Genomic DNA, 105,229 nt, shown 5'->3' with positions numbered 1-105,229 from the left:
CTTTTCCTTGAATTTTACATGGTTTATAAGAATGGAATAGGGATGCTGCTTGTGGGTTTTAACATTTGGGAAGGGAGAAGGAGAATTTAATGAGAAAAGTGAATGTTCTGGGTGATCTCTAACAGATAAGACTTATAGGTGAGGGTGAGCTGAGGGAGTGTAACCTTTGCAGACTGTGTTGTGGTTTTAGCTTTATTATTTACATAATTTATTCCTGATTTCTATGTGGAGTGAAAAGTGAGGAGTTAAACCACTTATGTGAAAAAGAACAAGGACATAAAAAGTGTTTCTGGTGAACAGGACTTTAGGCATGTTTTGCTAGAGAAAAATTCAAGGTATGGCTATCTTAGAAATTAAGGTATGGCTATCCAGAAATTAATATGTAAAAGAATTGAATGTGTTAAATTAATTAATTAATGACAGCATGTGTTTCAGTTTTCGAGCAGCCTTTGTTTATAGCAGTATTTGAAAATGTCATCAAGAAAATGTCATCAAGGAATGTTGAACTAGATAGGATTAAATTAGCTATGTGATGACAGATTTTGAGCATCAGTACATATTCTGAGAGCTGATGTACCAATTAGAAAAATATAAAATTCTCTATGATTATAGATTTCTCAGAGCTTATGCACCTGTATTAACATTTATAGTATTATACATCACTTTTACTAGACAGGATACTGCAGTGGGGAAAGAAACAGGTTGCTCAAAACAAAGAACTTGGATTGGTGCATTTTTAAAAAATAAAGTGCTGATAGATTCAAATTTGACAAGTGAGTCCCATTGGAAATTCAGAGGTCTTCTATACCTAATTATGATGATCAGATCAATGGCAATGCTGAAATGCATGCTATAGAAGGATGGTGCTTCCCCCACCCCCCAAGTGCAGCAGAATAGGCAGCAATTCAAGGCAGAAAATATGAGCAGTCCTGCCTGGCCCTAATGTAGTACTATCACTCTTTTATTCATAGACTCCATTATATTCTTCATCTATAACATGGGAAATAGCACAGAGTGGTTCAGCTGGAGTCTTTCAAGAGTTCTGGCTGAAATTTCATAAACATTGGGTGCTGTTTTTCAGATATTGAATTACGTGCCTCGTGTGGCAAACTTAATTTGCGATCATATAAAAAATAGGCATTTGATTTAAAATCAGCCACTTTACTAGAAGTGGCTATGGGCTCTGAGCTCTTTAAGTATCCCAGTAGAGTGAGAACAGTGTGGGATTTTAGGGAAGGAAGCCTTGCTGGTTTTGATTTATTGTGTGTACCATTTGGGGGGTGGGGTGGGATGAGGGAGGAGACATAAATTTTTAATTTTTTAAAAATTGTATTTGGAATTAACTGTTGCTGTGTACTAAACCCTCTTGTTACAAGTCCTAATAAATAAATTCCCCAAAACTTGCACTATCCTCTTTGACAATTGTCTTGAATTGTCTTGAACTTTTTCATGATTTTTTTACTGTGCACTTAAGTTATTACTAGATCTAAACCTATTGGTTTCTGGTGTAAGAATTAAAATGAAGGCTCTCATAAATATTTTAAGTCTAAAAATTGTAGGATAAATGGTTGTTAACATTGATGTCCTTAAAGAGTGTTTGGAAGAGGAAAAAAGATGCGTTGAACTGCCAACCTAGATTGTGGTTAGTGTCCTTCTTTGAACATGGACAGGTTGATCAATTTGATTATCTGCACGAACAGGCTGGTGTCCAGTAGCCACTTGAATTTCATCAGCTAAACCAGTTAGTTTTCTCATGCAATGTTACATTAGCATATCACCTCTACTTCTAATACCCGAGACATTACTTTAAAACTAGCCAATTCTCCAAATTGTGTGTTATTTGATATCAACTGTTCTCTTTAATGTGTTCACAAGAAATGAACAGTGACTGTTTTATGTTCAAGAAGTAAAGGTATTTGGTGAAATTTCATTGCCCCTATCTTGGGTGACTTTGTTTTGGAAATATATATACAGTATAGGTGTATAAATATCAGGGTTTTACTAAAAGATCACATTTACAAGATAGTAAAAAATATGTGCTGTCAGATACAAAAAAGTTGCATTTTTGCATTTTCAGTATGTTACTAGTTCCTTATAAGGAGAGCTGAAAAAAATGAAAGTTTGGGCAAGGTTTTAAACCTCTTGATACTGTTTCAAGGCTTTTGAAAAAAGGGCTCCCAAGATTTGTTCTGCTTTATTGTTTGTGTAGTTTCCATGCAGCATTCTTTCACTGAGTTTTACTTTTCTAGTTTAATAACTATTTGGCAAACCAGAGCCAGCAAACACAGGCAAAATATTAAAAGACAAAATATTCTCCCTCATTGCATTAGCATCCTTCAGTCTCAAAAGACCATGATATCATGCTCTGGATCCCCATCATACAATTAGAAATAATAGAATAGAATAGAATAGAATAAAATAGAATTCAATTATTTATTGGCAAAGTGTGATTGGACACACAAGGAATTGTATTTAGTGCATATGCTCTCTGTACATAAAAGATACATGTGTAAAGAATCATGTGGGACAATACTTAATGATTGTCATAGGGTACAAATAAGCAATCAGGAAACAGCATTAATATAAATCATAAGGATACAAGCAACAAAGTACAGTCATAAGTGGGGAGAGATGGGTGATAGGAACAATGAGAAGACTAGTAGTAATAATAATGCAGCCTTAGTGAATAGTTTGACAGTGGTGAGGGAATTATTTTTTTATCAGGCAGAGTAATGGCATTTGGGGGAAAACTATTCTTGTGTCTAGTTAACTTGGTGAGCAGTGCTCTATAGCGTTGAGGATGCGAGGGGTCAGTAAATATTTTCACGGCCTTTTTTTAAGCTTGTGCAGTATACAGGTCCTCAATGGAAGGCATGTTGGTAGTAATTGTATTTCTGCAGCTCTGATTAGCCTCTGAAGTCTGTGTCTTGCTGGGTTGCAGAACTGAACCAGACAGTTACAGAGATGCAGATGACAGACTCAATGATTCCTCTGTAGAACTGTATCAGCAGCTCCTTGGGCAGTTTGAGCTTCCTGAGTTGGTGCAGAAAGAACATTCTTTGTTGTGCTTTTTTGATGTGTGGTGACCATTTTAGGTCTTGGGATATAATAGAACCTAGAAATTAGAAGGTCTCTACTGTTGATACTGTGCTGTTTAGTATTCTAAGAGGTAGTAGAGTTTCTCCTAAAGTCTACCATTATTTCTATGATTTTGAGTGTGTTCAGTTCCAGATTGTTCCGGTTGTACCATGAAGCTAGTTGTTCAATCTCCTGTCAGTATGTGGTTTCATTGTCTCAAGTGAGACCAATCACCATTGTATCATCTGCAAACTTCAGTAGTTTAACAGATGGATCGTTTGAGATGCAGTCATTGGTTTATAGAGAGAAATGGTGAAAGAATACAGACTGGGGGAGGGGGCTGTCCTAATTGTACAGGTATCTGATGTGATTTTGCCTAGCTTCACCTGCTGCTTCCTGTCTGTTAGGAAGTTTGTGATCCATTAAGTGATTTAGTTTAGTTAGAAGAATGGCCGGTATGATGGAACTGAAGTCTACAAAGAGGACCCTTGCGTAAGTCTTTGGAGATTCAAGATGTTGTAGGATGTAGTGCAGATATTAAAGTTTGTTGTCAAAACCAGAAGCATATACAGATGACTGATTCAGCAGGGGTGGAGGGGTGGTGTGTGTGTCTAACAGCGGATCTGTGATGGTTTTCAAATGGGACATCACTAGCCTTCAAAGCTTTTCCTAACTACAAATATTAGAATAATTTGTCTGTAGTCATTCAGTTCCTTGATGGAGGGCTTCCTTTGGCACTGGAATAATAGTGGAGTGTTTGAAGCAAGAAGGAACATGGCATATCTCTAGTTATTTGTTGAAGATTTGGGTGAAGATGGGGGCCAATTGGCTAGCACAGACTTTTAAGCAAGGAGTCATCTCGTTTGGGCCTGGTGCTTTTCCTAGCTTCTGTCTGTGAAATAGATCTTGCACTTCTTTTTCTGTGATCACTAGGAGTTGTGAACCCAACGGGATGGGGTCAGTTGAAGGAGGTTTGGCTGTTGTTGGTGTGCCTGGGGTGGAGGTTGCGGAGATAGGTGGCTGTAGTTTCTTTTCAAACCTGCAGTAAAACATGTTCAGGTCATTTGCCAGTTTGGGAAGATGGTTTGCTGTAACCGGTGATGTTTTCCACATGTTTGTTGGTTCATTTGTTGAGAACTGATTCCTTAGCTTTTCAGAGTAGCTTCCTTTTGCTGCTCTGATCTCTCTTGTTAATACATTTCTGGCCTGGTTGTATAGCATTCTATCACCTTTTCTGTAGGCTGCCTCTTTGGAACGACATAGCTGCTTAAGTTTAGCTATGAACCAAGTTTATTGTTACTATAAATTCGCAAGTTCCTGGTGGGTACACATAGGTTTTCACAGAAGCTAACATATGTAAAGCAGAGAAGATCACTCATTAGCACCTCATTAGGGCTAAAAAAGGCTCAGCTGATTGCCGGAGGGAGAAGCAATGAAAGAAGCAGGCAAAGGGAAGATTGTTTAGCTAGCAAAGTATGGAAGATCCCCTTAGTACAGTGGTCCCTCGACTTGCGCGTTCTCGATTAGCGCAAAACGCTGCAACGCGGTTTTTCAAAAAATATTATTTAAAAAAATAAAATATTAAAAAATAAAATTTTTTTTATTCTGTTCCCTGAATGGAGACCGCCGGCCGCTCAATCGGGCCGGCAGGGAACAGAATGGAGCCTTCCGCGGCGGGGCTGGTAAGGGGGGGAGCCGAGGGGGGAGCCGAGCCCAGCCCCGTGGCATTCGCTTTCCTCCCGCCGGCAGCCGACTGATCGTGGGCTCCTTCGCAACCTCGGAGAGCTTCCTGGTTTTCGTGAGCTTTCATGCCCCGGAAGCTCTCCGAGGTTGCGAAGGAGCGCACAATCAGTCTCGGCTGCGGGTGGGAGGAAGGCGAATCCCCCGTGGGCTCCGTTACATCTTCTGCTGCCAGCCAGGCCATGCTGGCGGCAGCGGAACAATCGCTGGCTGTCAACTTTTCTTTTTAAAACTGGGCAGGAGCTGACTTGCCTCCCCAGTGCTAAAAAGAAAAGTTGACAGCCAGCGCTACGACTGACGGAATGCTGAGCCTCCCGGTGGAAGGCTGCCGCTTGGCCGGGGAGGCTCGGCCGAAAGGGGCTGGAGCGGCAGAGCCGAGCACGCCTTCCGCCCGGGAAGTCCTGCCCCTTCATCCCCACCCCTCGCCCCTGTGGTCGGCGGGGATGAAAGGGCAGGACTCCCTGGGTGGAAGGCGTGCTCGGCTCTGCCGCTCCAGCCCCTTTCGGCCGAGCCTCCCCGGCCAAGCAGCCAGGGAAGTCGAGCCAGGCGTGGCGGCGGCAGCGCTGCTTCTCCGGTCGCCCGGTCCTCTCCTGCCTCCTGCGCCGATGTTCCCCGCTGCGACGGAAGGCAGTCGCTTGGCTAGGGAGGCTCGGCCGAAAGGGGCTGGAGCGGCAGAGCCGAGCACGCCTTCCACCCAGGGAGTCCTGCCCTTTCATCCCCGCCGACCACAGGGGCGAGGGGTGGGGATGAAGGGGCAGGACTTCCCGGGCGGAAGGCGTGCTCGGCTCTGCCGCTCCAGCCCCTTTCGGCCGAGCCTCCCTAGCCAAGCGACTGCCTTCCGTCGCAGCGGGGAACATCGGCGCAGGAGGCAGGAGAGGACCGGGCGACCGGAGAAGCAGCGCTGCCGCCGCCACGCCTGGCTCGACTTCCCTGGCTGCTTGGCCGGGGAGGCTCGGCCGAAAGGGGCTGGAGCGGCAGAGCCGAGCATGCCTTCCGCCCGGGAAGTCCTGCCCCTTCATCCCCACCCCTCGCCCCTGTGGCCGGCTCATCCAGGGGGGCGTGTGTGGACTGGCAAGCGGCAAGCGGGAAGACCAAGGGAAGGTTCCTTCAGCCGCCCAACACCTGATCCGCTCCGCAGCGCGGCAGCAGCGAGGAGCCGAAGATGGGGTTTCCCCTTTGCCTTTACCCCATCTTCGGCTCCTCGCTGCTTCCGCGCTGCGGAGCAGATCAGCTGTTGGGCGGCTGAAGGAATCTTCCCTTGGTCTTCCCCGCCGCCCACACGCAAACTCCACCATCTGCGCATGTGCGGCCATGAAAAAAATGGCGCACATGCGCAGATGGTGGTTTTACTTCCGCATCCAATATAACGCGGAAATCGGTTAGCGCGGGAGGTCTTGGAACGTAACCCCCGCACTAACCGAGAGATCACTGTACCTTGTTAGGGCTAAAAAAAAAGCTTAGTAAAAGCTACATTTGCAGTATAAGATACACCTACATTTTCAGCCTCTCTTTGTGGGTGGGGTGGGGGAGGTGCATCTTATATGTCGAAAAATATGGTACCTTTGTTAGAATCACCTAGAATAACGGCCAGTGAATCTGGATATTTGGCTTCACCATAATCTGATCAGATATAGTTCGTACAGCCTTGTTTACATACACTTGTGGCAAGATATACATGTAATTAGTAGAAATGGTGTGAACTCACATGGAAAATAAAAAGATTTGCAGATTAATAAGTAAAGACTCTAAATTTTCATCACAGAATTTGTGTATTATGGTTATGTTTTGAAACCAGCTATTGTTGATACATATATACACACATAAACCACCTCCTCCCCCACCCATAGTTCTGCAATCCTGTCTGCTCTAAGTGTCTGTAACCCTGGTATATTCATAAAATTGTCATCAATTTCCTGTTTAGCCAGGATTCAATAAAGCCTAGGGCAGATGCATTGTAAAAATCAGAATTGCATATGTTTAAAAGGAGTATTTCATCCCTCTTATTAGCAAGTGAATGTACATTGGTAAGAAAGATTGAAGGGAGTGGGTTTTTTAAAATTCCCTTATTCCTTAATCTATTTAAAATTTCCCTCCTTTTACCTCTTCGTCTCTGCCATCTGCATTTGCTTTTAGTGATCCATAGTTTCAGGGAATTAGCTTCATCCTATGTTAAAATCTCCGTGTTTGTAAAGACAGGTGGGGGTGAGGTTAGAGATCTACTCCTTAAAGAAACATTCCATAATTCTTAGCAGATGGTCTTGTGAGTATGACTCAGTGTTATATAGGGTCTTACTGAGTGTTATATAGGGTTTTTAGTTGTACTTTTAAAAATATATTAACGAAGACAATGTAAGAAGGATATCGCTGTCATCGAATGGGGCAGGCTCCTCTGTCAAGGATCCCAAACCTGAAGGGGGCGGTGCAGACCAGAGATTCCTTGTCTGTGCTTGTTGTGGTTGTTGGGCATACTGTTGTACCCCTGTCGCTATTCCCTGGGAGTATGCATTTGAAATAATGTCCTGAAGGGCAGGGGACATGCGTTGCCATGTGTCTGGCTGTGCCCTAAGCCCAGCAGCTGTAGGGGTAAACGAAGCTGAAGGGCCCTGCATACTTCTCATTGAATGACCTGCAGACCCAGGTCTGGCCCAGGATGGGCCTGGAGAAGACATGACCTGAGGCAGGAGTGGTTGATGCCATTCAGGTGACCAGTCCCCTTCAGTGAAGCCCCCTGTAGGCCCAAAGGTGGACTGAGGGGTTAGGGGTTCTGAGGCCTGTGTTAATTGCCTCAAGGGCAATGGCTGTGTTGCTGGCAGGGTGTGGAGAGCAGCCTCCAACTTCTGCTCTAAGATCTTAATGCGCTTTTCAGCTTCTTTGAGGGAGGAGGCAGAAGCAGAGGTATGCGAGGCCTTGGATTTTTCTTTGGCCTTACCCTTGCCCTTGGACACTGTAGGGGAGGAAGCCGTCTTGTCGCTCCCTGATTGATCCTCCATTCTGCTTGTGAAGCGGACGTAATTGTTTGCAAGGTTGTATCCTCTGTATAACCGATTGAATTGCCTCGTCAGGTCATTCCAAAATGGCTACCATGCCTCCTTGCAGTTTGCGCAGGCATACTAGGGACCTGCGTCCCTTTCGCGCCTATCAGTTGCCGGAAATAGCGCTTTTGCGCCTTCCGGAGCAATTTTGGCACTTGAGAAGCAGCTTCCAAAATGCCCCCCCCCCATGGCTATCCGCGGCATATTGGGGCTTGCTGTTGCTGTGGCCTCCAATTCTCGCTGTCCCGCGCATCGCTGTCCTGATGTTCTTCTCCGACGACCCTGTCATCGGCTCGCCCTTTCGCCCGTCCAGCAGTGGCGACGCATCCGGCGGTTGCCCAACAGCTGAGAGGCGCTGCACTGCCTCTCCACCGGGAACCTCTTCAGGGGCTTCCCGGGAACATCATCGAGCCTCCCAGTGGGGGGGCCGGACCTCCCCACCTTCGGCTCGCAGCCCTACTTTGGCCTCGGAGGCCAGGGACCCCAGGCTAAGGTGCTCCTCTTTGGGGCAATTCCCTCGAAGGGAAGAGGTCCCCTGAGGAGGAAATGATGGGGGTGTTGCCTGCGGAGGGCAGAGACCCCATCCAGGCAATCTTCATAACCTGCAAGACAAAAGAGAAAACATTAAAAAGCTAGATTTTACAGTTTATTCTAAGAGCAAAAACTCAGCAGTCTCTACACTGGGACTGAGTTTTTAAAACTGAGCTCATGGGGACTACAAGGGGGCGGTACTTAACTAATATGTAAATTTTAAACTCAGTCTCTACCAATGGGACTGGTAAATTACCCATGTTGGACTCTCCTTCCAAGTGCAGTTGAGAACATTTTGGGTTCTGGGTGGAAAAGCTGTGGTGATTTCAACCTTGGTGAGCTAGTATGAGAAGATCTAGCTGAACAGCCACACGTAGGAGGGGAAAAATATTTCAACAGCTTCTAAACGTTGATAAGCTGTACAGCACCCAGCAAGGTGTTCTACTTCACTTTCCCGAATACTGGTGGGCAGTTTTGCCAGGTGGATGCCTTCTAGAGCAGAAGCAAATTATCCCTTGAAACAACCTCAGACAAATTTAACTATATCTTTATTGACTTGTGCATATTCCATTGTATAATGATTTCTTAGTACTTTCCATGAATGCATTTTTATTTCTTTACCCATGCTTTAAAAAAGTATATTTATACATATTTATAGAATATTTATATAGAGCTCTTCTCAATTTTAAGTTCTTACTTGCAAAGAGATTTCATTCTTGAAAGGATATGGGGAGGCAGTCTCATTCAGAAAAAATGTGCAATTTTTTCCTGTAAAGTGGTAAACATATGAATATATTTACAGCACATAGCACACATTGGCTACACAGACAAAATCATTGATTTAACATTGGTGGTTTACATGTGCATAATCAGATACAAGAATCACCACCATTGACTCCGTCCAATGGCTGCAAAACAAATCAAATGTTCTTTTCCACAATTTACAATCTTAAAATTTACAATTACAAAATAGGAAAAGCAGGAATAAGCAGACAAATATTGATCTCCCCCATTTTCTGATGACAAAATATGAAGATTGGGGGTCGGGGGAGAGAAATGTTGCAGCACAGTCACAAATAGGTATCTTAGAATGAGACCCACATTAAAATAAAGGCAATACCCATTTTGATCAGAAACCTTGTTTTCCAAAACATTTGTACTATGGCCTGCGCTCATGAAGATGTAAGTAGTCCTTGAGAGAACTGTCACAGGCTATCCTATTTTTTTTTGGTAGACAAGGTCTTCCCAAATTTGCGGGGCTGTCCTATTCACTGCTGAGAGCATTGAATACCATACAGAAATTCTCTTAACTCTCCAGTCTACACATTCTAATATCCACCAGGAAAAATAGGCCAGTCATAACAATGCAAGAAAGTACTATATGAGCCAGATGCTCCTTCCTGTTACATTTGTGGAAGCTTCTCTATAAGCTTCAAATGTGTGAACTAGGGAAGAATACAGTATAATTAGTTGAAGGACATCCAGGAACCAAATTTAAACTGAACCCTACACTGAAGCAGCAGATACCAAATAACATTTTGTACATTACGTAAGACTGAAGATTACTGACATGATTGAAATAGTTTGCTATCTAATGATAAGTTCCATAACCACAAATGGCAAGCATTTTATGCTTTAACGAAATAAGAGCTCTAGTTTTAGATAACAATCGGTTCAGCTGTAATGTATCATAGGACTAATCATCCATTCATGTAAGGTTAGAGGTATACATGTATAACATATGCAGCACACAGAGAAATAGTTCATAGGAGAGAGGTAATTGTGATGTACAATTTTCCTGCCCAGGGACCTCAGGCCCTGTGGGCAGCCATAGGGATTGATGGAAATTCCCTTTGGTCTTACCACATTCCTCTCAATAAAGATAGAGTTTCATCACATTTTAAAAATATTTTTATCTTTTATATATTTTCAATAATTATTCAAAAGAATAATTTATTAATAGGTTTAAAGGGCATATAGAAGTCACTTAAAATATTGTGAAGAATCATTTCATCCTATTGTTATTAGGCAGTAGCTATGTATTTTAGTCATACATGCTTGCAGAATAATTCTAGCAAATTTGCTTTTGGTTCTAACCCTGTTTTTTAAAAAAAATCTAAAATCCAATTTATATATTTTAAGAATTAAGTATTTAAGGCTAAAAAACTGTTCAAATTTATATTTTACTAATCAATGTATGAACAAAAAAAATGCCAGTGGAAATGAGATCAAAAGCTGAATTGAGCATTAATTCAGACATCCTCTCTTCATGATATTTAGGTATGCAACCATCTCTGGGTTTATTTGCGCTTTTTGACTTCTCCGTTTGAAAGTTGATATACTAAAATCTCAAGATTAGAGCCTTTTGGGGAACATTTTGAAGGCTATAGATATTAAACATATTTAAAATCCTAATTCAAAAAGAAAATATGAGTGCTTGAAAAATCTGATACAGAACTGAGGCCTTTGGAAAGGAATTAGAAGATAGATTAGATTAGATTAATTTGATTTGTATGCCGCCCCTCTCCGGAGACTCGGAGTGGCTCAGGGCAGTGATTCTGATAGAAAATGCACCCTACCTATTTGGTTCAAAACCAATCAAATTGACACTGCTCTATGAAGCTTCACTTTTCAGATACTTAAACAAAGGCCCTTGAGAAGGGTTGAAAAGGGAAGAGCCGCAAGGGCAGAAACAGTGATGTACTAAAACCAGAGGAAGTTAACCAAAAGGGGCAAAGAAAGGAAGTAATGAGACTTCATTATGTTGGTAACAGATAGATACCTCCTTAGAGAAATAAAATGTAGAAATCTGCCTGCAAAATGGGAGAAACCAGGAAAGAAAGTTCTATATTAATATTCTTTTTAAAAGGCATCACTGTGCTCTTCCTCCTGCTGCTGCTGACCAGGTCAAATTCTGTATCAAAAACCTTCCTTAGAGCACATAATTTAATTTGATGGCCTCAGATATTTAACTGGTTACCATTTTTTTTTTTTGAAAAAGTGGGTACTGCTTATTTTTTTTTTTTGCATATGACAATATTTTGTTACAATTCGTGAATGCAGGCGGTACTTCAATACTGCCTGTCTCCAAAGAAACATGAAGGTTCAAAGGAATGAGGTGAACAAATTCTGCCTTACAGAATTTCTCTCAGTTTCATACTCACAAAACGAGACCTTTCTCTCCCACAGCCAACAAGCGGCAGCAACAGCAGCAACCAACAGGAATAAAAAGGCAGAGCACCAATGCATTCTCAAAGCAAAATAAAGTTAAAAAAAGACCATACCATAAGACATAATCCAAATATGTGTTAAAAGTACACTAATGCAAATGTAGTTAATAGTTAAGGACACTTTGTAATCCTAAACACTTTGAAAGATACAAAAAAAAAAGTGCCTTCTAATAGCAGTACTTTAAAAATGCACAAAATGGTATATTATTATTGCTCAGGTAAAATATTGTCAAATAGGAAAAATATGCCCAGGATACATCTGGGGTAGAGCAAATCATCTATGATTTCAGCATCCGATGACATAGCACCACTTTTCTGTTGTTGAGAGTTATTTTTGAAACCAAGTTCTACAAAGGAAAAAAATGTCATATTTTCTTACTTCTTTCTAGAACAAATGCTCTGCAATGAACCATTTTGTAATAATTCTAACAGAAGTCCAGGTGTGTGTGTGTGTGTGTGCGTTAGTCATTTTAAATGTCTAATCTTCAGGAGTAACTTCTGGTTACTACATCCTACCTGGATGAGACTGTGCTAACCTCTGAGGGTTCAAACTCTAATCCAAACTACCGGTAGTAACTCTGGATCTTTTAAACCAGTGATGATGTCTTCATGAACTATCAGTTACAACTGTCAATTAAAAAAAAAACTTTACAATACTCTGGTATTGCACAGCACATGCACAGCAGTTATTGTAAGTTGTTTTATACATTCTAGGATATTTCTGATTAAAACAGTAATTCTGTAATTAGTATTTGACTTACCCACAAAGCTTAGTGGAAGAAGAGCTATTTCACTTAAAGGTCATAAATTGTGAGATGGCTGAAACCAATGCTTCTCTTAGAGTTTAGTTTTTATACCAAAATGCACACCACTCCTGTTCTTTCAACATAATTTTATAGTTGCTTCCTCCGATACTGTTGATTTAAGCTGTGTTATCCCATGGTATTCATCTGCCATGTTCTTTTAAGGCAAGCTATAGCATCCTCACCAATTACTGGTTTTGAATGTTCATAAAGAATTTTCCTTTTAAGAGTTTGTATGTCTAATTAAGTTTTATTCTGAAGAGAGAGGGGGAAGGGAGGGAGGGAGGGAGGGAGGGAGGGAGGGAGGGAGAGAGAGAGAGAGAGAGAGAGAGAGAGAGAGAGAGAGAGAGAGAGAGAGAGAGAGAGATATGCACCCTCTATATGTAAACTTGTACACAGGCAATTTGATGAGCAGCACCAGTTAAGAGAGATGGTGATCAGACATGACAGCAGCATATCTCGAGTGCCTTCTGGTACACCATTTTCACTTAACCAAAACAGACATGTATGTGATAGTGAATTAAATGTTGTTAATTTAAATCAAGCATCATCAGTCCAAATTATCCCAATGAGGGTTTGGGGAATGATGATCTGGTTTCCAATGCACAACATTCTGATATGTTTAATTCCTTACAGATTCCTCTTTAGAACGTGTGACTGGAACATTAAGTTTAAGACCAATCCTACTGGTGTTTATTTGGGAGAAAGTTCTGATATATTTTAAGAGGCTTTTCCCCCTTAAAGAATTCTAGAACAGAATGCCTTTATTACCCAACATCTTAAACTGCAGCCCCACTGAACAGCATTTTTCTTTTTCTCTATATGGATTTCTATTCAGTAGTATTACAACCAGAATGTTTTGGTAGACTGTGTCCAAATTTTTCAACCAATTGATTCTGCGCAGACTGACCGAATTTGCCAGCCCTGCATACCCGTTACGAACTGCCCAAAGATGTTTCCAATGATCTAAGGTGCCCCAACATTTTAGCGAATGACTTTTCTAATACATCACCCAATTTCTGATAAAAACCTCAGTTAACTGAAACAATAAATACAGATGTACAAAAACATTCTGGTGAGCCTCTACAATTCCAACAAAATATTTCACAATATATTATATACCTACATTTATAATACATGCACCCACATGTCCCACATTGACAGACAACAGTTATTTCCTGAACAGCAGGAAAAATAGTGTTAAAGATTTTGGTCCAATCCTTATGTAGTATTTGAACTTTGAAGTAGTACTCATCCCATCCTTAATCCCCAATACACAGAACACAAATCAGCAAAGCTTCAGGGACCGTTTCTGGAAGTGAACATAGTCACTACCAATAGCTACTGTTAAAACAGACTTCTTCAGTTCACGGATATTAAGATGAGGCGTCTCAGTACCAGATATGTCCCGGTTAGGGTTTGCTGGCAATGCAGAAGGTCTCCTAAACATCACCAGTCCCTAGACAATTTGGTGTTTTGATCCCTCTTTGGAGGTGCTGGAGGTGGGCCTCTCCGTAAGGTTGCATAGCCTAATATATGACTACCCCCAAAGTTGCTGGTCTTCTGCTTGTCTGTCAGAAGTTCTGGTGGGGGTGGGGGCAAGGCCATGTCATCCATTGTAGCAGTTGGCTCAGCTCTGGATATCCGGGCAGAGGAGAGGGAGCTATGTCGAGTGATGGACTTACGCTGCAGAGTCCTATTCAAATCAGCCAGAAAACCAGGCTGAACGCTAAGGCCGGACTTGGGTGAGGTGGGCACTTGTGCGCTGACAGCAACTTGCGACTCCATAATTTCTGCTTGCGTGAGACGGGTGCTGTCATTGCGTTTGGGACGCGTTGGAGGGGGAGCTTTCTTCCCCGATGACTTAGACCACGGCTGAGGTTGGGGATTGACAACAGCAACCTTTGGCGAGGTATTGCCTGAAAAGATAGCAGGTATTTCTACGGGAGGTAAAGGAAGATCGATTTCAGGTGGTGGAGGGGGGAAGTCTGAATCTGAGGGAGGAGAAGGAAATTCCTCGGCAGCACCCTTGCCTAGTGCTCCTGTGGCAGGGGCTTTTGTTGAAATACCTGCCTGCTGAAGAACGATTGGCAGGCAGAGTTTCCCTGGCTTTGGAGGAGCTGCAGGTGGAGTTGGGGATTCCTTGCCAGGAGATCCGGAGGGCTCCGGGGGATGCGCAAATTTGCTAACTAAGACATCCACTGAAGGTCTTTTAGGTTCACTGCACTCAACTGAACTGTTTGATTTTATACTGGAATTGCGCTGAGGTGTAGGAGGTGGCTTTTTTCCTCCCGGACTGGAAGTCTTACTACCTTTTTTGACCGGAGAACCTCCTGACTTATCTGGTGTAGGGGATACGATCAATGGAGAAGACGACGGAGAAGGCGGAGGAGGAAATGCTAGGCTACTTTCAGGGGGTGGAGGAGGAAAATCAGGAGACGGAGCAGAGGTTGGCTGCCATTTTGGCTTGGCTTTTACGGCTGGAGGAGACTGAGGTGGTACACTCAGAGGGGCAGGTTTTAAAGGCTGGGGCTCTGAAGCGGGCATGGGAGGAGGGGGAAACTGGCTGGCTATTTGCTTCACAACAGATGGCACAGGAGATTGTGGAGAGGGAGGAAGCTTACTAGAGTGATTCTGCTGCTTGGGCAGAGTAGGTGGTGGAGATGGACCTAATGAAGCAGGAGATAATGGGATTTGTGGGGTGGGGAAACTTGGCTGCTTCTTTATTGCTGAGGGAACAGGAAGTGGCGGCACTGGATGTGTCACGACTGCTGAGATAGATTTTGCAGTGTTTTGCGTAGGGAGAGTCATAGTAGGCTTAGGAGGAGCTTGTGGAGGTGGAGGCGCTGGCCCTGAAGGTGGTGGAGGTGGCAAAGTTGCAGACTGAACAATGTTCTGGTGAACTTGATGAATTTTGAGAGGGGGAGCAGGAGGTGGCGGCGGTGTGAATAGTGGTATTGATGGGTTGGAAGGCACAGGTTTCATGAGCTGTGCCATTGCTGATCCTGGCGTAGGGGGAGGAGGAGGAGGAGGTGGGGGTGGGACTATACCATTTGGAGGTACTAAAATCTGATGTTTTCCTGGAGGCGGGAGGGGGGATGGTGGCTGCTGTATTGCGATAGGTGATTTGTAGAGAAGTCCGCCATGCTGAGAGGCATTCTGTAGTCTTGTTATAGTGCTATATTTCACAAACATTGTTGCTGAGCTAGTTCCAGATGACATAGACTGACCAGGAAGAGGTGGAGGCGGTGGGGGTGGAGGAGGCGGGGGTGGAGGTGGGGGAGGTGGAGGAGGTGGAAGGGGAGGTGATGGTTGTGATGCTGAATATGGAGTAGCTGTTTTAGTTTGTGGAGATAAAGGCGATACAAGTGAAGTGAAAGGTCGGTTTATTGAGTCCATTCGAGCCTAAAGGAGAAATGAAAGCGAAATGTTCAAAAAACAAATTCATGCAAATATCATTTATACTGGCAATTATGATCCTTGTGTGCTCAATATACCTAATTAAGCTGAACTATGAAATACTGAAGAAAAAGTGTCATTTAACTAACAAATAAGGGTGACAGACAAAAACTACACAGCAGCTTGTGTGGGATCACAATTCCACTAAGGAATGTGGATAAGGCAAAATCTCCTTTTGAAAAATTTCAAAGGGCAATTCCTTCTAGAAAAAAAATATATGCCAAAGAGCTGAAAAAATATGTGAACAAGCAATTATGATCAATAGAGTGAGCGCATAGTGAAAACTATCAAAACCTCCATATGATAGCATAAGGAAAGGCATGCACAAATATTTTGCAGGAGGAAACAAGTAGTCAAGGAGAGAAACAGAACAGAAGGTATTGATGAGTTCTGGTCAAGGTGTTAAGGTAATTTACTTTGTAGCATGTTTGTATTAATGTATGGAGCCGAAATAAGCATATCCACATTTTTAAAAAAGTGCCTTGCCCTCCTGATTATGCAATGCTTTCAGTTAAATATTATAAAGCCAAGAATTCCATTGCAAAAAAAGATCTGAAGTTTGGCAAGTAATAGCCTACTGGAGATCTTTCATTCTGGGCAATGTTTTTCAGTAACCCAGGCTAAACCAGAACTACATAGATTAAGGTGGGCGGCATGACAGGGTCAAATTATATTAGGACAGGTTTAAGCACTTGTGAACTGATCAACAAATCTAAAGATTAGAAAAGTTAGTCTGCATGATTTGGGTTGCATCATTCCCCCAGGTTAATAGTTCAAACAAAGCCCCTGACCTTAACTCTACCCCTGCTTAAGCCATCACTGCAGTGGAGCTCAGAGCTGTTCCAGGTTTTGCTTTTGCCACATGAGACTGCAGGGCAACAGGAAAAACAAGAACAAAAACATAGCATGAAACACGGAGGATCAAGGGACAGGGAAACCAATGGGGGACTTCAAGCAACTTTTCCCCACCATGACACATTTTCAGAAGTCAGGAGGCTTTGTTGGTTTACACTTTACACTTTGGCATTTTGCACTAAAAAGAAAGAAAATCGGGACCATCAAACAAGTCCAGGCTTTGTAATGGGACATTTCCTTGCAACAATGATTACACTTACATTAATCTTGCTGGACTCTTCCAACTGAGTTCCTCTCTTCCAAGCTTCTGAAAAGATGGAGCTAACAATACTTTGGGAACGGACATGTCCTGTTTGAGTGTCTGAAACTCCACTGTCAGATTGATTTGAGTGGTTGGACTGAGATTCTGTCAAAAGAAATATTGAAAAATATTTGCAATTTTTGTCCTCATTAAAAAAATTCACAAGTACACTGGCTTAGGTGGACTACTACCACAGTACATTAGAATAGTGAACTGGATGGTATATAATAAGACCGTACTAAATTGGGGAGGGGGGGAGAGCAAGACAAAACAGAAGCCAAATATTATCTTCGGAGAGGGGCGACATACAAGGCATACAAATCTAATAAATTAAATTAAATTAAATTTTGATGCCAATCATATAAACATGCTCTCAATGTACAGATTCTTTTTACTTACTGTATTTTTTGGAGTTTAAGGCACATTTTAGTTTTTGGGGAGGAATATAGGGGGGGGAAATCTGTGGCTACGATCCTTAGTCTGGTCAGCGTCCGCACATGGTTAGGGCTTACAAAAACCTTATTCAGAGGGTAGCAATGAAAAAAAGGAGGAGTGGTTCTCCAGCATCCTGTCCACAAGTGAGAAATCCCCCCCTCCACCGAGAACAAGTAGTCTGGCCCCTGCTGCTCTCCTGGGGCTGCACAGAAGTTCTCACCCTGCCTCTTGCAGCTAGGATTCTGGAGGAGAACTGCCCGCCTCGCCTGCCACCGAGAACAAGCAGCCCTGCCCCTGCTGCTCTCCTGGGGCCGTGTAATGGTCCACACCCTGCTGCTTGCAGCCAGGATTCTGGTGGAGAACCATCACACTCCCTCACCCGCCACCGAGAACAAGAAGCCCTGCCCCTGTACTCTCCTGGGGCTGTACAGTGGTTCTCACCATTCAGCTTAGGAGAACCACTGCCTTCGCCCGCCATTGCTGCTTCTTTTGTGGGATGCCTGAGGCAGCTAGGCCCTCTGGACCATGGATGCATGGCACTGTGGGTTGGGGCTCGTGCGGGAGAACCAGAAACCCTGGCCGGTCCTGGCTGACAGCTCTGCTCCCTTAGGAAGTGATAGCCGGGAACCTGTCTCCCTGTAACTTTGGGTATATGAAATGTTCTTCGCACATGCATGCGTGCCAGGTACCAAGCCAAGTGGCCAGTGCGCATACGCACATTGTAAACAAAGATCATATTCCTGGTGTGCACATACGCACCTGGTGACTGCTCTTTTGGTTTCTAGCATTCCGCGTGCATGAAGACCAGCTCGCTGGCATGCTAGAACCCGGAAGAGCTACAGGCAATGGCTGTGCATGCCACAGGTTTACCATCACAGATTTAGGTTATCAAGCTCCATGAAGAATTCTAGATTAAAGTAGTCCTAATTGAAATAGCTGTAGCTTTTGTTTAAATTCATCCATTACCAGAAACCCATTTCTTCCTTTGGTTCCACTTTGGAAACATTTTACACCCCCACCCCCCCCAAAAAAAATATTGAACCAGAATCTGATTTTCTGTAAGGTAATTGATCCGTGCCCTGAATTCTTGGTTGATGGTGAACACATCTTGACCTTCTTCTATATGGCATACAGTAGAACCCCGACTTACGAGACTAATTGGTTCCGGAAGGAGGCTCGTAAGTCGGAACGCTCGTATGACGAAACATTGTTTCCCATAGGAAACAATGTAAAGTCAATTAATCCGTGCAACAACAAAAAAACCCGCTGCCGCCGAACGCGGAAGTTAGCGTTCGGCTTCAGGAGACAGCTGCGAAGCGGCGCGCGTGTTTTAAAACGTCGCAGACGGCCTGGGGGGCTCGGGGGAAGCCCCCGAGCCCCCCAGGCCGGCTGTCATGTTTTAAAACACGCGGGATACGAGCGCCAAGGAGCTGTCTCCTGAAGCCGAACGCGGAAGTTCGGCACTCGTATCCCGAATGTGAGCTCGGGAGGCGAACAAAAATGTCGCTCCCCTCCCAGCTCTTATCTCGAGTAGCTCGTAAGTAGAGCTGCTCGTATGTCGAGGTTCCACTGTACTTCCTATTTCTTGAAAACTGTTGTAATTTTCTATTTTCTTGGTTTATCTTCATAAGATTTAGTTTCTATTCCATTCACTATCCTTCTCTGAAACAGTTTTCATTTCTCTGAGTATGAAAGTTCATAACATAGAATCTCCCAAAGAAACTAAGTTGGGGTCTAGTCAAAGCAGAATTTAGTGGAAAAGCCATAATTTGAATATTTCAATTCATGCAGCTTTAAACTATATCTGCTATTTTAGCAGACATTCCAAAAAACTTGAGGCCAACTACAGGAGAAATTTTCTGACAATGAGAACAATCAACCAATGGAACAGTTTGTCTTCGGAAGTTGTGGGAGCTTTATCACTAGAAGCTTTCAAGAAGAGATTGGACTGCCATTTGTCAGAAATAGTGCAGGATCACCTGCTTGGGTGGGGGCTGGACTAGATGACCTACAAGGCCTCTTCCAATTTTGTTAATCTAATCTAATCTAATCTAATCTAATCTAATCTAATCTAATCTAATCTAATCTAATATACCAAGACCTTTTCCCATTTATCATTATCAAACCATAAAACTCTCATTGTATATCTGAGCAAATTACTTTTTCTTTGGTGAAGACTTCTACATCTTCCTCTACTAAGCTTCACTTTCCATTGCTAACTTTACAGGACAATTTGGTAACAATTCTGTCCAAGTATTATTAAAAATTCTGGATTTCATGCCATATGGTATTTAAACGACACATAAGCTTCCCATATGAAAGCTGAATTTGTTTCTGTTTCTGATCTGAAATAGGATCTATTTCACATGTCTGTCTTAATGTTTGGTTTGGGACTGTAAATAAATGTATTGATCTATTAAATTCATTCTGTATTTTTAATGCTTCCTCTCACCTATAAAGCTAATTTCAAACTTGGTTGCTGGTTTCTAGAGAGTGTCACTGGCAAATCTAAAAATACGTTTGAGGAGGAACAATTGATAGACTGTTTCTCTTTATTTCAGTGGGTTTCCAAGTCAACTGACAAATACCTTTCTGAAATCAAGATGTTTTACATTTACAGCATTTATAAAATGTGTTAAGGCAATTAACTGATTAAAAAATGAAATACATATACCTTATACATAGAAACAGCTATTTGCATCGATTGGTCTATTGGAGCTTACCTGGCAAACTAGATGAGCTGGATCCAGACTTAATACTGGAACTGGACAGGGATGTCCAGTCATATGCTGATTCTGTCCTTTTCAGAGCTTCTTGATAGTTTATATATAATTGCTTCCCATACTGTACAAAATAGGAATGCTGCTTGTTATACCATTTCCACCAGTATGACTCAAGCCCAAGACAATCCCACTGCACCCTCTAATTCTATGAAAGCAAGTATTGGAATGTTTCTTTTTAACTTTGATATGTCAAAAAAGAGGGTCAAAATTATTGCTGAATTGATTAGCATCACTAAGAAACAATTAAAATAAAAAATGTTAAAACCTGAATGTATTTGTGACAAATAAAGGGATTTCATTCATTGATTGCACAAACAGAAGGCAACCTGAGCAACCCTCTTCATCTGAAAGAGATAGGTATACTTAGAAAATAGCCAGATATGTTGCCTTTAGTTTCAGTGTGATGGGGTGAGGAAATTGCCTCAAATTTGCAACAGGAAGTCCCACCCCCTCCTTTGTTTCTAGAAGATGCTGGCACTGCCTTCAAGTCGTTTTGCCTACATGTAAGCTGAGTAAAACAGCTTTCCCTAATTTTACAATGGCACTGTTAAGAAAAAATGGCTTGATTTAATTAGTATTAATAAGTTCTTATTAAGAGTGGCAGAAGAGAGCAATAATTAAGCTAGGAGAAATTAACAAATTCAGTTCAAGTGTTTCCCCAAATTGCAATGGATAAAATTAAGAGTTATTCTAATAATAAAACCCACCTCTGCCGCCAGGCATGGGGGAATTGAGATCCTTTTCCCCCCTAGGCCTTTACAATTCTATGCATGGTATGTATGTAGATATGTATGGTTTTTATATTAATGGGCTTTTAATTATTTCTAACATCAGATTACTATTGTACACTGCTTTATTGTTGCTGTTAGCCGCCCCGAGTCTCTGGAGAAGGGCGGCATACAAATCCAATAAATAAATAAATAAATAAATAAATATAATTAATGCTAAAAAAACATGGACAGAAGAGGTAATACCTTAGCAATACGGATACCGTTTATCCACTGATGAAGGGTTCTGATATCATCACAACATAAATACTTAATATACTGAGATTTCTTCTGAATTTGAGGATGCTGAAAGAGAAATATTTAAGCTATTTTGATTGGATTAAAAATAATTACACAATTAAAATTAATCATAATGGAGACCAGCTGAAGCATATTCAAAATTGATACTATTGTCTGTATGCTGTTTTCATAAAAAGATTAGAATAAATCTTCTAAATAAAAGGACGATATTGTGATTTCTTTTAAAAGAATAGGAAAATGAGAACCTGTACTTGGATTAGTTTTAAAGGAACATTAAAACCTTCCAAAACAAATTGCATGAAGATATAGACAATTTTATTCTATGTTTATTCATTTGTCACATTAGAAGTATTAAGTCGATAGTTACCTTTAGTACTAGACAATAGTCTGTAGGAGCTTTGTACTTGTTGCGATAATCCTGTCCATAGTAAACATTAACATGATCCAATTGAAGAAAGCACACAAGATCCCTTGAGACCTATCAATAATGACATATTTGGTCATGGACAGAGATACATATCGTATTAACACAATTTAAGGCTACTGTCTATACAGTATATAGTACTATACAAAAGTACAATACAATATTAGGCCCATCAAATATTGATATTATTTGAATTTCTCTTCTGTTCATTTACTTCCACTTTGTTAATTGATAAAAAATAAACTATTAGCACTTCTATTTCTGAAAGGATTTTTAACTTACACCACTTTTGTATTCTATATGCTCAACTAAATGTACTCAGAATCTTTTTCAGACTGAAAGTGAAGGCTCGGCTATGAACATTCCCAATGCAATAGGATATTTTGATGCCTGCTTCATAAATAAATCATTTTACAGTGTGTTTTGTCTAGTAAAAGTTGCAGTCGTGCCCATTTGAAAATAGAGTCAAAAGGGATTTCACCTTTGCTTTTCCTTTTGGAACATAGTAGATTCCAGAAGCTCGCAGAAGAAAGTAACGCTTCTTCCAAGATTTTTTACCATCATCTTTCAACCACAGGACTCCCTCGATTTCTGGCACTGTTACTGAGCTCCCACAAAAGCACTCCTGGAACGTATGGATAAAGGAATTGTGAAAAACAAACTTTATATATTCACAAGAAAATGTTTTGCATTTGTTTTCTCTTCAGTACAGTGGTCCCTCGATTTTTGCGGGTTCGAACGTCGCGAAACGGCTATACCATGGTTTTTCAAAAATATTAATTAAAAAATACTTTGCTGTTTTCCCCCCTATACCACGGTTTTTCCCGCCTGATGACGTCATACGTCATCGCCAAACTTTTGTCCGCTTTCAATAAATATTTTTTAAAATAAACTTTAATAAATAAACATGGTGAGTAATAATCTAAATGGTTGCTAAGGGAATGAGAAATTGCAGTTTAGGGGTTTAAAGTGTTAAGGGAAGACTTGTGATACTGTTCATAGCCAAAAATAGTGTATTTACTTCCGCATCTCTACTTTGTGGAAATTCGACTTTCGCGGGCGGTCTTGGAACGCATCCCCCGCGAAAATCGAGCGAACACTGTATTTCCTTTCCTGTCTTTTAGAGTGAGGATGGTAAACTTCAGCACCAAAGGATAGGTATTCTGTGAGGGCTTGGCTGACTTAAGCAGGCAAAGAAGTTTAGCTCCCTAACCCTGGGAGTAGTCAGTATTCCAAGTTTCCGTTAGGTCCTATTTCTAAGTAACTGACACTTCTGCACCAAACATCTCAATTATGGCACATGAATATTAATACTAATATTAATACTAATAAAAATAATACTGCCTTTTTCACCTGGCAGACAGATTTTAAGGTTGAGTTCTGGACTCAGATTTCCCTTTTGTAGCCCTTAGTGAAGGGGCTAACCCTATAATCAACTTACCTCCAGTAGTACTTCCTTGTTCCTGTCTGCCATTTCAGAAGTTTCTCTCTTCCCCAGAAGATAATTCTGCAATAGAGAAATAGAAGTTACAGTTGACGAATGTAAAATGGTAGAAATGCAATAGTTATCTTAGTCTCACCTTTTCCCGATGCTAACAAAGAGTGCTATTATTTGTGAACAAATCTTTTCTATATGGAAACAGATAAAAATTTATGGGAATAATATGAAGTCTAAAGGCAGGTTAAGGCAGGCATGTTTATTCTCAGACACAAAAAAATGATCAGAAATTTAAATGCAAATATATTTTTAATGTTTCTCAGAATTTTATTAGGAGGGAAATAGAAACTTCAAAATAAATTTAAGAAATACTCCCTTTCAGATCATAATTATGGTTTCAATAAATCACATTTAATAAATTTTAGTGCATTAAGCATGTAAAAACAACCACTGTAAAGGATGCTTAAGGCACAATGGATATTCAAAAGTAGAAAAAAGAACTTTATTTTCACCCATTGATGATCTCACCATTAATTTTAATATACTATTATGTCTTATTTTGTTTTATTTTAGTATTTTATTTTCTATTCTGGTCTGTGACAATAATACAAGATCGATGGAAAAGCATTATACTTACTTGGGGATTTTTAAAAAGGGCATATTTTTCTATACGTTCAACAAACATGAGCTTGTTTTGACTATCTCTTGTCCAGTTCAGGAGGTTTTCAACTAAATTTTCATGGTCTTCAAAAATCCTCTCTGCATAATTACAGAAATATAACAATCATTTTAAATTCAAAATCAAGTTATCTAATTTTATAGTGTAAAATCCTTTCCTTAATGTCATATGACAATGCATAAAAAATAAAAAAGCAAAAATGAAGAATGTGTATACTATACTGCTGTGTGCAAATAAGAGAATATACTATATTGTTGTGTGCGTAATAGTATATGTACCTGCAATGTGTGAATAAGAGAATATATGTAATTTCTGTGTGCTACTTGGTCTAATGTACCCACTATGTGCTAAAAGGTATTCCTCTGTGTGTATTATGTAGTATGTATTGTATTATAGTTACTGTGTAATATTAATGATATTGTATATCTTGTAAATAATACCTTTACTATATGTTAGTCTGTGTTATTGACTGAACTACCACCCTTGCAACATATACTGTTTAAAATACAGAGTAATAATAATAATAATAACAACAACAACAACAACAACAATTATTTATTAGATTTGTATGCCACCCCTCTCCGAGGACTTACACAGGACATACACTGTCCTGAAATCTAATAAAGATCAAGGTTTTCCCCAACATTGGTAGAAAGCTACTTTTAAAAATGCGGCATATCAACTCAGGAATAAGAGTGAACCATGAAACAGGACAATACATTATAAAGATTCCATAACAATTTAGTACTGTCAATAAATCTGAATTACTAACCCATTTGTAATTCAGAGAGTGTTTCTACCAAGGACCAATCTAAGCTAAATCCACAATGTGACTTGTCCATCAAGTTGTCCAACACTTGTCTTACTGTCTGTCGTTCATCTACCATCATTGTCTTCGAGCTGTCATCAGACATGTGGACTCTTATCACAAGCTGTAGCAGAAATAAAGAAGGCATTACATTTTGATGAAATTTTGAAACAAAGTAGTCTTCATTGAATGACCACTCATTAATCAAGTGTTCAGAGTTACAATGGCACTGAATGAGGGAAACTTATGATGGGTCCTCATATTTGAGGCTGCCATACCATTCATAGGATCATGTTTAGGGAACTTGGCAATCACTTCATAATTATGATGCTGCAGCATCCCAGGGTCATGTGATCACAATTTGTGACCTTCATTACAAAGTCAATGAAGAAGCTGACGGAAGGTTGCAAATGACAATCATGTGAGTACAATCTGCAACTGTGGGATTTGTCACTTGGGACTGCTGCAACTGCTGTTGTAAGTCGGTGTGATCATGTGACATCATAGTTTATAACTGCGTTCCTTAGTGACAGAGTTGCCAGTCCCAGATACTACTGTTAAGTAAGGAATAACTATACTAGATTCCAAGAATTTTCAATGATACAATTTTTACATGGATAGTAAGTATAATTTAACATTTCCAATTCTAGTTAGTTTGAGATGATTCTACCCTTAACTAGATACTATATTTGTGTATCCCTTAGGCCTATGTAGCACATCAGGAGCCATGCAGGAGTTAAACAGGAACAGAGATAGGATGAATCAGGGCTGTCAAACACCTGGCCATGGGTCAGATGCACCACGTGCTGGCCAAATCCACGCTTGGTTTAGTGAAGGGGAAAAAAGTTCCAAGATGTCACATGATGCCATGAGTTTGTCACCCCTGGGGTGAATGGATATACAGTGGTACTGCTACTTACGAACTTAATTTGTTCCGTGACCAGGTTCTTAAGTAGAAAAGTTTGTAAGAAGAAGCAATTTTTCCCATAAGAATCAATGCAAAAACAAATAATGCGAGTGATGGGGGAAACCACAGGGAGGATAGAGGCCCTGATTCCTCCCAGGCGATTCCTAGAGTGGCCGCACAGAGGCTTCTCCTCACCTTTTCCGGCCCTGTTTCCTCCCAGGAGACTCCTAGAGAGGCCCCACGGAGGCTTCTCCCTGCCTTTTCCGGGTAAAGTTTCGGAGGCTCAGGTTTGTAAGTGGAAAATGGTTCTTGAGAAGAAGCAAAAAAATCTTGAACACCCAGTTCTTATCTAGAAAAGTTCATAAGTAGGGGTGTTTGTAGGTAGAGGTACCACTGTAACTGGATATAACCCACATCCTGGAATCATTAAAAGGGAACTTTCTGTTGCTGTAGTCCAAGTTGAATACATTAACACTGCTTGATAACTAGAATTGCAATGCAATATAAACTGTAGAACTAGAAAAATAACCTAAGAAACAAGAGTTTTAATGCCGTATATTTTCCTCAGTAGGAACTGTTTGTATTAACTTTAAAGTATATTAAGCAAGAGAAATTTACCTTTTTAACTTGTGCTTCTTTAATTTTCTCTAAAGCCACTCTGATCTTTTCAGCCTTCAATTTAGCAGCCTGTTCCTCCTAGGGAAAATAGTTTTTGGTTTAACACTAAACAACATACATAAATATATATATCAATGCTTTCCCCATCTTCCCTTCTCCAAAGACAGAATTCTATGAACTGGATTTCTACTGTAAAAGTATTTTCAAAAGTACTTTTGATATGTACAAAAAGGTATCACACGATAATCTAATGCTTACAGTTTAGAATATTATATTTTAAAAGTATGTGTTATTCAAATGCACCTATTTGAGCACAGGAGTTTTACAGTATAGTAGCATACTATATGCTGCTTTTTCTATTCTCATGAAGATTTCCAAATTATTCCCTAGCTTCCTGTAGCTGCCACCTGTCTCTTCAACATTCATCCATATTACTGTCCAATTAATAGTGAAGAAGGCAAGAGCTGGTAAAAGAAATGTTCATCAGAAACTTAGTAATTTTCAATGAAACCAGTGAGTAAATTGATAAAGAGATAAGATAAATGACGCCTGAAACAGTATCTAAATAAACAATTACAAAGGGAACAAGATTCTGGAGGTCAATTAAAAACTCATCATATCTGATACAAAAAGGATTTCATGTAGTTTGAAAACAAAAATGAGACAGAGTTCTATAGCACAAATCTCATATGGGCTCAAATGGGAAAAATATTCCCAACAACTCAGCACTTTGTATGTAAAAAAAAAAAGTCTTAAGACTGCAAATGAAGTTTTTAAAAAAATATTTGGGATAATCAAGCTTTATGTATAGATTATAGAAATTGTGTCAATTCATCCATTTTCTGAAAGAACAACTTATTGGTACATTTTATAATTGGTATGTTAGCATTTACCATTCTTTCTCATCTCATGTTAGTATTTATATTCTTTCTTATCTAGGTTTTTTAAAAATTTAACCTAAAATTATCTAATGTATGGATCAATCATACTTTGACTATGGGTGCATCAAACAAGATTTTATGGCTAATTTCTAAAAAGACAAGCACTATTAATTTAATAAAATAAATGTAGTTTTATTTATTAAATTACCATCCTAGTGATTTCATAACTGTCCAGAAATTTTACCACCTTATTTTCAATCACAACCACAAATATTTAAAATCTTCTAATATACACTGCTCAAAAAAATAAAGGGAACACTTAAACAACACAATATAACTCCCAAGTAAATCAAACTTCTGTGAAATCAAACTATCCACTTAGGAAGAAAACTGATTGACAATCAATTTCACATCTTGTTGTGCACATTCAACTTTGTACAGAACAAGTATTCAATGAGAATATTTCATTCATTCAGATCTAGGATGTGTTATTTGAATGTTCCCTTTATTTTTTTGAGCAGTATATTTTAAGTAGATAACACCTACAGTACTTGTTATATCCTCTCCACTTTAGATATGTTTTTCAAATTTATTTATTTATTTATTGGACTTATATGCCGCCCCTCTCCATGTATCATTTTAATATATCCAATATTTGTGTTTCATTTATTTTATTTATTTATTAGATTTGTATGCCGTCCCTCTCTGTATTCATATTCTCATGTATACTCTGACTATATAATTTCAGCATACAATCTTCAATGACTTCATCTGATTATACATTTTAGCCACAATAAAGTTAATCAGAGTAGAAATTACAGATAAAGCATGTAAAGACTACACAGAGCAGTAGGTAAATAATTTTGGCAAGTAGACAAATATCCCCAATTATTTATAGGTGCCTATATTACGTAAGTCACAGAGTTACATCCTTTTATCAATTTGTCCTTACTGAAACAAATTATAAACCAGGAAATGCACAAATATTAAGCAACAGCAGGCAAAATTATAATGAACTATGAAAATAATTTCAAATCTGTATTATGGATCTTCATCATGGATAATATTGTATATTTAAGATTAAAAGAAATTCAGAAAATTGTGTATATTTGCAAATTTAAAAATTGTAAAGAAAAACACAAAATTGTCAGTGTCAATGTCTAAACATGGAGTTGAATATTACTAGATAACTTCCCTAAATCCTATTTCTGTGAGGATGAACAAAATACAGAGAAAGTTTTATTTATGATACCTTTAGCTGGAAAGAATGGAGTATAACTTTAAAGGTAGAGGAAATAACAAATACAAATACTAAAAACAAATAAACAGCCCATCTCTGCTAATTTTATCCCCAATTTTTAAAGTCAGAATTAAATCCAATCCTTAATTGTTGCAGAGGAATAGTTTGATCTAGTTATTAAGGAACCAAGCTACAAAAACGGAGAGTGTTAATTTAAGTTCCACCTTAGCCTTGAAAGCCCTCCCCCCCGCTCCCTAACAAAATACCGCATTCATGGAAAATTAGATGGTATACTTTGTTGTTTGAATGTATGTTAACAGAACCCCCCCCCCCAAAAAAAAACCCCAGTCCTTCCTTCCTCTGTCCCTCCATTCATTTCATTCTTCCTTCCTTCCTTGTTCCCTCCATTTTTCCTTCCTTCATTTTTCCTTCCTTCCCTCCTTCCTTCCTCTCCACTTCTCTTTCCCTCCCTCTCTTTCCCTTTTCTTTCTCTCTCTCTTTTCCCTCTCTCACAAAAATTTCTGTGCCCCGCCATGTGCCTCGGGGGGTGGGAGGGGCTCCGCCGTGAACACCCAAATTATCAATCTGTATTTAAAGTACGCTTAACGTTTAACAAAGCCAATATCTAAAAATATGAGAGAATTCTTGAAAAATGAGAAGACTCGAAATAAGAAGGTGGTTTTTTAGGAGGGTGTTTAACACATAGCTGAGACCCATGTAATGTGATCACTTATTGTTTCAACAAACAATTCCAATATTAAAAAGTCTAAGCAGGCAGGATGAATGAACTTGAGGGTGTGTGTCTCTGTCTCTCTCTGCTGAAAAAATGAGATTCCCCGCAAATCAACTTATGGGAAAGGTGGAGAGAGGGCGAGGCGACAGCTCCGGTGTAGGCACAAGTCTATGTCCACTGCTTTTTCCCCAGGGCACCGCTTCTGCCATCCAACCGCTGCCTCTTGTTTCCTGGGGGTTTTTTTTTTGCTTCCTGTTTCTTCCCGGCGGCGGGAAGAATATCGGCAGGAGTGGGCAGAGCGTGGTCCCTGGATATAGCTGGAGAAGCTGGGTGGGGCTCAGAGCCCACTGGGGTTTCTCCCAGCCGACAGCAGATCAACTGTCAGGTGGGAGAAACGGCGCTGGCTCTACCGTGCAGGGTTTGAAAAACCTGCGAGGAGTTTGTTTTTTGCCTGCACCGCTGTGTGACCACACAGGCTAGAGGGGACAGTGGCCAGGAGCACAGGATGCGGATGCATCCTGTGCTCCTGTCACTCACCCACGGGCAAGATAAATGGCCTCAGCGGGCAGCATGCGACCTGCGGGCCGTAGTTTGGGGACCGCTGAATTACGCCCTTAAAAATGTTGTCACTCACTTTATGTAATGGTGATTCTGTCTGTAAGGAATCTGCTGTAGCCTAGAGGAAGATTTATGTGGCAAACCTGCAATACTCTTAAAAGTTGTCTAAAACCAGCTGGATTCTATACTATCTACCTATAATAACGGGCAGGGAGAAACCCACAAATCAAGTCAGTGTTTCCCATATTTTTCTAAAATAAAAGTACAGATTTGAAATTTAACTTGCTAATCAAATATTCACTTAGGCTTCCTGAAATGAAATATAAAAATCCTTGATTGCAAATTCTATTCTTTATATGATATGAGGACACCAGAACCTGTTTCATATTCCTGTCCATCTTTTTAAATTTTTCTTATTGATATATTCGGTGTTCTTTTTCACTGTTTATTTTATTGTTCTATTGCCTTATTTATTTTCTGTGTACACTCTTCGATTCTTCCCTTTTATTGTAAGCTTCCTAGAGTAATCCCACAGGGAGTTAGCCAGCAAATAAATTTAAGAAATAAAAATACATATTTTAAGCTAGGATGTTATGGCTGAACTCAGGACATTGTGGTTTAGTAAACTGTGGTTTATAAGGACAATTCTGGATTCAGAGTTTTATCTTGAATTGTTCTCAACTTTACATGCATGTTAAGAAGAAGAGGAGGAACATGATAGATAGAGTCATATGACTGGAAAGCACAGCTGCCCCACTGTATTTGAAGTAGGCCTTTGGGCAGCTTCAGTCAGGTGTTTGCCATGTGTGGAGAGGATAGTGCACATAGGGCATATCAGTACTTTTACTCATGTTTGCTCAATATGGGGACACAACTCTGGCTATTTGGAAATGCTACAGAAGGCACTGTCTTCATATTTAAGCACACCCAAAAAGATTCCTCTTAAGATTCTTTAGTATTCAAAAGGAAAAAGAAAGGGGTGGAAGGAGGGAGATCTATGTGTCACAATCTCTTCCCACCTGATGTAAATGGCTACTGGGCTTTTATGCTAGCAAAATTAGAGGCTTCATTATTTCAATTTATTTTAAATGAAATCTTGCCAATCAGCAAGTTCCCAACAATGCCACCATCTCTCTAGAATAGAAAGCTATTTCTACAAGTTAAACTAATATTTTAATTTTCTGAGGGAGGGAGCAATTAACTTAATCTGTTGTGACAAATGCCATGCAGAACCTGGTTTCAACAGTAACATTTATTGCAGCATAAGCTTTTATTATTTATAAATTTATATTTATAGGAATATGTAAATATTCCTTAACTTAAGAAATAAGTTAAAGCTATGATACTCCCTTTCATAACCACAGGGGATACCTATCTGTTTATGACAACAGATACAATGATTCAGCCAGGTAAACCTTGTCATAGACCGAGAAGCTAACTTTGTCCTGGTAATTATTCTGATACCAGAAGACATACTGTTATTAATTATAGCAAGAATATACAAATCTGATCATCATCCACTTTAGTGTAGTCATCATTATCACTAATAACTCACCAAACTCTAGGGAGGATGACTGATATGGAACATATAGGAAACAGATACAAATTTAGCACTAGAAATTCTAATTTCCCCAAAATAACTATAGAATACTCCAGCTTTCATGGATATTTTATAACTGATCTCAAGATGACCATGATTTAAGACCTCAGTGGGACAGTGGTTAGAGTGCAGTACTTCAAGCTACTTCTGCTGATCACCGGCTGCCAGCAGTTTGGCAGATGGAATCTCAGTAGACTCAAGATTGATTCAACCTTCCATCCTTTCAAGGTCGGTAAAATGAGGACCAATATTGTTGGGGGCAATATACTTACTCTCTGTAAACCACTTAGAGAGGGCTATAAAGCACTGTGAAGTGGTATATAAGTCTAAATGCTATTGCTAAATGCTATTAATGAGAAAAATAGCAATTTTTAAAATGATAAAATAGTTGAGATGAAGTTCCCATGGATTAAACAGAGACAAAGATGTCAAATTTAACGAATTTGTAATCCCAATGGTGCAAAAACACTTGTTACATCAATATGTATATAGATTATATTGAAAATCACATTAACACTTAATATACTGGCAATATTTCATTTCCCCGTAACCTTTTACTTTTTAATCTCCCCACATATGGGCAGGCTATAATTCAGAAAAAAATATGCTCTAATAAAAGGAATTAGATATTAAGATGTACAAAACTTTCAATTTCTCATATATCAGTGACTAATCTCTATGTCTGTCTTTATTGTCTAGTATCAAGAACTTGCCAAATGAAGGCATGAAAATTAAGTTCCTTCCCTATTAATTACCTCCCTACTTGTTCTTCTTGCTGGCCTTTACTATAATAATATTTTGATTTGATTTGATCTATGGTTGGCTTCGTTTATCTACTGGAAATCAATGACTTTATTATTTGTGGTGACTATTTTTTTTTGTTAGCTGACAACAGTTTTTGGCTTATGATTTTATACAATAATAACTACACAAAGATTTTAAATGAGAGAACTGATTGGAACATTAACATTTATTTTAAAACATATTTCCTTAAATGATTTCAGGACCATTTTGACATTCACTAAAGCTATGTGATTTCTGTATTTGTTTTATGAAACCTGGTAACAATAAATGCATTTAGATTCTAGGCAATACAACATTTTGATTTAACAAGGAAATAAACCATGCGGGATATATTTCATGATGCCTTGCTCATCTTTGACCAGAGGAAAAATCATTTTCATAAAACAAAAGGTACTAGAAATAAAGTCCAAATTTACATATACACACACACACTATACAAATTCCACTTCTATCTTGGATTAAATGGTCACATGCAGGTGGGAAGTAAGTAGCATATCACCTTGGTCAGCAAATGAGAAGGCTTTCCTGCAATGTTTCTCAGAAGGAGGGAGGTTTCCCTGTCCAAATAGGAGTGCTTGTGCAGAAAAGAAAAGAAAACAAATTAAATCACAAGAAAGCCAGTGCAGTCATTTTATAGTGTATGATCAGCAATAGGTAAGAACGTCTCTTCATCTGAAGCACAAACAGAGTTTTAGATATATTTCAAGCAAAGGATTAAGCAAGCGGCCAGAATAGTGACATAGTTTTAAAAACATCTACAAATTCCTTTCCATCCCAATTCTGAAATTTTCTAGGAGCTATTCCTTAATAATTTTATAGAAATATTTTAGAACTTATGACCATGACAACATACAATTTTAGCCAGAATTTCATCCACATAATATAATGAAAAAATGGTATTTCGACCATTTAAAAACAATATAATCTAATAACTATAGCCCTGTTCAGGACTGTATTATCCGGAATGCTCAGCTTTAATCTATTCCCACTGCCACTATTTTCTATTTCTTCTACATTAGGGGGACTCAATATATTCTATGTGTTATCATTTTTGTGGATAAACCTCCAGTACACTATTCTTACAGGATGGAATGTAAACTCTTCTATTAGCGACTATTCAGACAAACCTTCTAAACAAAGGTTTCCAAGTGGTGTTTAGATTTCTCAATGCAGCTCTTGGAGGAGGCCAAAGAAAGGCTGAAACAAGGATATTTAACTTTTTGGTTAAAATTGAATTTTTCCTCACAAACCTAGCTGACTGTTTCTATGTATCTTGGAAACTAATGGTAGAGCAAACTGCTGTAGAGATTGCATTCTTCCTAGATGCTGGTAGAAATGGGTAGTGGCCAAACAAGAGAGATACTAAAGCAGAGGGATATGGCCATAAACGAAGACTGGGGTAGAACGTTTGAAAGCACAGTGGTAAGTATCTGATTGATAAATCTCAAGGTAGCACCACTATCTTAAACAGCTTATTCTTCCATTTCACTGTACCCTTGCATTTTTAACAAACTATCTTTAGCAATTCTTAAGGGCCTATTCTATAGGGATCATTCTGTCATCAATATAGTGTTTTTAACACACAGATTTCCAGATGTTCCTATTGACTTTTAGAAAGTTTATCTAGTTGGAGACAAAGATTCCAAAATAACATGGCCAGTCTCATAGTTCTGTCTGGCAGTATAGTGAGCACAGAAACATTAAAAGGAGGCGCAGAAAATGCAGAAAGACAGAAATCGGGGGGGGGGGGGGGGGGGAGGGGGTCTTCCTTGTGTATCATTGCATATTACTCTATTTTATGTTACTTACCCTTTAAAATATTTGCTTTCATTATTTTTGTTACTACCATCTGAAACATACATTTTTCTTTTTTCTTTCGCAATGAACTAATTAAAATCACTATGTTAAATAACAAGATTTAGCTGCAAAATTTCACAAACCGAAACAATTGAGGACAAGCAAATATTTTAAGGGGAAGTGATTAAAAACTCCAATTAAAAGCAAATAATAGAGTTCTCTAATCATTATCATGTTCTTATGAAAACATTGTTTAAAAGAATATTTAAGTAATTTATTATGCTTTTGCCTGTGCTTACTTTAAGATTTTAATGCTTTGGATGATATTTGGTGGTTAAGACACCAGGCTAGAAAAATGTATGTATGTATGTATGTATGTATGTATGTATGTATGTATGTATGTATGTATGCATGCATGCATGCATGCATGTATAAATACTGTACATTGCCCTAAATGTAGCATTGAAATACAGGTGATATCTGCTAAATGCTTTATTTAAATTTTAAATAAAAATGTAAAAGTGAAAAATGATTTAAGTACTTTAAAATGCAGCCAGCTACATCTGTAGTTTTACAGATACACAATAAATAAGGGTACTATTGCTACTGACACTAACACCATCACTATCACATAAATATTATCTTAAAACATTAAACTACCCAATTTTAAATAACAAAAAAGTCAGATCATTTTCTAGTCAGGAGAGGGCAGTAATGTGCCTTGGATAATTAGCCCAACACCATTGCTTAAAGTAATGCAACACTGCAAAACATTCACAAGCCTCAGAATGAACAATCTATACTTGTTTCATATTGTGACATAGTCAGCTGCAACTTTTCAAGATCAAAATAAAGCGCCTATTTCTGAACTAGATCTTTTTTTTTCACTGAAACTGAAAAAGCCTCCCTGTTAAAACTACTATTTGAAGCATGTAAAGTTAAAGCGATACTACAGTCAACCTTAACTCATAGGAATTGCGTCTAAACTATTTTCTTTGGAGTATTACAAAAATAGCTTATCCAGCTAAAAAAAAAACCCTTCCCAGCTATACTGCAGGCAAAAATAAGCCAGGTCTGAGCATACTTAATTTTGTGATCGGCCCTGGGAACTGGACGCTAAATTTATTTATTTATTGATTGATTGATTGAATTTGTATGCCGCCCCTCTCCGTAGACTCGGGGCTGATAACAACAATGATAAAAACAGCAAGTAACAATCCAATACTAAAACAACTAAAAACCCTTATTATAAAACCAAACATACACACAAACATACCATGCATAAATTGTAATGGCCTAGGGGGAAGGAATATCTCAACTCCCCCATGCCTGGCGGTATAAGTGAGTCTTGAGTAGTTTACGAAAGACAGGGAGGGTGAGGGCAGTTCTAATCTCCGGCAGTTCTAATCACCACGTGCCCCCCTGGTAGAGCAGGTGTCTTTGCCCTGGACGTTCTGGCCCTGATTGGGAGCCGACAAACCCTTCGATGATCTGTTAAAGATCTTCTGCAAGGTCTTCTCCCTGCAGCAATCTGTCTTTTCTGTAGCTTTGGAGGTGGCAGAGGGAGCATGATTATGGTTGGGTGGGCCCTGCCCTGAAGCGTGGGACTAGTCATTATACAGAACTGGCTTGTTAGATTTTTTTTCCCATTTTCTGCCAGGCTTGCCACTCAAAGGAGCTATGTCCGCCATTTTAAATGGTGGTGGGCCGAATGAACTTCCAAAATAGTCAATCCAACTGTCAAAAGCAGTTTTGGCGACAAGCAGTCAAACAAGCTGTCAACGCCCACCCACTCTGAGGGTTCTGGGTGCTAGAGAAACACAAGTTCAAAAATGATATTCGTCCACCAAGCAATCCAAAGGCCTGATAAATGGGTGCAGCGAAACGCACTAATGGTAAAATGGATTCACAGGAGAAACGCAAGCTCGCGGCTTCAGTGCTGAAGAGTCTTCCTCACAGGCCTGATTCTCCCTTGGTGTGGCAGGTGGGGAAGTGGCTGGAGGATGGTGAGCTTTGTGAATCCTGTGAACAAGGCTCTTGCGACTATCAAGGCAGCAATTTAAAACTGTCCTCCACACTGTCCCGATATGCAAATGGCTCTGTTGTATGTGTCGGGAGATGGCTGCTGCTGCAACTTAAGCGAAGCCCAGGGCCCCTTTGCACTCATACGCAAGATGAAATATGGAGCGCGACCTTGGCAGACCGGGCCAAGGCCTCTCAAAGGACCATGCTACAATATATGACCCAGCACACATCAAAGTGGCCAGAGCCGAAGTTCTGCCCAATCTTTGGGTTCTCTGTATGACAATTGAGAAGCTTCAAACTCACAAGACAAGATTTCATCACACTTTTAACCAAGAAGATCAGCAACCAGGATGGGAGCAATGTTTTCTCACATCCGTCCTGCTGAGGACCGAGTCAAAGCTGGGTCTTAGCAGGGTGGATCCTGACAACAAAAAACCAGACTCATTCCTCATTTTGAGTGGATGAGGACAATTCATCCTGAATGCTGGCTCCACCCATGATAGAGAAAAGCAAATGTTACTGTACTGCTAAACCAATTAAGAGTGGGAAGCACAGACCTTCATATCCCTACACAGCCCTCTGCCCACAGTTTACAACAAAATACAACAACACACTACTGGGTAAAAAATAGTCAAAACCTATACAAAACGTATCTGAAATAAATAAGTTTTCTTTTTTAAAGGGAGAAAAACAACATTGTACTGTATCACCTATATCACCTATTGGAGGTAACCGGAAAATCCTTACATTGTGTGCTCTCCAGCTACCATTATTATTATTCCATTCTTCAATAGTATTAACTGCAGGCCTAGCCATCAAAGAATTCCCCACCTTTGCTTTGCAAATTTACTTGTTTTCTCCCATAAAAACCTGCCTAAAATTTGAGATCTGGAGAGACTCTTCTCAGAGCTTCCTCATCTATAGGACCATATTTTTCAGAGTGCATTTTAGTTCCAGAGCACCTCCATTTAAATATTTAGCTTTAAATACCAGGAAAAATAAACATTGCATCCACACTGGTTTTTAAAATCAATTTTCTGATTTACATGTTATCAACTTTTCAAATTTAATTATAGTGCCCACTCCTGACAATGGATTTTAACCCATTGCTTTGATTCTTTTAATGTTTATTTCATTACTTTTAAAAAGAGTTCTGAGAAGGAAGTGGAATTGCCCTCTTCTCAATTATCACTTTAATAAATGCATTCAGTAATGGTGATGACACATATTTTAAAATAAGGGCTGAATCAGTTATACTGAGTTTGCTAGAAAGATTGGGAAACTATTGACTTGTTTTCGGCAGAACATGCTTTGTTAAGAAATGATATGACTCAAAATTTATGATTTAATGGAAAATAGTATGTCAGTGAATTTACCAATATTGAAAGCAATCAGACAGTGATATGTTAATATATGACCCAAAAACCCTATGAATGAATTTTCTTGGGTATTATTATGAATGAGTTTCCTTAGATATTATTTAAAAATATCCAAGGAATCAGTTATACTGAGATTACTAGAAAGATTGGGAAATTGCTGACTTGTTTTCTGAAGAACATGCTTTGCTAAGAAATGATATGACTCAAAATGTATGACAATGGAAAATAATATGTCGGTGTATTAAAAAAATTCCCCTAGCCTTTTTCTTCAATTTCCCAATATTGAATGCAAGTCAGAAAGTGATATGTCAATATATGAGCAAAAAAACCTATGAGTGAGTTTCCTTGGATAATATTTAAAAACAATATATAAATAAAAACTGGAATAAAATCAAACACTGAATAAAGAGTGAAAAATTATACAGCTGTATTATTTTGATTATTTGTTAACTATAAAATAGTATCTTAATAGAGAGTCTCTGCTAATTAGGCTGCGAAAATGCTTCAAGCAGCATCTGTGACATTGACTTTCTGACCAATTAAAGGTTAAGTTCTAGGCTTAACCTTCTAGCTCAGTGATGGCGAACCTAGGGCACGGTTGCCACAGGTGGCATGCAGAGCCATATTTGCTGGCACGTGAGCCGTTGCCCTAGCTCAGTTCAAATGTGCACGTGTGTGCCGGACAGCTGATTTTTGGCTTGCACAGAGATTCTGGGAGGGTGTTTTTGGCTTCCAGAGAACCTTCGGGGGTGGGGGGAGGGTGTTTTTACCCTCCCCCGGTTCCAGGGAAGTCTTTGGAGCCTGGGGGGGGGGGGGCTAAACACGAGCCTACTGGGCCCACAAGAAGTTGGGAAACAGGCCATTTCCGGATTCCAGAGGGCCCCCGGGGGCGGGGGAAGCTGCTTTTGCCCTCCCCAGGCATTGAATTATGGGTGTGGGCACTCATGTATGTGCGATAGTGCACATGCACACTGTTTCAGCACCCAAGGAACAAAAGGTTTGCCATCACTCTTCTAGCCTATAGTTTGGGAGATTTTTCCAAAAGGATTTGTGCCAGCCTACTTATCATCCATTACAATATAGTATTGCCATTTCATAGGGCATTTACCTTAGCCAAGCCATAGGCAATGTGCTCATCAGTCCCCCTTCGATACTATAAGGATATCTCTGTGTATAGGCCCCTATAGAAATGGCTCAATAGCATTTCCGAGCCATCTCCATCTTTGATGTCCCCTTTTCAAGGACTCTAATCTATCCATCTAGAGCAGGGGTTCCAATCTGGTGGCGGATGTGTGAAATGCAGGCCACACCCACCCAGCTCCGTAAATGGAGGAAATGTCGTGAAATTGCACGTGATGGCAATGTGACGTGGCAAGTTTGACACCCGTGACCTAGAGGAATTTCTTCTAGTCACTTGTAAATAAAGTAAATTCTTCCATTTGCTTGAATTTTGTTTATTTTCTATTATTTTATTCTGCTACTTTACTACCTTTTTATGTTGTATTTTTTACTTTATTCTTTATCTTATATGAAAAAATGTGACTTAAACCAATTCCTGCATTTAGAACTGTTGCATCATGCATTTACAATGGCTGCAGCATCCCAGACTCATCGGATCACAATTTATAACTTTTCTAGCTAACTTCCAACAAGCAAAGGCAAGGGGAAAGCTGGATCAATTTAATGATCTTGTGATTCACTTAACAACTGAATGGTTTGCTTAACAATTGTGGCAAAAAAAAGGTTGTAAAATGTAAAATCATTAACAACTAACTTCCTTAGCAAAGGAAATTCAAGTCCCTGTACAAGATTTTATCTTCCTGGTTTTTTAGTGATAGCAAGTAAAAGAGTCTCAAGGTTTTAAAATTTACCTTAATTTTTATGAGCGCTATTTTATAGATATTTAGCAATAACACATTTTTAAAAATAGGCAAATAATTATTTGGAAAGAGGTATTGAAAACTACATGTAAATTTCTGTCAGGTCTCTGGCTAAAATATTTACAGGAGTCAAAAGAGACACCTTGGTTAAAATTTAGAAATGCTGTTCATTGCATATGCAGATGTTTCTGATGACCAGATGCCTCATGACATCTTTTGGTGGGGTTCATCCTTATTATTTATATGCATTCCTTAAATGTTTCCCATTGCTAGTATATTTTTTATCTTATGCTTAACTAAAGCTTTAATTTGTATTTCTAATACAAACGAAAATTGGATTTGATTTCATAAATAAATTCACAAACAAACAAACAGACACTGTTATTTCAGACCCAATGTCAGCAAAAGTCCATTATGGTTACCAGAGATAACAACATACTGATTTCAACTTTGATTAAATAAATAAGCTTTACATCCTCTTACTTCTAACAATCTTAACCTTTTGGTCCATTAATAAAATGTAATACAACTTGATTTCTTTTCATTTTTTCCTTATCCATTCTCCTGAGATTTTTCAAAAATTTAGCAACCCCATGTAAATCCAATATAAGCCAATTATCCCGGTTACTCTCTTGGCTTATTGTTTGTATATTCCTTTTAATTATTAAGACATCAGCTGGTTTCCTTTATATGACCAATATACCTGTAGTATATTTTTCCATGTCATTCTTGCCATTCATTTGTGAATTCACTTTCAATTATGTTTCTTGTCACACAGAACTTGGATCTCTTTTATAAAATCTTTTAGATAGTCTCCCCAAAGAGCAATTGTCTCTTTTGACACTATTAATGTCTGAGTCCATTGTTCAAAATATCCCTGAATATGTCCAATGTTAAGATTATTTTGCTTCGTTCTATAATTATAAACTAAGTTTATCATTTTCTTTCTTTACAGGTACAGCTCACCAGAGGAGGTGGCTGATGGCATATAAAGACCTCATTCTTCTGCACATCTCTTTGCTCTCTTAGATTCAATTTTAGTGCAGGTTTTAATATTATTTTAATCTGTATAGTTTTAATATTTTAATTATTTTTACTGTTTTATAACTTGTAAGCTGTCCAGAGTTACCTTCTAAGGGAGATAGCATAAAAATAAATTAATAAATATATAAATAATAATAGAAAAATGAAAACTGTATTTAATTATATTAGGAGGCATTTAAAACAAGAGTCGAATAATTAAAATTCAAACTTCAAAAGGCGGCAGGGGGGAGACCCTTTACGTATGTGTGATGTCAGGATACACAGAGGATTGGGGTAGAGCTTTTGTATTGTGATAGTCTGATATTTTTGCCATTCTCCCTCTCCCCCAGGAGATAGGGATATGCATAGACCTTCAAAGGACATAGTGTAGTTCTCAGAAACTCTTCAAATGTTTTTATAGAATTTGGGTCAGATTGTATTGCTCTAACTAACTATCTTTTCTCTCCTGTACACCAACTTATCTAATACCTTTGATCTGCTACCACATTTAGCTGCCATTTGCCTATCTAGCAGACACAGCCTACTTAAGCCACACAAGCAGAGGTGCAACTAAGTATGGCTGCATCCTCAGCCAACTGCTTGATAACTACATTCAATCCTCCAGCACCTCCTTTTTTTCATAATTTCTCTCCCTACTTGTTTATTTGACAAATTCTGATTTTCTACTACTACCACTTTGCTTCTACATATTGCAGAAATAATGCTTCTCATTTGCTGGGCTGCATTCCTACTGATTTTCCTTTCTTCCTTAATTATTTATTTTGTTTTATCATGTTCCCAGATTCTTTACACTGACAATATATATTACATTTCTGGCCCACTCATTTTATTATTTAGGACTATGCTTAATAATGAACCTCTAAAGTAAAAGAAACTATGAATCACATCTTATCTCATTAACATATTTTAAAGCGGAGGACAGCAAATTCTGATTAGGAACCAACAACATTAAACAGTAATATAACAGTACAACTGCAGGTTTAGAACCTATTAGGCAATATTCATCAGTGTAAGTGGATTGCCACTCAGAATATTCTTAATCCTTTCCTTCTTCTTTAGTTTCATTTGTCATTCTGGCCCAAATGCTCACAACGTTGTAGGCCAAAATAATATTAATAACTATATTCCTAACGTTAATACAAATATGAATTGCAAATAAGGAAATAAGAAATTTTTTCCCCATTTTATTTCTAAACAAATAAAATTATTGCAAATGGAAATTATTATTTTTTAAATAAATGAACATATAAATCTTACAATTGTCATATTTTCTTCCAGCCTAGATTTTTGAACAAAGGAAATTTACTAATTTAGAAATGATAGATTTTGTACATATTACAAAATAACCAAAGATCTGGAATGACTTCTTAACAAACGAGATCAGATGAATCTAGATCACACGGTAATCATTGGGCTCTATGGAGCATTGATAGCACATAAAGATAGAAGGGAGAAAAACAAATTAGGGATGGTGGTTAATTCAAGCTTCTTTGATTCCCCACCACAATATTTTTTTCAGATTCCTCCAAAATGTGGAACAGGAAATTGAGAAAGTGGGGAATGGAGGATTGCTTATCCATTTATTACATCCATATGTCATTATTCAAATTCAAATTCACAGTAGCTTACTAAAAAAAATTAAAGCAAAATAAAACATCAGTATAAACAATAAAACATGCATTATCCAACTCTTTCATGAGGTCATCTGGAAAAAGCCACGTCTGTGGGTTTAGCTCACATTTCAGTGATTAAGATTAGTCCTGCAATCACTTTTTATAATTAGATTAAGGCATTTGATAAAATTAGTGTTAATAATTCATGTTATCCCTGATATAACAGGCTTGTCCTGATTGTATAAGAAGATGGCGTTTTGTGTATGAGATTGTATTCACTGCTGGAAGAATAAATCTATATTTAATCTGTGGCAATGAACTGTGGATATATATTACTTGTCACCATTTGAATTAAGTTATTCAATTTAGAAAAGGGATAAGAAGACAGACTTTCAAATTATTTCAAGATTTTTAGTTTTTTCTTCTTCATCATCATATAATTTATAAAGAAGAATATTTGTAGGTCAGGGTTGACACGAGGGGTCCTTGGTTCTCTCTGAGCTTGCTTGTTTTCTTGCAGATGTTTCATTACCCAAACTAGGTAACATCGTAAGTGCTAGAGAGCACTAAAGACTCCTCATGACATAATTTTTCAGGCCTTGTTTTTCCCTCAGAACAGCCTACAATCAAAGAATATGCTGGTAACAGGGGCAGGCTGCCCCAGGTATGTCTGGGATCACTGTTCAGGTAGCAGAAACGGTAGCAGCAATTGCGCATCCCCGTCATGCACATGTGCACCCCTATGTGAGATTTTGCTTCTGCGCATGCGAGCATCCTTGCGTGAGATTTTGGCAATTTTTGCTGATTTCTTTGCTTCCATGCAGGCGCAGAAGCAAAATCTCGCATGGCCTGCACCTGCCCACATGCTGCCTGCACCCGCGCCTGCACCGGCCTCTGGGACCGATCTGGTAGGGAAAGGTAAGTGCAGCCCTTCACTGGCTGGTAAGAATAGCATGTACATTCAGTACTTACCAAATGCCAAAACCTCACTTAACCTATTAATAATCACTTCAGGACTGGCATATTTTTCCTTCATTGAGAACCTATTTGCTCTCAAATTCAGGCTCTTTTTACTTGTTTCTTATTCAGGCTGCCACATTTTTCATCTCCTTTACTTCAGACAATATCTCTTTCTTCATTACTTATTCCATTTCTTTCCATACCTCTGCTTTCTTTTTTGCAGTCACAATCCAGTTTACCTATCAACATGGCTCCATTTTCAAAAGAATTCATACAAAGTTATGAAGTCAACTAAACTAATATCCATCCTTTTTCTTTGACATTTTGGTCAATGGAAAGGTCTCTGCCGTAAGAATAGCTTAGCCAACAACAGAACACTGTGCAGGGGTAGACTGCATTATTTAATACCAAATTGTGGGTGGTTTTTTGTTTCAGATAATACCACAGAGCATCCATAACATGAAAATGGATGCTTGTATATCTCAGGGAAGCTCATAATTGAATCCTTACCTGTGTCAACAAACAAGCAATGCTAATAAAGTTACTGTTTAAGATTAAATATCACTTTGCTCTTGTACCAAACCATTTATTATCATAATCATTAATAAAATTTGTTATGGATATACTCTCTAGAACAGCGTTTCCCAACCGGTGTGCCGCGGCACAGTAGTGTGCCGCGAGACACGGTCAGGTGTGCCGCAGGAAGCTCCAGGAGGGCGGGGCACTGCCAGTGCCGGACCGCCAGTGCCTCCAACCTGGAGCTCCCACTCGCAACTGTCCCCCGGCTCGCAACTGTCCCCGATGCAGCTGTTTCCGGCTGGGCCCCAAAGAAGGAGGGCGGGAAAAAGGAGGCAGGGGCGGGGAGGTCCGGCAGTAGGAGTAAAGGGAGCCGCGGCCACCCCTGCCTCCCCACGGTGCCTCTGGCCAAACGCGCCCCTGGCTTCTCTGCCCTGCCCCATTGCCCGTCCGATCCGCCCACTCTCCTCCTCCTCCGCCGCCTCCTGTATTGGGGCGTGATCCGCCCCCTCTCCTTCGCTGTCGGAGAGAGAATGGAGGGCGCCGTTGTCTTCGCCTCCGCCCGCCGGCTCCCCTCGCCCTCCCAGACGTCCCCAGCGCCCGGCCGCGCGCCGCCTCCCGTTAGCCCGGCCGACCTTTCCCTGCTGCCGTTTTCATGGCGCTCGCTCGCTTCTCTGGTCAGCAAAGCCATCTGCCCAGGAAAGCGCTGCGCCGCGCTTGCTGGCCGGAAAAGCGAGCGATCCAGGAGTCCGGGACTGTGTGGCTTTGTGCCATGAAGAGAAAACAGCAGCAGGGAAAGGTCAGCCGGGCTAACGGGAGGCGGCGCGTGGCCGGGCGCTGGGAACGTCTGGGAGGGCGAGGAGGCTGATGGCTGCTGTTGCCTCTTAGCTGCAGAGCCGGCGGGCGGAGGCGAAGATAAAAGGCACCCTCCATTCTCTCTCCAGCTCTCTCTCTCTCTTTTTCTCTCTGTTGCCGGCATGGTGAATGAGAGAGAAAGAGAGAGAGAGAAAAAGGAGGGGAGAGAGAATGAGAGAAAGAGAGAAAGAGAAAGAGAGGGAAAGAAAGCAAGAGAGAGAAAGAGAGGGGGGAAGGAGGGAGAGGGAAAGACATGGAGGGAGGGAAGGAGGGAGAGAGAAAGAGCAAAAAAGAGGAAGAAAGAGGGATGGAGAGAAAGAAGGGAAGGAAGAGAGAGAAAGAGGGAGGGAGAAATAGAGTGAAATGGAGGAAGAGATTTTTTTTTGTCCAAACTTTTCTTTAGCCCCGCCCCCCGCCCCCCCTTCAGTGTTCCCCAGAATTTTGAAAATATGAATAATGTGCAGCGGCTCAAAAAAGGTTGGGAAACACTGCTCTAGAAGACTCCAATGTAGCAACCAATAAGAGGAAAGCAGGAAAATGGTAAAAAGCTGTATCTTTATTTTATAAAGAGCCCAATATGAGCCAATGGGTTATATTTTGAAATTTAATTGCTTGAACTATCGATCATAGTTTACCTCACTGATGGGCTGCCCGTGGGAAGTCAATTCCAACTCTTGAGGTCTTGTCATCTTGTCAATGTCCAGGGAGTCCATACTGGATGCTGCAGATGTGATACTAGATCGGGAGGAATTACTGATAGAACGGACTTCAGCATCACTCACTGTACCCGCTGATGCTGTCCTCCTATGTTGAATAGCAACTACAGGCTTGCTATCTTCAATGATAGATTGCTGAGCTGCTTCATCCATACTCAGAGATGCTTTCTCTAACTGTGCAGTGATGTCATCCAGAGAGAAGACAGCATGTGAAGGCTTTGTTACTTGGCTAGATGAAGATAATCCTTTCATGCTGCTGTGCTTGGAAGGAAGTCGGCTACTGCTTGATGGTTTCTGGGTCATTTTCCCTTCTATGGGAAAATATTTCATTGATGCACTGTTGGCCGACTGTGACCCAATGCTACTGAGCTCCTGCTCTATGGAACAAAGATCTGCCATAAGAGCATCAAGATCTACAGTCTCACCTTGGTTCAAGGCTTCTGCAGTGAATGACAAGAACATAGCAGTAAACAACATTCCAATTTCAATTATCAGGTTCTACTATATCAAAGATGATTTAGTTTAATGTTAGATTTACTTGATTAGTTTGGCCATGCAAAGCCATCAAAAGGAGGTGTCTTGGATTTCCCCCCCCCCCCCAAAAAAAAAATTAAAACAGCTATCTCTATGCACAGCTACTTTGTTTTGCTGGGGAGAGGGAGGAAGATGAAGTAGCTGTGCATACACATTCAGGCAGAAATAGCAGCAGTTTGGGAAGATATGTGACTGCCTTAACAAAGTTATTGATCCATTTATGAAATTATTGTCAGGCATGTGCTGTTTTTGCACAAAATGTTAAGAAAAAAATTATTTTAACCATGGTCTGATAAACAAGTTAATTCTATTTTTGTAGATGAGCAAAGAAATAATGAATTCCTCATGTCCTAATTTGTTTTCTCCATATCTTCCACTTCCCAGAGGAAATGGGCAGAGAACAAATTAATTAATTATTCTGGATTCAAATATAAATCAAGCCATATTTAGAAGAAGTCAGAATTCACATGCTAATAAACAATATTATGGAGAATATTTTACTGACAAGAATAAAGAATAGATTTATTTATTTATTTATTTTATTTTATTTGTATCTCGCCCCTCTCTGAAGACTTGGAGCGGCTCACAGTAATAAAACAGTACAAATACAATTGATTAAAACAATTTAAAAACCCTTAATATAAAAAGCAATCATACATCTCATATAAACCATACATAAAACAGAAACAGCCCAGGGGAATCAATTTCCTCAAGCTTGACGACAGGGGTGGGTTTTAAGTAGTTTACGAAAGGCAAGGAGGGTGGGGGCAATCCTAATCTCTGGGGGGAGTTGATTCCAGAGTCGGGGCCACCACAGAGAAGGCTCTTCCCCTGGGTCCCGCCAGACAACATTGTTTAGTCAACGGGACCCGGAGAAGGCCAACTCTGTGGGACCTAACCAGTTGCTGGGATTCGTGCAGCAGAAGGCGGGCCCGGAGATATTCTGGTCCGATGCCATGAAGGGCTTTATAGGTCATAACCAACACTTTGAATTGTGACCGGAAACTGATCGGCAACCAATGCCAACTGTGGAGTGTTGGTATAACATTGGCATACCTAGGGGAGCCCATGATTGCTCTCGCAGCTGCATTCTGCACGATCTGAAGTTTCCGAACACTCTTCAGAGGTAGTCCCATGTAGAGAGCATTGCAGTAGTCGAACCTCGAGGTGATGAGGGCATGAGTGACTGTGAGCAGTGACTCCCGGTCCAGGGAGGGCCGCAACTGGTGCACCAGGTGAACCTGGGCAAACGCTCCCCTCGCCACAGCTGAAAGATGTTTCTCTAATGTGGGCCACATTCATATATCATGCTGGCCAAAACCAAATCAATCACATTATAGTGTAGCAATATGTGTAAGTCAAACAACTAATTTATTTGATGTGGATGTGGGTTTAAATTATTTTTGCTCCATGAAATTTTATCAAAATTTCAACAGAAGAACTTCATTTAGAAAAATATTTACTGCATGCTTATAGATGAACTAATAGGTTTCAAATATATAACTTTATCCCCCCCACCAGTTGAAATAATTTATCAATCTTACCATTCAGGTTGTACATGGAAAAGCGGTAAGAGAAGTTGGCAATATTAGCATCCTGGCGAAGAGGGGATCTTTTGACTGGTTCCATAGGCTTGTCTGTATCCAAACTCTAAATAAATAAATTTGAGAAAAATAAGCAAGAATTGTATCATATAAAAATAAATATAAGGAAATAAATACATCTCAACAGGTATTTTTTCTTAGAAAATAATTGTGAGTACAAAATGTTTAATGGCTACCAATAATTAATCTATGTCAAAATAAAAGCATTTTTATAGACAAGAAATATATATCCACTAATCTCTAATATAGAGCCGTGGTTACTGCTGATTCAGTATCAGGGACTGTCTTGATCAAGCAATGTTGGGAAGTATTGGTGGTAACCCTGAGCACTGAAATGAGCACTGGAATCAGGGTGGGAGTCCACAGACAGGGAAGGAGGAAGAGGAGGGAGTGGAGAGTGGATTTAAATGGCTAGGCCAGCTATTGCCCTAGTAATTGGAAGTGTATTCATTGGGAAATAGGGAGTTTGTTGTCCAACACCCCTTCTGCCTTGTTGCCTAGTGATAGGGGATTATTAGAGATTCAGGAATTATATAATAAACCAGAAATCCAAAATCTGTGACATAATATTAAGCATACCAAAGAACTAGGGTTTTTTTAGCCCAGTGAGCTGCTTTCAATGATAGGAAGAACAACATAAGAGCAATCAACTATTCTGTGTAAAAATACTGCTTGTAAATTACAATCTCTCTTGCTGATCTAACCTAATACAGTGGTACCTCGGTTCTCGAACGCTTTGGTTCTCGTACATTTCGGATACCGAACAAAAGTTTCAACAAAAATTTGCTTTGGTATCTGAACAAAAATTCGGATACCAAACAGCCACAGAAAATTTTGTTTATTATCCGAAATTTTACTCCCGGGGGCGGCTGCAATCCCAGCAGCTTTAGGGGGCTGAGGAGCTCTATAAGCGCTCCAAGCTGCAGGAAGGGTGGGGGCGGCTGCAATCCCGGCAGCTTCGGGGGGCTCCTTTCCTCAGTGCTTCGTCTTATTACCTGTAAGCAGCTGCACCAACTTTCTCCTTCCCAACGGCGGCAGCTTCCCTTCGAGTAGCAACAGCGCCGGGAACGTCACGTGATGAAGGGAAGCTGCTGGAGCTGTCTCAGCAGTTGCCGAGAAGGAGAAAGTTGGTGCAGCTGCTTACAGGTAATAAGACGAAGCACTGAGGAAAGGAGCCCCCCAAAGCTGCCGGGATTGCAGCCGCCCCCACCCTTCCTGCAGCTTGGAGCGCTTATAGAACTCCTCAGCCCCCTAAAGCTGCCGGGATTGCAGCCGCCCCCAGCGGTAACATTTGTCCCATAGGAAATAAAGAAAATAAATTTAATTGGTTCCCGGCGAGTCAACAGGGGCTGGGAACCAATTAAATCCATTTCCATTATTTCCTATGGGATAAATTAATTCAGTACTCGACCAAATCGGTTCTCGACCACACTTCTGGAATGAATTGTGGTCGAGAACCGAGGTACCACTGTATTATAATATCAAGACCATTACCTTAAATCAATCTGCTAGTGGATTACAGCAGTCACATTGGCTGGAACTAAGGACATTTTTAGAATACACATATATACTGAGGATGCCCATTATACAAAGCTGTTTTAGCAAGTAAGACTGATCTCTTTTATTGTTTGCATCTCATAGAATTATAAACAAACTTTAACCTGTGTGAGTTTATCCAACTCTCCAAGCCAAGCCCCAAACATCTTATCCAGATCTTGATCTTCTTTATCACTATCTTCTTCTGCACCATGATCAAGTTCTTCATCTGAGAGCTGCTCCATCTAAAAGAGAAAATGATTTTTAGAAATGTAAAGGTTTTAGCTGTTATCTGCCATATCATTTGTTCCCACCATTAGTAAGCATGGATAATAGTGAAGTTGAAATATGAAGGTTCCAGGTTAATGCTGCATGATCCAATCTCGGTCCACCAAGAGTGAAATTTCACTGAGTTATAATATCTTAGAAGTTGTTTTCTCCATTCCTGATCTTTACTTCCAACAATGAGCACATTCAATGCTCATATTCAATATTCAATGAGCCAATAGGTCTAGCTGGCAATACCCTATTTTTTGGAGTATAAGATGCAACGGAGTATAGGACGCTCCTTAATTTGGGGGGAGGAAAATAGGGAAAAGAATCTGCTTATCAGGTATTAATCTCGCTAATGTCCTTAGCCAGCACATTATTTTATCCCCTGATTAGGCCTTTTTAAAAGCTTTATTCAGACAGAGTAACAATGAAAGAGCTTGCAAGCCAGTAAGAGCTGGGAATATCATTAGCACCTGGAAAGAAACATTCAAAACAACTAGAGCAATGGAAAAAACCCCTGCAAAGACTTAGGGCTTGAAAAACATTCTTTGCAAACAATGAAAGAGCTTGCAAGACAGTAAGAGCTGGGAACATTGTTAGCACCTGGTTAGGGCTGGAAAGAAACTTATTCGGAGCAAGTTAGAGCAATGAAAAAAAACCCTGCAAGGACTTAGGGCTTGGAAAACAATCTTCACAGAGAGAAACAATGAAAGAGCCTGCAAGGGCTGGGGTGGGTGGGGGAGCTACATTCACAGTATAAGACACACCCAAATTATCAGCCACTTTTAGGGAGGAAAAGGTCATCTTATACTCTGAAAAATACGGTATTTCAGTTTTGTGATAGCAACAAGCCAAAACCATCATTGCTTTTTTCTTTGTAATCCTATTTGGCATAGTTGCATGCTCTCTACTCTTTAGGAAACTACCATTCTGTTTCCCATTCTTCCATAATCTCTTTTTCTTCTCTTAATGCTTAAAACATGTTTCATCTTTAAGAGACTAAAAACCTTTCAAATTCCAATGGTGCAGAACATCTTCCTGAAAGGTCAAAAAGGATCAAGAAGAATGCACGCTCCCATCTATTTCCCAACAAAGGTTATTCAGCTACAGCAATCAATGGTGACTCAATCCCATACCCAGCTCTGAAACCAGCTTGATCTGGATAATCCACTTCCTCTAAGAAAGTTTTTAGGTGAATCGCTATGTTAGTTCAAATCTTCTTTGTTGATGGCTGGGACACCAGTACCAGTTACTACTTTCCTGCAGTGATGTTCTCTCCAATACAACTTTTTAGATGCATACGACAATTAACACCAAGGTTTGCAATTTCCTCGCTTGTTGTTCTCTTTAATGCTAAATATCTTTTTCTTTATCTACATAAACTGCTATTTTATTAAAAAGTAGCCTCTTCATCTTGCATAATGCCCTTATGTCTTGATTGTTTCCTTATTATTCTCTGACTATCCTGCTGATTTATTTGTTTAACAAAAGTAAATATTCATGAAACAGGAATTTAGTGAGTAATCCTACTTGGGTAGCACTTTCCTACACTATACAAAATGAGTTAGAATAACTTTCAGGTACAGAATTCACTTGCCATCAACTTTTAAAACATTATGTGAAAGCTAAACTAGTTTTGACTTCTTGGATTTAGCTTGGATTTCTTTCCACATTCAAATAAATGTTTCTTACTGCATGTGTTTAGTATTAGGGAGAATGTGAAATTGGAATCTAAGCTATTTGTGGAACATTGCTACTCACTGTAAGCAAATAATCTTGATGTATAATATAAGCTTGAAAATGTTTATGTCATTTTAGTTTGGAAGAAAGAGAAAGAAATTGGCAAAAAATGTATATTTCAATGTTTTCCAACATGGTACTGGAACATCTGATGCTGGTCTTAATAAATCAAAATATCAGAGTTGCCCCCACCCTCCTAGCCTTTCGTAAGCTCCTTAAAACCCACCTCTGTCGTCAGGCATGGGGGAATTGACATGTTCCTTCCCCCTAGGCTTATAAAATTTGTGTATGGTATGCTAGTGTGTATGATTGGTTTTTAACTTGTGGTGTTCTTAAAATTAATTTAATATTGGATTTGTCTTGTATTGCTGTTGCTGTGAGCCGCCCCGAGTCTGCGGAGAGGGGCGGCATACAAATCTGATTAAACTTAAACTTAAACTTAAAATAATGGAGATCGTAAGCTTAGAAATATTTGTCATTAAAACAATAAGATTCTTTTTTACATTTTCTTCTTGCTTACAAAATACTTTTATAAGCATATTTTGAAAAATTCTGAAGGGCTAATACTAACGCATCTAGGTTGTAACAGCATTCAGTGTTTAAGTGATTCTACCACCCCATCACTGATGTTGCTCCCCTATGTGCTGGTCCTATAGGATAGAATTTCAAATATACACCAAATACTCATCAATGTTAGTCTGCTGTTTTTTAATTATTATATGCAATAACATGGATTCTTTCTCTGTACTTTATTAGAACTTTTCTAATTTAACATCTTCTTTAACATATATTTCATCTCATTGTTATACACTGTTGTCATGAGCTTTGCCTTAAAATCAGCATGTCAACATGCTGAATTGTAAAGATTCAAAATTGTTTTAAGGTGTTTCATGTTATTCACAAAAACATAAAATATAAATTTGCAAGATGTTTAATTATATGTTATTAATTGTATGTTAGATCTGGGCAACTATGAATATATAATATCCATGATTGTGTAGTTTTTCTAAGACAAAGTGGGAATGGAATGTATTTTTGTGTACGATTATTAACCCATATCATTTTTGGTTGTATTAAAAACAACCTAGCTGGTTATTTTCTAACAAACCAAAATGCCCAATTTGAGAGAATAGCTGACGTATTTTTGCCAGCTCCTTTTAAAAATTATTTTTAAAAGAAAAACAAAAAAGTGGTATGGATAAAATAAATCAATACAGATCATACAGAGAATCAAATAAAATTAAGCTTTTATGAAAACATTTAGATATGTCTATAATTCAGTATATCTTTACACACTGGTGCTTCTTTCAAGTCTAAAATTTTGTTCTAGATTTCTTAGCCACAGATTCCAAGTGTCTGTTAATCTAATAATATGCTAGATTTCATTTTATATTATTTTAATTGTTTGTCTTAAAATTTGTCTTAACTTCTGGTAACTGGACAAGTTCATGCAGTTTTCTTGGCAACATTTTTGGAAGTAGATTGGCACTGCCTTCTTCCTAGGTCTGAAAGTAAGGGCCAAAAGTGACCCAGCTGGCTTTGTGCCTAAGGCAGGACTAGAAGCCATGGTCTTCCTGTTAGCAGCCTTAATCACCAAACCAAACTGGGTCTCTGCTTGCATTCATATATAAGTATTGATGCTTTTCCAAGGATAACATCCCCCTATACATTAATTTTTTAAAAAGCCACAAGAGCTTTTCCTTACAGAAATATCTCAAAGTATTATTTCTGGTGCAGAAAAAAAATTCTCAGGCAAGATATGTATTTTGCTTCGCTTTGTTTCAAGTAGAACACAGATATATTACCTTCTCAGGACCTTATGATTATTGTCTTAAGGAATTGTACATGTTTAAAACCAAATGAATAGTTTTTCCTCAATAATTTGTGTTAGGCTAATGAAAGGGAAGAATGGAAAGCACTCAAAATGCAGGCAATAACCAAGTTAACAATGACAAAGCAGCTTAATAAAACTTGTTGAAGATGTCGCTGTCCTAGGTTTCTTCAACAGAAATATATGTAAATGAAACCTTTCCTTTGGCTTTTTAATATATGTAGGCAGGTTTAAAATCTGAAGAGGACATGCATGTTGATAATACTGACTGCTGAAAAAGTAATAATATCTAGCCACATCCATAATCTGTTTCTCTAAAGGTCAGAGGATTTACAATTATATTTATCCAGGGGAAAGCATAAATTTAATTTTGGTTACAGATTATGAAAGCTTTTAGCAGGTCTAAACATTTATTTATTTATTTCCCCCCAAATCGTACCAAATTGGATCTTATACTAAGAAGAGTCACCAGCTGCCTTGAAATTGGGGGTGGGGAAGAGCAGAGACCCTATTCTCCTCATCCCATCACTTTACCCAGGCCTGTAAAAACTTCACCAAGCAGCCAATATACACGGATATTATGTAAAGGAAAAAGAAACAAACTCCAATCTCATTGATTATAAGAAAACTGAGGCTTGAATCCTGTTACCCTCCTTTGAAAGCTACCAAAAGCATGCTGAATTGGTATTTATGGTATTATTATTAATTATTATTATTATTATTATTATTATTATTATTATTATTATTATGTATTTATGGTATTATTATTATTATTATTATTATATTTATGGTATTATTATTATTATTATTATGGTATTGTATGCCAGCTCAGGAAGCTCAAACTCCCAAGGAGCTGCTGATACAATTCTACAGAGGAATCATTGAGTCTGTCATCTGCACCTACATAACTGTCTGGTTTGATGCTGCAACCCAACAGGACAGACACAGACTTCAGAGGATAATCAGAACTGCAGAAAAAACAATTGCTGCCAACCTGCCTTCCACTGAGGACCTGTATACTGCACAAGTCAAAGAGGGCGGGAAAATATTTACTGACCCCTCGCATCCTGGACATAAACTGTTTAAACTCCTACCCTCAAAACGGCGCTACAGAGCACTGCACACCAAGACAACTAGACACAAGAACAGTTTTTTTCCTCTAATGCCATCACTCTACTAAACAAATAATTCCCCCATCACTGTCAGACTTTTTACTAAATCTGCACTTCTATTCTACTAGTTTTTCTCATCATTCCTATCATCCTTTTCCTCCCACTTAGGACTGTAGGACTGTAACTTGTTGCTTGTATCCTAAGATTTTTATTAACATTGATTGTTTCTTCATTGCTTATTTGACCCCTATGACAATCATTAAGTGTCGTACCACATGATTCTTGACAAATGTATCTTTTTCTTTTATGTACACTGTGAGCATATGCACCAAGACAAATTCCTTGTGTGTCCAATCACACTAGGCCAATAAAATTCTATTCTATTCTATTTATTTCTCTTGTTTTCACCAATCCACCAAGTCAAGGTTGAAATAAAAAAAGATAACAAAAGAGAAGGAAAAAGAGAGAAACTGAAGTAGAAAAAGGATTATACATGTAAATGACAGCTATTCCATTGCTTTATTTCCTAAATATTAATTCTTTGTTACTGATAATTTGTTTTTATTTAGATAAAGTTAAAAATCTAATATCTATATAACAAACAACATACTGATTTACCCATTGAGTTAATATTCGGGGGGGGGGGGATGCCACACAGCAGAAGTCAAGAACAATTGTACAAAAGGATGGTAGTGTCAAATTTGTGCCATGGATGCTTTGCCCCCCTTTGTTCTTGCTTTAGAGCACTGCATACAAGCACACTTGATCATGGTATCAGCATTTATGGAAGAGTGCTCAAAATCGGCTATCCCTCAATGGGTGTAGAATACAGGTAGTCCTCAACTTACGACAATTTAGCCCAACATTTCTGTTGCTAAGCAAGCCAGTTAAGTGAATTTTGTCCCACTTTACAATCTTTTTTGCCACAATTGTTAAGTGAATCACTGCAGTTGCTAAACTTAATAGCACGGCTGTTAAGTGAATCTGGCTTCCCCATTGACTTTGCTTGTCAGAAGGTGGCAAAAGGTGATCACCAGGATACTGCAACCATCATTAATATGAGTCAGTTTCTAAGTGTTTGAATTTTGATTAAGTGACCATGGATATGCTGCAATAGTCATAAGTGTGATTAACGGTCATAAGACACTTTTTCCAGTTCTGCTCTAACTTTGAACAGTCACTAACACTGAGCTGTTGTTAAAAAAAGCAGGCTTTTTTGTCCTTTGCTTTGTGAGAAAAGGTTCACCACTCCTGGCAAAATGTTTTGGACAAAAACTTGGAAAAGCAACTAATTGTCTCCATTTCCTCTCTATTTTGCTGGACTCCAGTTGAGTGCCAATGCATACATATAGAGAATTTCTCACAATAAGAATGTCTTGGGGGGCGGAGGGGGGCGAGGTTAAAGTGGACTTTATCTGCAGTTGTCCCTGCTCTGGGGTACGTTTGGGTGTAAGCACTGAGATGAGAATATGGATAGGGATATGGAACAAGAGATGGAAATGAAAATTCAAAGGAATTAGCTTGTAGTTTAGGACTCAAACCATTGTTACCAGGTTTTGCTGAACAAGGCATTTATCTTCTCCCATCATCAGTCCTCCATTTATTTACCTCTGCTCCGAGTCCTCAGAGAGAGGTGGCATACAAATCTAATAAATTATTATTGTTATTGTTGTTGTTGTTGTTGTTGTTGTTATTATTATTATTATTATTATTATTATTATTTCACATTTTTCTGGTGGCCTGGCAAAACTAAATTCTGAGGTGCAAATACTCTAGGAACATTACTCCTGGGAAATAAAACAATAGCAGCTCAATTCAATCCGCTGCTGCCTATTAAACACTATAGCCTGGATGTTAAGCAGAAATAAAACCAGACACACTCTGCCCATAATCTTGCTATCTGAAGGCACAACATGCTGGGGGAAATGAAACTGAAATTACCAGGTGCCAGTCTACAGAATGCAAATATTACTCGGTCTATTTATAAAAGGAAAACCTTTAAAAGAAAAATGCATGAAAGCAACACAGTGGCATTCGAATGGCGCAAATTTTATTTTCTTTTTAGTTTTTCCTAAAAGCTATTCAGTAAGTTAGAAAAATGAAAACAGTAGTAGCTAGACTATCCACATAAAAGGAAAACAGTACTGTAGATGTTTAAGTGAACGCACTGATCATGCTGAAACAAAATAAACAAGCTGAACAACAGGGTTATTTAGCAGCTGCTAAAAGATGGCTTTATTTAGATAAACAATGCCTTGTGCAACCAGAATTTCAAGAATCTTCCCCAAATTATCAGAAGAGGCCTTCTGACAGACTGAAAGAACAGCCTAGAATAGGAGGGGCTGAGTGGTCAATTCACTCCTGTCATCCAAGTCACAAAACAGCTTAATGAGAATACTTAAAACACTTTGATTTATAAACTTCTTACACATAACCCTACCCTCCACTTTAAATACAATTTTGATATTCAAATTGTATTAAACAATCTACAATAGAAAATATACTTTTACAGTTATATATTATTCCCACAGAATCAGCCACCCAAGTTTCTGGATTTCCCCTTTTTCTAATTCAAGCTTCAAATTAGTCAATACAGCTTTACATTTAGTCCAACTTAAAATTCAGGAGCTGTCGCTCTGAACACTGACATCCAAAGCACCGCCTGCCAAATAAAACACTGCTTGCCAAATAAAATGGACTACGCTAGATCTGCAAGTTTCTGTTCAAAGGTTGGAACAGCAAAATTTTAAGACTGGTACAAAAATTATTACAGACTGCTTATGTTAGAAACATAGAAACATAGAAGACTGACGGCAGAAAAAGACCTCATGATCCATCTAGTCTGCCCTTATACTATTTTCTGTATTTTATCTTAGGATGGATATATGTTTATCCCAGGCATGTTTAAATTCAGTTACTGTGGATTTATCAACCACATCTGCTGGAAGTTTGTTCCAAGGATCTACTACTCTTTCAGTAAAATAATATTTTCTCATGTTGCTTTTGATCTTTCCCCCAACTAACTTCAGATTGTGTCCCCTTGTTCTTGTGTTCACTTTCCTATTAAAAACACTTCCCTCCTGGACCTTATTTAATCCTTTAACATATTTAAATGTTTCGATCATGTCCCCCCTTTTCCTTCTGTCCTCCAGACTATACAGATTGAGTTTATTAAGTCTTTCTTGATACATTTTATGCTTAAGACCTTCCACCATTCTTGTAGCCTGTCTTTGGACCCGTTCAATTTTGTCAATATCTTTTTGTAGGTGAGGTCTCCAGAACTGAACACAGTATTCCAAATGTGGTCTCACCAGCACTCTATATAGCGGTATCATAATCTCCCTCTTCCTGCTTGTTATACCTCTAGCTATGCAGCCAAGCATCCTACTTGCTTTCCCTACCGCTTGACTGCACTGTTCACCCATTTTGAGACTGTCAGAAATCACTACCCCTAAATCCTTCTCTTCTGAAGTTTTTGCTAACACAGAACTGCCAATACAATACTCAGATTGAGGATTCCTTTTCCCCAAGTGCATTATTTTACATTTGGAAACATTAAACTGCAGTTTCCATTGCTTTGACCATTTATCAGTAAAGCTAAATAATTTACCATATTACAGACACCTCCAGGAATATCAACCCTATTGCACACTTTAGAGTCATCGGCAAATAGGCAAACCTTCCCCTATGTCACTCACAAACATATTAAAAAGAATAGGACCAAGAACAGACCCTTGTGGCACACCGCTTGTAACTTGTCTCTGCTCAGACTACTCTCTGATGTCTACGCTTTAGCCAGCTGCAAATCCATTGAACTATCCAGGAATTTAGTCCAATCTTCACTAATTTATCTATCAGCTCTTTATGTGGAACCATATCAAAGGCTTTGCTGAAGTCCAGATAGGCAATATCCACGGCACCACCTTCATCCAACACCTTTGTTACATAGTCAAAGAAATCAATGAGATTAGTCTGACATGATTTGCCTTCAGTAAAGCCATGCTGATTTGGGTCCAATAAGTTATTGTTTTTTAGGTGCTGATTTATCCTCCTTTTGAGTAGAGTCCTGCTCACAATCAGTTTTTACATCAAACCACAAACATAGATGGTCACTGCAACCTAAATTTTCTCCCACCTTGACCTCTGAAACCCAATTCCCATTCGTAACATCTTGTCAGGGACAGAAATCATCCACATCAGTTACATCTCTGTCCCCTTTACCTAGTTTAAATGGTATCCAGATTTTTTTTAATGGTACTAATTTTCTGGGGCCATCTGAAACGGGGGTCAATCTGGAGTTTGGAACAACAGCTCTGACCAAAATGGTAGATGGTCAACACAGGAGTGATAATTCTGAATGGCTAAATTGCATTCAATACCACACACCTTAACAGTCATATGGAGAAGTTAAGAATAAATGGGAATTATCAGAAATAACACTATTATCAGCCTATTGTGTCCAAGCATAGTGCCACTGAACTAAACCCTACTTTTTAATGCCTCTGTTCTCCTTGTTACTCAAGGTATGTAGCAAATGTGGAAAATTCCACCAGAAGAGGTTCAGATACTGAAAGGATTAATGAAAAGCTAGTTTAATCTGTCCATCTCAGGAAAATCCAATGCTGAGGAACAAATCAAAAAGATGAATTTTTCTTTCTTAGTGGGCTTTCAAAATCAGAAGGAAGTGCCCATTTTATCCAAGAATCACTGAAAGGAACAGTCCCCAGGCAGCAACAAGGGAGATGAATCCAATGAATTAGAGTAGCAAGGTCAGATCAGGGAAGCTTGAAAAAAACCCACCATTGTCCTGAAGCTGATAGTTATTCTGAAGGCATTCGTTCATTCTTTCTTCTTTTTCTTTGAATTTCCTTCTAGGTCTCTCTCACACGGATATAGGCATAGTCACAGACAGATTCTAAATGAACGGATCCACTAATAAACAAACAAACCAATTTTGCTCATCCTGGGAAAGGAATTTAGCTTTTAGTCTTGCTGCCAATCCAGCTAATGAAGAAAGCAAGTAGTTAATGGTTTTCTCCCTGAAAAATCAGCAGCAGAGAAGGTTTCTCTGGATGAAGTGGCTGATAGTAAGCCTATCTATTTGGCTTTGCCCCCAGGAGCACTGCATAGAATTTAAGGAAGGGCTGTGTGTTATATTTGTAAGGCCTCAGTCACTGCATACCATGCATTTGTAACTGTGCAAAACGTTGAGATTAAACCCCTCAACAAAATCTTGCGTAAATAGTTTTTAGGTTACGACAGCAAATGGGCCTAACAGGTTGTTAAGTGGGAAGGGTCAAGAGTTCCTGGAGAATACGGTGGCATTTTGTGTGTGTGTGCGTGGGTGACAATGGGTGTAGGGGAGATGCTGGAACAAGCAATGCAGTCCATGCACAAGCGCAGGGAGCTCAAGAAAAGCAGGCTGTGGAGCCATATAAGTGCAGGGAAGCCAGTGGAAACAGGGTGCAGTGCTACATGAATACGGAGAGCCATGGGACAGAGGGTGTACATCATGTGAGTTCAGAGAGGCCAGAAGGACCTATTGGAGCTAACCACAACCTTTTCTGCGAGCTGCTCCATTGATTTTTCTAAGGTGGTAGGGCAGCGCACATGGTCATCCCATGACCACGGGGTGCAGCAACCGGTGAGCCGGTTGCCAAGCAACCAAATTGTGACCACATGACCATGGGTATGGTGCAATGACCACAACTTCGAGGACTGGTCATAAGTAATACTTGCTTGGTGTCATCCCAACTTCAAACAATTGCTGAACTGCAAAACACTTACCAATGGTAAGTAAGCAAGGACTAGCTGTTCAGTTTGAGAAAGCAGTATTCAGATAATATATGCCAGCGGTCCCCAAACTACGGCCTGCTGAGGCCATTTATCCGGCCTGCGGGTGAGTGACAGGAGCACAGAATGTGTCCGCATCCAGTGCTCTTGGTCACTGTTCCCTCTAGCTTGTGTGGTCACGCGGCCACTCAGGCAAAAAACAAACTTTGCGCAGGTTTTTCAAACCCCATGCGGTAGAGCCGGTGTGTTCCTCCCGCCCAACAGCTGATCTGCTGTCGGCCGGGAAAAACCCCCGTGGGCTCTGAGCCTCACCCGGCTTCTCCAGCTGTGTCTGGGGACCACGCCCCACCCACTCCTGCCAATATTCTTCCCGCCGCTGGAGTCTGCGGAGAGGGGCGGCATACAAATCCAATAAATAATAATAATAATAAAGAAACAGGAAGCAAAAAAAAACCCACACAGGAAACAAGAGGCAGTGGTTGGATGGCCTTGCCACCTGCGCACAGAAGTGGCACCCTGGGGAAAAAGCGGCGGGCGTAGACTTGTGCCTACACCGGAGCTGTCGCCTCACCCTCTCTCCACCTTTCCTGTAAGTTGATTTGCGGGGAGTCTCATTTTTTTTAGCAGAGAGAGAGAGAGAAAGAGACACACCCCCTCAAGTTCATTCATCCTGCCTGCTTAGACTTTTTAATATTGGAATTGTTCATTGAAACAATAAGTGATCACATTACCTGAGTCTCAGCTATGTGTTAAATTGAAAAAGCTTTCTCACAGGAGTCTACGGAGAAGGGCGGCATACAAATCTAATTAATAATAATAATAATAACAATAATAATAATAATAATAATAATAACAACAATAATAATTTTGTGGGTATAAAAACCCCCACCCTCATAAAAAACCACCTTCTTATTTGGAGTCCTCTCATTTTTCAAGAATTCTCTCATATATTTTAGACATTGGCTTTGCTAAGCGTAGGTTAATAATTTGGGGGTTCGTGGTGGAGCCTCTCCCCCCCCCCACCCCCGAGGTGCATGGCCGGGCAGAGACATTTTTGTGAGAGAGAGGGAAAAGAGAGAAAGAAACAAAAGGAAAAGAGAGAGAGGGAAAGAGAAGTGGAGAGGAATGAAGGAGGGAAGGAAGGAAGGAGAAATGGAGGGAACAAGGAAGAAAGGAAGGAAGGAAGGAAGAATGAAATGAATGGAGGGACAGGGGAAGGAAGGACTGTTTTGGGGTGGTGGTAATTTTCCCCCCTCTTAACATACATTCAAACAACACAGTTTACCATCTAATTTTCCATGAATAAAATGTGGTATTTTGTTAGTAACTAATATCAATCATCAAAAAGTCGCAAAAGTTTTTTTTTCTAATTTTGTCATCCAGTTACATTCATTTTCTTTTAATTAAATTACCTCCTTAATGTTCCTTCAAAAAGTATACAACACCAATTATATTTCTAACTTATTAACCATTATGCCAAAGTGCTTCCTTCTTTCTTTATACATTTTTCTCCAAGCCAAGAAACCCTTCTTTAGCCAATCAGATGTTAACAAAAGAAAATTAAAAACAAAACATAAAGATATATGAATTTCAGCCTCCCCCCCTCTAAATAGTACACTGTACATTACGTTCCCATTTTATTTTTTTCTTTATAATAAGGTATGTGCAGTGTGCATAGGGATTTGTTCATAGTTTTTTTTAATAGTCCGGCCCTTCAAAAGTCCGAGGGACGGTGAACTGGCCCCCTGTGTAAAAAGTTTGGGGACCTCTGATATATGCCGTATTTTTCAGAGTATAAGATGCACTTTCCTCCCCCTAAAAGAGGGTGGAAATCTTATACATCAAATACAGCCATTTTTTGCCTCCCACCCCACTCGTCCGATTTTTATGAAAAATGGACCAATTTTTCGCAAAAACAGGGGTGTTTTTGCTTTCCCTCAGCCCCCCTCTGCAGGCCTCCCAAACCATCTGTGCTCTCCATGTTTCACAAAAAATGGGGCACACAGTAGAGGGTTTGGGAGGCCTGCAAAGTGCTCCTGGGGTCTGTGGAGGGCAAAAACCTTTTTCCTTACTTACCTTGTCAAAATCTTGGTGCGTCTTATACGCCAGAGGTCCCCAACCGCCGGTCCGCGGACCGGCACCGGGCCGTTGGGGGTTTTCAGCCGGTCCGCGGCGCCAGGGCCCCCTCGGCCTTTCCGCACCACCAGCGGCGCTCCCCCCGCCAGCCAGCCAAGCCCCGCGCCCGCCGGAACCGGCTCCTCGCTCTCCCCCCGCCGCCCGCCGCGTTTGCAGGAGGTGGGGAGGGTCGGGCGGCCCGCCAAGGCCAGGAGGGACGCCGCTGCCCCCCCTTCCCTCTCTCCGCCCGCCGCTGCGCCTCCTTGACGCCGAGAGGAAATGCCGGCAAAGGCTTTTCTCAGCGGAGGTCTTCAATGTTGGGGGCGCACGGGCGGTTGCACGCGCTCCCTATCTCCCTGCTAGCCCACTCGGAGTATTCAAAATAAGAAAAACCTTTGCCGGCAAGGCTTTTCTTATTTTGAATATTCCGAGTGGGCTAGCAGGGAGATAGGGAGCGCGTGCAACCGCCTGTGCGCCCCCGACATTGAATATCACCTTCGCCGGCCCCACCTCTCCTGCAAACCCCCTTGCTGAGAGCCCGGGGCGAAAGTGCTCTCGCAAAGGTGAGGCGGGCAGGGCGTGCGCGCGTCACCGCTGAGAAGAACGGAGAACGAGAGTGAGTGAGAGCAACAGACAGCAAGATAGAGAGAAAGTGAGAAAGAGAGAGTGAGAGAAAGGGGGGGAGAAAGAGATAGCAAGAGAGAGAACAAGAGAGAGCGTGAGAAAGAAAACAAGAAAGAGTGAGAGAGAGAAAGCAAAAGAGACAGAAAGAAAACAAGAGAGAGAAAGTGAGAAGAAGAGAGAGAAAGAGGGGGAGAGAGAGAGAAAGAGAGGGAGAGGGAGAAAGAGAGAGGGAAAGGGGGGAGAGATAGCAAGAGAGGGAGAGAGAGAAAGAGAGAGGGAAAGGGGAGAGAGGGGGGAGAGAAAGAGAGAGGGAGAGAGAGAGGAGATAAAGGAAGAGGAGAGAGAGAAAGGAAGAGAAAGAAAGAAAGAGGGATAGAAAGAGAGAGAGAGTGAGAGATGCTCAGTGAGCCTTTCTTTGAAGTTGCCTTTCTTTCTTTCTTTCTTTCTCTTTCTTGCTTTCTTTCTTGCTCTTTTTCTTTCTCTCTTTTACCTTCCCTTCCTCTATTTCTTCTTTTCTTTCTCCTTCCTACCTTCTTCCCTTACTCTCCCCTTTCATAAGTTTCCTTGCTTCCTTCCTCTGTTCCTGTCCCTTCCCCCCTTCTTTCTTTCCTTCCTTCCTTTCCTCCCTCCATTTCTTGCTTTCCTTTTCCTTCCTCCCTTCTTTCCTCCCTCATTCCCTTCTTTCACTCCTTCCTCTCTTACTCTCCCCTTTCACACCTTTCCTTGCTTCCTTTGCACCCTTCTTCTGTTCCTGTCCCTTCCCTCTTTCCTTCCTTCCTTCCCACCCTCCGTCCATTCATTCACCCATTCCTCTCTTGATCGCCCCTTTTACGGCGCCGCTGACAGCTAGCTCCCCCCCCCCACCGGGCCATGGAAAACTGGTCTAGCTTAAAGCCGGTCCCTGGTGCAAAAAAGGTTGGGGACCTCTGTTATACGCTGATGTATCTTATAGTCTGAAAAATACGGTAGCTTCTTTGTTTTTGGCAGCAGGCCCAGCAAAAGAAATGGCAAAATGGTGCCTGAAGACAGTGACCGACTGGTTGGGAGTTAGCAAATGAAGTTTCAGTCTGGCCAGGGGAGAAATGCTATTACTGTAGGATTCCTCAAAGTGAGAAAGGAAGCTATTCAACTGTTGCAAAAGATGGCAGGAAGAAACTTCTGGGCGAAGCTGGTTGGAAAGGAAAATAATCTCTATTACTTAGCTTCAAATGTTTGGGGGAAAAGTCACCAGAAGCTCAGACTCTGAAGGATAATTTTTTTTTTTTAGAGAGAGCAATGTCTGTCTGGTACATATATTTCTAAAGCAAACAAACAATCTGGTCGAAATTACCCACACTCTGGTAACTTCCCAATACAGGACTGTTGTTAAGGATGATTCAGAAACCTTTGCTACTACATAATTAGATTGTGATGGTTTTAATAAGGGGTATAATGATAATATTATACTCTCCAATGCATTTCTGTACTTAGTACAAAATGCTGTTTGTTTTTTTAGGTTGTTTTGATTTTTATAAGTAACCCTATGGTAACATGTTCATATATATTTTCTTTGTATCTTCAATGCTTTTTCATCCTGCTTGTGTACAGAATATCTAGTCTCTTCCTATGAATGCCTTCAGAGCAATGCTTATAGGGTGAGGAATTGATTAGCTGTTTAAAGCAAGGGTCCCCAATCCCCAGACCATGGGCTGGTGCTAGTTTGTGGCCTGTTAGTAACAGGGTCACACAGCTGGAAGTGAGCAGTGAGTGAGTGAATGAAGCTTCATCTGTATTTATAGCCGCTCTCCCAGTGCTAGCATCCTCTTTCCACTCCACCTCAGATCAACAGGCATTAATTTTTTTGGTTTTGCTTGTTGGATGCCAGCTTGCAAGATCACAAATGGCAATCACATTAACCTGGGACACTGCAACCATTGTAAATCACCCAAATTTTGATCACATGACTGTGGAGATGCATCAGTTGTACGTTGGAACACCAGTTGTAAGTCACTTTTTTCAGTGTCACTATAACCTTGAACAGTCACTAAATGAATGGTTATAAGTCAAAGACTACCTATGTATATCCAGAGACATTAAATCTAGAAATGGTATTCAACCGGTTCTATCTGGTTTGGGCGAACCGGTAGCGCTGGTTGTGGGTAGGTCCGCCCAGACGTAATGACATCCCATTTATCCACATTTTCAAGAAGGCCTTGTGCATGCATGGAGGAGGTGCGTGTGAGCGAAGTGAGTGCATTTGCTCACATTTGCAAATTGGTAGTAAAGGTAAGTCAATACCACCCTTGATTAAATCTATATCTCTTATATCTGCATGGCTTTCTATCTTTCAGATGCTATTGATGGGAAGACACAAAGTGTCTTTTAAATAAATTGTTGTTTCAAGAAAGTATAGTTTGGAATAATCCCTTAATAAAAAACTATCTATTTATGAAAGTATTAAAGAAACATAGTCTCAAATCAATTAAACAAAGTGTGTAAAGATTTAGCAGGATTGAAAAGGGAGAAATAATGAACACTTTCTTATTCTTGCTGAAGGGACTCTTTATATAAAGATTTAAGTGGCAATTATGCTAGTGCTTAGTTTTTAGATTCTCTGCCATAAGACACATTGTTGAACTGTACAATGTGGGTACTTATCCAGTAAAACTCTAGAGAAGCTGCCAAATTCCTTTCAATAAGGACTCAGTATCAGCATTTCAACTGTGGCTTGTTTTTCGTTTTTATAAAGATAGATTCAGTCTTTTAGCTGCTACAGTGAAAACATTTCCCCATACTACTGTGTGTGTGTGTGAGAGAGTGTGTATAATTACAGCCAACTACCACTAAGGCTACAGCCAATGACACTCTGATTCTAGTTAAAATTTCTTGTTTCATTAACAGTCCATATTTTTTGCTAAATTACACCTATTATACATTTCTATAAAACAAATGCTTCGAAGAACTAGCAAAAAGAAAACTGCAGGCTCTGCCTGCTTATATTTGCATAAGCTTCTTTAATTGGAGTTTTAGCAAATTACTGCAAAGAACACTGCATTACTAATGAGTCTCACTTTTAACCCTAAGTCTGAGGTATTTTTTCCTGCAGCCATTCATTAATATTTCAGCATATTAACTTAACTCTTTTGAAATTCTTGCTTTTCAAGAACCTTCCCATTTCCTAGTCTATCTCTACTTTTATGAAGACCCAAGGACAATAATATCTGAAATCAACACTTTATATTTATTGGAAAAAGTTTAACAACCTGTAGCGATTGCCTATTTATGATGGCCTATCTGATGAAAAATAAATATGGCTTTCAATATTGTCTGATGCTAGTAAAAAATAGTTAATAACATTCAGTGAAGGGTTGCAAATGTTTTTTACCACCACACTGTGGGCATGGTTTATTTTGTGGGTGTGGCTTGCCAGCCATGTGACCAGGTGAGAGTGCCTTGATGATCATGTGACTGGGGTGGCTTAAAGGTCATGTGACTGGTTTAAAGGTGGCCAACTTGATGTCACTCACATCAAGGGTCTCCTCACCTCAAAGAGATATCCCTATCTATTTACGATTACTGAACATCCAAAATATACTATTTAATTATATGTATATATGCCACATGTGTACATACATATTACACACAGGCACACAAAAATATACATTATCTACTATATAAAGTGTATGTGTATTTACACACACATATACGTGCACAGCTCTTTTAAAATTATACACATTCAATCTCATTTACTGTGATAGGAAAAGCATACCCAGAGCCATTTAACCACCATTTATAGGTATGACTGACCCTCAAAAGTTACCTACAATCTGATTTCAAAGTTACAATGGTTACACACACACATACATACATACCGAGCAGTCACATGATCACATTCTGAACACTTGGCAATCAGTTCACGTGAATGCAATTTTTAAATCAATTTACTGGTTTCCAGAATTACTTCTGTTTTCCAGCAAAAACCGCCCATTGCATATAATGGATTCGTTTAACGATTATCACATTCACTTAATGACATCTCTGCTCACACAATGACCACTGCAAATATAATAAAGATGGATGCCTTCATAGGTTAAGCCACTTCTGAATTGTGATGACTTAAACTGTAGTTCTAAACTCAATTACGGTTGTAGGTCAAGAACTAACTGTACATCATTACTGAAGTGAATTAGAGCTGTGTGTGTCATAAAGTTGTACCTGTATCTTGGGTTTACTGTGGCAAAAATGGTTGTGAAACGGGGCAAAATTCACCACTGCCTTGTTTAGTAATGGAAACTTTAGGCTCAATTGTGGTCATAAGTTGAGAGTATACTCTTACAAATAAGGAATATCTAAAAAAGTATAAAAATACTTATTGTAATAAAATAACATTTTAAAAATAATAATATTAGTCAACTGCAAAAAGCAACGTCACTTTACTATACATTCTGCGAGGAAAAGGGGGGACAATATCGAAAAATTTAAATATGTCAAAGGGTTAAATAAGGTTCAGGAGGGAAGTGTTTTTAATAGGAAAGTGAACACAAGAACAAGGGGACACAATCTGAAGTTAGTTGGGGGAAAGATGAAAAGCAACATGAGAAAATATTATTTTACTGAAAGAGTAGTAGATCATTGGAACAAACTTCCAGCAGACGTGGTTGGTAAATCCACAGTAACTGAATTTAAACATGCCTGGGATAAACATATATCCATCCTAAGATAAAATACAGGAAATAGTATAAGGGCAGACTAGATGGACCATGAGGTCTTTTTCTGCCGTCAGTCTTCTATGTTTCTATACCTTTAACGCTATCAAACAAGAACTTCTGTCTATCCCAAGTCCTTTGGATAGAAATGCCAAATCTATTCTAAACAGCATGACTGTGCAACTAACCATAGTAAAACTTCTATGAGCCCTGACTTTTAAGAGAGAAAGGGAAAATAATAATTTTTTAAAAGATTTTCAGATTACTCTGAGAGATCAATCTTAAATCTCTCATTGAGTCAGAGAAAGGATTACAGTGATCCCTCGATTTTCGCGGTCTCGATTTTCGCGAAACGCTATACCACGGTTTTTCAAAAAATAATAATTTAAAAATAGTCCGCGGTTTTTTTCTACACCACGGTTGTTCCCGCCCGATGACGTCATACGTCATCACCAAACTAACGTCTGCCATTGCTGATTGGACGAAATCTCAGCCAATCAGCTTTGCCATCGCAAAAAAAAAGCAAAAATTTTGCCCGACTGCTGATGGACAGAAATCTCGGCCAATCAGTGTTGTTTGCCCCGCGTGATTACAAGGGATTTGCTCCCGAAGAAATTCAAGATGCTGCAGTCCAGAACTCTGTGAAGCTGGCACAGGCACTGGGTGGAGAAGGCTTCGTTGACATGACACCAGAGGAAGTCAATGGTTTGCTTGATGAGCATGGCCTACCGCTGACAGACAAAGATCTGGAGGAGCTGACCAGGTCAGCGAGTGAAGAAGAGGAGGATGAAGTGGAAGCTGAACAAGCTGAGGAAGAAGAAGATGTTGGCCTAACGCTTGAGCGGCTTGCAGAACTGAACAGAGCTGCTGCACATGTACAACGCATGGTGGAACTTTGGGATCCCAACATGACTCGCTCTATACAGTTTAAGGCCTCCCTTGACAACACCTTTGCAGCATACAGAGCCATGTTAGCCCAGAAAAAGAAACTGCGCCAACAACTGCCCATAACTATGTTTGTCACGAAAACCAAGAGGTCTGTCACACCATCACCTGCAGCGTCCATTGTAGAAATGGTGATAGAAGAAGATCCCGAGTTATCCTAGTTATGCTAACCCCCCCACCCCAAAAAATGTAAATAAATATTGTTATCGTTTGTAACTTAAGAGTCTTATTCAATGTGTACAGGTACAGGTAGAGGTACAGTAATGGGAAGGGGAAATGGTAATTAAGGGGATGGTAAATGGTAATTTATGGGTTAAAAGTGTTGGGACTGAGTGACATACAGTACAGAAGAATGAATGAATGACTGAGTGAATGAAATTCAAACACAGGTGAGGGCTGGGGTTTTTTATTCTGTCATTATTTAAGTGCTTTTTAAGAAAGTAAGGAGGGAGGGAAGGAAGGAAGGAAGGAGGGAAGGAGGGAAGGAGGGAGGGAAGGAGGGAGGGAAGGAAGGAGGGAAGGAAGGAAGGAGGGAAGGAGGGAAGGAAGGAGGGAGGGAAGGAGGGAAGGAAGGAGGGAGGGAAGGAAGGAAGGAAGGAAGGAGGCGGGCATTCTAAAAGCCGAGAAAGGAAGAAGGGAGGGAAGGAAGGAAGGAGGCGGCGGGCATTCTAAAAGCCGAGAAGCCGTTGCCGCCAGCGCTGCTGCAGGAGGACTCGTGCCCCAAGAAAGCCGGTGAGAGGGGCGAATCGGGTGGGTGGGGGGTAGCGGCGAGGAGGCCGGAGGCGCTGGGGGGGTGGCTGACATTAAAAAGAACCATTGCCAGCCTCCGAACTTTCGTCGCTCCCTGCCTCCACCTGCAAGCCCTTGCGCGGCCATGGAAAAGCGGCGCGCATGCGCAGATGGTGTTTTTACTTCCGCGATGCTATATCGCGGATAATCGATTTTCGCGGGAGGTCTTAGAAAGTAACCCCCGCGAAAATCGAGGGATCACTGTACCTCTGAATCAATGAGAACAACTGGATTTTGATTCTATTATTTATAATTTAATGTGCCCATTCCTCTCAGCAGTTAACAAGGATAATAACTCAATGTTTTGCTTATCTGAAGGCAACCATAGGTACCATATTCCATGAATACTAATTGGAGAACCTTTTATGGTTAAAATCTGCCAATGGAATAGGCACACCCTAGAGGGTTCCAGGTTAATGACTCATGCCTCCTCTTACAGGACAATTCTTCCCAATTCTGACAAATTATATTTGTCACTGACTCTTCAAACATTCTGGTTTGAGTTTCAAGGGTCAAACAGTTTGCCAATCCTACTGCCTAACAATAAGAGTATGGTTCATCAGAAGGAGGAAGTTAGGCATTTTTGAGGAAAAGAAGAGAGTACTGTATATGTGTCACGGTCCAGTAGACATTGTTAAAGGCCAGGAAGGAATTCTCTAAATTTACATATGTATAGGTTAGCCCTTAATTTATGACATTTGAGGCCAAAATTTCTGTGGTTAATTGAGACATTCGTTAAGTGAATTTTGCCCTATTTTACAATCATTCTTGCCATGTTCGTTAAGTGAATTGTGGCAGTTGTTCTGTTAGGAACATGGTTGTTAAATGAATCTGGCTTCCTCATTGACTCTGCTTGTCACATGACCCGAGGACCCTGCAACTGTCATAAATATGAACCAGGTGCCAAGCAGCCACATTTTGATCATGTGACCACAGGGATGCTGCAATAGTCATAAGTGTGAAAAATGGTCACAAGTCACTTTTTTCAGTGGCATTGTAACTTTGAACAGTCACTAAATGAATTGTTGTAAGTCAAAGACTACCAGTATTTCTTCAACATGAAGAAACTTAATGCAGCTAAGATTCCCCCCCCCCCAAAAAAATATTTCATTGAAATATTTGAAGACTCACCCTTCCTTTTCCTTAGGAGATAAAGGAGACATTTCCCCAGGCTATGGCAAAAAATGTGAATCTCTGCTGTATCCTGAGCCATGGGAAAAAGTATTTCCACAGCCACCAGACATGAAACTAACTGTTCAGTCCAATGCATGTTGTTTATGTGAAAGTAAACAGAGTGGAGCTCAGGCTCAGTTCTTAAAGTAACTTAGGTCTTGCTGCATTTTTAAGTACTAGAGAACAAGCAGGCTGAAACATTAACTATGACAACAATTGATAAAGCTTTCAGTGCAACTTTTTAAATTGTAGCATTGTAGGAATGTATATATAAAAACATTCGCAATCATTTTTGTAAACATCCCTGGACTGTTCAGCCTGAGTACATTCTTATCTGTAATTAATAACAAGTCATATCTGAGTTATTTCAGTAAAAATATAAAATCAAGTGCATATTTTAGAGCATTTTTCTGGATCAAGTATTTGTAAACACACTCACTAACCATTAGTACAAGTTTTCTAAAGTTCTTCAATTTCAAGCGTTTTTCTGAATTGCAAAATACATCTGGAATAAATAGCTTGTTCCACAACTAACTTGCAAGCATACTATATTTTACATGGGACAAAGAAAGCAGAAAATGCACTGTTGTCTGTAATCACAAGCTCCTTTCTGGACCACTAGACCAAAGACGATTCATCTTTGGAATGAGTCTTCAGAGGCAGGGTGGCATACAAGTCTAATAAATAATTTATAATAATAATAATAATAATAATAATAATAATAATAATAATAATAATAATAATAATTATTATTATTATTATTATTTCCATTTAAAAAAGAATGAATATGTAGAGCTTTTTAGTAAAGAAATGAAACATAAGGCATAGAATATAATCTGAAATTCCAAGCCTTCTGAGGGCCCAGAGCTGTCATTTTAAGCTTCTCTGTAGCAACCAGGCTGGTGGGCCTGGTCTGAGTGACAGTTCTTGCTACCCAATTGGAAGGGAGGGGGACCAAGACTCTCTACCATGGAAGAAGATGCCACTTCTCTGTTCATCCTAATAGTGAAAAATAAAGGTAAATTAATAGGTGCCAAGTGACTAGCGTGGCGGATGCAAGGGTCAGGCAAATTTGACCCTTGCAGCAGGCAGAGTGGACCAGGAAGCACAGGCCTGGCCAGGTAATAAACCAACAGGAGAGTAGATGGAGGCAAACCTGTTGTAAATGCTGGTGATATCACCAGAATAAGGCAGATTTACACCTAAAGCTATGGGGCAATAGAAACCCATCCTGAGCTCTTCCTTCAATGTGAGGGAAAATACTAAAATGTAACTACTATAATGTTGAATTCTCACTTGTAATACTCTAATAACCTTTTCTGCATAATTATTTTGATAATAATTAAACAATAGCAATGTTGCAACTGCTGAACTATTCTGCTTGAGGCAGAATAGGAAAGTCTTAACGTCCTTTAACTGAATTCTTTTATTTAAAATAACCCAGCCCTAGTGATGCTAATCTTGTGCTGGATCAAGAATTATAAATATAGTTAGATACAGTTATAGTGCCAACCATAAGGAAATTCTTGCTCACCTGCTTATTGATATCCTGGTATATACCACTGGCTACTCCAATGTGGGTTAGCCAGATCTCAACAGCAGTTACATCTTTCTGTACGTGGACAAAGTCTTGAAATCATTTAGATATAAAACCAATAATTGCCAAGAGTCACTTTGGATACTGAGTTGGGCAGCATATAAATTAGATAGACAGACAGCCAGGGCCGCCATCAGGAATTTTGGGGCCCCATACAGCCTAAGTGTCTGCCCCCCCCCCCCCCCGGCCATTTTAAAACTACTGCCCCCCAAATCCGGTGCCATGCCCACCATGGCCACACACCCTGGGCAAGCCCTCCCCCGGCCCTCTGAGGTCAAACACAACCCTGATGTGGCCCTCAATGAAATTGAGTTTGACACCCCTGGCCTAGAGGCTAAATCCTATGAACAAGGGCTAAGAGAACGAGTATGTTTAGCTCAATAAATAGAAAACTGAGGGGGGAATATAATAGTAGTTTCCCAATCCTTAAAGGGCTGCCACAGAGCAGATGGCATCTATTTATTCTCCATGCCACCTGAAGGTAGTACAAGAAGCAATGGGCGGAACCTCACCAAGAAGAAATGCAATCTGGAAATAAGGAAAAACTTGGGACTGGGCGGCATAGAAATAAAAAATAAATAAATAAATAAATAAATAAATCCCTTCTTTTTTATTAAAAGAAATTAATAGAAACATAGAAGACTGATGGCAGAAAAAGACCTCATGTTCCATCTAGTCTGTCCTTATACTATTTCCTGTATTTTATCTTAGGATGGATATATGTTTATCCCAGGCATGTTTAAATTCAGATACTGTGGATTTACCAACCACGTCTGCTGGAAGTTTGTTCCAAGCATCTACTACTCTTTCAGTGAAATAATGTTTTCTCAGGTTGCTTTTGATCTTCCCCCCAACTAACTTCAGATTGTGTCCCCTTGTCCTTGCGTTCACTTTCCTATTAAAAACACTTCTCTCCTGGACCTTATTTAACCCTTTAACATATTTAAATGTTTCGATCATGTCCCCACTTTTCCTTCTGTCCTCCAGACCAGAGGTCCCCAACCGCCGGTCCGCGGATCGGGACCGGGCCGTTGGGGCTTTTCAGCCGGTCCGCGGCGCCAGGACCCCCTCGGCCTTTCCGCACCACCAGCGGCGCTCCCCCCGCCAGCCAGCCAAGCCCCGCGCCCGCCGGAACCGGCTCCTCGCTCTCCCCCCGCTGCCCGCCGCGTTTGCAGGAGGTGGGGAGGGTTGGGCGGCCCGCCAAGGCCAGGAGGGACGCCGCTGCCCCCCCTTCCCTCTCTCCGCCCGCCGCTGCGCCTCCTTGACGCCGAGAGGAAATGCCGGCAAAGGCTTTCCTCAGCGGAGGCCGGCGAAGGTGATATTAAATGTCGGGGGAGAACGGGCGGTTGCGCGCGCTCCCTATCTCCCTGCTAGCCCACTCGGAATATTCAAAATAAGAAAAACCTTTGCCGGCGAAGGCTTTTCTTATTTTGAATATTCCGAGTGGGCTAGCAGGGGGATAGGGAGCGCGCGCAACCGCCCGTTCTCCCCCGACATTCAATATCACCTTCGCCGGCCCCGCCTTTCCTGCAAACCCCCTTGCTGAGAGCCCGGGGCGAAAGTGCTCTCGCAAAGGTGAGGCGGGCAGGGCGTGCGCGCGTCATCGCTGAGAAGAACGGAGAGAGAACGAGAGTGAGTGAGAGCAACAGACAGCAAGATAGAGAGAAAGTGAGAAAGAGAGAGTGAGAAAGGGGGGGAGAGAAAGAGATAGCAAGAGAGAGAACAAGAGAGAGAAAGAGCGTGAGAAAGAAAACAAGAAAGAGTGAGAGAGAGAGAAAGCAAAAGAGACAGAAAGAAAACAAGAGAGAGAAAGTGAGAAGAAGAGAGAGAAAGAGGGGGAGAGAGAAAGAGAGAGGGGGGAGAGAGAGAAAGAGAGGGAGAGGGAGAAAGAGAGAGGGAGAGGGGGGAGAGATAGCAAGAGAGGGAGAGAGGGAAAGGGGGAGAGAGAGGGGAGAGAAAGAGAGAGGGAGAGAGAGAGGAGATAAAGGAAGAGGAGAGAGAGAAAGGAAGAGAAAGAAAGAAAGAGGGATAGAAAGAGAGAGAGAGTGAGAGATGCTCAGTGAGCCTTTCTTTGAAGTTGCCTTTCTTTCTTTCTTTCTCTTTCTTTCTTTCTTTCTTGCTCTTTTTCTTTCTCTCTTTTACCTTCCCTTCCTCTATTTCTTCTTTTCTTTCTCCTTCCTACCTTCTTCCCTTACTCTCCCCTTTCATAAGTTTCCTTGCTTCCTTCCTCTGTTCCTGTCCCTTCCCCCTTTCTTTCTTTCTTTCTTTCTTTCCTTTCCTCCCTCCATTTCTTGCTTTCCTTTTCCTTCCTCCCTTCTTTCTTCCCTCATTCCCTTCTTTCACTCCTTCCTCTCTTACTCTCCCCTTTCACACCTTTCCTTGCTTCCTTTGCACCCTTCTTTTGTTCCTGTCCCTTCCCTCTTTCCTTCCTTCCTTCCCACCCTCCGTCCATTCATTCACCCATTCCTCTCTTGATCGCCCCTTTTACGGCGCCGCTGACAGCTAGCTCCCCCCCACCTCCCCCCCCCCACCGGGCCATGGAAAACTGGTCTAGCTTAAAGCCGGTCCCTGGTGCAAAAAAGGTTGGGGACCTCTGCTCCAGACTATACAGATTGAGTTCATGAAGTCTTTCCTGATACGTTTTATGCTTAAGACCTTCCACCATTCTTTGGACCTGTTCAATTTTGTCAATAATAATTTTAAAAAACCAAAATCCATTAGTATTAAAACTAAAACAACCAGCAACACTATTAATAAAAACAGGTGAGGGCTGGGTTTTTTTCTCTGTTATTATTTAAGTGCTTTTACCATATGCTTTAAATCAAGAATCACTTCTCTCTCTGTTTCTCTCTTTTTTCTGTCATTCTCTGCCTCAATCATTTTCTCATTTCTCTTTTTTTCTCCCCTTTTTTCTATCATATCCCTCTCGCTTCCTTCCACTCTTCTCTCTCTCTCTTTCTTCCTCTCTTTCACTCTCTTCCTTCCTCTCTCATCTCTTTCTTTCTCTTTCTCTCACTCCCTTCCTCTCTCATCTCTTTCTTTCTTTCTTTCTCTATCTTGCTTTCTTCCTCTCTCTTCCTCTCTTATCTCTTTCTTTCTTTCCTTCTCTCTCTCTCTTTCTCTGTCTTGCTTCCTTCCTCTCTCTCACTCTCTTCCTTCCTCTCTCATTTCTCTCTCTCTCATTTCTCTCTCTCTCTCTCTTTCTCTATCTTGCTTTCTACCCCTCTCTCTCTTTCTTTCTCTCTCTCTTTCTCTATCTTGCCTTCTTCCTCTCTCACTCTCTTCCTTCCTCTCTCATCTCTTTCTCTTTCTTTCTCTCTCTCTTTCTCTATCTTGCTTTCTTCCTCTCTCTCACTCTTCCTTCCTCTCTGATCTCTCTCTCTCTTTTCTTTCTCTCTCTTTCTCTCTCTCCCCCTCTTTCTCTCTCTCTCTTTTTCTCACTTTCCCTCTCTTGTTTTCTCTCTCTCTCTCTTGCTTTCTCTCTCACACTCTTTCTCTCTCGTTCTCTTTCTTTTGCTATCTCTTTCTCTCCCCCTATTTCTCTCTCTCTCTCTCTCACTTTCTCTCTATCTTGTTCTGTCATGGCTCTCACTCTCTCTCGTTCTCCGGAGGCTGGCAAAAGTAATTTTCAATTACTTTCAATTGTAATTTTCAATTACAATCAACCTATCTCTCCTTCCTTCCTTTCCCCCCTCCCTCTTTTCCTTTCCTTCCTTCCCTTCCCCTTTCTCCTTCTTTCCCTTCATTCCAACCAACCTATCTCTTCTTCCTGTTTCCTTCTCCTCCCTCTTCCCCTTCCTTCCCCTCCGTCTTTCCCTTCCTTCCCTCCCTATTTTTCCTTCCTTCCTTCCCTTCTGTGTCCTCCTGGCCCTCTCTTCCCCTCTCCTCTCTTTCCCCGACGAGGGCAGCCCGTAGAGTCACACCCATCCCGGGCCGAGTTACAAGAGCCGCAGCCGGGCGGGGGGCGCCCCACTCGCTTCGTTCCCGCCGCAGGGCTCGGTCGGGAGCCCGCTGGTCAGGGCTCGTTCGCTGCCACCAGGAATCCAGGAAACCAGGGTCAGGGGACGGCGGCGCCTGGAATGTCGGGCGCGTGGGCTGACGCGCGCTCTCTCCACCCCCCTGCTGCCCGGAAAATTCAAAGTAAGAAAAACCGCTCTTACTTTGAATGCTCCGGGCAGGCTAGCAGGGAGATGGAGAGAGCGCGGTGGCCCCCGCTGTGAGAATGCCCGCAGGGAAGAGAGGCGGAGCGGACGGGCGGGCGAGGGCAGCGGCGAGTAGCCACGGGGGCGCGAGGGGGCTAGAGGTGCAGGGGAGGCGGCAGGCGGGGGCGGCCGTGGCTTCGTGCGCGCGACGTGCCCTTGGAAAAGGGTGCGGGGGGGGCTTTTGGGGGACGCTGGCGCACGCTTGCGAAGCCTACAACTTGCGCTTGTGTTAAATTTTGTTTCTTTCCTAAGCAGCCTTCTGTATAAAAAAATCCATTTGGGAACGACTTGTTCCCAAATGGATTTTTTTACACAGAAGGCTGCTTAGGAAAGAAACAAAATTTAACACAAGCGCAAGTTGCAACCGCCACCCCGAAGGGGCTCCTACCTTCGCCGCACGCTCTGGGACTGGAGGACCGCGCTGCCTAAGGCTCCGTCGGGGCTTCTTCGAGTCCTGCCTCGCGAGGGCCAGAGGGCCCGCCTTTTTCGTTGGTGAGACAGGCAGCCGGCAAGAGAGGGCCGGTACTGCGCATGTGCGATGGCGGGCAAAACCGGGGCCCCCTCATGGCCGGGCCCGGTACACCACTACCAGTAATACCCCCCTATCGGCGGCCCTGCAGACAGCTATAGAGCACATAATATAAATGAACAATACCAAATAGGAAGGAAATAGTTTGTGTTGTGCTGGACTATACTTTTGGTGTAAAGCTCATAATAGCATCAACAATTAGTAAATGGAATTCATTCAGAATCCCAAAATTATTATGTCTTTATTTAAAAATCATTTGTCACAGATGTCCATACTTCAATTGCTAATTATTACTAAAGTAACAAAAATAATGTTGCTAATTTTCACATTGCAGTAGAGTGAGTAGTCCAAAAATAAATTATATTTGTCCCTCTGAAATAGAAAAACAAAGTTAACTAGATAAAAAATTACGGTAGCTTTTTTAAGAACTTGGAATGATTTCTTATTCATGAGGTCCAGAGCATTCTCTACAATTTCCTCTAGCACTACAGTTCAGAGGCATCTACTTTTCGTTAGTCAGCCTTTCACGCTATATATCTTTCACAGGCATACAATTGGGAAATTATGGACTTGGCAAAATATATTTTGTGGTCAATGTGACATCTGTCCATTGTCATAGTTTTCCTTTAAGTAGCAGCAATGTCTGCTTCATGACTACAATTATTAAGAATGTTTACTCCTAGAAAGACAAAATCTATTACCTGTTCGGTTTCGGATAGTGTTCTGCTGGGCTCTCTGGTATGAGCCTCCCGAAAATTCAAGGGTACAAATTTCAGACACACACACGTTTGAAAATTCAAAACTATTTTCTTTATCACAAAATTCAAAATAAACTAAGCACTCTTTTTGTATTGCAAAGAGCACTCGTCCCAAAACAACCTGGTAGTCTGTACAATTCCCTTAATCAGTCCTTAAGTACTTAGCTTGCAGCTGTGAAGAAACGTCACAGCCCTTCTTCTTCCACGAAGTGAAACACACACTTTGCTTTGGTTTGGTTTCAAAGTCGTGAAAAATCAACAAACAAAGTCCGGAAACAGCAAGGCAGTCCTGAAGAACAACAATCAGATAATCTTCCACAACGGCCAAACCCACATGCTGCTATTTATATCAGCAGCACTAATTACTGGAGCCCCACCCAAACACAGGTTGCCTCTCTTATCTCCTGTAATATGTCCTCAATTGGTCTCTTCTACGCATAACTCTGCGCCTGCGTGGGTCCAAGACTTCCGCATCCGAATCGACCGAAGATAATGGAGATTGACATCCTGGGCTGTGTGCCAAGCCCCCCTCTTACAAGTCATTCCCACCTTCTTCTTCGTCCGAGGAAACTGAACTACCTGACTCTGTCGGCAATAAAACAGGCCTATGACATGTTGAAGTTTCCCCTGCATCCATCTCCACATTCCCTGGGGCAGGAGCTGGGCCAGAGCCTACCACAACAGATAGGATAGCCTGTTTACATGGTTTTTAAAATACTGCAGACTGGCTTTTGCATTTTCTTCTTTTACTTTTAACAAAAAACTTAATAAATTTTCTAATCATCAAAGTGAAGTTATTATTCTCCCCAGCAAGTTTAATTCCCGTTTCCCGCCCTCTTAGTTCAGTTTCTCTTTCTCCATATAGTTACCCAGCCTCTAATCAAGCATGCAGAAATTAGAGGTTTGGGGGACAATTACATAGTTCAGTAGCTATATAGTAAAATATGCTAATTACAATATTTAAAAAACTGTTTTATAGTGAACAGAAACTTCATAATGATTCATCTCAAAAATCTGTATCTTACATGTAGCTGAAAGACATACAAACGAAGAAGGAAGGAAGTTCTTACTCTTGGTTAAACAAAAAGCCTATTATGTCATTTTAGCAGCTGTGCAAAATATTGGCATGGTTAGATGGACACTGTGTGTGAATAACATCCCAAAACAACAATTATTTTCCTTTCTTCAAAAATATCTTCTTTGGCATGAAGACACAGATTTGCTAAGAATTACATGAGCCAATTCTAGGACACAAGGTACAGATATTCATATTACCATAGTTTTAACACTGAAAATTACTGCATGAAGCACATAATCACAATCTGATCTGAATGGCCATAATGGTGCATTTGATAGCTTTATAAAATACTTCAAATTATTACAGAATTAGCTTAGATAATTTGCACATGCATTTTAATTCCTTTAATGTTTTAATGCATAAAACATTATTTTAAAAAATTGGTAGGGAAGAATCATAATATGCTAATCCTTTTTAAAACTGTTCCCATAGTTCATATGAAGTTCATAAATAGACCAACTGGAAGCAGAAATTATTAGGTGTTTGCTCATTTGTTTACTTTTAGAGTTATCTGAATTCCCCTACTGATCTTACATGTTCTTCCAGCTAGTTAACTATGAGTGTGATGGCATTTAAGGTAGACTCTAATATTGCCAAGGCATTACAAAATATATACAGTATACTGTATTTGAGTTCTGAGAATATAAAATACAAGCAAATGATACTAAAATAATTTTACCTCAACTGTGTTAGGTATAAATTGAAGTAGAAAAGGTCTGTGACTGGGACTCAAAACTTAAGGACATTACTTTCCAAGACACCCAGCAAATTTTTGTTTCCTGACCTTGCCTTACACACAGGGCTAATGATGAGAAATGACTGGCTGCAGTTAGACCATATACATTCTCTTCTTCTCCAACAAGGAGTTTGTGAAATAATTGTTTACTATCCATATTATGTCCTAAAGCAATGAACCTTTTTTGATTCATGTGCCAAAAGGCTGTGCATGTATGCACTAGCGTACGTACACGTGCCCACACCCATTCCCTCCCCATACGCAAGCGCGCGCACACATACTGCATTACCCCACGGCTCATGTGCCTGGCCTCACTGAAGCCTGGGATGGTGAAAAATGGCCCAATGGGGAAACCAGAAGTTTGGACTTCCGGTTTGTCCTTAATTGTGTTTTTTGCACTCCAAAGGCTTCAGAGAAGCTTCCTGATGCCCCGGAATGTGAAAAACAGCACAACAGGCAAACTGGAGGTCCATTTTTCCAAAATTCCAGTTTGCCCCTTGTGCTGTTTTTCACACTCTGGGGCTTCAGGAAACTTGCCTGAAGCCTTCAGAGTGCGAAAAACAGTACAATGGGCAAACGTAAGACTGTTTTTCTGAACTTCTGGTTTGCCCTTTGGGCCATTTTTCACACTCTGGGGCTTCAGCAACTTTCCCTGAAGCCTCCAGAGGGAGAAATGGCCTTCCCCAAGGCTGACAATCGCTGGATCTGATATAGAGCAATGCCTTCTGTGCTCACCAATATAGCTCCGCGTGTTACCTAAAGGATAGTTTGCTCACTAAAAAAAACCCCTTAAATTTGCTGTTCAGAGGATACACATTTACAACAGAAACTATTTCGCATTGATGATTAACAAATGATTTACTACAAGATGTATTCAGAATTTAGAGCTAAGTGAGGATGACAGCCTAGGCTCCTCCAGATGTTGCTGAAGTCCCAACTTTCATTAAACCAGTTACCATGGCCAAAGTCCAGGAATAATTCTGTATGATGCAACTTAATCTAGCGATTGAGAAGGACTAATCCAAAGATGAGCATCATAGTCATTATCCTTACATTATAAATTCTACAGGATCTTTTGGTCAACCATTCTAATAGCAACAGAAGTGTAAAATAGCCATTTGTTGCTGAGAGGTAAATTTTGCTTTTGGTTTATATAGCTTGCATATCATACATTTAAAAGGCTATTCTGTTCATTACATGTCTCTGGATTTCTAAGGCTATTCAGGAAGAAAACATACCAGAAAGTCTACATTTATATATGCCAAATACACGTCAAGAAAAATAATAATAAATAGGTGATTATTCCATGACAAAAATTTAATTTTTTCAAAAAAAATCTCTTTCAAGAAAAGTCTCTAATATAAATAAAAAGTAGAAAATCTAATAATATAAGTACATACACCAAGTTGTCATAGTTACATTTAATATAGTATCAGTGAGGTTTAAGCAGTTTTTCATTAGAATGAATTACTAGCTCACTGAAGTGGAAACAAAAGAATTGCTAGAACTTTTTCACTAAGTGGGCTTACTTCCATGTTTTATTTAAATTAAATACAGCTGGAAGGTTTTATGTAGCAAAGCTAAAAATAGACTTCTGTCTATATGACATGGGAAATAAGTTTGCCAAACAAATTTCTCTTGTGAAATAATCATATGCAGAGCAGTACATTATTCATTCTCAAAAAATCTGTAAAACCTCTTCTGTGCATAAAAGTGTCCAAAATAAATTCTATAAATCAACATCTAAATGTTAATCAGTTTTTATATAAAATTAAATTTTGTGAACCTAACAAGAGAAAATGCAGCAATCAAGAAGACAACATAAAAGTTTTAATCATATGAATGCTGAATAAGAATTATCTCTTGCTATTATAGAAACGAAGCAGTTCATTAGGAAACCTTTTACATGGTTATATTCTCAAGATAGCAGAGTGCTAAAAACTTGCTCTAGTTACAACTATTTAAAAGTGAAATGTTTTAGTTAGTACATGACTGATTTTCTTACATGTTTAGTTCCATATTTTCCCTATCAAACAACACAGTTTTACTAAACAATTTTAATATATTTAACGTAGTCTTGATTTAGAGTTAATGGGCTGTATTCCAACAATGCTTATACATTGACGGAGCATAATGTGGAACAAAATCATATCATATCACTCCAATTCATAATCCCTCACATACGATTGAGACAGTGGATTTTGTAAAATAGTACACAGGGTGGTACAGAAGGAAGGTGAGCAAAGGAAGTCCTATTGTATGAGTGGAAATCCGTACATATAATATTGGATATAACCCAATATGTGCACCATGTGAATTCATAAAAGGAAGCAGTTGAAAACTACAAATGAATGCTGTAATTTCCTTAGGATTGTTACAATATATTTGAAAAGTTGTTCTTCCAATGTTTTTCCAATGTTCTGAAACTGAATAGGTTTTACAAATGAAATTTGGAAATGACATGAGAAATGAGCACTTTGAAAAATGATTTTTTTTATCCTGCCTTTATTACTTTATAAGGCACTCAAGACAGCAAACAGACCTACCCCTTCCTCCTCTCATTCCCCCCCCCCCCAACAATCACCCTGGGAGATGAGTAGGCTGAGAGAGAGAGTGACTGGCTCAAAATCACCCAGCAGACTTGCATGCCTAAGGCAGGACTAGAACTCACATTAGTTTCCAGGCAAGCACCTTACCCCTACACCAAACTGGCTTTATTATTAATTAATAGTTAATATATATTAATAATATTAATATAGTAATAATAATAATTAAAAGAAACATCATTCCTTGCAAGCAGGAACTGGTGGGACCACAAAATAGACAAAATAATTGAACATAAATAAGAAAAATAAAGAAGTTCTCTGAGACTTTAGAATTCAAACAAGTATCTACCATATAACACTAGATTTAACAATTGTTGATAGGAAAGACAAAATAGTCTGGATAGTGGATTTGCAATATCTGCAGACAGCGGAATAAAAGAAACAGAACTGAAGAAAATAACAAAATACAAAGACTTGCAAATAGAAGTAGAATGGTTTTGGCAAAAGAAAGCAAAGATAGTTCCCACCTATAGTATAGTAATTGGGTGCAGGGGTGGGCTGCTGCCCGGACGGGGGGGGGGACGCAGTGGGATAGCAAAAATGGAGCTCCACCCCAGAGCACCCAATTTGCCCTAAAAGATGTTGAAAGAAAATGCAGGGTGTCCTGCATAAGCCCTACCCACAATGTGGTAGTAAAAATTTTGGTAGCCCTTCACTGCTTGGGTGCAATTCCAAAACATCTGGAGCATCACTTCAACATCATCAGTATTGAGATTCACCGTAAGTAAATTGCGAAAAGCAAGTTTATTTGGAACAGCTTACTTCCTACAATATCAAATTGCATTTACCTATCCCCGGTTCTTGGAAAGGACTTGATAGGTGGATTAAAATGCCAAATCTAGTCTAAATATCTGGCTAGGCAACCAACAATAATTCATATTAATTGCATTAATCTAGAGTTTTTTTCTTGCAAAACTCTATTGATAATTACTAATTTTATTTATGACACATTTTGTCACAAACATATATTTCTATAGGGTTCAAGACAAGTAAAACCATTAGATTGGATTTGATTCAGACTTGTTCTACAGCATAACTTAAGTCTTGCTTATTCTGACTGTCTATCTGATTAAATATAGAATTCACTGCCAGCCAGCCACTAGTGGATTCACAGGAGAAAGAGCTCTCTCTGCAATCACAATTGCTGTAGCCTTAAAAAGGAAATAATTATTGTAGTCCTTGTTTTGCTGGCATATATAGTTTTGTCAGCAGAAGATTAACATTGAATTTCAATAGTATTTATCTCATTATTAAGGTCCCCAGAATGTAGCAACATAATTTAAAACTGTGTAAAGTGCTTTCACAAATCAGTTTTACCACCACTACTTTATACTTTGAAGAAATTCAAAGTCCAGATGTTTTATTTTCAACTGATGGCATCAATACCACAGCAATGTAAACATATTTGACAGATAATATTAATAAAGGAAAACTTCCATTTGAATTTCAAATGAGTAACAATTATTATGGTATCATTTATTATGATAGAGGATAGGAAGGCCTGGAAGAACGTTGTCCATGGGGTTGCGATGGGTCGGACATGACTTCGCAACTAACAACAACATTCAATTATTTTCTCAACTATAAGGTCAATTAAGAATTACTTAGAGCCAAGTTAGATTAATTTTTTTAAAATTAACACAGGAAATGAAAAAACACAATTAAAAAGCAATAAGGACATTTCAAATGTTATTGTTCTCTTTGTGTAGGCATCCTTAGGGCAACTGCAGTGAATTTATTTCTTTCTCTACAAGAATATCCTAGTAGAAAAATTGTCTATGCTGTGATTTATAAAGAATGCCTAGAGTTGCAGCACCAGGGTATAGTTGCACTTATTCAATAATATTTACAATAACATAAATTATATACATTTTAATCACATAAATTATCTACTTTAACAATTTACAGTTAAGAGGTTAACATTTTACTGATCAAATTAATTAGCATGGAATTGTGTTTTGAATTATTTGGCAAACAGTTGAAAACAGGATAAATCTGTCATGTGTTAACCAGACTATTGGTGTATCATAAATGTCACAAGTACAGCATAGTTCAATTTCTGTAAAGCATTTGGAAGTTCTTTCATAATTGTTTTCATGATGTACAAGGTGAGTTGGATACTGTTAATTTCTGGTAAATGTATTCAGAGAATATCCATTAAGCACCAAATAAAATTTCACAGGGCTCTATGCTGGACTCTAAACTATTCAGTGTTTTGCTGATGGAGCAGTGAGACTGCTTTTAACATTTGCAGGTGATACATAAGATAGAAGTGGTAGCCAACTGATGATACAATACAAGATGATGGCAACAGTAGGTCATTAAGAAGTTGAATTTTGCTTTTAAATAAAAAAAAAAAAGAATATGAAGTGAAATCATCATGCACCAGACTTGCAGCTTCCTACAAAGGCTTCCCCACTGATTTTACTTATTGGAAGTCAGCAAGAAATTGCATATTGTGGTTATGTGAGGTCCTTGTTTAACAATGGGAACTGGTGGGATTTCCAGATGATGTCATGTGAAGTTGTAATATGTGACTGTTGCTTAAACACAAATTCTAATCCCAATTATCATCATTAATAAAAGATTACCTATCCTGCTTCTTAAGTAGAACATACTGCTTGGAAGTGCTGGAGAGATGTAATAAAGACTGAAAGACCATGTATTAAGGAAGCTCTACCAACATGTTGCATTAAGCAAGGACCTGAGCAAAATCAAACACAGAACTGATAAATAAATCTAGCCAGGTGAATGAGATTCATATGGTTCACACTAGAGATGGTCTCAGTACTAGGAGTGTCTTTTCACTCCCAGTAACTTCTTTGCTAGACTAATGCAATGTACTATACATGGAAAACCCTTGACAATTTATTGTAAACTTTGGCTAAACCAAAATAGATGCACAAGATTAGTAATTCAAGACTAATAATTATGCTATTCCTGCGACTATCTCCATCAAATATCCAGTTTAACCTAATTGAAAACAATCTTCTCTGGATACCTTGCCAAGCAAGAGTAAGGGAACTACACTGGAGATTGTCTTTTGAGTTATAAAAAAACCCACTTATAGAATACCCTCCGTCACAGGGCCAAGTCTGGTTATTGTTGTATCAGTTTTCAGCATCATACAAAGGTATTCCTCGTCTCTCAAGAATTTCTATACATCTGTCAATGTATTTAGGTAGTCCAGAAGCACAAACAGATGGACTAATTCTACTTTATTATAACTTTACGTTAACAAACTACTGCAAGTCTGAAAGTATGTTTCTTTCCCTTTGATTTTATAGGACAAGAAGCTAGGAAAGGTCTCCTCTGAGACATTTGTCATATTGTCTACATTCCTTTTGTGAGCTGAACTGCCTCAGGTCCAACCTGTTTTTGTCAAGGTCATTCTCACATGCCTACAACATTTATACCCAATATGGTTTTAAGTGCCTGCGGTAAGATGAAATTGATATTCCCGAAGTACAGTACTTAAAAATTTCACTTTATTGTTGTACAGATTAGAAAATGTTTATACAACTTTTAATGCTTTAAGTAATATCGTAATTATTTCAAAACAATTTATTTTGGAAGGCATCTTAAGAGGATTTTATTTACCTATATATACAGCAGAACTATAGCTATGTCAGTACATGCAGCTATATTTCTAGAATACCAGTAATAGCTTAGCTAGAAGGAGAATTTATCTGATTTACTTCTCTGAAAATATAGATATAATACAAAAAGGAAATGAATTATAGAGCCAGTAATATTTCTGTTTTGCATCTTATTAAGTGAATAATGCTACCCGAAATAAATATGAACATTTTAAAAGCATTTTAATATTAAAAGAAAAACCTCCTTCCTATATATTCAACCAAAGGAGTGTTCCCTCGATTTTCGCGAGGAATGCGTTCCGAGACTGCCTGCAAAAGTCAAATTTCCGTGAAGTAGAGATGTGGAAATAAATACACCATTTTTGGCTATGAACAGTATCACAAACCATCCCTTAACACAGTGTTTCCCAACCTTTTTTGAGCCGCGGCACATTATTCATATTTTCAAAATCCTGGGGAACATTGAAAGGGGGGGGGGGGGCGGGCTAAAGAAAAGTTTGGACAAAAAAACCCTCTCTCTTCCTCCCTTTCGCTCTATTTCTCCCTCTTTCTCTCTTTTCCTTCCTTCCCTTCTTTCTCTCTCTCCATCCGTCTTTCTTTCTTCCTCTCTTTTTTGCTCTCTTTCTCTCTCCCTCCTTCCCTTCCTCTGTCTTTCTCTCTCCCTTGCTCTCTCTCTCTGTCTCTCTTGCTATCTCTTTCTTGCTTTTTTCTCTCTCTCTTTCACTGTCTTGCTATATGTCTCTTTCTTTCTCTTTGCCTCTCTTGCTATCTCTCTTTCCTTCTCTTTCTCTCTCTCTCTGCCTCTCTTGCTAAGTCTCTCTTTTTCTCTTGCTATGTCTCTCTTTCTTTCTCTCTCTCTCTGCCTCTCTTGCTATGTCTCTCTTTCTCTCTCTCTTTCTCTGCCTCTCTTGCTGTCTCTCTTTCTTGCTCTGTCTCTCTGCCTCTCCTGCTATGTCTCTCTTTCTCTCTCTCTCTGCCTCTCTTATATGTCTCTCTTTCTTTCTCTTTCTCTCTCTCTCTGCCTCTCTTGCTAAGTCTCTTTTTCTCTTGCTATGTCTCTCTTTCTTTTTCTCTCTCTCTGCCTCTCTTGCTATGTCTCTTTCTCTCTCTTTCTCTGCCTCTCTTGCTGTCTCTCTTTCTTGCTCTGTCTCTCTTTCTCTGCCTCTCTTGCTATGTCTCTCTTTCTCTCTCTCTCTGCCTCTCTTATATGTCTCTCTTTCTTTCTCTTTCTCTCTCTCTCTGCCTCTCTTGCTAAGTCTCTCTTTTTCTCTTGCTATGTCTCTCTTTCTTTTTCTCTCTCTCTGCCTCTCTTGCTATGTCTCTCTTTCTCTGCCTCTCTTGCTGTCTCTCTTTCTCTGCCTCTCTTGCTATGTCCCTCTTTCTCTCTCTCTCTCTTGCTATGTCTCTCTTTCTCTCTCTTTCTCTCTCTTTCTCTCTTGCTAAGTCTCTCTTTTTCTCTTGCTATGTCTCTCTTTCTTTTTCTCTCTCTCTGCCTCTCTTGCTATGTCTCTCTTTTTCTCTCTCTCTGCCTCTCTTGCTATGTCTCTCTTTCTCTCTCTCTTTCTCTGCCTCTCTTGCTGTCTCTCTTTCTTGCTATGTCTCTCTTTCTCTCTCTCTCTGCCTCTCTTATATGTCTCTCTTTCTTTCTCTCTCTCTCTCAATTGACCGCCACGTCAGGGCTCCCGCTTGCAGTCAGCTGAGAGAGAGAGAGAGCGCTCCCTCTCGCCGCCGCCTGGAGCTCCCTCTCGCCGCAGCCATCTCCCTGTGACTGCCTGCGGCCGCTTCAGCCCCCCCCCCCTCCCACCGGGCCACAAAGGACATTTGCCGCCGACGCCAGTGAAGCTTCAGCTGGGCGGGGCGCTGCCGGTACTTCCCTCCTGGGGCTCCCGCTCGCAGCTGTCCCCCGGCTTCTGCTCGATGCCGCGGTTTTCGGCGCTGTCCTGCTGTGCCCCAAAGAAGGAAGGCGGGAAAAAGGCGAGAAGAATGGAGCTCTCCTCCTTCCTGCCTTCCGTCTTTGGGGCCCAGCAGGACAGCGCCGAAAACCGTGGCATCGAGCAGGAGCCAGGGGACAGCTGCGAGCGGGAGCTCAGTGCAAGGAGCCGCTGACTGCGGGCCCCAATTTGCCCGGGGCCCGGTAGCGCGCTCCCTGTAGTACCCGTCTATCGGCGGCCCTGGCTTTGCGCCATGAAGAGAAAATGGCAGCAGGGAAAAGTCGGCAGTTTTCTCTTCATGGCGCAAAGCCACACAGTCCCGGACTCTCGGATTCCTCGCCCCAAGGCAGGAGGCGGTGGCGGAGAAGAGTGGGCGGATCGGGCAGGCAATGGGGCAGGAAGGAGAAGCCAGGGGCGCGTTTGGCCGGAGGCACCGTGGGGAGCAGGGGCAGGGTGGTGCGGCAGTAGGAGTAAAGGGAGCCGCGGCTGCCCCTGCCTCCCCACGGTGCCTCCGGCCAAACGCGCCCCTGGCTTCTCCGCCCTGCCCCATTGCCCGCCCGATCCGCCCACTCTCCTCCGCCGCCTCTCGCCGCGGCACACCTGACAGTGTCTCGCGGCACACCACTGTGCCGCGGCACACCGGTTGGGAAATGCTGCCTTAACACTTTAAAACCCCTAAATTACCATTTCCCATTCCCTTAACAACCATTTACTCACCATTATTACTGGTACTCACCATTGAATAAGACACTTAGTGATCCTGATATTTATAAACATAATTATTTATTAACAATAATTTTTTTTGTTATTTATTTGCAAAAAATATTAGTTTGGCGATGACGTATGACATCATCGGGCAGGAAAAAACATGGTATAGAAAAAACCTGCAAAGTACTTTTTAATTAATATTTTTTGAAAAACTGTGGTATAGGCTATTGGCGAAGTTCAGACACGCCAAAATCAAGGGAACAATGTACTGTACAGTGGTCACCCGATCATTGCGAGGGTTCCATTCCAGGACCCCTCGCAATGATCGGTTTTTCGCGAAGTAGCGCTGCGGAAGTAAAAACACCATCTGCGCATGCGCAGATGGTATTTTTACTTCCGCCGCAGCAGCGAGGAGCCGAAGATTGGGGTTTCCCCACCGCCCACGCAAACTCCTCGCTGCCGCTCGCCCGCCCTTTGCCCGCCCACGCCGTTCGCTCGCGCCGCTTCCCAGCTGAGTCCTGAAGCCAATTCGCTTCAGGACTCAGCTGGGAAGCGGCGTGAGCGAACGGCGTGGGCGGGCGAAGGGCGGGCGAGCGGCGGGCGCGCGGGCGGGCAGGCGGCAGACAAGCCATTCGCTCGCGCCGCTTCCCAGCTGAGTCCTGAAGCCAATTCGCTTCAGGACTCAGCTGGGAAGCGGCGCGAGCGAACGGCGTGGGCGGGCGAAGGGCGGGCGAGCGGGCAGGCAGGCAGCAGACAAGCAAGAGGGGGAAGACCCAGGGAAGCCGCCCAGCAGCTGATCTGCCCGGCGCCATCTACGCATGCGTGGCCATAGAAAAAAGGGCGCGCATGCGCAGATGGTGTTTTTACTTCCGGGTTGAAAAATCGCCATATAGCCGTTTCGCAATGATCGGGATCGCATTACCCGGGGGATCACTGTATTTCAAAGAAATTAGGGAGCTAAAAAAGGTAAATGGTACTGCAGATAAGCAGCCTCAACATTAAGTTTGGACAGATGCTGTAAAAGAAAGAGTTGAGGGGTAGCATTGAAAGAGAAAAGCAATAAAGACTGTATGTGTTAAAGAAGGATATATACACACAATGGCCTACAATATCATATGTTGTTTATATAATTTGTTCATGATTTATTTTCAAATACAAATATTCCTACAACATCTGTTGATGAACACATGTTGAAAACTGCAGAAGAGACCCTGATACCCTCCTGACATTTTGGACCAACTGTTACCAGTTCTAATCTACTTTGTTAGTAAAAAGAAACTGGGTGATAAGTATATTTTGGATCACTATGATAATGAAAGAATAAAAACCGGTATAAGTAGGGGGTAACATAGTGTGGACTTGCACCGTAACCATAAAATACACAGAATAGAGAAATGTACTTTCTTTCAAACTGATCCACAACTTTTATACATTTTGCTTTGCATGGCTGCTTGGAAACTGGCTCTTGGAAAGTTCCAAAGAATACTAATTTGGTACAAAAAATTTCAGAGAGAAAAAAAATGGGATAAAAATCATAAGCAAGACCAAATTAATTTTTAAAACTTTAAAACTGTATAGCAAACAAAAGTCCAAACTTACATTTTGCCACATAAGCAAAAAGTTCTTAGTGAGTTTAAAGGAAACCAAAAATAATGAGATTTTTTTCAAATACAGTAATAGGGCATTCTCCTATTCACTTTGGACTGCTGTGATATAGTATTGTAAAACTGAAGATATTTAAATCCACCATGAGTCCATCAGAATGAAATCATTTATCCATCATTTCTGAAGGTTAATAGTAAGTTCTTCCCTTGCTGGATGCACAGCCAGAGGTGGGATAGCACTGGTTGAAGAACATATATTGCCTTTGCCCTTTGGCCTTTCTGTGTACAACTACAACCTCTGTTCTTTCGCTTTTGCCCTTTTTGAGACAAAAGAGCCTTAGATTGCCAGGGGATTTATAGCCGTGGTTTTCCCTTACTGAAGTTAGATTGCTCTCCCTGACTACAGAGATGACAATACAAAACAATCCATTGGTCCCGACTATATACTTCAAGAGACAACATGAATTTAAGAGAGTGTCTGGAAGAAAAATTGACACCAACAAAATAAAATAGAAGTCTCCACAGTCCTACTGAAAGATATAAGAGAAAGAATACAAGAGTTGTTACAATATGGGTTTCCACAGATGTGAAAAACTTATTTTATGCCAGGGAAAATATATGGGAGAATACTCTGAAATTGTCATAACAAGCAAAAATAAACAAATCATCCAATGGTGAAGAACATTCAGGTTCATGACTCAAAATAACTGACAGAACAAATGCAATTTCTCCTGAAATCTACACAGGACAAAGAAATTAATCGACCAATGTCCTTACGTAACTGATACAAAGTTTATGACGTATTACTAATGAAAATGCATATTAAGTTAATGCTTTGACTTAGTAAGAATAATATTTGGATGCAATGTATGATATGCACTGGAAGTGACATCTAAGTTCAGATTCTGTGCCTGAGAAATCCAATCTACAGGAAGCCCCTAAGCATGAAGAATGCTGTGCCTTTCAAGGGTGGTGGGAATTTAAGAAAGTAATGAGGAGAGCATGGGAACATCAGTTAGAATCTTTTCACATACAAAAGATGGGGGAGGGAATGGAGAACAAAAGAAGGCAAATGTCTGATTTTAAGATATTTTTAAAAATCAATAATAAAGTCGTATTTCTGGACTGATATTTGACAAGTTTTCATGTCTTCCAAGAAATGTAGGTGGACTGGGAAGGGATTTGCTTTCCATATTCATCTTACAACAATTTCTATATTTATTTTTTTCTTTAAAGAAAAACTAATTTATTCTAGTGTATTTATATCATGATTCAAGACTCAAATTCTGGATCTATCAGAACAGGGGTAGGCAAAGTTGGCTCTTCTATGACTTCAACTCCCAGGATTCCTGAGCCAATCATGCTAGCTCAGGAATTTTGGGAGTTGAAGTCCACGTCATAGAAGAGCCAACTTTGTCCACCCCTGTATCAGAAGATCTACTGGATGCAAATCCATCTGGTCACAACTCTATTTCTAATGACAGAAGCTTAGAAAACACTGCAAACTACAGCAAATATCATCTCTGCTCCCTTCCCTCCAGGCTTCAGCCCTTGCTTTGTAGAATCCCTTGAAATCAAATGTGACTAACATTGTGAGCTATCATCATTAACCCTATTTATATTCTACTGGAATTCTTGTGTTTGACTGTAGCCTTCAATTGGATGGAATGGTACGTCATAGAGCACCATTTTTTTTTATTGGCATACCTCAAATGGGCTAAATTAAAGAATGCTTCCCAAATTCAGAATCCATGACTTCTGTGGAATTGAAATTGGCAAAGTTGTGGCAGCACTAGTACTGCCTCATCACTACCTTGCTGCAGTCACATGAATGGGAAAGGTGACAAGAAGTCAGTCCAGCTCCCACTGCTTTCTTGCCTACCTGTGGTTATTCTGCTTTTCTGTTTAGCTATGTAAACATGTCTAAGCTATGATCCAATGTTCTTGGGTTGTCTCATTTTGAGTAACACTCTGACCCCTCACCATTCAGCCCATTCAACTAACATTCTGAACCCTTGCCAATCACTCCACTTGTTTGCATCACATTATAGATCACTATCCTGCACACTAGATATAGCCAACTTTTGCATAAATATAATGTGAAAGCTATACCTAGTTTCTTTAGATACATATTAATAGAACAGAAAGACGTGTATTACCAACTGTCAAAATATAAAATTAATATTTGTATGCTTTCCTAAATATTTTAAAATACCACAAGACACATATGTTGAGCCGCCCCGAGTCCTCAGAGAAGGGCGGCATACAAGTCTAATAAATAATAATAATAATAATAATAATAATAATAATAATAATAGTCTGATCCTATGCATGTGTATTCAGTGGAATTTACATCGTATTACCAAATAAAGTATGCAATGGAATGTAGTCCTGTTAAGCAATACAGCCCTGTTTGCATTCTTTAAAAATGGAACTGTTCCCTACTGTTCTTTTCTTGGAATATCTGTTTGGAACTAAGATAAGTGAAGCAAGCAAAGCCATTAGTGTGCTAGATTGCATGCAAAGCCAAAATATGCACATTAACCGCCAACATTGTTGGCTGTTCCTGGAGAGAGGGGGGGAAACACATTTGAGACACTAGATTCTGATTCTCTTCATCCTTCATTTATATAGACTCTTTTCAGCAAGTAGAGGACTAAAATTAAACAGTTAATATAGCATTTCTGTCACCTATACATATTTCTGAGTGCTCCATCAATTGAGGTCTTCAAGAAAAGACTGGCCTGTCATTTGTCTATGGTGGAATAAGAATTCCATTCTGGGGCAAGGTGATTGGATTAAAAGATCTCCAAGGTTTCTTCCCAATTTATAATTCTATGATACTATACATTATATCCCTCCACACAAAATTAAATTTAATCCCACTATCCATTTTTCACTGTACATGAACATTAAGAGGAAAAGGAATGGTAACGCTTCAGACTATTAAAAAATCATATAAATTATGTATCAATCTAGATGAAAATCATATAGCCTTTTGAAGTCTTAATTTTATATTGTGCCCAGTACTAAGTAGCTTTCCTCCAATCTGCTTTCTGTACATGTTTGAATAAAATATTTTGATATTTTATTCATTTCTATAACTTTCAAGTTGGCCTTAAGTATAATTTTAATACGGTACTGATTTAAAATATACAATACAACCAAACTATACATGACTATGATTATGAATATTCAAGTCTAAAGTTAATTTTATCATGCATTTGGAAGATTCATAAGTGATCACATCCAGATGTTCCAACTACATTTATTCTTAGCCAAAATATGGAAGATGACATAGGTATTTATACTTATTAAATTGTTCTTTCTATTAATTATTTTATTATGTTTAGCTAGTTACTGTAACATTTTAAAAAGTTTTGCTCCTTTACTATTAATTCACTATTTAATGTAAACTTTTTTTTCTTTAGTATTTCACTACTTTTTAACAAATACCGTTTAAACTACTGAGACATTCTAAAATTAAATAATTGTCCCAATACATTTCAAGTAATGTTTAGCCACAATTTTGAAAACACATCTGTGTTCATGATCATATGGGATTGGTGAATGCAATCCTCTTAAATTCCCTTGGTATTCCAATAGCTTTCAATATTATCAACCATGGTACCCTTTTTAGGAAACGTGTCTAATGAAAATATTGCTTTATGAGGCTTGCCTCATACTTGGGGACTTCTAGTATTTATTCTTTGGGGCTCTGCAAAGAGCTATCACACATTAAACATCTATTGAAAGTGCAGTTGTTCAACAATCTAAATATAGTGCTAGCAGTTTCTCTCTTTTTAGCAATTCCTGATGAGGCAGAGGAAGTACCTGATCATCTTGATACTACATGAACCTGAAGATTGATAAACTAAACTTTAATCCAGATAAGATTGTAATATTGGTAGTGGGTGGTTCATCAATCTATATAGATGGATGTTCAGCCTGTTGTGTGTCTTCTGTAGCATAGACTGCCTTTAACAGCTTAGTCTGGTTACCAGCTACATCCTTTTCTAGAGGGAAATAGTTTATTATCCATGATTGTGATCTCTAATTTCTCATTTAAGTGGCCACAACACATTATGTGCAGGGATGCGCTTGAAGATGGCCTGAAAATGTTACTCCGTGTCTGCAACTGAGTTTTAATAACTATCTATATACCACTAAATTCTATTTGTCTGTTTGTAGCCTTCAATTAACAAGAATGGTGCATCATAGGGCAGAAATTTTTGAATCAAGATACGTCAAATGTGCTAATTTAAGGAATGCATACAAACTTTGGGACTCTTTATTCCCAATGAATTGAAATTTCAAGGATCTTCAGATCAGTTGTTTTGGCAAACTTGTAGCTACTGCAGTGCCATCCCAATCAGTTGTGGTCACATGACTCATTTTCTATTCTCCCTGACAGTTTCCCATAAGCAAAGTCCATGGGGAAACCACTGGGAAGTCAGAAGTTGCTCCCTCCTCCTGCTATATTATATCACAATAAATTTTGGTTTAATATACTTCAAATCCCCTTATTTTAAAGAATATATAAAAGATCCCAGAGTCCATTACTCCTGTGAAATTGCAATTTCCACTATGATCAGAGCAGTTTATTTCCACATTTCTGGCTATAGAAGTGTCCCATGGTTACATGACATACTCTTGTGATGAAGAATAGCCAGCATTCAGGTTTTAAAAAAAGCCAGCCCAATTATGCCGCATCACAGTGCCATCCCAATCCAACAGTAAAGTCAGATTATATTGCCTTTTGTAGGAGAATAAATAAATATAGGATCTTCCTTTTGGAAAAATATGGTTATCTCACCTCCAAAATAAAAACATCAGCGCTAGCCTTCATAGAAATGTTTCAAGTACCACTCTTCCCATATTTTCCTACTGGAGGTAATCATTAAACCTTTACATGTATAAATCTTAACTATGCAATATCAAACTGAGAAAAGCCAATGGCGCTATTTTTCACCCCCAGACAAAAATGTTTAATTTTCCCTTTTAACTGCATATACTACTGCTGCAACTTGTAGTCTTATTTTTGAGGGTATTTTCTGCTACTTTCCCATTCTGTTATAATTATTGTCCTGTAATAAATCTGTATAAAATTTTGCAGGATCCAATCTAGGTCCAACTCAGTGATTGGCCCAGATTGGATCCTGCAACATTATCCTGGGACATGTATATTTGCCTTGATTTGTATATTAACTTCAGCTCCATTGGTCAACAGAAACTTAGGAAATTAAGCATTTTAAAAAATGTCTATTTTACAGATTAATTATCTGTATACAGGCTTATGGAAGTTAGGTTACTCAACTCCATTCAAGAAACTGTTCTAAATTAAGCTTATCTAAAAACTTCATTTTATTCCTTTTTGCACATGCCAACATTACTGTATTACTGCAAAAATCATCACTGCCAAGGTCAAATATTGAGAGATAATAATCTATTTCTCTATCCTTACCAGCAACTTTCGCTAGTCAATAATGTCTTAGCTTTAATGAAAGTAACTGGCTACAATTTCGAGATATTTCAGTGACATATTGTACCATAATTTAAAAAAACCCAGCTATGTGAAGGCATTCTAAAAAGCAATGGTGCAGAGCAATCAACTCTTATTCACTTTTTATCACTTAACCCTGTGTATGAAGAATTCCATACAAATTTACATGTTTATTGGAAGCTGGAGATAAAAACTATATTCTTTCAAGCTCCACAGGGTGGAGTCTCATTGTGGAAGCAGCACCATCTCTGTATCTCAGCATTGTAACAATCTTTTTTTTTCTGCTTCAATGCTGGACAAACCCTTTTGCAAGTGGCATTTTGCTTTTTGATTAACCCCCTTGAATCTCTCCCTCTCTCTGTTTGACAGCTATCGCCACGAATACAACTGGAAGAAATTTCAGACAGGAGGAGGCCCAAACAGAGACTTAGGCGAACCCATTAACGTTAACTGCTCCCAGAAGGAAGGCGTGAAAGGGGAGAAACATGGATCCACAGCCTTATAATGATTTAATGCACTCCTAAACGAGAAACGGACGTAGCATTTCTTCCCTCAAGCCTATCCCTTCCTGCTCATCCCCTTTCCGACAAGAAGGAATAATTAACACCCCCCTCCCCTCAGTATAGTATCTCTTCTATGGGTGGTTGAGGGAATCTATTTCCATAGGCACATGCGCAGTAGCTACCCCCAGCGCTCTTCGACCCACTCCTCATATAGAGAGCCTGCCTGCACGACAACCAGCTTTCAACCTCGCTCCTGCGTTTCTCGAAATTGCGTGTATTTCTTTAAAAAAAAAGAGATTGCCATTTCCATTCTTCTCCCGGGATTTCAGTCGGATGAATGGGCTAGTGAGCCCTGCCCCGTCGGGAGAAAATGGGTGTTTCCCCTCAACATCTCCGAGTCAGGGAAAAGGGGGGGGGGGAAAGAGCCCGATCCCAGGCTCCGCTTTTACCCGGCACCTTAATTAATCGCCTAAGGCAGCCTCTCCGGTCCAAAGCAGCGGCGCAGCCACCCCAGCTCGGCTTTCGTCACCCTACCCGAAGCCGCTCCTTCGCGAAGCGAAAACGGGGGGGACGGGGCGATTCGGCTTGCCCTCCCCTCCCTTTTCCCGGGTGAAGGAAAGAGAGTGCTCACGGCGGCGGCGGCGGCGCTCCTCCTTCTCTTCTCCTAACGCCCTTGTTGCTACCGGCGGCCGATGGCTTCGAGTGGCGGAGCGGGGCTGCTTGCTCGCTTCCCTTCCCGAGGTGGCTGCCGCTGCTCTCGCTCGCTCGCTCGCTCGCTTCTGCAAGCGGAGCCGGACGAAGGTTCCTCCCGTCCCCGCGCGAGATGCCCTCTCAGCCGCGCGCTCCCTCGGCGCGACCGCAGCCACCGCAAGCGTCGGCCAGCCCCTCCGCCGGCCGGGATTTTTCCTCTTCCCCGCAGTCGGCGCTCACTTCCGGCGCGCAGGCCTCGCCTCCTCCTCCTCCTCCTCTTGCACACCGCTGCAGGAGGGAAGAGCAGCCAGCTCCCGCCTAGCTGCATTCAAACGAAGCCCTGTCGTCCCCGCCGCCGGCTTCTCTCCCGCCACCAAAAAGACTGTTTCTTAGCCGTGGGTCTCAAGCCCCGGGGGAGAAGAAAGCGCCTCTGGGCATGTGAAGAGGCCTTTCGCACCACCAGCATCTCAAGGCTAGGACCCCCTTTGGCCACCTGGAGTGGGGTGCAAAAAACGGGCAGCGTATGAGTCGGGACAATGGGGGGGAAACTCCATTATAAGGGCAACTGAGATAGTTCTGGGTGTAATTTTTTAGGCACATTTAAAATTGCAGCTTAGTAGCCCGTTTGCAGGTGAGCTAGGTGCTGCAGACTTTGGGAGGGAGCGCATCCGTGGCTAAGAGGAGAGAGCAAATCACGGGGCTCCGTTTTAATCGGCTAATCCAAGTGGTGGACTGAATTGCGCACTGATAGCCTTTTTAAAAACTGGATTCCCTACTAAATAAATATTTCTGTGCGATTTTTTTTAAAAAAAAGTTATTACTATTACAGTAAAAACAAAAAATAAAGTAATCTAAGCAGAAAAAAATTAGATGATAAATAAAACAAAACGTCATACTTTTAAAATAATCTGCTAGATCTGATAGATGCTGTAAAAGAAAAAGAATGGTTACTGCTGGGGAATATTGTTTCCTTGCAGTCCATTAAAATATTGCTAATTCAGTATCATGGGAGTGGAGAAAGCATTGTGATATCCCAGACTCTGTAATTTCCCTGGCATCTCTGATTGTGTGTATAAAAATTAGTAGTGTTGAAGCCTGAGTGCAGATTGGGTCTGCCTGTGCTCTGTGAAAACAGTGGGCTATATATTTTGACAACATTCCTTCCTATTTTGCTTTGTTGGTTACTTTACACTCAAGTGGAGTAGAAATTTTTGGGAGCACCTCTTCTGGGAATGAATTAAACATCCCCCAAATTATTATTATTTTTGGCACATCCATATATTTTTGGAGGGAAGAAAATACTAATGAAGAAAGAACTTATTTGAGAGCTATTCTCTATGTTTAGACATATTCACTGTGGTTTATAGCTGCTGCAAATTCATTTAGTATGGTTCCTGCCTGCCACTTCATATAGCTTGCAAATTACTATTATTTAAAATGTTGTTAAGAGTACCTGATCTCAATTTTTGTTTAGGCATGTTTTCCTGGGAGTCATTGACAGATATTACAAGAGTTCTACAAAAAATACTAATCTAGCATCTGTAATACCATAGTTGGCAGGTAACACAGAGAAATGTGTGTAAAAATGTGGATTTATACACCATACAGCCATACACCATGAGGACCCGGATTGTGGGGGCAATATGTGGCTGTCTTAAAAAGTGCTATTGCTAACATGTTGTAAGCCGCCCTGAGTCTAAGAAGAAGGGCGGCATAAAAATTTTGAAAAAATAAATAAATAAAATAATGAATATGTTATCTGAATGTTCACTGTTTCACAAGTTCACTTTCTTACTTTAAACAGGTTTTGCTGGAGTTTTCCCACTGCAGTAGTAATTTTTACCTGTTAAGAGGCTACATGACACCACACCATGTATCTGTATCCTAAAAATGCATTAAGGACTTTTAAACTAAGGAACTTAGACCTTGTCAAAACAAGTAAGAACTCTAAGAAGGATTGGGGTAAAATAGGCGAGCATGTGATTATTTTAATTACATTTGCTTTGGCTTAGTTAAAACAGGATACTAGATATTTAATAGATTTTCCAGAAATGAATTATGTAGAGGAAAGAGAGATGGGCATATGGAGGCATTCTGGGAATAGGTTCCTAGTAAAGGGGGACTTGACAAGAACGGATGAGGTTTCTTCAGGGAATGGGTTAGATGGGCAAAAGAAAGAAAGAAGGAAAAAAGGAACTGTGTTAAAATTGAAAGAAGGAAGAAAAGGATTTTGGTAGTTTCAAAGCTAAAAATTAGAAGTCTGTGTGGATAAGAAAATGGACAAAAAAAACCAGAATTGGGATTTTTTTTATCACACAGGTCAAGGTGGTAACAGATAAGCTATAGAAATGCCAGAATATCAGCACAGAAGATTGTATTGTAAAGTCTCCCCATAGTATAAAATCTGAAGAAATAGATCTGAATATTAAATCAATACTGTTATCAATATCAATAATCAATCTTACTATTGCAGATTTGCATATCTTACCAAGTGATAATATTTAGTAAGTTTCTGAGAGAGGCAAAATTGGAACTAAACTCCTGATTCAGTATTTAGCTTGTTCTAGGTACTGTCTAGTGATTCAGATGAGCGGGTGTGTTCTTGAGGATATTTGTAATGACTTTTGGATCTAATAATCATTCATGTGTGCGATGGCATCGATGAACTCAGTCACCAATAAAAAGGACATAGAGATACTATTCGGATGCCAAAAAGGAAAACACTCTAGTTGTTAGTCAGCTTGTTTGTCTGGTAGAAAATAGCTCCATGTCTGGCTCTAGCCAGCTCAGAGAGGCAGGCTGCCAAGCAGTGCCAACGTAAGAGACACACCCTTTGTAGAACCACTTGCCTGTTGGCCAAGGGAGGGTGTACCCATGGAGCAATGCCCAGGCAAGAGTAAATATGGAAAAAACTAGAGAAAAAGTCAATCGCCCTCAGCCTAGACACAGACACACCTAGTCAAAACTCTGTTGATGTAAAATAGCTGAACATGTAATGAAAGCAAATGTGGTGGTGATGATTAAATAGGAACGATTAACATTTCTAAAGCACAAGAGTTTTCAAAGTGCTACATATACAGTACTATATTTTCTTCCTCACAGTTTTAGAATTCAGGATCACCTATTGCAACTAGATACAGAGACCCTTCAGACCAATATACAGTGTTCCCTCGATTTTTGTGGGTTCGAACTTCGCGAATAGCCTATACCACAGTTTTTCAAAAAATATTAATTAAAAAATACTTCACTTTTTTTCCCTATACCATGGTTTTTTCCACCCAATGACGTCATATGCCAAACTAATAATTTTTGCAAATAAATAACAAAAAAGATAATTATTGTTAATAAATAATTATGTTTATAAATATCAGGATCACTAAGTGTCTTATTCAGTGGTGAGTACCAGTAATAATGGTGAGTAAATGGTTGTTAAGGGAATGGGAAATGGTAATTTAGGGGTTTAAAGTGTTAAGGGATGGCTTGTGATACTGTCCATAGCCAAAAATGGTGTATTTACTTCCGCATCTCTACTTCGCGGAAATTCGACTTTCGCGGGCAGTCTCAGAATGCATCCCCCGCAGAAATCGAGGGAACACTAAATATTTTCTTCACATGGTGCCTAATAAAATAGGTAGCATTTGCTATTGTGGAAATGGCAATCAGTTTGGATGGTTTCACAAGGGGGCTGGGCAAATTCTTGAAGCATCTGGCAATCAATTACTCTTAATCATGATGGTCCTGAATTGTGGACTGTAATGCCTCTAGCAGCTGCTAAGAGGTGATATTGTGAAAGGTCTACTGGTCTATAGCCCAGTTTCAGGAGCTTCCTAAATGACTATTCTGTGACACTGACTGGTAGATTAGAAGGGTCTGTGGCCTGACTCAGCAAGAGCTTTTATGTTCTTATGTCTCAGTAATCCTTTTAACTGTCCAGTAGGATAAACTGCATTGATACCAAATTACAAATGTGATGATTAATCAAGAACAGTGAGATTTGTGACTTATCAAAGAGCTTTCAAAGTCACAGTTTGCCCACAATGCTGACAATAAAAGGTTTGTTTGTGTAATTATTTAATTGGATTCATATGCCGCCCCTCTCTGATTAATCCAACTATGTTCTAAACTACATTTAATTAATTATTGATACAAATATTTAACAAGTCATAGTTAAAACAGGCTAAGAGCCGTGGTGGCCCAGTGGTTAGAATGCAGGGTAACTACATTTCACTGCTAGGAGTTCTATTCTGACCAGCTCAAGTTTGACTCAGCCTTCCATCCTTGTGAGATCAGTAAAATGAGGACCCAAATTGTTAGGGGCAACATGCTGATTCTGCAAAACATTTTAGAGGGGACTGTAAAACAATATGAAACGATATATAAGTTTAAGTGCTATTGCAATTGCTATGGCTTGATACAATTAGCTTCTCTGTCCATGAATTTATATTTGGAGCTGGGGAAATTTTATTGGAAAGACTAGGCTTTTCTGATCTGAAATTGTTGCTGACCTTTCTTGTGGGCTTTAGAGTTTGAAAACTCATCTTTGCTGCCAGGTTTGGGGTTTTTAGATCTTCCTCCTGACCAATGAATATTTTCAGTATGATTGCTGAATGATTGGTTTGATAGGTTTTCTTTTAATTGAATTTAATAGTTGTTTTAATGTATTATTAATTAGATTCATATTATTGTTCGGTTTTTGTACATGCTGTGAGCCGCCCCGAGTCCTTGGAGAGGGGCGGCATACAAATCCAATTAATTAAATAAATAAATTATAAATCTTATGAACATCTATAGAATAATTTATTATTTAATTGATGAAATATATTGCTGATATGAATAGACCAGTAATCAGGTTCATTATGGTTACTGATAAACAAAATTCTATAAAACTATAAGACTTAATTGTCTCTAGAATATGTAGATTATATTTAAGGTTAGGATTTAGCAAATGTAAGTATGTGTTCTAAGAAATTGTAAGACATAGTTTGGTGGAACTTGTTAATATTCTAACAAACTATATTTGCTGAAAATAAATATATTTCAGTGGTTGGGTATGTACTATAAAATGTAGAGTTTGATATTATATAATGTCTGCCAAATTCTTCATGACCTCATGAGATCTTCCTGGGAGGAGTATACCAGAAGGGTGACCCAATGCAAACTACAGCTAAATCAATCAGGTACCTATATTGGGCAGCAGCAATATAGGAGACCACTCCACGTGGTCTTCAAAGACTTGGGTGGTATTGGTCTATTGAACCTCACAGCAGCACTGAAGCAACCACAGGTTTGCCAAATTTGAATCCCATGGGAGTTATGAGCCCCAGATTTTGGATTCATTCTGTAGGTTAGATTATTTGACCTACCTTGGTTCAACAATTGTTGCCCTATGTTGCACTGTTTTGCCCAGTTAAAGGTTATAGAGTTTTAATATATAGATTTGAAACTGACAGAACATACAGGCAAGATATGTTGTTTCTGGTTAGAGACTGGGATGCCAAAATTAGATATACCTAATTTGACTATAACCTAGGAAACCAAAATGAAACAGGAGAAGAACTGGTCAGTTTGTATCACTCTAGTGAATTCTTCATTGATAACACAGTGGTCCGGCAACCACAGCAACACCTGTATATATGAACTTTTACACTTCATAGGTACATAGAAGCTGAACTAATTATATTATTGGAGGAAGGCGATGGAAAAACCCAGTTGTAACAACAGAAATAGGGCCAGACTTGAGTGTGACCAAACTGCTCTTGTGCAAGTTTGAAGTTAAGTTAAGAAAGAAGCTAAAAAAATTACCATAATATGATTTTGAACATATACCCAAACTTTTCAAGGAGAAGATCAGAAAATGCTTTGAAGTCACGAAACTCAATGATAGGGAATCAAAAGAACTGAAATAAAATCAAAGATGTTGTTAAGGATAAATGTAAAAAAAGAGACCAAGAATCAAAAAAGGGTACTAGATGACAGAAAAAATAGTGGAAATTGTCAAGAAAATAAGAGAAGCAGAAACCAAGAAAGGCAACAGTTTCAGGATGGAACTTAGCAAAGAATTTCAAATAAATGTTAGAAGAGGCAAGAAACAGTGTTATAGTGACATCTGTAAATAGACTGAAGGTAGAAACACATAGGGGGGGGAAAAAGGAAAGTCTTACAAAAGACTTTGGTCTCAAAGAACTTGATGAACCACTGAATCTTTTTCTGCCATCAGAGTTATTACCAAGTTGGAAAGCTATAACAATTGATGGATTATATAGAAATTTGGCAAGCAGAATCTATAAAGGTTCTAATCAGAGAAATCTGGAGAATGACACAGTGACCAAAAGATTGGAAGAGGTCAACTTATATACCAATGTCAATGCAAGGAGATTTAACAGTGTTCATGCCAGCGTACATTTACCTTAGTGCCACTTGCTAGCAAAATAATAATTAAATCATCCACTGTAGATTAGAACCTTATGTGGAAAGGGAGATACCAGATGCTCAAGTCGGCTTTTAAAAAAGCCAAGGAACAAAAAAACATTGCAAATGCACATAGATAATTAAAAACTCCAAAAGTAATAATACTCATGCCCTCATCACCTCGAGGTTCGACTACTGTAATGCTCTCTACATGGGGCTACCTTTGAAAAGTGTTCGGAAACTCCAGATCGTGCAGAATGCAGCTGCGAGAGCAGTCATGGGCTTACCCAGGTATGCCCATGTTTCACCATCACTCCGCAGTCTGCATTGGCTGCCGATCAGTTTCCGGTTACAATTCAAAGTGTTGGTTATGACCTTTAAAGCCCTTCATGGCACTGGACCAGAATATCTCCCAGACCGCCTCCTGCCGCACGAATCCCAGCGACCGATTAGGTCCCACAGAGTGGGCCTTCTCCGGGGTCCCGTCAACTAAACAATGTTGGTTGGCGGGCCCCAGGGGAAGAGCCTTCTCTGTGGCGGCACCGGCCCTCTGGAACCAACTCCCCCCGGAGATCAGAACTGCCCCTACTCTTCCTGCCTTCCGTAAACTCCTTAAAACCCACCTTTGCCGTCAGGCATGGGGGAACTGAAACATCTCCCCCTGGGCATGTTTAATTTATACATGGTATGCTTGTGTGTGTGTCTGTTAGCATTTGGGGTTTTTAAATCTTTAAATATTTTAAATTTGTCAGATTATTTATGATTTGTTCCACGTGTTGTGAGCCGCCCCAAGTCTTCGGAGAGGGGCGGCATACAAATCCAAGTAATAAATAAATAAATAAATAAATATAATTTATAATAAATATAAATAAAATATAAGAAAGACCAAATTAATAACAGCAGGTATAGCAATAGCCTGAATAAACAATGGCATTAAAGTGGTGCATAGCTTCTACCTTTAGGATCTACTTTCAACAGTGGAGGAACCAGCAAGTCAATAAATACCTTGCACTCTAGCATTTGGCAGGGAAGCCATGAAGTTCTTGGGAAAGAAATTCTGATATGCCTATACCTACAAAGATCAGAGCAGAGCAGGCAATGTTTTTGTCTGTGAATGAAAGTGTAGGTTGAACTTTGAAGTAGGAAGGAAGGTATTGATGCTTTTGAACTTTTATGAGAAGACTCCTGAGAATTCCATGTCAGTGAGTGCGGGAGCGGAAAGAGAAATAATTGAATTATTGAACAATTCAATGCAGAGTTCTCACTCAAGGCACAAATGACCCTGTTCAAATGATCATACTTTGGACCTATTACATGAAAACCTAGTTCTATGGCTCTATTGATGGGGAAAAGGGAAGAAATGAGAAGAAGATGACCAGTAGCAAGATGAACAAACTCAAAGTAGCTTTGGATGCACCATTAGAAGATATGAAGGGCCAGGTTAGACTGACATGGAGAAAACTGAGGTGGTTGCTAAGAATTGACAGTAATTTGATAGCACATAATCATATAATCACATGGTTCCTGGCATTTTTTAATGGCTTCTTACTGTAGAAAGAAACAATCACAAGAAGCCACGTTCTCTTTCCAATTTGCTCTATATTTATCATATTGGGAGAAACAGTGGGAAGAGGGAAATCGCATTTTATCTACCAACATAAATCTAATGCATATTTTAAAAGGCACAAACTCCATATTTCATTAGAAACGCATCAAATTACCAGAGGATTCAGCAGTCAAATATATTAAAACATAAGAATCTTGCTAGATATTTTCAGACAGTTTAAAGCTGGTTGATATTAAAATTGATAAACTAACCTAGGTTGCTTTGACCCAAAGGCAGCTCTTTCATGAGATACAAATCTCTTTTTCCTTACAGCTCTCATTAATTTTTTTCAGCAGATCTTTTTCATTTGCTTCATTGTGAATTTTATTTTTAACTGTCTTACAAATAGAAATCTCAGTATTTTTCACTTTGATTATGCATTGCAACTAGTTTTCATTTATTTAAATTTGGCCAAAGGATTTGCCCCCATTTTTGCAGCTGCTTAAATTGTTGGCCTTCTTCATAAACCAAGCTAACATACATGATTTCTTGTCAAGAGCATCTGACAGAAATCAGACAAATGAGGCCATAAAAACAATGACCTCACTTTCTAGGTTTTTTTAAAAATAGATTGTATTTCAGAAATTGTTGCATTAAAATCAAATCCTAGAAATGTTTTTGTTCATTAAGCTATCTCTATGTTATTATATATCTTGACATTTTATTTTATTTTTACATTAAAATATCTGAAATTAATTAAATTTATGTTTATGAACCAATCATTCCAGCAGTTAAAAATGTTGATTTCAGTGCCGAGTTTGTTCCATTGGGAAATGCAGGCTGTCCTTCTAAGTAGCATAGTCTAAAGTGCAGTTCTAAATAGTGACTTAATCTATCTCTTTCCGAAAGATTAAGAAGTGGGACACAAAGTTCTTATCACTGCAGAGATGATCATACTGACCAGCAACATTGTTGTGTAGACTTTGAATGTGACCATCAGTTTGTAAGCCAGCTAACTATCTGTGGTTCTCAATATGTTCCCCCTTTTAAGTCCCTTATCAACAACTTAAATTTGTATCCAACTGCTCAACAGATTCTTGAACACCTGATAAGAAAAGTTCACTTGCACCCACTTACTTAAGAATCTTAGCAAACTCGTCATACCATTGCATTGCTTTTATACTGTAATTTATTTTCAGTACACTTTTAACTACGCTAAGAACAAACTACTAAAGACTGCTATGAAATAAAAACATGAAAAAATGTTCTCTTTTATCTACTATAAAGAGCAGATTGAAACAAAGTGAAGGACAAAAACCGGCCTTGCAAAAGCAGCTATGTATAATCCTATTTTCTTTGCACAAGCTTATAATTCACCATGAACTTTAGACCAAAAGAAGTGCATTTTGGGGAGAGATGAAGAGCAATGAGATACACTTCCATTAAGGCAGGACATATCATAATCTAATAAGGTTTTGTTTAGACAGCTGGTATTCTGGTTCATAAAACTGCTGTTGATTTATCTATTGGGTTTCAGTAAAGTGGCTGACATGAGCAGAAGTGTTGTGGCCACTTTAGAGGTCATGAAGAGTCAACCTAATCTCAAGATTCAGGGTTCCATTAAGAGTGGTACAGAGTCAGACTATTGAGATGGGTCTGTCTCACAAGGGGCTAATCCATTAAAAAGCTCTTTTCTACATGATTTTTTTCAGCTTCTTCTTGGGCAT

General features: G+C 39.9%; 1 protein-coding gene across 5 annotated transcripts; it reads right to left on the bottom strand.

Annotated features, from left to right (window-relative positions):
* Positions 1 to 8,912: 8,912 nt before the first annotated feature.
* RAPH1 (Ras association (RalGDS/AF-6) and pleckstrin homology domains 1) lies at positions 8,913 to 95,821 on the bottom strand. 5 transcript variants are annotated; one of them, XM_070731995.1, is made up of 16 exons: positions 95,490 to 95,821; positions 48,550 to 48,669; positions 46,829 to 46,934; positions 44,670 to 45,190; positions 32,465 to 32,539; positions 26,150 to 26,227; positions 24,589 to 24,748; positions 23,775 to 23,896; positions 23,141 to 23,206; positions 22,181 to 22,324; positions 21,643 to 21,753; positions 21,222 to 21,320; positions 20,188 to 20,308; positions 16,989 to 17,134; positions 16,665 to 16,741; positions 15,731 to 15,819 (listed from the first exon to the last, which is right to left on the bottom strand). In XM_070731995.1, exons 2-15 carry the CDS (start codon positions 48,667 to 48,669, stop codon positions 16,682 to 16,684), a joined length of 1,929 nt encoding a protein of 642 aa, XP_070588096.1. In that variant the 5' UTR covers positions 95,490 to 95,821; the 3' UTR covers positions 15,731 to 15,819; positions 16,665 to 16,681. The 5 variants fall into 5 exon arrangements, with proteins under 5 accessions (XP_070588091.1, XP_070588092.1, XP_070588093.1 ...); XM_070731990.1 differs by lacking the exon at positions 16,665 to 16,741 and having other exon boundaries at positions 8,913 to 15,819; XM_070731991.1 differs by lacking the exon at positions 16,665 to 16,741 and having other exon boundaries at positions 8,913 to 15,819; positions 95,493 to 95,789.
* Positions 95,822 to 105,229: the final 9,408 nt, after the last annotated feature.

The sequence above is a fragment of the Erythrolamprus reginae genome, chromosome 1 (assembly GCF_031021105.1).
Source record: "Erythrolamprus reginae isolate rEryReg1 chromosome 1, rEryReg1.hap1, whole genome shotgun sequence".
NCBI lineage: Eukaryota > Metazoa > Chordata > Lepidosauria > Squamata > Dipsadidae > Erythrolamprus > Erythrolamprus reginae.
Note: the sequence above shows the minus strand (reverse complement) of the source record. Positions and strands in the feature narration are given on the sequence as shown.

Bases quoted from the DNA above. Each gene is read 5' to 3' on its own strand.
- RAPH1 (XM_070731990.1), bottom strand. From the start codon at position 48,669: ATGGAGCAGCTCTCAGATGAAGAACTTGATCATGGTGCAGAAGAAGAT. The intron at 46,935-48,549 runs GTTAAAGTTTGT...TTATTTATTTAG, and splicing joins AGTTGGATAAACTCACACAG to AGTTTGGATACAGACAAGCC. The intron at 23,207-23,774 runs GTAAGTATAATG...TCTCTATTGCAG, and splicing joins CCCTTTTTAAAAATCCCCAA to AATTATCTTCTGGGGAAGAG.